The sequence below is a fragment of the Trematomus bernacchii genome, unplaced genomic scaffold, assembly GCF_902827165.1.
Source record: "Trematomus bernacchii unplaced genomic scaffold, fTreBer1.1, whole genome shotgun sequence".
Lineage (NCBI taxonomy): Eukaryota > Metazoa > Chordata > Actinopteri > Perciformes > Nototheniidae > Trematomus > Trematomus bernacchii.
The window spans coordinates 2,586,570-2,730,748 of NW_022987792.1; the positions used below are offsets into that span (position 1 = coordinate 2,586,570).

Genomic DNA, 144,179 nt, shown 5'->3' on the forward strand with positions numbered 1-144,179 from the left:
GTGAGTGCCTATTTTTAACCAAATGATTAAAATAAGTCCATGAAAAGTGAAGGATTGTAGAGTATAGCCTTTCCATGTGTAGTTATTTTACTTTATAGGTTTAATCGAGTCACACCGAATATAAAAATTGGGTGTGATTTTCATTTTGACTATAAAAGCACAATATATTGTTACAAATCATTTGCCTACCATTTGTCTTATGCTACATGTTTGCTCAGATTTAAATGGTAAAGATGATCCTTCATTGGTTCTGCCTTGTAAATAAAACTGAATAAACTGTTCCTCCCAACATCTGTTTTGTTTTGTCGTGCTCAATCTGTACACATCTTATTGTATATGCAGTCTATGGCACCTATCAGGGCCGTCCCTCCCTACAGGCCGATCATGCAGACTGCGTGGGGCCTCGCCTTGCGGAGGGGGCCTCATCCTGCGGAGGGGGCCTCAACTGAGCCGAAAATGCGGCGCGCCTATGTGCTTATGCGGCGCAATTAGTGTGGCGCGGCACGGTTTCGCCGCTGCGAGGCTCCACTAGTCCCCCCCCCCCGTCGACGCTCGCGAAACAGAGGGCCTCATCATATAACTTTGCATGGGGCCTCATGTTGGCCAGGGACGGCCCTGGCACCTATACAGGGAAATCTTCTAGAAAAATACAATATAAATATACATTTGAGCAGCAGAGGCTTGTGTGTTTTGTGTGTAAAAACTTGTGAAGAGCACTCCTGTTTGAGTTGTTGACCAGGATATTTTTTTACTTGATCTTTTTAATAGCAATATTGTAAAGTTGAATGTGTTTTGGGCTGTTACTGTACAAAACACATCTGAATGATGTTACTATTACAGTAAAACCCATCTAATCAAACTCAAATTCAACTTTAATGTCAATCTTCCAGTACAGACAGAGAGATCGAAATACTGTTTCCCACAATCCCGAATATAAACACAATGTAGCCTAGATAGAATATAAAATAAAAAAATAAAAATATGTGTGCAAATATGTTTGTATATACACACAGTCAAAGACACATTTGTACATGTGCACACATTAAGACCTAAATAAAAACAACAATCAATATATACAAAATAACACTCACTTCAATTTCTAACACATCATACAGAAATATGTTCATGCTTCCAATGCAAGCATATCTCCTGCACAGAACAAAATTAAGAAACCTGTTATCTTAATCTCGCTTTGCAAAAATCTTTTAATGGTTCTGATAATTAAAAAAAATGCGGTTCCCTTTGTCCGGATGTAAAGCTTCAGCGGGATGCCCTTCATGTCCATCTTTTCCTGGATTAAAGGGGGTGTCCTCCTTTGATGCAACTATTATAATCACATGAGTTACCTTTCACACACTTCTCCATTACAAAGTACACTGACACAGAGGGACCCTGGCTGTTGACCCCTGCCCCCAGATGGCTGTGACAGGATTCACATTGCACGTATGCAAACACACAAATAGAAATGAAAGTCACGAGCACTGTCAGCGGACAGAGAGACACTTTACAGAAGGTGATAAACCTTGAGGGACGTGAGGTTTAAAATGCACAGATAGGGAATGACTGTAACATATTAATTATAGATTATTATACATGTCATTTACGTGAATGCATCAATAATATTAGTACAGTGATATAATGATACTAGTGCCCTGATATAAGTCCCACCTGATGAATATAGATGTGATTTTGCTGCTTTACTTACACATGCTTTTCCTAACTATTTCATTAAATTAATATTTAATTTATTTCTTAATTCATCGCACTATTTATATATATGATTTCCAAATGTTTTTAATGTAAAATCACAAACCCTAATCCTATTGCATCCTGTAGCATCAAATCATACTTAAAGTAATGAAAGTAATTGTAGGCTTAATCATTTATCAGAAAGGCCCACGTCAGAATAATATAAACAATAATATTAGATTATAACCATTATAATATACACCTTTATGCTGGCCTAGCTGAATTTAATTAGTTTACTTTATATACTGCTGGGTTGTTCAACCTATAATAATACATCAGCATGTTTTATTTGTGTTTTTGTATCATTATTGTCTGTTTATTGTAGATGGAGTAAAAAGTACAATGTTTACCTATGAGATGTGGTGGAGTAGAGGTAGAAAATAGCAGAAAATGTAAAAGTACATTATAAAAGAACAGTACTTCCGTAAATGTACTTAATAACTGTCCACCATTGTGCATTTAACACCATCAATGGTAGTTTCCACAGTACGTGAGTTATGCTGTATCAAGTGGATTAAAGGGATCAACGGAATAGTACGATCTGCTGATAGAGTGATGGAGAGGAGCAGCTGCTGGGAAATATGTTAATATGGGAAAGTTCAAGGGCTGTGATTGGCTGGTGGCAGGAGATATGCGAGCTCTGATTGGCTGACGTGAAGGGGGCACGTAACACGACGTTAGATCACGAGTACGTCCCATGCCTGCGAGAAGTATGACGTTTTACGCAAGCTGGATATAAATTGCAGTGCCTCGCGCTCAGTTAATGGAGCAGTAGAGAGAAGCGATTTTCAGAGCTTTAAAAACTTACATTTACGCCTTTTTAAGCGTTTAATTTGTTGGGTTTTTATCCTTAACTTTAGTTTGAAAGTACACTTGAGTGTTTTTTCAGCTGACGTTGAGCAGGACTTCGGGAAAGACAAGAAAAAATGAAATACATTATAGGAATTGGCGGGTAAGTGTTTATATTTTTAACTATCAGCTGTTTTTTGCTTACATTTAGCTAGAAAATGTTATATCAATATTTGTATTGCAGCCTAATGCACTGACAGTTGAGTAGAGTAGTTAATATCAACCTGTTGACTAATATTATCTTGTGAAACGTGAGGTTCATGCAGATATTTTGAATTAGAAGTTTAAATATATAGCTGTTTATTTTCATTAATGGGGATTTATATTAGCTTCTGGTTGATAGAGATTGTAATTCACTATTTGACACATGTTTTATCAGCTGCCCGCCAGAAAGAGGTGCCGTTAAACTGGTTTAAAGCATGGGTGTGTAAAGGGAACTGGATGCACCGTCAATTCCTATGAGAGTTACTCAGAGGCGATTGAAGCTCAAAATAGAGCGACTGTAGATCCATAGTACCCGTATGTGGGCCCATTGAGCATGCGCAGTTGAGTTTTCCTTTAAGCCCAGCCTCCAACCTTCCGCTCTCTTCTCAGTTAAATGAAGAAGAAGAAGAAAAAATAACTCTGGTTACAGCTTTTAGTAAGTTTTACAACTTTCAGACTCTAATGGTTTAATTAAGGGCTATATAAGTGTTAGTACAGGCCGGGTAGTTTATCAAGCTGATTTACAGACGTTTCTTTTCCCCAATGTAAGCCAGTCAAAATGACGTCACGGGAGTTGTAGTACCACCGTTTATCCACTACGGTCATTCACAAAAATCTGCTTCAGCGGGAGTCCCTGGTTTGTTGGTTTGTTGTCATACATCGAGCGGGACATTTGAAAATTCACCGCCAGACCATAAACTGTGAAGCTAGAGACAGGCGAAAAGTGGAGGGAAATGTAACATGACTACTGCCCTAAACCAACAACAGTTTAATGTCATGTTTATCATTTATTTAAACCGTTTTACATAAGGACTTGACACTATTTCATTTCATGTTATATTATGAAAACAGTGCTTTTATTCAGCAGTAATTGTTTATTAAAGCAGGGCAAGTTTGAATTACACATGCATCTTTTAATACATTAAACTTTGTTTTTAAGCCAATGTGGCTTCTTTTCCTGTTTACAGATAAACTATTTAATGTATTTACTTACTTCTAAATGTAAACAAAGTGTGCCATGTGGCTCTAGGTGCAAACATTGCATGGGTGCTTTGAAGTATTTTGGTGTTTAAATCATAACTGTATCTTTCTGGCAACAAATTAGTATTCATTTTCTATTTTAAATTACTTTTTGTTTACAGAGTCAGTCGAAAATTGGAGGTAGATTTGACATTACTATTGCCCCGATCAAAAACTAATAATAATAATAATTTAAGCAAATGGGGCTTCTTGTCCTGTTTACAAATAAACTATTTATTTAATTTACTTGCTTATAAATGTAAACAAAGGGTGCCATGTGGCCGTAGGCGGAAAGCTTGCATGGCTGCTTCTTTACAGGAAAAGTAGTTAAGCTTTTAAACCATTACTGTAACTTTCTGTTCATCATATTATTATTAATTTGTGGTTTTAAATTGTTATTGCTTTTTTGTTTACAGGGTCACTAATGGTGGGAAAACCACCCTGACCAACGGGTTGATCAAGACGTTGCCCAACTGCTGTGTTGTGCACCAAGACGACTTTTTCAAGGTGAGTTTTAGCAAGAGGATAGTTTAGAGTTTTATTTGATGTTATTGTCGGCCTAGTTTTCCCTTTCATTAACTCTGCATGAGCATTGCTTTTATGTGAAGTTAAGGGTGCCGCCCAGCGACCTCTCCCACCCCCCACTTTGTCCCCCTCAGTAGAGATATGTTAATGTCTTTCAGGATAGCTTCTTTACTGCTTCAGTCACGATTACCTCTCTTGTGTCTTTTACATTTCTTCAGATTCCTGGAGTAGCTTTACAACATGTCTTGAGTCTTTTCTAACATGCATCCATATCTCCTCAATCAACCTTTTTGTTATATATTTTTTAGCATTTCTCTCTTCCCTAATTTAGTTTAAGCTGTGCTCTTTTGGTAGATGGCTTGTTTTATTTAGTGCATGCCCTTTGCTTGTGTTTCTGTGTGTGCACTTGTTTAGCCTTATTACTCTTAGCATTGTTCTTGTTGCTCGAGCATGTGAGTGGGATCTGAAGTGTTCAGAGCTGTGAGGTTGCAGCAATGTTTTATTGGTGACTGTTATTTCAGAAACCAGATCAGATAGAAGTCGGAGACGACGGCTTTAGACAATGGGATGGTAAGACTTCACCAAAGACTGCCTATGGGTCACTTTAATGTCATATAAACCCTCCAACATTACATACATTATTAAAGCCATTAGCACAACACCATTAAGCTGACAACATCCCCTAGTATCTTGGAGCAAAACACATTTACATATTTTCATGTCCTTGACTGTCTTATTAACTATCTATCTTTTCCATCGTCTGCCTTTTTCTATTGATCTCTCTCCACAGTGATCACAGCCATGGATATGGAGTCCATGACCAACACAATGAAAGCCTGGATGGAGAACCCGGTGAAGTTCGCTCGTTCTCACGGCGTCCCGCTGTCTTCTGCACCTGACGAGTCCAACCCGGACGAGCAGACACACATCCTGATCGTGGAGGGCTTCCTGCTCTACAACTACCCGTGAGTCCATTTTATTCACTTGCTGGGTATATCGTCTTTTAGCAGTACAATGTCTAACTGGGGAATGGTTGAGACTCTGGAGGTAGAGCCGTTTGCTTGTGGAAGTTTCCTTTAGCAAGACACAATTTATTACCCACATTGCCCCTGTTTAGCAGGCCAGTGTCTTGCATGTTAGCTCCGACATCATTGGTGTATGAAGGCGTGAAAGAGGGTCAAACTACCAAGTGTTTTATCTGGTTAGTTAGAAAAGTGCAATATAAATGCAGTCCATTTAACATTACATTATGTTGTGTTGCATCACACTGAACTGCTGTCATGAGATGTCGACTTATATATAACCCTTTTTCTTTTTAAGTCAAGAGGTAAACTATTCCAAATTAGGATGGATAAATGAATACGTTAATTAGTCCATGGGGGAAACTCAATGGTCATAGCAGACAGACACAAAATACAGTGTCAACCTTGAAAGAATATTGCTATAGGGTTATTTTCTTATTGTAAGTAAGGCGTTGGATGAAGGTACAAAGTGCTGAAGATGAATAACTTCTAGGTTCAGTCGAAAAACACCACGGTGTCAAAAAAACATATTTATATAATCAGAATCAGGTTTATTACCGGGTAGGTTTACTCGTTCGAGGAATTTGATTTGGTGTCGTGGTGCACACATAAAAGTAAAACAAGAATTAAAAACACAGATAGAGAACTAGACAAATGGCGCCATGTTGATATATCTTATGTACAAGATGAGCGCCACAGTATTGCCCTCATACTATATCTTTCTAGAAAACCCCCTGTTATGCCTTTTTTCCTCTAGTTAGTTAATAACATTTAGTACTTTTTTGGTTTTGTTTTTACTGAAAGTTCTTGTTCCCCTCTCCTCTAGCCCCATGCTGGACGTTTTCGACAAGAGCTTCTACATCACGATTCCTTACGAGGAGTGCAAGAGAAGGAGAAGGTGAGCATGCACAGTTTAGACTGCTAATGTCCCCTATTTATTGATATAAATACATTTAATGTATATAGTGCTTTAATAAGTATACAAAGAAACTGTGCTACATGTTTTGGAAAAAATAATATTTGCAATTATTTTGAGTGATATTGAGATATGATTTGTGATATTACACATTCACAGTATCAATTTAAAATATAATAAAATGATCATGGTGTGATTTTCAAGAGGATCTGTACCAAAAAAGGATTGTTTTTACTATATAGTTAAGAACGAGACTTCTCTGCAGCATCACAACACATCCATTCAGAATCAGATATTTTCATATATGTTACCGTTACCATATATGTCCCTTACTGTGATCTTGTACTAGTGCATACTGTATTGCCGTTTCTAAAAAGCCTATTAATTGTGCAGCCCTGCCAGATTTCAATGTATGAATGAATTGACCTCAGCTGTTTGTATTGCCTGTTAATCCTTTCATCGTGAATGCATATCTCCTAACATTGTGTTTATTATTTCAGTACGAGGCAGTACACGGTCCCCGACCCCCCCGGCCTGTTCGACGGGCACGTGTGGCCGATGTACCTGAAGCACAGGAGAGAGATGGAGAGCAGCGGCCTGCATATTGGTACGTAACAGCTCCTGTCTTACTTTATAAAAACATATATTTCAGAAACCTTAAGGAAATCCAGTGTAACGTGTTCTTAAACTCCCAGTTTATGTTGTAGTTGTATTTAATGTTGAAGTGCAATCTTTTAAGCATATCATAATATTTGTCTGTGTCACAGGGGACTTTTTTTTTAATACATTTTTTGATAATTGCGAGGGAAATCCTGTGTAATGTGCACTTTTGTTAACGCATTATTCATGTTGTATGTGTTGCAGAGTGCCTGGATGGTTTGAGATCTAAAGAGGAGATCTACACCCAGGTGTACGAGAGCATTCAGAACAACCTGCTCAATCGTTTATAGGTAAGGACATTTTAAAGTCTTTCATTATTTCTGAAAATCATATAAAAAAGTTTCTGTGTATATCATAGTAGGAAAGAAATATGTGATATGTAATGGCTGACATCTTCAGGCTTTGTTCTACACCTAAAAGACAGTAATTTAATTTAAAATGTAACATTGTTTTTCCTGTGTTTCCCACAGCAGGAGGACTCCTCTCCATCCCTGTACAGAACCTGTAAATAGTCCCGAGGATACTTTTTTTATGAACTTTTTTTCTAATGTTATTCTTTGTTCTTGAATGTAACAAAGCAATGTTAACTTATCATTGTCTTTTTTAATTTTTTGTTGAGTTGTGTTTGAACCTCAGCTTTACCGTTATGTTTTGTTAAACCACTGACTGTACTGGACCCTTCGTCACATCGTCCTGCAAATAAACGCTTCAGTTGCTGTGGAAAAACCGTACATCCAGACCTGTGTGTCACGTCTCTTCATCACAAGATTAAATGCTGCATATTAATATTTACTGTTATATTTAAGGAACTTATAATGGGAAAAACTACCCTTTTTTATATTGTTGTTATTTTTTCCTTTTCATAATTGGAAATGTTACTCTGCGGGTTAAAATAATTAATACAAAATATAAATCAATTACATATGGTGTACTTTCATGAATTAAGATACCTGGCAGTATATCATTACAGCTATCTCAAACTTTAACCTGATTTAAAATTAAAATGATGAACACATTAATGGCTAATTATAAGATATGATTAATAATGTTCCGTACACCTAAGTACTTTCAGTTAAGGAACTCAAAGTACATTTTAATGCTAACACCTTTACTTAAAGCTCCCATGTCATGCTTTTCCGGTTATTACCCGTCCCCTTGTGTGTTTTATGAAGGTTTTTATGCATGTAAACGGTGTGCAGAGTCAAAACCCTCAAAGTACACCCTGTAGAGAGTAAAACTCTAACACAGAAAATACCTCCCCAAAACGCCTCGTTGGAGATACGTCACTGCCCATTTTAGTCTTCCATTTAGTTCCGGGTACGGCCTGATGTCATGCGGTACCCGGAACGAAATGGACCAATCCCGAAGAGCTATGGCCGCACCCTCAGCCAGCCTAACATGTACTGTTGGAAGCTCTGGTTCAGTTCACAATCGATCCAGTCATGCCACTGCCAAGGACCTGTTTCCTGAAATGTGAGGAGAAATCTGAGCTGTTTGTCCTACCGACGGAAGAACCACGACGAAGTCAGTGGTTGAAAATTCTTTTTAACACTGTTCCTCCAGAGGTTCGAAGAACCGGCATTTCACAGACGAAAGCTTCCAAAACATTGTCCAGTTTGAGGCCGGATATGCACAGTTTGTTTGGACCGTTTGGAGCAGGGGAAGATTTGGTTACACAACCTGTAAGTTTGCATTGTTATTTGTGTATTTATCAAACAAGGTATCTACCACGACTGTTTAAATGTGTAAACATGTTTCGGACTGCTAAGCCAGTGCTAACTGTGCTAACTAAGTTGCTAGCGTTTCCATATATCAACTCCAATATTAGCAGATCGCCTTACATACATGTTCCTCATAGCTGGATAATGTCTGCATTCACACACGAAATAGTCATAGACCGTATACTCCTGGTGATTTACCGTTCGGTCAGTCGCGAAACGCAATTACATTATAGCTGGCGTAGCGTGTATGCTACCGATCTAACCGACGGAGCTAGACCTTAGTTTGGTCGGAAAAACATTTTTGTTATGCTACGTTGCTTGCGTTTAAATATATCAACTACAATGTCAGCAGATGGCCTTACATGTTTGTCATGGCAGGAGAATGTCTGCAGTCACACACACGGAATACTCATACAGTATACTCCGGGTGATTTACCGTACATTGTGACAGTACATGTACATACTGCATGTATAGCTAACGAGGCTAGCTGTATGCTAGCGCAAAACAATGTATTCATGCAAGTTACAATGTATGACCGAACGTAGCAGAATACCCGTATAATATTGCAATTATAAACACGTTATTTCTAGCCTAATATGAACCACTAGCTTTTGTTCATAGTAGTTTTATTACACTCCATTATAGTTGCCGTTCCAAGCTAACGTTCATATCGTGTTAGCTACCAAGGTAAACAAAGCTAGGTTAGCTCTCTTTGCCCGCTCACAGACCCCCAACGGACGGCCTAGAGACCTCCAAGAGGTGTCCCTGAAATGGGGACTCTGTTTATTTCATACTTCCAGCAGAGACAACGGGGAAATCCCCTCTCTTTGCCCGCTCACAGACCCCCAAAGGACGGTACATTACAGTTGGCTTTCCTCCAACGCTGATAGCATGTATAGCTAACGAGGCTAGCTATACATGCTAGCGGGAAACATTGTATGACCGAACGTAGCAGACTACCCGTAGAATAATGCAATTATAAACACGTTATTGCTAGCCTAATATGAACCACTAACTTTTGTTCATAGTAGTTTTATTACACTCCATTATAGTTGCCGTTCCTCCAAGCTAACGTTCATATCGTGTTCGCTACCAAGGTAAACAAAGCTAGGTTAGCATATTAGCAGGCAAGCTGTTCATTAGATAGATCCACACTCCTACTACTAACGAATCTAAAACAACTAAGTTTCTCTAATATTTTGTGATTTGCATTTTATTTCGTCCAGCCAGATCCTGCCGGACAATACATGACTGGACGACCACACTGAGGCATCGTCTCAAAAAGCCCCGGCTGCTATAAGCAAGATGCCGACAACGGGGAGTAATTGACGATATACCGTGTATATATGTATATTTATGTTCATTTTGTACATTTCTAAAAATAAAGTTTAATGGAAATACTTAGTAGGCCTATCCTTTCTTCCCTGAATTATTTGCTCCTATAACATATCATTCATATATAGCAAACCATGATTTGATTTCTCATCAAACAGTAGTAGTTTATAACGGGTAAAAATAACTTACTCTTTGTTATGACCGGCTCGTAGGCCACAACGGAAAGACAAGGAGACACACACGAGTTTACGAAACCACGGCACATTTATTGTGGTAAATGCAGAGATAGGTGGTCAGGGGAGAGGATCGCTGAGCTGCTTGGAGGGAGAGAGGGGCTGCCGTTTGACTCCGGGCAGCTGGCTAGCACCTCGGCTCCGGCCAGGTGTCCGTGATCGCGCTGATTAGCCTCTTCAGCTCCACCCCATCGTAAGACAAAGGCCCTGGGGCCGTCACACTCTTCTATAACAACAGTTGTAGCTACAGTTCGGTTAGTTGGCGTATAAAATATACGGCTGTACCGACGCCATGATAAGACTGATGTTCGGCTGAGAGCAGCCGTTTAGACATGGGCGCAGCCTCTCTGGTGGTTGACTAATCAGAACAGAGTGGCCGAGCTGACCAATCGGAGCACACTAGGCTCACAGGGAGGGGGGGGCAAGAGCTCCAACGAGTCGTTTAGTGGAGAGAGTGAATACTGCTGAATACACATGCTTGACAGAGATGCTGTATGCGAAACCAATGTGAGTTTGGAAAATTGCACAGTATAAATCTATTTTAGTATACCTCAACAATGTAATTATGATCAGTGGAAATGGCCATGACATGGGCCCTTTAAAGGCAGGGTTCGTATGGTGCTGGAAATCCTTGAAAATGCTTGAAATTTCATGTGGTGTTTTCAAGGTTTGAAAAGTGCTTGGATTTTGGATAAAGTGCTTGAGATTGTACTTGCTTTACTTTTATAATAAATTGCTGTCTGACTGAATAGTTTGCTTTATTCGCTTAAAAAAAAAAAGAAAGACGTCTGAGCGAGCTTAATTACTTTTCATAAAAAGACAGCTCCACTCCTTTTATACATATTTTGATATTTGAATCCTTCTTTTTTTCAGTTGCAGATTTTCCGTTTTCAGATTCAAACAATTATTTTTTCAGTTTTTTCGCTTTCAAATATTTGGCCCTGGTGTTGCTTGGGTGGGCGGGGCTTACCAAAGAGTAGTTTGGCATCCTGAGTGACAGCCCTCCCTCTGTCTTGTTGCCTTCATGGATGTAAGGTAGCGCTAGAAATATAACTCAACACTTTCTATACACAATACTCCCGTGATTGGTGGGAAACCAAACTGATACCAGCGTCAAAGTTCCGTTAAGCGAGCTGTTGAGCATCGTAGTTCAGAATCAGATCAGAATCAGAAAACCTTTATTAGTCCCACAGAGGGGACATGTACGTTGTTACAGCAGAAAAGAGCCACTGACAGCTTAATGTTATGTTACATGCAAACAAAAGTATTTAAAGTTAAAAAAAGTTATATGATAAAAAAATATAATAAAATAAAAAGTTATACAATTTACAAAATACACATCCTGTAACAGTTCTGAGGATTTAGCAGCGAGGTATATATTGCAGTTTTTAACGGCATATATATATATATATATATATATATATATATATATATATATTAGGGTTGGGTGAAGTGTTTTGCCCAAAATACCAAAAATACCTCATCTGCAAATGAATTGTAATCAATACTTTTAGATGTAAATGGTTTATTGTATCATTACTATGGGTCTCTGAAACAATCAGACGTTTACCACACTGTTATCTATGAAGGTAGATATGGTGCAAAATGCTGATGTGAGCATTGCAGAAAATAAATCTGAGCTTGTGTGCATACATTTACACTTGTATAAAATATCCACGTATCTGTGAACCACATTTGAAGTCACAGAAGAAAAAAAAAAGTGTTGTAGCTTGTAGAAAAAAAATGAACTTAGTGATGAAATGTTCACTTGCAGAAAAAAAAATATTTTTTTCATATATTTTCCATTACAACTGCAACTTGGTAATTACAACCTCTCAAATCAGTCATTACAACTTCACGAATCTGCTCTGTGGTAGTATAAATCGACGAATCTGCGGCCTTGACTTTTGCTACACTTCTTGCGATAAATGTGTCGCAAAAGTAATTTTCACCTGTAGATGTGGGGGGAGGGAGGGGGGTTGGAGCGAAGGGGCGGAGCTATCACAACGACGACGCTCGGGTCAGTCACACGTTACAGTCATAGTCAGGTCGAACCAGATGACTGCGGGACGAACGGTCCGTGTCGCTACCAGTCCCTGACATGGCGCGTCAATCAACGGTACATTTTGCACATTACTTCCCCAGTATTACTTTCAATATTATTATTGTGAATGAGGATTAAATCCGCTTTGAAGACCACCCTTTTATATCGTGCAGTTTAGCGGCAAAATAACGTCAGTTAGCCAGCTAACGCTAGCTTTGTTGAGTTTATGCTAGCTAAACAAGTAGGCTAGTGGTTGTAGTCTATACAGCAGTAATTAATATATTATAGCCTACTGCTTTGGCACTAACGGTTGATAACCGTTTATGAAAATAAAACCAATTTAACTGTACTGAAATAATGACCAGTTTTATAATTGTCTTGGCTCCTGCTGTGTTTTTCAAGCCTTTGTAAATTATCCATGCTATTTTCTATTTAGAACGAAGACATTGAAACTGCGGTGAGAAATCTCCTCGGCTGCATCGGGAGAAATGTGCAGGGTGGCAGGGCGGCAACCCCGCCGATTTCGGGCAGTTCTCCTGGAACTAGTAGGCCAGTAGAGCCTCAAGCACGGTCAAGTGCTGCTAGTTCGGTTGGGGTCAGCCAGCTCGTTCATCAGAGAACAGTCCAGCAGGAGATGCTAAGGTAAGGAAATGTGAAACCCAATTCTGTGATTTTGGGTTTTGACCATGTCAATGTGAGTAATATTGACAAATTGAATAATCTATCTTTTATCGATATTCAGTGTCCCAAGACAGCCCACCAACCCCTTTTTCTATTTCCTTCTAGATCCTTTCCAGGAATATATTCTGGAAACAGGACACGGAATAAAAGAAAGGCACCTGAAGCTCTTAGACCACCATCATCCATAAAGATGTTAGAGCTTCAGTTCTGCCTACATCCTGAAAACATAGATAGGACTCCTCGAGATGAGACCTTTCTGCTGCAGGCAGGTCTAGGAAGGAGAACAGTGAATCTTGCAGATGATGCTGATCATGCAGAGGTAGGCCTATGTCATTTTTTTCCATCATGAAACATTAATCAGCAAATTTCACATTGAACAACTGTGCATATGCAGTTTTGGAGGAAAAACGTCCGGATTAAGATGTTAGATGCATTATTGGACCACCTACACATGTTCTCCAAAAATGAAGTTGAAACGTATTACATTACATGACATGTTACTTGTTAGATGCTTTTATCCAAAGCGACTTACATACTCAATACTGTGGACAATCCCCACAGGAGCAATTTGGGGTGAAGTGTCTCAGGGACACAACGACATGCTGACTGCAGTGGGGTTTGAACCTGTGCTCCCCTGATCCCAACACCAAGGCTGTAACCATAGACTGTAACTGTAACTAGTTACAGTCTATGGTTACAGCAGGGGGCATGCATTGTATAGGTGCCCGCCTTAACTATAGAGCGCTGCTGGAAACCCAGCTTTTAATTTAGTTTTGTTGTGAACCTGAATGGCATCTGCCCTGAAGAGTGCAAATTATAAACATTTGACGATAAGGCCACAGTGTGGTACATTGTAATTCACGAATACTGGAGATTATGTCACCCAAGAGACACCATCTTTTGAACTAAGAATGAAATTAAAAGATTTTAGCATGTTATCATGGCATACAACCAATGATCCCAGACTAGTCTAACATGGCTTTGCCATCTGTGCTTACAAATATAACAAGAAGACCAACAAACAAAAGGATATAGAATAGAATTGTGACCTTAAAGGTAGGGTAGGTAAGTTTGAGAAACCGGCTCGAGATACACTTTTTGTTATATTCCATGGAATGCTCTTAACATCCCGATAGCAATGAATATCTCAAGTGCTTTGACAACAAATCCATAAAAAAATGTCATTTGTGGAAGCTGTAATACTGTAAAAAGCACGACCAATAATTTTAGCCGGCCCGGCTAAAATAACTGGATGGCCTACCTGCCTGTCAGCCTTCCATCTGTGCGGATGGAAGGAACACTTCTGTCAGGAAGTGGCAGATTTTTTCCAGCTGTGTATTTTCAAATTCTAGTGCACTCGAGCTGGTTTCTCCAAAATTACCTACCCCACCTTTAAAGTGGAAAATTAAAATGAATAGAGGGTTGGGGAATTGTGACACCCTTACTAGCAGGGATTGATTACTTTGATCTATTTTTATCACAACTCTCATCCTCAACATATATGAAGTTTGGTATCTTTCCACATTTGAATTAAAATCATGTCTTTCATCTACAGATAACCAGGGTGCTACTTCAAGAATACCCCAAATTAAGACGATTGCGTGGAGGTTGGCTTCTCCAAAAAGCAACAGGTGAGATTATTACATACATCAGATAATAAATAAAGAACAAAGGCTTTTCCATCCATGCCAGTTCATTTGCATTTTCTAACTTTTAAACAACAAAATTACCCTCAATGATTATACATATTCTGTTACTTTCAAAGGAGGCAGTGGTCAAAGAAAGATAACACCACTCCCACAGGGTTCCCAGGGGTACACAGCCAAAATGCTGAAGTCCTCCTCAAATAATGGGAAAAACATAATCCACATTGTACCACTTCAAGATACCATGGACACGACTGCCTTGTCATATGACGCACCGGAATTCGAGAATATGCCCAAAAATGACTGCATGACCTGTGGCAAATCAGTTCCTCTTCAGTTGCTGCCTTTGCACATCAGAACATGTCAGTGTGATGATATAGTAAGTGATTTGATTCAATACTGTTGAAATATATATCAACATTTTAGCGATACCTCGCATATAACTTGATGAAATGAAATATGAAATGTATAAAGGTTGTATTCCTTCATAGTATAGTTCTGGAGTTATTACATATTTGTAGATAAAATGACAATGATATTTTTCTGTTTCTTGTGGAGAAACCTGATGCAGAAGAGGAGAAATGGCAAGATCCAGATGTCATTTGTATGGTAAGCAATTACTCATATGTATCTTAATTAGAAACAAAATTCTGTTTTCAATTTCAATGCCGATCTCACTGTAGAGATTATAAAAAGAAAAGGTCACAATCTATAAATGAAATGTCAGGTTACAAAGGGAACTATCAAGTATGGTTATTGTGGAACAAGCTGATATAAGCTAGATAATGTCGAGCAACTACGCTTTAGCTGAGGAATTATCTTTGTAAAAAATATATACTAATATTCCAAAAGTAAAGATTTACACTGTTGTTGAAACTGTCCCATAAAATACAAGACACACGAAATGATGCACAAAACACTGATGGTTGAAAGTTGATCAATTATATTGTACAATAGAAGAGAGAACAAACGTACCATATTAATAGTCGAGCTGTGTTTCTCAGAAGACACATGATACTTATTACATATAATATAAAACAATTATTTTTGCAAAAAATAGAGAACTGTGTTTAGTGCTTTGCAAAAAGGGGGCATTGGGTGGTGCTGAGACCAGTGTCCGAAACCCCTGGAATCAAAGGTTACTTTACATATAGCCAATGCTTTGCATGTACTGCATTGCAGCTAAGTAGGTGTCAATACCGAGACTTGTTGACACCAGGGGGTCTACAGCATCTTTCAGTCCATCAAATTCCACTGGGGTAAGTGGGCTTTCTATTTCAGGAACCTGGATACCTGGATTGGGGACAATGGGTACAAGGCCACTGCTTTCCCAGTCTATTAGTGGAATTTGGAGATCCTGTAAAATAAAATAAAAATAATTCAAATGAAATAACATAAGAAGTCAGACCAAATTAACTTAAGCCTTGAAGGCAAACCCACCTCATCACACTCTTGGGAATGGTGCTGCTGCCCCAAGTGCCACAACTGATTGGGAGAGAGGTTCCCTTCTGTTGAAAGGGGATGGTCATCCCAGCCATCTCTGAATATGTTGAAGTGGGCTTGAATAAGTGGAATGAAGGCATAGTGGCAGCAAAATATGTGCAGTGCATTTGACAGATCTAAATGGCTGTCCTCTTCGAGCTGGTGTAGGACATCATAAAAGCGGCCGGTGACTGCTGTGAATACATCCCGCCACAATCGTTCAATTCTGTTTTGAGGAAAATGATTTGTTAGTCTTGATATAAACCCGTACAATTACAAAGAATTTCACTTGAGGATAAATTGAAAAAAAATGCACACACAGAATATATTAATATACCAAACACGTGTACATCATTTGAAAACACAAATACATGGGAGCAAAATAATTGTGTATCAACTGAAACAAAACCAATCAACATATTTAAATTATTTATTTTGTAGAAAGATGATATTTAAAATGTCCTCTTAACATTCACCTCGACAGATTTTGAGATTTGTCAATGTTTCTCAAACTTTTTCAGACCAAGGACCATTTAACCAATAAAAAAACTCTCTCACGGACCACCTAACTCCCCAAATATCAAAAAACAATAGCCACTCTCCTGGGACTTAGTAACACACACAATACAAATTACTTGTTGTCGCTGCTGAATCACCTGCATCAGGTCAATGTTGGCATCTTGACTGTCGCGTCAGATTTTTCATTTAATTTTCTTTTAACTGACCCAGTCTTAAGCCATCAATCCATCTTCATTTTAAATGTGAGATTTTACCAATATACTCACGGACCACTAGGGGTAATGGACCACACATTGAGAAAGACTGATCTAGGTAAATAAATAATTTTAAAATCAATTTGAAATTAAATTAAACTACACACAATTTGTTGGGAACTGAATGAAATTCATATAATGTGGTTATATCTTTATTTAAAGCTGTTAAAGGTTATACTTTTATAAGTAGTATTAGGGGTGTCACGATTTTGAAATGGGCTCAACTTCATCCCAAAAATATATTTGCATATCAATTAACCACCCATTTGTTACCTCGAGATGGTGATTATTGTTTACTTGAATGCTGATTCAATAATAACCAGTGGTTATATGGAGTCGTCTTCATCATAAAAATGTAGTGTACGTACAGATAAACCCTTATGTCAGATAGCTTCTTGAACATTAAAAAGTGACACACATCTCTGCGATTTCCAAGTTTTTACCTCAGTGGAAAACCAAAGATCTGTACTGCTTCATTGAAGAACAGGAGGTTTGTTGATGCCAGATTGTTGTTTGCCACACGTAGATACATGATCTTAGTGAAAGAACAGAAAAAAATAAAGTTAAGAGTACATAACATGATATTCTGTTAAAGGGTGGAGTATTTAGAATGACGGCATTTCTGGTTAGAGTTAGAGACTGATTGCAACGCTCGCTGCTCCCCCCTCCCTTTCGTAGAATTGAGAGATGTGTGTATGATGTGTGGCTATTGGACTGTTAACCAGTTGAAAGCATACAAGAAACATCAATACAACAATATGGCATATCACGTTTGCAGGCATCCATTTAAAATGTGAATTAAATTACATTATGATTGTTACTCAAAGTCTGTGCCCACCCTCAACCTTTTTATGACTCAATATTGAAATAAATATTAAATTCAAAAACTGGGTAGGAGCATTGTATTCAAGCACTTATCTGTTTCATGTCCTTCATTAAATGTAATGCAAAACTAATTGTATTATGTGAAGATGTTCAGTACCTTTCTAGAAAAGCTATCTATGCCTCCGAAAATCACAATGTTGTACCTTGGTTTGGGAGAAGTGATAAGATGTTTAAGTAACACACACATATTATATATAATATTATTATGATATATACAGGGTTCCAACACATTTTCACTTATTAAGTGTTTTACCTCTTCATTACATTTTAACAAATTTCTATGACAGAATATGTACATGATAATGATAGAGTAGATATGTTCCTTCACAGAAGGTGGCAGGAAATTAAGAAATGAGACTTGTCACTTTTTCTGCACCTCCAGATAAGCTGACATGATCCATGAAAAATGGTTAAAACTAGAAAACGTATACAGCCCTGTAAAACACTTTATATTACATAACATATATAAATGTATATAATACTAACCGTATCAGTTTGTGATTTGTATCGATGTGCATCAGGGACTTTGGGCTCGGTACAGAGTAAGTTCTCCTGACCACACATCGCAGCTGTAACATCCTGGAGACAATGCTGGTTGTGTCAACACGGTGCATTGAGGACCGAACCCTCTCCCACTGCACTCTATGTCCCTGCGCCCTCAGCAGACCCATCATCATCCTATACCCTGCATTTGGGTTGCTGGTACTGATTACTGACACAAGGGAGTCAAGTTCCTCATCTGTCAAGCTACTGTACTGTTCCCTAACAGTTATTCCCCATTCTGTCATGCGCCTGTGAAGTGTATGCCTTGAAACTCCTAACAGCCTGGCAATGCATGTCACCGGTAATCCCAAATTAATAAGGTTTGTTGTGTATTCCTCATCGATCAGTGTCCTTGGACGACCCAAACTCCCCTGCTCATGTGCAACAATTGTGGGTGTTATGGTTTGATTTTGGGTGCAGACCATTTCATGCAATTGGGACATTGCATCAAGAACTTCCTGGGGAATCTGTACTTGGCTTGAAATTGCATTGAGAAAGACAAGCTCTTGGGAACACACAAATTCCAGATAGTCCATATCGAGGGGAACTCGATTAAGCCACATATTTAGTCGGGTTTCAAGCCTTTGGAATAAATGGTCCAGCAGCAATTCCTGAAAAATAAATATCCATGAGTTATTGGTATTCTGTCAGTCTTCAAGAATACGCATTTTTCCCATTCCACATTAAACGTTATGGATAGCTCCGCCGAGAAAGTGTAACCAAAATATAACCCCCACCCCCTCAATCACAATAATAATTGTAGGAGCCCAAGACATTTATAAAACTGGTCATTATTTCAGTACAGTTAAATTGGTTTTATTTTCATAAACGGTTATCAACCGTTAGTGCCAAAGCAGTAGGCTATAATATATTAATTACTGCTGTATAGACTACAACCACTAGCCTACTTGTTTAACTAGCATAAACTCAACAAAGCTAGCGTTAGCTGGCTAACTGACGTTATTTTGCCGCTAAACTGCACGATATAAAAGGGTGGTCTTCAAAGCGGATTTAATCCTCATTCACAATAATAATATTGAAAGTAATACTGGGGAAGTAATGTGCAAAATGTACCGTTGATTGACGCGCCATGTCAGGGACTGGTGGCGACACGGACCGTTCGTCCCGCAGTCATCTGGTTCGACCTGACTATGACTGTGACGTGTGACTGACCCGAGCCTCGTCGTTGTGATAGCTCCGCCCCTTCGCTCCAACCCCCCTCCCTCCCCCACATCTACAGGTGAAAATTACTTTTGCGACACATTTATCGCAAGAAGTGTAGCAAAAGTCAAGGCCGCAGATTCGTCGATTTATACTACCACAGAGCAGATTCGTGAAGTTGTAATGACTGATTTGAGAGGTTGTAATAACCAAGTTGCAGTTGTAATGGCAAATATATGAAAAAAATATTTTTTTTTCTGCAAGTGAACATTTCATCACTAAGTTCATTTTTTTCCTACAAGCTACAACACTTTTTTTTTTCTTCTGTGACTTCAAATGTGGTTCACAGATACGTGGATATTTTATACAAGTGTAAATGTATGCACACAAGCTCAGATTTATTTTCTGCAATGCTCACATCAGGTTTTACACGCTCTCGCATTTTGCACCATATCTACCTTCATAGTTATCAGACTTTTAGCACTCTTTTCCCCGCAGAAACGACTTTAAACCATCAGTGTCACTATTATGGGGATGTAGGAATGTACCTGTGTCTGGTGCGGAGCCTCCCTGCACTTTAAATCAATTGATTTGCCTTTTTTTTATCGTATTTTCTGCTGTTAAAGGGCCCATGTCATGGCCATTTCCACTGATCATAATTACATTGTTGAGGTAAACTAAAATAGATTTATACTGTGCAATTTTCCAAACTCACATTGGTTTCGCATACAGCATCTCTGTAAAGTATGTGTATTCAGCAGTATTCACTCTCTCCACTAAACGACTCGTAGGAGCTCTTGCTCCAACGAGTCAAACAAAAGCTAGTGGTTCATATTAGGCTAGCAATAACGTGTTTATAATTGCAATCTTATACGGGTAGTCTGCTACGTTCGGTCATTCATTGTAACTTGCATGAATAATATGCTAACCTAGCTTTCTTGTTTACCTTGGTAGCAAACACGATATGAACGGTAGCTCGGAGTTACGGCAACTATAATGTAGTGTAATAAAACTACTATGAACAAAAGCTAGTGGTTCATATTAGGCTAGCAATAACGTGTTTATAATTGCAATCTTATACGGGTAGTCTGCTACGTTCGGTCATTCATTGTAACTGGCATGAATAGCCTCGTTAGCTAGCCAACTGTAATGTACTGACCGTACGGTAAATCACCCGGAGTATACTGTATGAGTATTCCGTGTGTGAATGCAGACATTCTCCTGCCATGACAAACATGTAAGGCCATCTGCTGACATTGTAGTTGATATATTTAAACGCTAGCAACGTCGTTAGCCCAGTAAGCACTGTGTCAAGTGTTTTCCAGAGCAAACCTATGTCTAGCTCCGTTGGTTAGCTCGGTAGCATACACGCTAGGAACGTCAGCTATAATGTAATTACGTTTCGCGACTGACCGTACGGTAAATCACCTGGAGTATACTGTCTATTAGTATTTCGTGTGTGAATGCAGACATTCTCCTGCTATGAGATACATGTATGTAAGGCCATCTGTTGATATTAGAGTTGATATATGGAAACGCTAGCAGTCCGACACACGTTTACACATTTAAACAGTCGTGGTAGATACCTTGTTTGATAAATACACAAATAACAATGCAAACTTACAGGTTGTGTACCCGAATCTTCCCCTGCTCCAAACGGTCCAAACAAACTAGGAATAGCATCGTCCTTCAGTTTCAAATGCTGTGCATATCCGGCCTCAAACTGGGCAATGTTTTGGAAGCTTTCGTCTGTGAAATGCAGCGCACACAGTAACGTTCTTCGAACCTCTGAAGGAACAGTGTTAAACAGAAATTTCAACCACTGACTTCGTCGTGGTTCTTCTGTCGGTAGGGCAAACAGCTCAGATTTCTCCTCACATTTCAGGAAACAGGTCCTTGGCATTGGCATGATTGGATCGATTGTGAACTGAACCAGAGCTTCCAACAGTACATGTTAGGCTGGCAGAGGGTGCGGCCAGCGCCGCTGGGTGTGGCCATAGCTCTTCGGGATTGATCCATTTAGTTCCGGGTACGGCATGACATCATGCCGTACCTGGAACTAAATGGAAGACTCAAATGGGCAGTGACGTATCTCCAACGAGGCGTTTTGGGGAGGTATTTTCTGTGTTAGAGTTTTACTCGCTACAGGGTGTACTTTGAGGGTTTTGACTCTGCACACCGTTTACATGCATAAAAACCTTCATAACACACAAGGGGACGGGTAATAACCGGAAAAGCATGACATGGGCCCTTTAATGCACTGTGCTCATGTCGGGTGATGCGCTCCCTGGAGCCCTCCTGTGGGGAATCTTGGAACTGCACTTAAATCACTTTTTAAGCCATTTAAAATAGTTTTTCTCACTTTTAAAATACTTTCTGCCCTAGAAATGATTTTTAATCAGTATTACCATTATTTAGGGGCTGCATGAACACACATTTGAGCACCCCGGAACACTGTCCTCCTATTTAAAACCCTTTTCAGTGAGGTGCTGCAGCCTGATTCTCTCCTGTTTCTCTGCCCCTATTTAAAACACTTTCCCTCCTATTTAAAACACTTGCTAGAGGAGAAATCTCTATTTCAGCCCTGATTTTGGCACATCTTGTAAATTAGTTAAATTTAGCCTTGTGTTTTTATTTAAGTCGCTGTTCATTGTTTGTTACATAAAGCAGATTTAATTATATCCTATGGACGCTGATGTGTGGATGTTGTGTCCTTTTGATAACTTTGTGGAGCTTGTTTTTAGCTGCATGTCGTTTTCTTTCTCACTGAACAAAGTCCCTGTGTGAACCATAGACTGTATATATGAAGGTGTGAACTGGTTCAGCTGATAAGGCTGGTTATGAATCAGAGGAGGAGCTGCAGACAGGGAGGGAAGTGAAAGTAGGAAGTCAGACTGCCAGACGTCATTTTACAGCTCGACACGAGGAGAACAACAGGGTGAGTGTTAACACCAGGATCTGCTTTTTAACACATTCATTATTTACTCTGTCAAACTGGATGTCAGAAAATAACTTATTGGTTAACAATCTGCGTCCTAGAGTCCAATGAGACTTCTGCAAGTGTTGTACACTTTTATTATTTCCTGTTTTCTGATTCATCAGAGTTACATAACATGTGACAGCCCAGCGCAGTCACAATGTAAGGTGTGTGTGTGTGTGTGTGTGTGTGTGTGTGTGCGTGTGTGTGTGTGTGTGTGTGTGTGTGTGTGTGTGTGTGTGTGTGTGTGTGTGTGTAAGTGTGTAAAGCAGCGCTGTCTGCTTATTTGCAATGTAGGCTTAATCAGAATAATTTCAAGTCCAGATTCAATGTTGTTTGCATAAGTCGGCTATATTTTTAGTTTCGTTTATAAGTTAATTTTAGGACAACGTTGGGAATTTTCTTTGTTTGTTGTGAGTTTTAAATATATTTTGAAAGTGGAGATAGAGAGAGAGAAGCAGCGCTGTCTGCTTAGTTGCAATACTGTAGCTTATGCAATTTAGGCCTATAAATTGTTTATGTGCCAGTGTGTCCATGGCTTTGAGTCTGTGTGTGTGTTGAGCGCAGCGCCGTCTGCTTTTTGCAGTACAGTAACTAAAGTAGGACTAAGGCGCCGTTTACACGAGGAGAAAACTGCTTGTATCTGCATAGTTTCGCGTGCGTATAGCCCTATTATTTACACGAGGCCGATAGAAACTGACCCCACAAACGATAACGGGTCCCAAGGTGGATAGATTTGCAAACGAAACGCTCTGGGGGGTCAACCGAGTCCGTGTAATCGCCTCTATACGAATATTTCCTGAAAAAATAACGATAGCCCCACCTCTCCTGCTCACTGCTGTAGCAACTATCAAAAATAGCTGTGTTAATTAAACGCACAAGGGGTTCTTGAATGAAATAATATTATAATAGGCAAACCAGAATTGTTAACGCCCAATATACTCCTTAAACAAAATAAACAGAGTCAGATTTCATGCATTGATCCATTATATTGACAAAGGAGCGATCTCACCCGGTGTTTGTAGAGAATATCTCTCTTTCTGAGCGCGTCCTCTCCACAGAGACGTGCTTCTTGGTCGGTCGATGCAATATCCACAGATTCGGTTTCTTTCAGTTAACTTCCCCGTTGCATTTATCCATATGCTGAGGAAATTACTATATCCCGCTGAATACCAGCAATCGCCACACACACTTCCTCCTGTCAGTAGCTACTGCTAGTGCTACTGCTACTGACCATGCTACAGGTATTAGTGCAAAATCTACAGCTCCTCTACCACAACCATCAGCAACAAGTGGACATGGAGAATTACATGAACTACATGTTGCTAAATACACCGCGGGGCGTAAACAGAAGGGTAGCCATGGCAACATTGCCACTTACAGTCCCGGCATATGTACTACAACGTTTCCAGCGGTCTCGTTTGAACAGACACGTTAAATGAAACGAATGCATGTGAACGGAAGACTTTTTAGAATACGCATACTGTGCATAAACGCAAACGGTCCCGTGTGAAGGAGGCCTAAGCATACCGGTAGTTTCTGTGGACCTGTCTGCCCGTTTTGTGAGTGCACTGCGCGCGTGCGCACTTGTGTGGCATTGTTTGGGATGACCTAATTCAAATAGCGTCCCCCCAGTAAAAAAATCCCCACTACACCACTGTGTGTGTGTGTTTACTAAGTGATGATCTTTTTATGGGCTCAGAACAGTCTCATAATTCACACATGCACACAGAAGGATTCACACTTGTATTTCATGATCCGCAAAAGGATTCACCAGGGGCGTCGCCTGGACCTGAAAACATTCGGGGCTTAGCCCACAGTGGCGGCGGCACTACAGTGGCATTTTACAATGAAGGCTCGATAATCAGCTCACGGCATATAGGCAGGGGTAAAGTGGTATTTTTTATGAGTGGGGGGCTCACCTCCTCTAGGGGGGTCCGGGGGGGATGCTCCTCCGGGAATTTTTTTTTAAAATATTGAAGTTAAATGCATCAATCTGGTGCACTTTTTGAGAGCAAAATGAAGAGATCTATGGATACCTCTCTCAACACCCATATGAAGCAGAACTGTAAACAGATGTACTTTTTCTTTATGGATATTTTACTAATCACTCCCTTTTTAAACTCTATTCTTGTTTTACTGCCATATAGTATTTCATAACTGTTTTTCCTTTATTCTCTTTTTTTTAATAACTATAATGATCATATGAAGGTGTGCCGCGGAAATAATCTTTTGAATAATTTGTGACCAAACCGTTTGAGACCCACTGAGATAACTTAGACTAAAGTTAACTATCTAAACACTCAGAGAGTCCTTTAGCTCAGGGGTTCTCAACCTTTATTGTGCCAAGGACCGGTAGATACATAAAAAAAAAATCGCGGACCGGTTGTCAATTTTAACTGATTTTAATATTTACTCACCACCAGCAGGTAGCAACAGAGGCTAATTGTATGTAACAGCCTGAACAAATACTAGAACAATATGCATCCAAAACATATTAACAAAGTCTAAAAAATAACCGGTGTCGGACAGACACAAACACACCGAACACACAGAGCTGAGCTGAGCAGAGCACATACACACACACATCATGCGCCTTGGTGACTGACTGGACATCTCCTTCATAAAACTAATAAAAGGGGGAGTAATCGGGCAGTTCGATGTGTGTAGATGTGTGTGTGGTTAACACGTAGCAGCCTGCAGTCACTCTTAAACTGTTCTGATTAAGTTAAACACAGCGAAGGCGGTGCGTAAAAAGGCACAGCTCTTTACCGAGTATACGTCCCGCTGCCTCCTGATGCTGCAGCCATTTCATGAAGTGAAGGAGGGTTTCCTTCTATAAAACAGCTGCGGGCAGCAGATACCGTGAGAGTCCCGGACATTAATTCATAGATCAAGGCAGACTGGTTTACTCTCCTGTTTTGCCAATCCGGTGCTTAAACAAATAGCTCTACACCCCTGGCCGACATGTCCTTAAAATGAAGTCCGAGTTTGAAATATATCTCAAATAATGTATGCACCACCATTTCCCCACATAAACATAACAGTCTGCAATCAAGCGGTTGTCTCCTGTGCGCTCCTCTTCCTACTTGGCGCACCGGTAACATGCTTCAGGCTGAGACCTTATGGCTGAGCCGCCGAATCCCTCGGAACATCATAAAAGCCATTTTCAACGGTTTTCTGGTGAAAGATTAACTAGCAACTGGATGAAATAATATGACTAGTGGCATAGGTGCGAAAATTAAACACTTTTTGAAAAAAAATGTATGATAAAATATTTTTATATATTTATAATTCTGCAAATATTACGATAAACTCACAGCTATTTCGCGGCCCGGCAGTAACACCTCCGCGGCCCGGTACCGGTCCGCGGACCGGGGGTTGGGAACCCCTGCTTTAGCTCACCTGAGTCTCTCAGTCTGAGAGGAGAGGACTCTCCTCCAGCTTCATACCCTCGTGGGGACGCGCTCATGTGATTGGCTTAAAATTGAGGAGACATCTGATTGGCTATAGATAGAAAAAATTACAAGTACGAATCGGGTGACCGTCAGGGGAGTCTCAAAAAACCCACACACGAATGCAGAGCGATCCATGCACAGAAAGCGGTTTGTGTTTGCAGGTGCAGCGGTTTTAAACGGAAAACAAATATGTGAGGATCAAAAATACATATGTAAAACTTTTTTCTGTATTTGGATTTTATTTACATGTATATGAAACGGAACACATTTGTGTTTGCATTGACAAACACAAGTGTGGATCATGAAATACAAGTGTGAATCCTTCTGTGTGCATGTGTGTATTATGAGACTGTTCTGAGCCCATATCTTTTAGCCAATTCCTTGTAATTTGTTTGATGATCTCTAATCTAATTCTCACTGTTGCCTTTTGTGGATTAAAAAGAAATTCAACAATATATTGCCGATGCTTGTAAAAATGTTTTCGCAAGTCTTTTGGAATATTAAGAGCGCACCTATGAAGGTAGATATGGTGCAAAATGCGAGAGCATGTAAAACCTGATGTGAGCACTTGCAGAAAATAAATCTGAGCTTGTGTGCATACATTTACACTTGTATAAAATATCCACGTATCTGTGAACCACATTTGAAGTCACAGAAGAAAAAAAAAAGTTTTGTAGCTTGTAGAAAAAAATTACAACTTTACAACTGCAACTTGGTTATTAGAACCTCTCAAATCAGTCATTACAACTTCACGAATCTGCTCTGTGGCAGTATAAATCGACGAATCTGCGGCCTTGACTTTTGCTACACTTCTTGCGATGAATGTGTCGCAAAAGTAATTTTCACCTGTAGATGTGGGGGGAGGGAGGGGGGTTGGAGCGAAGGGGCGGAGCTATCACAACGACGAGCTCGGGTCAGTCACACAGTCACAGCCATAGTCAGGTCGAACCAGATGACTGCGGGGCTAACGGTCCGTGTCGCTACCAGTCCGCTGACATGGCGCGTCAAACGGTAAGTTTTGCCCATTACTTCCCCAGTATAATTTGAATATTATTATTGTGATTGAGGATGAAATCCGCTATGAGACCACCGTTTTATAATCGTGCAGTTTAGCGGCAAAATAACGTCAGTTAGCCAGCTAACGCTAGCTTTGTTGAATTATGCTAGCTAAACAAGTAGTGGTTGTAGTCTATACAGCAGTAATTAATATATTATAGCCTACTGCTTTGGCACTAACGGTTGATAACCGTTTATGAAAATAAAACCAATTGAACTGTACTGAAATAATGACCAGTTTTATCATTTATAATTGTCTTGGGCTCCTGCTGTGTTTTTAAAGCCTTTGTAAATTATCCATGCTATTTTCTATTTAGAACGAAGACTTCAGAATCTTAATCCCTTGACGTTTGTATGCAATTGTGCTAAATTAAACACTGGAATCAAGCAAATATGAATATGTTTGCATGACATTAGTTATTTATATTTTGCCATCACTTAATTATACGTTTAATACATTTAAGTTAAGCTAAGGTACATGTGATGGTAGCTAGTTAGTGCTCTTACCTGTGAGGCCTCCTCCAAACAGCATAATAACTACCATTAAAACTACAAGTATCAGTTCTAGATCCTTGACGATTCAAAAGACAAAATGTATTTAAAGACCAATTTTTATTTGAAGGTGCCTCTTAACCTGAGATATTAGTTATACAGTAATAGTATTGACAATCTAAAAAAACTGAGCAACTCAACAGTTCACTTTTATATTTCTTATTGTCTAAAGCATTTATTATTTTCATTTTTCCCCTCTCATATTCAGTGTGGAGTGTGGATGGATTGAGACAGCGTGGTGTCCAGAGAGCTGCAGAGACTTCAGGGAGAAACCTCCGTGTGATGGACGTCCTGTCTGTTGGTTTGGCCTAAGAGGACTGAGGGTCTTTCCTCAGCGAGGAGGACCAGGCCTGATGGAGGAGCCCATGCATAGCTGATACCACCTGATCAGGCCTAGTCTGTCACTTTATTTGACTAAATGTGTTTACTTATACATTTAATAGGTTTACACCTTCTGTCCATATGTGCTTTTTATTTAAAACATTTTTGATGAACTTTTGGTTCACATTTCAATAAATTGAATTTGTATTTGCACTCCTTTTGTCCATTATTCTTACTGAAAATGTTAGATTACACATTCACATCCGACTGAAGATTGGCCCCATTTATTTGTGACGTTGCAAACTCTGCGGTACAAGGCACAAGTGATGTGAAGCTCATAAAGTGAGGCAAATAGAAATAATCAGCTGATGGAGTGTAGATGTGGAAATAGGTGCATCCGATCAGCTGACTGTGTTTTCACAATAAAAATAGTTTCTTAGTGAATGTCCTGTACTGCTCTTAACATCTCATAACATCAGCTTTTCATTTTCCTCTTGGATGTTCTTCTTGACCCTCAGAAGGAGAAAATGTTGAATCGTGTCTTTCAGGCATGTCCTTTCCTAACAAAAATTACAGGAAACATAAAACATATTATTGCAGAACAAGTGTGTTATTTATGAAAGAGGTGTGCTTGTGTTTAGGGGCTGTAGATATAATTATTTTGTAATGGTAATGTTTTATTTTATTTCAACAGTGAGCTACAAAGACAATCAGATTATGAATGAACAGTATGAAATTCATCAACATTGAAATATATTTTATTATCAAAATAATATTTAACTTATCAAAACTTAGTGCAACTGTAGAAGCTTGCTCTGTTCTCTCACTGAAATAATAACTTTTACCACGTTTTTTACAGACAATATTGAGAGATAAATAGCAGTTCTCACTATGTGTTGAATAGCTTTGCCTTCAATACATTAAATTAGAAAGCTGACTAAGTCATATTGCTTGTTAACATCTAAATGTAACCCTTTGCATGGAAAAACCCCTCAACTTCACTGATGTGTCGGTGATCTAGTATTAGTATTGTTTAATGGAATGTATATCAGTGTATTAAAGTCAATACTTCATTTATTTAAACCAATATCTTTCTTGATTCTTTGTACAGTATGAAAAAAGAGTATTTGTACCTGTGCTGAAGTTCACTGCTGTGAGGAGTCCAGTTCTGTCTCTCACTCTCTGGTCCAGCCTGTCTGCATCACCTGGAAACTTTAAACAAACAGATATATATGTAAAGTACCATGTGTACAAACAATATAACTTATTCTCTTCTGTTGAACATGTTGGATTGTGTATTGTCCGAGTCAGGGTCCTTTTTATTTTACTGCAACTTTGGAAGTTGTGTTACCAATGCTTACTGTTTATTTGATACCAATTTGGTAATGCAATTAATAAAAACAACAAGGTTTGGGTTCGTTCTTCAGATGACTGTGACGTTAACGTGTAAGCTCAATAATGAACTCCAGCTCAACCAACCATATTGTAATATCCAAGTAATCATATTGAAATATGACATTAATAATTGTAATATACACACATCTTATTGTGAGGTTGATTTCACTACTTCAACATTAGCTTGTCTACATACTTGAGCATAGCGGATTTAAATTAACCTTAGCGATGCATACAGTTCCTACCTACATAATAAAATATCTCTAAGTTACAAGGATGACCTTATTTTATCAACCTCAAACAGAAGCCATTTGTTCTACAGAATAATCCACTTAACGCTTAACACTTGTCTATTTCGTTTTAACCTTTATATACAGTCTATGGTTTTAACTTGCAGGCTACGATTAGCATCGTTAGCACAGATGTAGCTACCACTCGCTTACATGCTAACCCAAGCCTTAACATTCATTACGTAGCTGATTAAAATCATAAACACATAAGTACTCGAATTTCACTTACCGCAAAACCGTATTCATGCACCGTCTGTTTTAACCGCAGAGCGAGTCACAATAGTCCGATATAAGCATGAAGACACGGACCGTTAGCCCCGCAGTCATCTGGTTCTACAAGCTACAAAACTTTTTTTTTTCTTCTGTGACTTCAAATTTGGTTCACAGATACGAGGATAGTTTATACAAGTGTTAATGTATGCACACAAGCTCAGATTTTTTTTCTGCAAGTGCTCACATCAGGTTTTACACGCTCTCGCATTTTGCACCATATCTACCTTCATATCAGTGGTCTAAAGTGGTCATACAACGGTGCCGACAATATTATCGTTTATCGCAATAATTTCCGGGAAAATGTATCCAACAAAATTAATTATCGTGAGAGGCCTATACATGAAACACACACACACACACAAACAAATCTACAGACTTACTCCAAACTGCCAAATATATTAATTAACACACTCTCACTCTTATATACTCTTTGACTCTATTTTGGCCTAGTAGAACAATAAGCAGCAGACTTTTACTTTTTTATCATTTCTACTGGATCTTAGATCTGCGCATTCGCAATACGGGTCGGCAGTTGCGGCTCCAGAGTATTTTTGTTGGGTAATCTATGGTAGGGCTAACCCATACAGTGGTGGGGCTCAATTCAGTATTTGCAATGTAATTACATACACGCTCCCCCCGACAGTGAAACGCCACGCGTGAGGTTTAGATTATTTCCCTGTCTCAATCCAAATTGAACTGTATGAAATAAAAAGGCACATTTGTCTTGTAGTAAATAAAAAGGACGACCTGGAGCCAATCCTGCAATTTCCCCACAGGTGAAGAGTTTCCCCACAGGTGAAAGAGTTGACATGCTGAAAACCCAACCCCTGCAGGGGGGTCTGGGGGGAATTTTTTAAAATACTAACATAAAATACACATTCTGGTACTCTCTTGAGAAGAAAAAAAAAAAAATCTATTACTGCACGACATATTTAAAAAAATGAATGCCATTTTTGTTTTGTGTTACCTTGTTCTGAAAGCTGAACCTGCTGCTCCTAACAGAGAGAAGAGGGAAGAGGCTGTGTGAATTACTTTACATTGTGGATAAGGGTGGATAGGCCCCATTGTTCTGTGTGTCAAAATGAAAGACAGCCCACACACCTATCAATCATCAAACCGTGGGGTCTTATTTCATTACGTGTTGATTTCTATCAACACGTAATGTTGTATCGATGTATAGAGATGTACTACCGCAAAAGTATTCTCCGTCGGGACTTCCTGCAACAACACCACGCCGTTATCGTGATTCTGATTGGCCAGAAGACATTTGCAAAGATGTTTTATTGAGAAGACGATCACTACGTGACAAAAGTTTTCAAAACCGTTTCTAGTCTTCGGTATTTCCAGACAAGTGGATACTGAAATCAATCTTACTAACTGCTGTCTGTGCAATTTACTCCGTGCGAGTTGGCGGACTTTATTTTGCTTACTTATCATCATACATCATTTTTCATGGTGGGGCTAAGGTGGGGCTAAGCCATTTCTTGGTATGGCTGTAGACTACCCCAGCCATACCCTGGCGCCGCCACTGGTTATATAGCATCACTAAATTAGCAGACTATTTTTTCATGTATAAAATATCCAAAGTTCAGAGGGGTGTTTTATTTTGTATCTTATCAGATTTGTTCTTTTTGTAGACTGTTCCAGAAACAGCAGGCATCAAGTTCCCTGACTTCAAATCAGCGGGAGTCACACTGCGCTGTCAGAGGGTGAGTACTAATACTACATTTGTATATTCCAGGGTTCCTACGGTCTTTAAAAACCTGGAAAAGTCATGGAAATTCAAAATGCTAATTCCAGGCCCTGGAAAAGTTATGGAAAACAATATTTTTCCCAAAGTTTTGGAAAAGTCATGGAAATGTAACTAAAGTTGCATCAAATATAATTTATATTTTATCTAATCGCCGAAATAGTAATACCATAATGATGATAAATACTGTATAGCAGTGGCGGCCGGTCCATAGGGGCGCTAGGGGCGCCGCCCCACCTCTTCCCATATTGAAAAAAATAAAAATAAATAATAATTAAAATTAAAAAAAAAAAAAAAAAATATGTTTAAAAAGATATATATGTTTTTATTTTTATTTTTAATGAACAAGGTAAATATTATATAATTGGTATCAGTAAAATGTATAATCTACAATAAAATCTCGTTTAAAATTGTGTTACGATGTCTAAAGTTACTGATAAGTCACATGTTTCCTGCCTGGCCTTGCCCATGCACCTTCTCTCGTCTGGGCGCTAAGAGAGGAGCCTTCAACCAGTGCAGCAGCAGCCACCAGCAGCTGACTGTTGCTATCTGTAACGTGTAAACTATGCCGCGAAAATATAATTTCAGCCAATTAGCGTCGTCAAAGATGACGGTCACCGGGCGCCAATGTCAGCGCCCAGTGCAGTCTGTGAGTAGTTTGGACAGTGACTCGTATCCGGTTGATGAGGATGGCTTCGTGTGCAGGTGGAGTCTCCGGACCTCGGTCCGCGCCTAATTCTGTTCAAGAGCTAATCTCCAATCCTTTCGAAAGGAGAAGTTTGGCAGATAAATTGTTGCTTAAAGACCTTGCACCGGACCAACCCGATTTGAATATATCGCAGCAATCTCGTGAAAAAGACAAAATTTATACACGAGGCTTCACAAGTAGCTGGTACACAAGAAAGGCTTGGCTAGCTGGATGCAAACAGGTAAATGCTGTCTTTTGTTTCCCATGCTTGGATATCACTTTATATGTAGAGAGGAGGTTTCCCATGGTTGTTAGAAGTTTATTAATAAGTGGGCATTTATCACAGAAGTGATTGTTCTGTCTCCACGTTTGTTGCATTGTCTGTGATGTATTTTCCAACGGTTATAGCTCCTGTTCTGTCCCAGCAACACTACACGGTTTGCAGCTCCACCACATTTTTGGTTTATCTTCGGTGTCGCTTAAAATCTGCTTCCCATCGGACTAAAACCTCCACGTAATCTGAAGACAGATACTTGAAGTTATTTAAACCTTTTGCAAACTTTATGTTCTTTCTTGCTCTAGCCTTGCCAGATACATTGTACATAACACATATATTATCATTATGCTAACTGGTTGTTCGTGTTAGACGATGTAGCTTTTTCATTTCTGAGTTATTGATATATGTAAATAAGCCTGTTTGTAAATAATCCTCAGAGAAACAAAGAAAAAACACAATTTATGACATTTTGTGCTGTGGTTATTTTTTTTAAATTGCATTTATTCACAGTTCAGTTTGAAATGCTGTAGTGACTTGTATTGAACCACTTAAATATTTATAATTAATGCTACTGAAAAGATGCTATTAATTTTATATCTCACATGCAGTTCACTGTAAAGCTACTTGGTGAAGGTGTTGGTTCATAAAACATGAACAGTTTTAAGAAAGAAAAAAACAGACCAGTTCTGAGAACACAAATTCCTGGTAAAGTAGTAGATGTTCAGGTTGATAAATAATATTTTCCACACTGAAGATTATGGAGGTATTGATCAGTCTTCTCATATTTTTAAGCCTCGATTTCTCCTTTCCCCCCCCCCTCTAACATCACCAGAAGTCATCATTTAAGGGGTCATTTCTCGAAAAAAAATTTCGGGGGGAAACCCCCCGGACCCCCCGGGTAGGTCACTTGCGGTACGTCAAGAGCCCCACCAAAAAAAAAGACCACCGGCCGCCACTGCTGTATAGTAATGAAACGTGAAATGTCATTTAACTGTCAAGGTATTTTGCTGGTGAGAGATTTTAGTTGCTTTAGCGTGTAGAAGCTAGTAAGCCTATTTGATTTGTTTTAGATAGGCACAACATGTTTCATAATCAGACCTTATTTTCCTGTTCCATGTTAAAATAAACCATTTTCAGTGGTACCGCTGAGAAAGAGTCATTTTTTTGGTCATGGAAAATTAGGTAAAGGTCATGGAGAAGTCATTGAAAATCATTGGTGAAAAAGTGTATGAACCCTGATATTCAAACTACAAAGAGAGTATTCTGAAATACATCTACAACACAAAACTCCCAGTTAGGAAGTTATAGACCAAATAAAGACAAATGAAGCAGTGAGAAATAACCCTAAATCTCTGCATTCAGAACTTTTATTTCTCTGAAGTGTGTTGGTAGTTATTCATCGATCAAATGTAGTTTGAGCCACTATTAATATCCGAAGAGTTTTCTGGAGGCTTGACCCTGCGGTTGATGTATGTGAGAAAGCAGAGGGTCTGACTCGAGCTAGCTATCTCTCATTAGCGCTGTGATGATTAATTCTGATAGTGGCTCGCTAATATCGGTAAGACCTAGCAAGTGCACTCTTATTCATCTTGAAGACTGATGAGGACCTGCCGTCTCTATGGAAAGAGCATTAGCCCGGCTAAAGGAGTGGAGTCCCCCCCGAGCTAATCACTCAGACAGAGTTCAGTGGATAAAGACATTTTGATCTGGCCCGCTGAAGTGCATTTCATACGAATTAAAAGCCCCGAGGTGGAGCTGTTTATCCTAATATCCGTGTGTGTGTGTGTGTGTGTGTGTGTGTGTGTGTGTGTGTGTGTGTGTGTGTGTGTGTGTGTGTGTGTGTGTGTGTGTGTGTGTGTGTGTGTGTGTGTGTGTGTGTGTGTGTGTGTGTGTGTGTGTGTGTGTGTGTGTGTGTGTGTGTGTGTGTGTGTGTGTGTGTGTGTGTGTGTGTGTGTGTGTGTGTGTGTGTGTGTGTGTGTTCTCAGACTGGAGAAGATGAGTGATGAAGAGGACAAATCTTCAGTCTCCAGCGGTCTGTCTCTGAAGAGTGACTGGTCTATGGATCGTCCTCCACGCTTCAGTAATGAACCTGGACCCTCAGACACAAAGTAAGAGTCTCCACTGTAACCTGACCTGAAGAGGATTCAGTTTGTTGGTATCTGATCATCTAAACTGTTTAATGAAACCCAGTAGAGAACATTGTTGAATTGATCTCTTGCTTCTTGTCATCATCAGAGATAGTAAATAATCTAGTAGTGAAATCATCCTCACACTCTAGATCAGGGGTCGGCAACCTTTTTGATATGAAGTGCCATTTAAAAAAAAAATTGTTATCAGCGTGCCAACGATCGAGAATTATCTCTCCAGTCATTTAAGCTAAAGTGGGTTATTGAACCTGAAGCTTGTTGCTTCTGCCCTCCTCGACTACGGTCTGGGAGCCGACAGGAAAGTTCAACACACAGATGGCCAGTCCGCCCCTTTGTAGCATATTATTTCAATGAGAGATGAGCAGATCGCCACTGGGCTTTCAACTAAAGACACAGCCACGCAAAAACTGTGGCATTTGTACAGCTCCTTATGGGTACTGCAATTTGTGAAGTGCTTTCCTCTGTGGTGAAACGATCAGCACTGCACCACGGAGGAAAGCGGCAGAAAGTCACCTGGAGTGCATAGCTTCCTTCAGCAGGTAACGGGGAGACGCGCTCTGGCGGCGGTCTCGTTCAGGATCCGAAAATACAATTTAAATATTTTGCACACTTATTCCACTTATTCCTAGTGTGCCACTGGTTACGGTGCCGAGTGCCAATGCTGGCACGCGTGCCAGGGGTTGCCGACCCCTGCTCTACATGTTGGACTTTGTGTTAAATTAAGCAAATAAAATGCAAATATGTAAAACGTTTCACACTCGAATGAATTTGAACAACAGAAACCCACAATCACGACTCAACAACTCTAAAGATCTTTCATAAGGTGAACAGTCATAGATCAAAAGCTGCTCTTTAAATGAACTAATGATGTTTAAAACATGTGTTGTTTCCACAGACAGAGAGCAGGGTCTACGGTCTCCATGTGTTCTCTGAAGAGTGACTGGTCTAAAGAGGAACCTCCATACTTCAGTAATGAACCTGGACCCTCAGACACAAAGTAAGAGTTTCTACTGTAAACTGACCTGGGGCCTCATTTATAACGCCTTGCGTAGGATTCACGTTGGAAGGTTGCTTACGTAGTACAAAGCAAAAAAAAATTCCGACATTTTCCGATTCACAAAACATTGCGTACCGGCGAGGGAAGTGCGTACGGACACTTCCTACGCCTGTTTCCCTTGATAAATCACAATCGACTCGAAATGCCCATATTTGCCTATAAATAGTCAAAGAAACGCCCATTCATTCATTCTGACTGACTGCATGAAGAAGATCGCAGGAAATTACGTCCGAACAGCTAAAAAAGACATCTCACACCGTGTCAGATTTAGGTTATTTTGGGGAGGTCGAGATAAATCATATTGTTTGGTGGATGCAGTTTGAACCAGAGTCGCAGCATGGAGGTCGGATCGTCACCAAAATAAATAAATAAGTGGTCCGAAAAAAGTTAATGACAAAAAAAATACACATAACCTTCCTCAGGCAGTGTGTTTGTACCGGGGACAGGAGACACCCCCTTGATGAGAAACTGTAAGAAATGATCGGGGAATCCCTCCGGAGTGTAGTCATGACGACTGGATCTGAATTATTTTGTTGTATTTGGTGGTTTGTGTTCCAGCTGTCGATCAGCAACTATATATCCATAATCCACCAGTTAAAGGAAATACAACTAATGTGTTGTGTTATATTAGCTGTACAATTTACCACATATGGTGTTCTTAGTTTCCATACCTCCTGTGTTTTACGAGCGACTTATCAAGTCTTGGCAAACGGCATAAAACACGATTAAACGTGATAGTATATAAAACCATGCTCGTATCTACAACCTATAGAAATGCAAAACGGCGTCAGTTTAGACGTTATTCTGTCCTCCTGCTTACCGCATCATTTATGAGAAAACATTTCATAACATTAACACAACATATTCGAGGTGGTTTTAAATAACATATCCTTATTTATTTATTTCTCCAAGTTATGTTTTTGTGTGCACTGAGGAGTCTCAAACAGGCGTTTGTTTAATCATTTTAAGATTGGCTTTAATCAATGTTTGAAAATGAATTCTTCATATTTGATAAATGAGAGGTAACATTTTATTTATGGTATTATTTCCACATATTTCTCTCCATTCTTCCTTCTGCCAACGGTGTCGCAGTTTCTCGTCTCTCCCGTTGTTGTGCTTAGTGCGTACGCATGGGTTAGAGTTTGCGTGGAGGACCGCACATTTTCCCGTCAAGTTAGTATTTTATAAATCGCAAACATTGCGTAGAAACTGGCGTACGCCATTTTTTGAGCGTATATCCCTTTATAAATGAGGCCCCAGAAGAGGATCCAGTTTTGATGTAATCTAATATATTAAACTGTTCTTTAATGAAATCATGTGAGCAGTTTGTAAAGGGAAAACGCAGCAGAGCAAGCTAACATTATCTAAGGATATTTCAATATGCAATTATATTATCATTGTATCTGTGTATAAAATGGTTTTAAATAGCAACAATATTGATAAATACTGATTTAAAAACGATATATATTGTCCAAAACATTATTTAACTACTTGGGCATATCTATGATATGTCTTTTTAAGATGTTTATTAATAATAGTGATAACCTGGTGAGCTGGTTGTGTTTAGCATTAGCAGATAAAACAGAGTTTTGTGAAATCACATGTAGAGTCAATACGAAGACCCAGATCCGTGCCTGGCAACACGAAGGAAGTGAAGATGTTAAATTCATATCACCTGCGTATTCGTGCAGCGTGACACATTTCAACTTGAGTGTAAAGTTTGTGACGCTCTATTACAAAAACCTGTCAGTGTTGAGATTGTGCTCCTGGGGTCTCTGACGGTCTGAGGGGAATCAGAGAGGAGAACAGAGCTCGACAGCAGCTCATATTAAATCAGGGTTATTCATGTTCCTGTATAAACCAGAGACTGTCTGTGGTGCTAACAATATAGTGACTGCTGTACTTATGACTTCATGAAGTTACTCTGAGTGTTGATGGAGCAGCTAATGTTAGCCTAGCTTTAATCAAACCCATCTCTTCAGAAAAAAAAATGTTATGCTCGTTGTGTTGGAGACAGACCTGACAAAGCATTAACTCAGGCTTTTTACACATCAGTATCATTCTGTTGTTATTTAGGCATCCTTTCCATATGTTTATTTATATTAATTCACAGCTGATTCTATGCAAGTTGGGTTTATAGTGTACCAGGTTAATACAGCTGTGTGTGTAGATACAGGGAACATGTGCTCCTCTGGGGGATGAATCCAGACAGGATGCTCTCTGGTTTTATGATCATGTGAATTGTAAGCTATACCTGATCACAAGGGTATATATTATATAGACCTTTTTTAAATATCAAACTAGAATGTGCCCCCTTGTTGTACCTTTAGTGAGAATCAGCCCCTCTGAAGTAAAGTGCTATAAAGGATGTGTTCCTCTCCACAGAGGGAAGAGGAAGAGTGGTGTTCCTGTGGAGGAGCAGTTGTCCAGCTGTGCTCTGTGTCAGGACGTCCTGAAGGATCCAGTCTCTACCAGCTGTGGACACTGGTTCTGCAGACAGTGCATCACCTCATACTGGGAGCAGCGCCCTCCATCAGGAGACCCCTGCTGTCCCCAGTGTGGAGAAAGATCCAGAACCAGAGCTGGCCTGCAGACAGCCAGTCAGACCAGCTCTGTACGAGGTAAGAGGCCGAACTCATGCAGCGTCTTATTCCTCTTCCTGGTTCATTTGTTTTTTTTATGAGGTATTCTGTTGAAGAACATAGACATTTAAATGTTTATAAAACATTTAAACTCAGTCTGTTTTTATTAGTTTTATTGTTATATTCTCAAAAGCATTTTCTGATTCTCTCCTGTTTCCTTCTCTTCCAGCAGAGAGTGGTCTGCAAGAGGTTTTAGATGAACATAGGCTCAGTCTGAGGAGGAGATGTGAACGTGTGACTGAAGGAACTGATGAAAGTGAAACCCTCCTCAACAGGATCTTCACTGAGCTCTACATCACACAAGGACAGAGTGAAGAGGTTAATACCCAACATGAGGTGAGGCAGCTGGAGACAGCTTCCAAGAAAGAGACCCTCCATGACACTCCAATCAAGTGCCAGGACATCTTTAAAGCCTTACCTGACCAACAGACTCTCATCAGAGCGGTCCTGACCAACGGAGTCGCTGGAATTGGAAAAACCTTCTCAGTGCAGAAGTTCACTCTGGACTGGGCCGAGGGTTTGGAAAACCAAGATGTCAGTCTGGTGATCCCGCTCTCCTTCAGGGAGATGAACCTGATCAAAGGTGAGCAGTACAGTCTTCTCAGGCTGCTCCATGTTTTCCATCCGACCTTACAGAAGGTCACAGCAGAGCAGCTGGCTGTCTGCAAAGTGCTGCTCATCTTTGACGGCCTGGATGAAAGCAGACTTTCTCTGGACTTCAGAAACAATGAGGTTGTGTCTGATGTCTCACAGCAGTCCTCAGTCAACGTGCTGCTGACAAACCTCATCAGGGGGAAGCTGCTTCCCTCGGCTCTCGTCTGGATAACTTCCAGACCTGCAGCGGCCAATCAGATCCCTCCTGAGTGTGTGGACAGGGTAACAGAAGTACGAGGCTTCACTGACGCCCAGAAGGAGGAGTACTTCAGGAGGAGATCGAGTGATGAAGACCTGTCCAGCAGAATCATCTCTCACATCAAGAGCTCCAGGAGCCTCCACATCATGTGCATGATCCCAGTCTTCTGCTGGATCACTGCTGCAGTTCTGGACCACATGTTGACTACAGACCAGAGAGGAGAGCTGCCCCAGACCCTCACTGACATGTACTCACACTTCCTGCTGGTCCAGACCAAGAGGAAGAAGCAGAAGTATGAAGAGGGACATGAGACGAGTCCACAGCAGCTGACGGAGGCTGACAGGGAGGTTCTTCTGAAGCTGGGGTGGCTGGCGTTTGAACATCTGGAGAAAGGACACATCATGTTCTACCAAGAAGACCTGCAGCGCTGTGGTCTTGGTGTCACCGAGGCCTTGGTGCACTCAGGAGTTTGTACAGAGATCTTCAAAAGAGAGAGATTGATCTTCCAGAAAACAGTCTACTGCTTTGTTCATCTGAGCATTCAGGAGTTTCTGGCTGCAGTCTACATGTTGCACTGTTACACCAACAGAGACACAGAGGTACTGAAGGACTTCCTGCAGGGAGACTGGGACTATGAGAACAGTAAAAACAGTGATCAGGATTACCCATCCCTGCCTGTCTTCCTAAAGGGAGCCATGAAGAAATCCCTCCAAAGTGAAAATGGCCACCATGACCTGTTTGTCCGCTTTCTCCACGGCCTCTCTCTGGAGTCCAACCAGAGACTCTTAGGAGGCCTGCTGGGTCGCACAGACAAGCGTCCAAAAATCATCCAGAGATTCTTCAAAGGCCTGCTGGGTCGCAAAGACATCCAGAGAGCCATCAGCAACCTGAAGGAGATGAGAAGTGATGAAATCTCTCCTGACAGGAACATCAACATCTTCCACTGTCTGACAGAGATGAAGGACCACTCAGTACATCAGGAGATCACAGAGTTCCTGAAGTCAGAGAACAGATCAGAGAAGGATCTCTCTGATATCCACTGCTCTGCTCTGGCCTACATGCTGCAGATGTCAGAAGAGGTTCTGGATGAGTTGGACCTGAACAAGTACAAAACATCAGATGAGGGGAAACAGAGACTGATTCCAGCTGTGAGGAACTGCAGGAAGGCTGTGTAAGTCCAGATGTGATTAACTTTATAAACTAATGTGGATCAGAAGTTTAATTATTCAAATAAACACTATAACATTTCTGCTGTTTAAATACTGAGAGCAAAATAAACCAACACTGTTCTTCTATTTATTTATAATAATAGTTAAACTGAACCGTTCCTCTCTTCATATTGAGTGATGGAGGCGACATGTCAAACACATGAAGGACTCTAGAGGTTTCTCAGCATGTGATCACACCACACAGCAGGACTTACAGTTATCAGTTATTATTACTTTCTAGTAGTTTCTTTATCATTAAACACACACACGTTTTTATCACAATGTGTTAGAGTTTAAAATCAGATCTATATCATATCCCACCAATACCAGAGTTATGTCTTAATACTCATATAGTGAGAACATCTGATGGTATTCAGGTTAAAATATTGAAACTTTATTGGTTTGTTAACTGTGTTTGTGTGCACAATACATTTCCAGATGCTCAGAGAAACCAAAACATCCATCATTCACATCTAAATATTAATTAACATTTAAATATGTACATCTCTAATATTGTCAAGTGATTTATTACATTTCTGTTTCTATGGTAACAGTCAGTGACAGCAGGAGCACAGACCTGTGATCAGATCACACTGACAACACATTACACTCTATTATCATATATTATTAAAATGGACTAACAGCAAATCTCAATCAGAACATTTGTCAAATATGTTTTTCATCAAATGCTTGAGGTCATTATGTTTCCTCTTTTTTTAACACATGTTGTAATATCTGTGTTATTATAGACTTATCGCCTGTGAACTCTCAGAGGCTCACTGTGAAGTCGTGGCCTCGGCTCTGAAGTCTGATCCCTCCCATCTGAGAGATCTGAACCTGGGTGAGAACCCTCTGAAGGGTTCAGGAGTGGAGCTGCTGAGTTCTGGACTAAAGAGTCCAAACTGCAGACTGGAGGCTCTCAGGTCAGTTCACTGACTGAACTTCATCTGTTTGTGTTTATCATTTTCTGAATTTGAAAAACATACATTAAAGTTTTTTTTCCTCTTTTGCTAATGACTGAATATTGATCAGAGTAACAAAGAGAAGGTGAATGTGTGAGGGAGAGTGTTTGAGCTTCCTCAGACTCACTCTGTGCTCCATGAGTCAGTGGAGATGCTGTCAGTACTGATGAGCTGTGAGGGAGATGAAGGAGTTGTTAAACATCTGATCAAAGTTAAAGTTCCAGATTATCAATGGATTGTTTCTACATCATCTCTGAGATTAAAGGTCTCCTATCATGCAAAATGCACTTTCTGATGTCTTTTCTACATCACCATGTGTCCCCGGTGTGTCCCTATGTGTCCCCTATGTGTCCCTGGTGTGTCCCCGGTGTGTCCCTATGTGTCCCTGGTGTGTCCCCGGTGTGTCCCCGGTGTGTCCCCGGTGTGTCCCCGGTGTGTCCCTGGTGTGTCCCTATGTGTTCCCGGTGTGTCCCTATGTGTCCCCGGTGTGTCCCCAGTGTGTCCCTATGTGTCCCCGGTGTGTCCCCGGTGTCAGGAGACTCACAAAGTGTCAGGAAACAAAACCCTCTCTCTTTTCCTCCGTACCCACATCTCTAAAAACGGGGGAACAACGGAGCTGATCCAGATTTGCTGCGTCATGACGGCATTACTAAATTGTGGGCGGGCTTTATACCAACGGGCCAATCAGAAACGTTGCTGTCAGAAACAATGAGACGTGTTCTGGAAGTAATATGGTCTGTGTTTACATTAGCATGCTAACACTCAGAGCTAACCTGTACTGGAGAGAGCATGTGTGAAGAAGCAGGAAATAAGAAGGAACTCACCTTGTGGTAAACCTGAGAGAGAGAAAGAGTTTGAGCTCCATGCTGTTTCATAGATAATCCTTGATGTGGTTTGGAACATGATATGGAGTTTAATCACGGCAGCATTTAGCTGAGTTTCTGCTGGTAGAATTATGAGCAGGCATTAGCTCCACCTCCTTTTTTCTTTTTCAAGCTAAGGACCCGAACCTGCTCTTCTCTAACAGCGGTAACAGAGGGACATGAGGGATTTCTAAAATGCATGATCTGACCTTTAAAACCCTGTTTGACTCTGAACAGATTATTAAACCTGGAGTTATTTCAAACAGGAACTTTGTTTTCTAAAGTTACATCATGTTTTCTTTATTCAGACTGAGGTTCTGCTGGTTGTCAGAGATCAGCTGTTCTGCTCTGATCTCAGCTCTGAAGTCCAACATCCATCTGAGAGATCTGGACCTGGGTGGGAACGATCTGCAGGATTCAGGAGTGGAGCTGCTGAGAGATCTTCTGGAGAGACCAGACTGCAGACTGGAGACTCTCAGGTCAGTTCACTGACTCTCTGTTACTGCTGGAGATCTCATGTTTCATTAGTTATTCAACCTGATTCTTCTACATAATTAACTTACATCTATAAAGTTGTAAATGTTCTTTTATTCATACTTTCATTTGTAGGTACTAAAGTAAGAACTGCAGAGATAAATGTTGACTGATTCTTAAAGGAACTGTAATAGATTTTAGTTGTGAAAAGTAAATCGATGTTTTCAATATTTAGTAAACGATAACGTCTGAATAAAGTTCATCTGAAGTAATATTAGTTTTACAGGATAAAGTTGACTTTCTGAAGAAGACATGTTTTTGTTCCCATTCATTTCAATGTTGAATAACGGGGGGTTACGTATTGTAACCCTAGTTATATAAACACAGGCGGAGCCCTCTACTGGACTCTATGGGTACTACCTTATCCCGCGTGCATTCTCCCACTGAGACTTCTATAGACGTAGCCGGCCCAGGGCGGGCCTACCTGAATGCGCGCGCATCACACCGTATAAAAGGAGGCCTCGCCTCCTGACTGCCATCCCATACCTCTCTTCAGCGAGCGGAACAGGACAGACAGTGCCCTGAGTAGAGGGCTCCGCCTGTGTTTATATAACTAGGGTTACAATACGTAACCCCCCGTTATATCTCTCACAGGCTCCGCCCTCTACTGGACTCTATGGGTACAGTGGGTGGAGCCCTGATGTATACGCGCACTGTCGTCCAACACCAATCCACCCTACTGCCCCTGACCGGCTTTTCTGGTCAGCAGCTGCTGCCCCACCCTCTCCTTTAACCCGGTTGTGACCGAGGACAAATCTGGGCTGCGGCTGACAGAGCACACCCTGCTGCGCTTACCTCGCAGAAAGTGTGCTCAAAAAACAATGCCGCCCCCCCCCCCCCCAGCCCATAGACGGGTGGGGGAGAGCCCCCTCGGCCCCGTATGGGCTTGCTACGCACCTGCCTTCCTGAATCCCTAAGGATAACAGGGAGAGCGCCAGCGCCCATGCCTCACACTCAAGCACTGACCCCGTGCAGAGTGTGAGAGGACTAAAAATGTGGGGGGGCTATCCCCCTCCTGCCGTCCAGCGCGCCCCTTGTCTATCCCGGGACCCCCAGAGGGCCCAGGAAAGGCGAAGGCGTCGACCAAGACGCCGCTGTGCATAAATCCTCCACACTGTTGAATAAGGCTGTTGACACAGCTATAGCCCGTGTGGAGTGCGCACAAATCCCCGTGGGGCAGGCTCTCCCTGCCTGTCCGTAGGCATGTGCAATGCACTCGCAGAGCCAGCCTGCCAGGCGTTTCTTGGACAGAGCTTTCCCGATCACCCCGCCCCCAAAGCACACGAACAGCTGTTCGGTGCGTCTAAGGGCAGCCGTGTGCTCCACATAACATGCTAGCGCACGCACCGGGCAGAGGAGGTGCAGTTTAGCCTCCCTGGCCCCCCATGGGGGGGAGACTAAAACCCCCTAACTGAATAGCCCTCGACCTGAACGCACTCCTTAGGTCTTTAGACACAAAGGAGGGGTTCGGTCTAAGTGTCGCGCCGCTCCTGCCACCCAGAACTAGTAAACAACTTGGGTGCACCGACAGAGCAGTTAACTCGGACACTCTTTTGGCTGACGTTAAGGCAAGAAGCAAAGCTGTTTTCCACGACAATGCTTTCAGAGGGGAGAGCTCCAGAGGCTCAATGGTCCCGAGGCCAGAGCCTCGAGCACTAGGGGCAGGTCCCACTGCGGGGTGGAGACGTGCACTACAGGGGCAGTCTCCTAACCCCCTGTAAAAACCCCGACATCAGTGGTTGATTAAAGGCTGACCTGCCACCAAAATCCCTCATGACAGGACGAGATGGCTGCTGCATACACTTTCACTGTGAAATGCGCCAGCCCTCTGTCCACCAGTAAGTGTAAGAAGGATAAAATAGAGCCCAACTCACAAGATAGGGGCTCTATTCCCCGCTCCTCACACCAATGCTGGAATCTCAGCCACTTTGGCCTGTAACAGGCTGTGGTGGATTCTGCTCTAGCTGCCTGGATAGACTGAATAACGCTGTCAGACAATCCACCCTGTCTCAGTCTGTCCCTCTCAGGAGCCAAGCCTGAAGAGGACGGCCCAGAGTGGGTAATGCCCCGATTGCACCTGCCCCTTGAGACATCGCCCCCCCAGAACTGGGGGATCGCCCAGGGCTGGCCCACCTTCATCTGTGTCATTTCTGAGTACCACGGAGCCCGGACGCGATTCGGTGCTACCAGAATGACTGCCAGACGTTCTCGCCTCACTCTCCCCAGGAGAGGGAGAATGAGACTCAGCGGTGGAAAGGCGTATAGCAGCTTCCTTGGCCATGGCTCGTGTGCAAACGCGTCCACCCCCAAGGGCGGGTCGTCGCTCAGGGCCATGGAGAACCACAGGGCACAGCGGCTGTTGCGCCGGCTGGCAAACAGGTCCACTTCTGCTCTCCCGAACTGGGCCCAGATCTGCTTCACCACCTCCGGGTGAAGCACTCGCCTGGCAGGGGGCCGCCCCTCGACCTGAGGTCGGCCCCTCTGTTCTCCAGTCCCGGGACATGGAGGGCTCTCAGAGATAACACCACCTCTGAGGCCCATCACCACAGCTCCTCCGCTGTGGTCAACAAGGAGGCGGAGCGGACTCCGCCCTACCTGTTGATATAAGCCACTGTGGTGCTGTTGTCGCACCTGACCATTACATGTCTCCCCTGAATTAGGGGCATGAAATGCCAGAGGACTAACACTACTGCCCGTAGCTCTAGGAGGTTGCTGTATCGAAACTCTGTCAGAGCCCAGCGCCCACCTATAGCTCTCTTCAGGCAGGTCCCTCCCCATCCTGTTCCGGACGCGTCCGTGAACACTGTGATGTAGGAGGTCACCCGTCCCAGTGGAGACCCCCTCCGGAGGTGGTCCGGAGACCCCCAAAACCGGAGGTTGCCCCCACTGAGGGGGGGGGAGGAATGGTCACCAGCCGTCGTTTGTGCCTCCAAACGCAGGCTGGGGAACCACCTCTGCAGGCGGCACATATGTAGTAACCGGCGGGACCACCATGTGAGCAGCCGCCATGAGACACAGAGTCTGCATGACAGTTAAAGCTGTCACTGTTGCCCCCTGTCGCAGCCTGTGCGCCGCCCTGAGACGGGGCGCACGTCTGCTCTCTGACAGGGTGGCACGCAGCGCGTCTGCATCGAGCACCACACCCAAATACAACGCCTGTTGGCGAGGTATGGGGGTGCTCTTTCTTTCCCATCGATCGCAAAACCTAATTTGGTTAGGTGTGTGATCAATCGTGCTGTGCAAAACATTGCCTGTTCCCGGGACCCAGCCATGACTATGAGGTCGTCTATGTAAAAGAAAACTCTCATGCCGTGTGCGCGCAGCGGTTGAGGCGCTGTGGCCACACATTTGCTGAATGTGCGTGGGGATAGGGAATAACCGAACGGCAGCCTGTTGTATTCGTAGGCTATTCCCTGGCAAAACGCAGATACCTTCTGTGCTCTGGAACAATTTCCACATGAAAGTATGCGTCTTTCAGGTGGTGAACCAATCGCCTGGCTGCACAAGCCCTAGTAACTGTTTCACAGTTAACATGCGGAATTTCCTGCTGGAAATATGACGATTCAGGCCCCGGAGATCGAGAATAGGTCTGAATTCCCCTGTTTTCTTGAGAACCAGGAAATACATGGAATAATGACCCCTCTCTCTGTGCTGAGGATGCACAACAGACACAGCCTGTTTCTGCACGAGAGCCTGAATCTCTGCTGAGAGGAAACCCATCTCCTCCTGGGAAGACAGATTTACCTCTCGCATGCCCATAAAAGGAGGTGGGATGCTGCAAAACTGGAGTGAATAGCCCCGTTTCAGCGTCCTGTCCATCCACCTTGTCAGTACACAGCTGAGTTTCCATTCCCCATAACATTGTGTTAATGGGCAAGCCCTCAGCTGTGGGGCCGCAGCTATGAAGCTGTGGTACTCTCTGGTGGCCCACTCCGCCGTCAAACCCTCCATAAAAGGAAGTTTGACCCATGGAGGGCTGACACAGAAAGGGCCGTTTTTCTATAATGCAGTTTCCACTCAGAGAAAAAAACGGCAGATTTTCCACTGAGGTACCTGAACGCACCACGGCATGCTCCCGTGAGAGCGCGCGCTCCGCCATAATGCTGCTTCCTCTTATGCTGTGTTCACACCGGACGCGATGCGACTATTCGCATCGCTCTAATCGCTGGAGTTTCACCGCGGCTGCCAGCTGTGTTTACTCGCATCGTTCAAACAAGACGCGCTGGCTCGGGAGCTACAACTACAACAAATGAACATATTTTACCGTGATTAAATTGTAATACACGTTTCTAAATGATGCCGAAGTAACAACATACTGATACCGGTTAGTAACAACCATGAATTAATGCTTTGACAAGTCTGCAGACAAGACGGCAGGCAAAACACCTTTTAAAATGCTTGTTTTCTGAATGAAGATCGGGTCGACCAGGCTAAGCTAACGTTGTATATGCTCATTCCACACTCATAACAACGGCCTACAGACATAAATAAAGCAGCGACTGTATTCGCCATGGCACAGACAGTCTGTGGTTTGTACTTGTTACTTGTTTGTAACTTTTGTCCAGTTTCTGAACAGATATGAGGAGCTGTGAGCTCTGTGTGCTAACTGCTAACAGCTAACGGCTGATGTTGTGTGGTTGAACGTCAGTGACGGCGGCTGAGATCCTCACCGCTGATTGGCTTCCGCGAGAACGTGTCACGTGAATTTGACGCTCGAGTTGAAAAAATTGAAACGCGGCACCGTTCAATCGCCTCAATCGCGTGATTCGCGCCGCGTCCACCGCTTCATGCGCGCCGTCGGAGCGAATTCGCGTCTGTCCGCGTCTCTGCATTGACTTTACATGTAATCGCGCCGCCCCCAAACATCGCATCGCGTCCGGTGTGAACGCAGCATTAGAAAGAAAGAGGCATTAATCGGAGCTTCTTCTGTCCATGAACGCACCGCGGCCCGCTCTCGAGGGGGGGGCCACGCGTCGTCATAATGCTATTTTCCTCACTATGGAAAACAGCATTAACCGGAGTTCTTACAGGCGTAGTGTGTTTTACTAAGGCCCCTGAACGCACCGCCACGCGCCTCCTTACAAGTGCGGGCGTTGCTATAATGCAGCCCCTATCACTATAGTAAACAGCATTATTTGGAGTCTTAGTTTCAGGCATAGAATGTTTTTCTAACAGAAAAACGTCGGCCATAATGTCCCTGTACCCACATCGCACTATAACAGTGCTGCCTGCGGTTTATCACTCTCATCTGCGCACTCCCACTAGCCTCCTCCCTAACGGGAGCTATAAGCTGGGGCGGCGAGTGGGGAATTTGTACAGTCATCAACATGTGCAAGTGTATTGTGGAAACAAAGGACACTCAGACTTGGATACAGATCAACACCATCTTTATTTTAAAAGTTTTGACAGAGATCTGGCCATTAAATAGGCAGATAACTCCGCGAAGATGGAGCTACCCACCCGGGTGCTCTGCTGTTGCGGAGCCTGCCTCGGTCGGGCAGCCCTTCCCCGTGATTGCCGGTATGCCGGTGCCACGGGGTGGGCCGTAGAGGTGGAGGGCGCTGCAGCTACGGGACCCCCGTGCCGGCGCCTCTCCCTCCGCTTCACTCTCGTACTACGTTCCCTCCCCTGCATGGCAACGCGAGGGGGGCACGTAGCGGGGCCTGAGGAGGAGCCAGCGATAGCATGCGGCTAAGCTGGACTCTCTCCTCCTCTAGGCGGCTGAAGCGCTGGGTGACCGAGGAGACCGACCCAAAGAGCCCCTCCGTGGACACGGAGGCTCCAAGGAGATCTTCTCGGTCCTTCTTAGATAGGGCCGTGAGCCCTGGCCACACGTGACGAGACGCCACTGTGGCCAGGGAAATCATCCGCCCTGCTGCGGTGGCCACGCCATAAATCAGATTACTCATCTGACTAACAGCGTGGTCCGAACAATCGCTCTCGTCCTGAGACGGGAGGGCGGGGGCGTCTGCCTGAGGGTGATCAGGAAGACGCCAACACGCCAAGATTATCGGCCGCAGCCGCCATCTGCGTACCGAGCTTGAACAACTTATCCAGATATTCCAGGTGTCTCGGTCCCGGGGCAGCGGGGCAGAGGACGTTTACCCTCCGCCCAACCAGCCGCGGAAGCAGATGGGCCGCCAGGCTCTCCTCGAGGGGGGGGGCACACCTGGACATGTCGTGTCCGAGCGATCCACCACCTTAACGATACCCGCCATGGCGGCTATCGGGGCCTTCGTTTTAAATGGCTGCTGCCATGTCGCCTCCACACACCGCCATACCTCTGGCAGCTGGGGCGAAACGAAGGTCGGCTGCGCCGGACGCACCGGGCCGTAAATCTCAGGAGGTTTACAGGCCTCGGTGGCAGCAGTGGGGCGAGCGGTAAGCCTACACGCTCCGCCGCCAGAGTCATCATCGCCGGGAAATCCATCCGCGCAGACCTGAGAGTTGGACCTCCGGATAGCGAGGCGTCCTCGTCATCGATCATCGGAACCGGGACCGTCTGGCCCCACGGCAGGGAGAACCGGAACGATGTCCCCTCGCTTCCCGAATCGCCCATGTCCACGACGTCGAGATCCAGCTCCTCCGACTCCTCCTGCGGGGCAATCTTCTCCAGGAAGTGCTGCCCACGATGCTCCCTCGTGCGCCGCGGGATCGCCTGGCAGGCCGAGCACGCCGGCGTCGAGCCCATACCGCTCATCGCGTGGTCGGGCCCCAAACACGTGAAGCAGAGGGGGTGTGGATCGGCTCGCGAAATCAGGTTCGGACAATTCGGGCAGGTCCTATGGTCCAGCCATACTCTCTCTCTATTACTTTCACTTCAATACGTCTTACGTCTTCTGTGGAATCACTTCCGCTTAGCTGAAGAGAAAAAGGATGGCAGTCAGGAGGCGAGGCCTCCTTTTATACGGTGTGATGCGCGCGCATTCAGGTAGGCCCGCCCTGGGCCGGCTACGTCTATAGAAGTCTCAGTGGGAGAATGCACGCGGGATAAGGTAGTACCCATAGAGTCCAGTAGAGGGCGGAGCCTGTGAGAGATATAACACATCTGATTATAAACAGATTTGTATCCTCATCATGTTTTCTTTATTCAGACTGAGTTGCTGCAGTTTGTCAGAGATCAGCTGTTCTGCTCTGGCCTCAGCTCTGAAGTCCAACATCCATCTGAGAGAGCTGGACCTGAGTCACAACGATCTGAAGGATTCAGGAGTGGAGCTGCTGAGAGATCTTCTGGAGAGTCCAGACTGCAGACTGGAGACTCTCGGGTCAGTTCACTGACTCTCTGTTACTGCTGGAGATCTCATGTTTCATTAGTTATTCAACCTGATTCTTCTACATAATTAACTTACATCTATAAAGTTGTAAATGTTCTTTTATTCATACTTTCATTTGTAGGTACTAAAGTAAGAACTGCAGAGATAAATGTTGACTGATTCTTAAAGGAACTGTAATAGATGTTAGTTGGGAAAAGTAAATCTATGTTTTTAATATTTAGTAAACGATAACGTCTGAATAAAGTTCATCTGAAGTAATATTAGTTTTACAGGATAAAGTTAACTTTCTGAAGAAGACATGTTTTTGTTCCCATTCATTTCAATGTTGAATAACACATCTGATTATAAACAGATTTGTATCCTCATCATGTTTTCTTTATTCAGTCTGAGGCTCTGCAGTTTGTCAGAGATCAGCTGTTCTGCTCTGGCCTCAGCTCTGAAGTCCAACATCCATCTGAGAGAGCTGAACCTGAGAGACAACGATCTGCAGGATTCAGATGTGAAGCTGCTGAGAGATCTTCTGAAGAGTCCAGACTGCAGACTGGAGACTCTCATGTCAGTAAGAGGTCTCTGCTGGTTCAGCAGTATTGTATGAACCACAGGGAGGTGTTTCTCTCACTGGGGGGAAACAGATCAGTGATGTTACCCACTGACTGCAGGCTCTTTCATTCTTCCATCAACTATAGAAGGCCAGCTGAACATGCAAAGCCACACTTTAGTAATCAAGTCTCTGACAGACATATGGGGTTTTACAGAAGAGTGGGAAAGGTAGTCTGTTCTTATGGGATGTTTTTAGTGTCTAGCCCAGGGGTGTCCAAACTGCGGCCCGGGGGCCAAATGCGGCCCTCGGAATCGGCCCTCAGCAAATTCTGAAAGTATAATGGAATATGGCCCACAAAGGAAACTTCTGCTTGTCTTATATTGTACTTCTTAAATATATATGTACACATATATTACACAGTAGTATTCATGTGTTAATAAGAACACCTTTAAAATAAATTCAGTCAATTAAAGCTGAAAACATTTCCTAACAAATCTAACTTGATAAGAAAAAAGCCCAATAACTTATTTTTATAACAAGCGTGAAATAAACCCTTCATATTTCCTGTAATTATAATCAATCTGAAGCTCCTGTTTAAAGGAATGAGCTGCTGACAGAATACAGTAAACCCTCTGGAGAGCTGAGAGCTGTTTTGTTTCTTAAAGCATCCTCAAGTAACAAGCATCCTTTACCTTCATTTGATTGAGTTTCCTGACTTATAACTGAACTTATGAGGCAACATACCTCTAGAGAGCGGCCCAGACCTTTATATATTTTTCTGTATGTGGCCCTCGGTGAAAAAGGTTTGGACCCCCCTGTTCTAGACCAATGAGTGGTTACTTCCTGTCATGCAGCTGAGAGCTGTGGCAGGCAGTCGTAGTGTTTGCAGAGAAGATATGATGGGATGTAAAGCATGAGATCAGGACTCTGAAGCTGACTCAAAGAACTAACACTTATTTTAAACTGGATCTTAAACTGTTGGATTGTGTTCATCTCTACAGGATTGATTATCAGCCGATCAGAGCCACGATCCAGAAGACCTGTGAGTACTGAAACCATATCCTCCATTCATCAAGATATGAAACTCTTTAATGGAGCGTGACCTCAGAGGAAAACAACACTCTTCTTTCTCTCTTCATCATTCTGGCTGTTTCTCTTTGTTTAATTATCATCATTATTCTCTCTCTCTCTCCTTCTCCTCTCAGGTGACAGGAAGTGAAGACACACAGAAAGGTGAGAGGTCGTACCGTATGAAGTTTATTTATTGAGGTTTCAACACGTTTTTCTGGTGTTCCAGACAAATCTGTAAGCTCAGGTTTTCTTTGTTCTCAGTTTATTCATCACGGGGCGAGTTTGAGACGTGAAGAGGAGCGTGGAGGCATTTTGGAAAATAAAGAAGAAGGCTGCAGCTGATGAGAGACTTCCTGTTGGCTCTCCTCAATATTAAATGAACAAAAACAATCAATTGTACTTAAAGCTTTTCTTAAGAAGAAAGATGTGTTGCACATACACCTGCTGCTACCTACCACCACCTCCCACCCATCCCGGCACCAAAGAGGAGACTCCATCGACCCCAGATACCCCAACTCACTCTTCTTCAGGTTAGCTTGGAGCCCCGCCTTTACCTGCCCCAACACCTCACTTTGAACGATGTAGTCATCCGGATATCTGCAGCCTGAGAGTGGGACGCAGGACCCGGTCAATGAGCTGCTGGAATGGGGTCCACTGGACTGGAGGGGCGCTTGGATCTGGTGATGCCTGGCTCTTCCTGAAAGGGGAGGGACACCTATCTGCCATAGTTTCTCCACCTGACGACTGAGTTCGGCATCGGGGGTTCCAGTTGGGGTGAAGAGACTCTGGGGGGCATCCGATGGCTCCTGAAAAGGGGGGGCCCTTGGAGTGTCCAACCTAATGATAATAATTAGAATAATAATAATGCATTTTATTTGTAAAGCACCTTTCATTGCTAAAAGTCATCTCAAAGTGCTACAAGGGGCATCATATACTTATTTTATTTTTTTTAAAGAAACACAAGTTTAATAAAAGGCTTTAAAAAAAGAAAGGTTTTTAGGCCCTTCTTAGGTGTTGTGCACACGGGAACGTTTGCGTTTATGCACAGTATGCGTTTTCAAAAAAGTCTTCCGTTCACATGCATTCGTTTCATTTAACGTGTCTGTTCAAACGAGACCGCTGGAAACGCTGTAGTACATATGCCGGGACTGTAAGTTGCGCTGTACTTCCACACGAGACCGCTCGAAAGCGCTAGACACGCTGTAGTACATATGCCTACAAACATTTCTCTTTTTGCCGCCGACGGGCGCAGGAGCAATGAACAATAATGGCCTGGATTAGGCAGTAAAGACAAGTTTGGTGTATCGCAGAGCGGACTGTTTAATTTTGTTTGTGTTGTTTGGCTGGAAAATTGTCAATATAATGGATCAATGCATGAAATCTGACTCTGTTTATTTTGTTTAAGGAGTATATTGGGCGTTAACAATTCTGGTTTGCCTTTTATAATATTATTTCATTCAAGAGCCCCTTGTGCGTTTAATTAACACAGCTATTTTTGATAGTTGATCGTTACAGATGGCTACTGGCCATGCTACAGCAGTGAGCAGCAGAGGCGGGGAGAGGTGGGGCTATCGTTATTTTTTCAGGAAATATTCGTATAGAGGCGATTACACGGACACGTTTGACCCCCCAGAGAGTTTCGTTTGCAAATCTATCCACCTTGGGACCCGTTATTGTTTGTGGGGTCCGTTTGTTACGGCCTCGTGTAAATAATAGGGCTATACGTAAGAGAAACTATGCAGATACAAGCCGTTTTGTCCTCGTGTAAACGGCACCTTAAAGGAGTCAGTGGTCTGTGGAGTCCTCAGTTTGTCTGGGAGGGAATTCCACGGGTGAACAGAAAGCCCCCCCCATGGTGCTGAGTTTGGTGCTGAGGGGGGAAGCAGATGGTTGGTTGTAGAATGGAGGTTTGTGAGGAGAGTAGTTCCTTGAGGTATGAAGGAGCGTTCCCGTCAGGGTTTCCGCTAGGATTTTTTCTCGCCGGTCAAATGTCCGGACAGAATTTATTTTACCGGACAAATTTGACCCAAAGAGACTCTTTTGGTCGGGGTAATGAGGTGAAAGTTATCTGCACCTATTAGTAGGAGAGGCTGCACTTTGGGAAAAGAGGGAAGAGGAAGGCCTTGTAGGCGGAGATAGTGTTTCTTGAGTTCATCCACAGGATCACTCTAGTCCACAAAGTGAAAGTCTGTCGGAGGTGAATGTGTCTTTGATGAGGAATGTTTTCTTCGGATTGAAAGAGGGTTATATCTCAAAGGTCACTGAGGCTCCATTTCAGAATAATATATATGATATGTTTTATAATGATTGATCATTAAAGTGTTCTCAAAGCTGGTAAAGGTAAAGATCTCTCCATCCCCTCATATAGCTATTTCCGGTAGGCCCCCAGATGAAATCAACATTACAAACACTCAAACCAATGTCATTGCCTTTACCTCCTTGATTGCGCGTAGGAAAATCCTTCTTTTGTGGAAATCTCCTTTACCTCCCTCTTTTAAAATGTGGCGTGATACTATGTCTCTTCTAAAGTTGGAAAAATTCAGTTTACTCTCCGGGGTTCCTCAGATAAGTTTTACGCTCATTGGAGGCCACTGATCAGCTATGTAGACCGTCTTCCCCCTGATATGGTGTCGCTGTAGGGATTCTCCCTTTATCTGTCTATAATTCCGATATGATTACTCCCCTGTCCGCCACACATGCAGCCCGTGTGACATCCCTGGATATGTGTTAGTATGTGTACATGTATGTATGTATGCAGGTATGTGTATGTGCATGTATATTATTGTATCTATCATTTTGTATGTAATTGATGTACTGTTGCCTCAGTGCTCCGGGAGAGGGGTGGTTGGGATGGGGCGGGGTTAAGGGAAAGTGAGTAAGGAGTATTTTGGGGGAAAAATGAAAATGCCTTAATTGCTGTAATGCACTGTTACTCTTTTTTTCCATGTGAATAAAAATATTTAGAAAAAATAAAAAAAGCTGGTAAAGGTGCAGCTAGTTTGAATGACTTTGTATACTGCAGGGTAGCTTGTGAATTTACTCCAGGTGTAACTAAAGTCTGATTTAACACTTGGTTATATTTCACATCATTCATCCACATCTGTAAAGTAACTAAAGGGAAATACATGTAGTGGAGTCAAAGTACACCTTTACCTCTGAACTGTAGTGGAGTAGAAGTAGTACACAGTTGCATAAAAAGAAAACTAAGCTTCATCTCCAAGCCCAATGGCCTTGGAAGAGCTGCTAAGGAAAAGGAAAGACATCTGGAGACTTTGGAGAGACAGCTAACGGACAAACTCAAGGAACTGAAAGACACTCCCTAACAGGCCGTATGCTGTTTAGCCTTACCTTGAATGATTCAGTGCAGTGTTCTGTGCAGGTTTTCTGTTTGCTTTTTGAACTCAAGGAGCTCAAAGACTGATTGAAAGTTGATTTAATTTGCATAATTTCTGATTGCTGATTCAATGTGAAGGAAAATTCACATTTGAGTTTATACAGTATATGTGTGCATATAATGCACCCTTTGGCCTAACCTGGGAGAGCCTTATGTTCACTGCCAACCTAAGGACCTGAAACATGTTAATAAAGAATGTATTGAAAAGTTATATGGCGGATTGTTGTATATTGGCTCAGCCAGGTTATAGAGTGCCGCAGTGACGCGTCCTAAAACCCGGAAGTAAACTTCTTCCGGTTCCTTCGACAAAAACGCAATGCAATCTCTCCATAGGATTTAGGAAAATAGCTGGAAATAAGGTCTGTGGTTGAGACACATTTAAGAGACGGATCACGTTTTGTTCAGCCGGATAATCTCCACATGTCTACCCTACTTTTATAATGTTCTAATCATAAATCTAATCGATAGATTTATGATCGATAGATTTATGATTCGAAAATTATAAGAAATGTGGATATTCCAAAATCCTATGGAGAAATTGCATTGCGTTTTTGTCGAAGGAACCGGAAGAAGTTTACTTCCGGGTTTTAGGACGCGTCACTGCGGTTCTCTATATGGGATGCCCAGTCTACTTACAGATGGGTCACTCATTTTGAAATATTACACTTTGTTTCTTTTTCTTTAATTTATCATCCTCATGTAGAATGCTATCACGAAACACACATTTGGTTGTTTATAGCATAAAGAACATCTGATTTAATGTGAGGTAGGGAAATAATCATTTGAGGATAAGTATGTGTATATAAATATGTAATTTACAACAGCTGTAAGATGCTTGATAAGCTTGAAATGCACCTTGAAAATGCTTGAAAAGTGCTTGAATTTGACTTTGGAAAAGGTGCAAGAACCCTGTAAAGGGGACCTATCATGCAAAATGCACTTTTTGATGTCTTTCATACATAAATATGTGTCCCCGGTGTGTCGGGGAACTCACGCAGCGTCAGAAAATAAAACCCTCTCTCTTTTCCTCCGTACCCAAATCTCTAAAAACGGGGCTACAACGGAGCTGATCCAGATTTGCGTCCGATATGACGTAATATCTGAAATGTGGACCCACGGCCCTATCAGAAACGTTGCTATCAGAAACAATGCCCGACTGTTTTGGACGTAATATGGTCGGTGTTTACATTAGCATCGCTAACACTCAGAGCTAACCTGTACTGGAGAGCATGTGTGTGAAGAAGCAGGAAATAAAAAGGAACTCACCTTGTGGTATAACCGGCAAGAGAGAAAGCCTTTGAGCTCCATACTGTTTCAGAAACAATCCTTGATAATCCATGATATGGCGTTTCATCACGGCAGTATTTAGTTTAGACAGTAGCTGCCGGGTCCCGCATGAGCTCAGCCCCCTCCTTTTTTATTTGTTATCATTTATTTTTGCTTTATACCCCACATCAGCACTTTTGAAACAGGAAGTGAAATAGAGGGATATGAGGCATGGCTAGAATGGGTGATCTGTTTGGTATTTTGAGCAAAACACTTCATCGACATGTTTTTTATATATTTGTATATCTGAGACCTATGCTATTGCCTAAAAATAGCATGATAGGTGACCTTTGAGTAAAATGTTGAATGTGAGTCTTTTACTTGTAGTCATATTTTTTTTTACACTTGAGCGTTACTTTAATGAAGTTTGAGATCTGAGTATACTACACCTCTGTAAAATAGAAAAAAGAAGACGTACTTTATTAATCATCAATCCTGTCTAGACCTCATTCAGTGTGTGTGTGTGTGTGTGTGTGTGTGTGTGTGTGTGTGTGTGTGTGTGTGTGTGTGTGTGTGTGTGTGTGTGTGTGTGGTGTGTGTGTGTGTGTGTGTGTGGTGTGTGTGTGTGTGTGTGTGTGTGTGAGTGTGTGAGTGTGTGTGTGTGATGAATCGGCTGTAAAAGGTCGTGAACATCTAATGTCACACGTTGCTGCTACCTTACAGTGTTTGCATTATGTACGCACTTCCCGTACATTGTGATGTAGCTTTGTGCAGAGGTGGAAGAAAATGTAGTGGAGTAGGAGTTTTATGTAGCAGGAGATGGAAATACAAGTACAAATACCACAAAGTTGTACTTACAATAATTGAGTAAAGCTGAAAACCAATTTATTTAATTATAATTCTACATTGAAACAGAGTTCGTCTCACCTGTGTCTCACTACTTTTATTCAGGTCAACATTGTGAGTGATGTTCCAGCCCTAGTGTGTGTGCTCTAACGTCCGTCACACACACTGCTGTTAAGCACCGTGAGTCCATGTCGCAGTGTTTTACTGCACGTCCTCTTCCTCCACTTTCAACACACACACACACACACACACACACACACACACACACACACACACACACACACACACTCACTCATGACGAGTGATGTGACTGCAGCTGATGTCTTTAGGAACTCAAAGACTGGCTGTTATTTGAATAGGTGCAAACCAAACAAGGAGAGCATGTGCTGGTATGAGACGCTCTGGCTCTGCTCTAAAGTGAACTGTTACATGATGTTTGTATTGATTTATATATCGTTTATAGATGGTTATCAAATTAAACTTAAAATAAGATTGGAAGAGAGCAACGAAGGTAACGTCTTTTATTTACTTACTGATTATTATTAGCATTATTATTATTATTATTACACATACACACTCTCCCCTAGTCCTGTTTCTCCTGCTTTACCCTCACTCAGATTGTTGAAAGGAATTGCTGTGTGTGTGTGTGTGTGTGTGTGTGTGTGTGTGTGTGTGTGTGTGTGTGTGTGTGTGTGTGTGTGTGTGTGTGTGTGTGTGTGTGTATTCAGAGGGGTGTGTGACCTCTGACCACCTCTGGTCCCGAGGTGCTGCTCCTCCTTCAGCGGCCCCTCGGGATCGGCCCCTCGCTGAAAAATACAATCTAAAGTCTGACTTACTTGTTTTTTCTTTAATTTCTAGACTTTTATTTTTGTTAAATGTATTTATTTTTAATCGCAAATCTTGAAAACATTTTTTGTAACTTTTTTTTACATTAACTTTTTTTAGTGTTTTTTCAAATTTCTTATATTTTTATTACGAAAATGATTGTGTATGACTTAATTTTTTTTATATTTATACATCGTGCTTTCTTTAAGCAGACACCAGACTTTTCCTAATCCAGGAAAAAAAAAAGTATATTATAAAGTGGAGCACATAAACCTAATGAACAGACCTCGCTTACATCCCTTAGGAATATGAATGGTCTGCAGCCAATTCAAACTGTACAGTGATTAAAGAATATAAATAAACCTGACTCTGAAATATGTCACACATCACAAGTTAAGAAAGAAATGAAGAGCAGGAGATAACACATTTAGGGGAAGTTTGAATGTTAAGTTATTTTACCTTAAGTGAGGTTAATGAGTTTGTTTTCACGCTCATATCTGACTTTAATGCATTCAGTTTCAAAGCTGGAAAAAGAAAGGACGTCTGCAGGAGTCACGAGACTTTGATGAAAGTAGATCTGTCTCTCAGAAAGGGTTCACTCATGGGTTCACTGCCATCCTGTGGTGAGAGCTCTACCTATCCTCAGTCAGCAGGCAACAGCCCGCGCGGCGGGGGAGGATTGTGTTTACAAATCTCAATAATTGTATGAGTGTATGTTTTGGTGTAAACATTGTGTCCAACTTTACAACAGCAAATATACAATAATCAGTCCCCAAAATCTTATGTTAAAATTATTAACACGACTAGGGAAATATATAAGTTATATAAGTAATATTAATATATATTAGGAAAAATAAATAGATTAGACATTTAAAACATGTCTTGTTTAATAAGTTCAGTCAGCTTCTAGATTTGCTTTTGCTTAATAACTTGGATCGATGAAAAAATCAAACATTTTTAAATAAAAGACAATAAAAAAAGTATATTTCGTCTTCTTCGTTGGTGCTGAAACGGTTTAACTGAGTGCATCTCCTTCGCTGTGCATGGCTGAATAAATGCCCTTTTCCTCTGACATTACCTCACTTTACAAACATTTGGAGACGTCTTTCCTCTCTCTCTGCGGTGATGCTGTGCGCAAATGCGTGACGGGGTCGTCTGTAAAACACCCCCCATCAGGATGTTAAACCCAAATGTTCGTGGTTAATGTCTCAGTGTTGCAGACTTTCAGCCATGGAGAAGTGTGTGCTGGTTTTAATCTTCCTGCTGGATGTTTTGGTGTGTTTTTGTTCCGGTCAGCACCATTTACGCACACCTGGAGGGCCATGGAAGCACCGGTTCCAGTGGCAGAATAACGGCCAGGTGTTCAGTTTGCTGAGCACGGGGACTCAGTATCACACACCTGCGCAGACCAGGGGACGAACGAAGCTTTTCTTGACAACCAGACACAGTTTTAACCGACCTTACCCCCATGTTGGGCTCAGAAGACCCGCCAGAACCAGACATGGAGAGATCCAGGACGCAGCCGCAGGTCCCTCTATCCAAAACGAGGTGAGTCAGATGGATGTGTCGGTGCTCGGTGTGGATGCAGGTCAGTATTTACTCGCTTCGGGAAGACCAGGGACGCACAACCAGCCCCAAACGCGCCTCGGGTCCACCAGAGAGGCTCCGGGACAACGTGCGCAACAGGCGGTATCCAACAGCAGCGCCGCAGCTTTCACCTCCATCCAGGAGTTTTCCGGCAGTGGAGTCCCAAGAGGAGGCCGGAGCACACCTGGAAGTGATCCACACCATACCACAACTCCTCCGGTGAGATCCCCGGACTTTACGCACAGGACACGTTCAGAATCACCTGACGCATCGCAAAACTCTGTTGGAGACGCTCAAAGTGCCCAAAGAGCGCACTCCCTGACCAGAAACACTCCAGAATCTAGTGTTCCCCCCACAGCTCTGTCCAGTAACGCGGTGGAGATTCACTTCCCGAGGCAGAGGCCGGAAACAACCAGGACTCCGAGTGTTGGGGACGCTCGGGATCCGCACAGTATCCATCATAGGAACTCCGTTTTCTATGATGTTTACCCGGCAGACCGCAGGAACAGGATCACTGCGCGCCCTCCACCAGGACCGGGGTATGGCACCAGGTTCTTCCACAACGGTGAGGCGAACAGGAGACTCTTTAACCAAAGTAACACGACATCATTCTTGATTAAATAAGACTTTAAAATAATTCCAGGGTTATCAATTGAAACGTTTATACTCCTGTTTTCCAGAAGAGAGCTTGAAGCCCTTACTTTGAACCAAAGATGACCCAAGCTCATTTTCTAAATATAATTGATATTTTGTTCTAATTCATTTTCATGAGAGTCAGAGTTGGTCTTCTACTAATGATATAATTATTATATGCAGTATGAAAGCCTCGGAGCCTAATTGAAGTTAATGGCAGTTTAATAGACTGGAAGTGAGCCATTAGTGCAGGATTTGGCCAGCAGTGGTGCAGAAGATAATGAAGTTATGAGAGTATTAAGTACTAAAAGTTCTCCATTTAATAAACTGTCAAACTCTGCTGTTAATAGTATTTGAAATTAAATTAGGTACAAAGGTAAATACTTGTTTTCCATTGATAATTGTTCAATTTTCAAAGTAAATAAGAAGTTAAACTTCAAAATTGTTTATGCATTTTAACGCTTCCTCCCCTTTTCCAGAAGACTGAACAAGTTTGAAGACCTTACTTTTTGGAAGTATTAATGGAAAATAAATGCATTTCTAGTTGAGTCAGTTTACATTATTTTCATTTATTTTTCCTGCAGGTCTCCCAGACCTGGTTCCTGACCCGTACTACATCCAGGCTGCCTCTTACATCCAGAGGGTTCAGATGTACGCACTCCGCTGTGCTGCTGAAGAAAACTGTCTCTCCAGGTACATTCATTTATTTGTTAGAAACCACACCACCTTAAAGAGGCCCTATTCTGCTTGTTGGGGTTTCCTCTTTTCTGTACGTCAGGGGTGTCAAACTCAAATACACAGTGGGCCAAAATAAAAAAATGGGTACTAGTCGAGGGCCGGACTTGTTCAATGTTTATTGCAAAACTTATTGAAATGAACTTATTGCACATATTAAACCTGGAACTAACACAGCTTAAATGATTGCCTGTAAAAACAACATTAAACATTAAATAATCAGTTGCATTCATTTCTTATGGCTCTATCTGCAGCTTTTCCAGAGTCATTTCTTATGATTACATTTTTCCACAGGCCAACAACAGCTTCAACAAAACTATTTCCCTCAAAGAACAAACCAAACATGCCCTGTTGTCTCAAGAAAGAAAGTGCAGAAGGAAACATCCATGTAAACTCAGTGTGCTGCTCTGTGATGCTAGTTCAAGCCAGATACTTGGCATCTCATCTTGGGTGCAAGGTCATCAATGTTTGGGCTCAGGCTCTGAGCTGAGGAGATCCTCAGGATTGAGTGAAGGTGTGCGTGCAATATACCGGCAGGCCAGATCTAATAATAATTTTAAATTATCCTGCGGGCCTAAATTAAATCCACAAAGGGCCTGATTTGGCCCCCTGGGCCTTGAGTTTGACACATGTGCTCTAGTGTGTTCTAGAGGTTTGTGTGCATGTAAATGGTCTGCAAGAGATGCTGCAGTGTGAGAAAAATAAAGAGCTTTTTGAACATTAAAGCACGGAGACAAATCACAGTAGAGACATTAAATACTAATATGAACCTGAATATGAGCAGAATAGGGACCCTTTGATGTGTCAGTCAAATCAAGATCAAATGCATCAGTCAATTAGTGATGAAAAGGGTACATTAAGTCAGTCTTAATTCACTTTTGTTATGATTTTTGACTGACAATCTTTATGCACAAGCTCTCTACTGTGTAATAAAAGGTTTTAAACACAAACATCAATACTTTAAAATAAAGAAATATGATCTTTTAGTTCCTGTGAGGTTGCCACAGTGGGATGTACTTTGGCTTGGCTCCCATCTGGACTCTTTAGCAGAGCGGCTGAGATCCTCTGATCTGAGCGGCTCTTTCCAAATAAAAAGAATCTGTGAAGTGAACGGCAGAGGATTCCTGAGGTGACTCAAAACCTCAGAGTGATGCAGCGTTATGTAAACTCAGGAGACGGAGGTTAATGTGCAGTGTGAGGGTGATGTGAAGCTGCCAGTGGACACACATACATTCAAATTCATTCATGTATTCATGCCCAATATCATATCCTGCGCAATATATTTTTACATCATATGTGCAACAATTTTATTACATCTCAGGATGTCTTTCATGTTTTTTTAAACTACTTCCTTAATTGTTGTTGCACCGCTGCTAATCTTATTTTATGTAATCTTACCGTAGAGATATCCAGTGTTGCAGAGTTCAACATGTACTTCATTTACATTTTGCAGCTGCTTGAGGGGGGTCCAAAAACATTCATATTTGCAAAGTGATTCAATTCCTTTTTCGCCTTTATTTCTGTAAGAAAACTGAAACTACAAATGAATTTGGGCGGGAAAAGGAAATAAATGATTGTTCTAATTCAAGATTCAAGGCTTTTATTGTCAACTACAGTCCTTGAAACAAAGCTTTTAAATTAGCTTCCCCAACCCTGAAGATCTCACTAACAAAAAGGTGAACCTCTTTGTAATCTTGGTTCCTCTTCCTCTCCTCAGGTCTGCGTCTCAGCCCAGCGTCAGAGACCTGGACTACAGGGTTCTGCTGCGGTTCCCTCAGCGAGTGAAGAACCAGGGAACCGCAGACTTCCTCCCTGTAAAGCCTCAACACGAGTGGGAGTGGCACAGCTGCCACCAGTGAGTTCATACCAAACCAGTCTGTGCCTGGACTCTTCCTTGTAACACATTCTACGTATTACTTTTACTTATTGTTGTGAAAATACTGAATGTTCTCTTCCAATATCAGAGTAACATGATAACAAAGGTATCCCAACTGTAGCTGTGAACATGACAGGATGTATGATTACCTAGAAGAGCATCAGGACTGTTTTAGGCATATGATAGCTATGTGATTAACATGATGATTCAGCCTCTATGGAGATAGACATATGACAAGCATGATCATTTCTGACGTGGAGCTAATCTGAAGTAAACATTGAATACTGCTTTCTATTCCTCCATCTTGTGACTGTGTAACTCCCTCTCTTGGATATCAGCATGTGAAGGACACTGTTCAGGAACTAGTTGATGCTCTGTATGTGATGACTACTTTTTTGAGATTTTGAGAAAAAAAGTCAGAATTTTGAGATTTTGAGTTAAAAAGGCAGAATCTTGAGATTTTGAGTTAAAAAGTCAGAATTTTGAGATTTTGAGTTAAAAAGTCAAAACTTTTTGATTTTGAGAAAAAAAGTCAGAAGTTTGAGAAAAAAAGTCAGAATTTTGAGAAAAAGTCAGCATTTTCAGAAAAGAAATCAACAGTTTCAGAAAATACTCAGTATTTTGAACATGACTGGATGTATGATTACTTAGAAGAACCGGTATTCCTCCATCTTGTGACTGTGTAACTCCCTCTCTTGGATATCAGCATGTGAAGGACACTGTTCAGGAACTAGTTGATGCTCTGTATGTGATGACTACTTCCATTCTTGAGAGGATCAGAAATACATGGATCCTGAGATTGAAGCTCAAGCCGGTGACGAGTGATATTTTTATAACACTTATAATTAAAGATACCCCCCCCCTCCCCCCCTGTGTGCAGACATTACCACAGCATGGAGGCGTTCAGTAACTACGACCTGCTGGACGTCTCCTCGGGTCAGAAGGTGGCTGAGGGACATAAGGCCAGTTTCTGTCTGGAGGACACGTCCTGTGACCCGGGGGTCAGGCGGCGCTTCGCCTGCACGGCTCACACTCAGGTCAGTCCATCCTTTATTTATTCTTCTAAACATCTAGACATTATTTTATTTATTTATCAGCTAAATCTGGTTCTCCTCAGGGTCTCAGTCCAGGCTGCTACGACACGTATCACGCCAACATCGACTGCCAGTGGATCGACATCACCGACGTTCCACCGGGAAACTACATCCTGAGGGTGGGAGAACATTAACAATTTATTATAATATACAGAGGTGGGAAGTAGTGGAGTACAAATACTTTGTTACTGTACTTAAGTACATTTTTCTGGTATCAGTACTTTACTCCACTACTTATTTTTCTGACGACTTTTTACTTTGACTTCTTACATTTTGAACCCAAATACCTGTACGATCCGTGTATCCATCATTTCCTGGTCTTCTCTAAAGAAGAGGGACCAATGAAAACGTTGTCATGTTGCCGTTGTTCAGCATGGAAACATTCATTAGCTAACAATGACATTATTGTTCTATTAATATAAAGGGAGGTCAGGTACTCTTTAAAACAGCTGCTAGTTATGGGTACTTTTTACTTAAAGAGGACCTATCATGCTATATTTGAATAATATAGTGTAGGACCATACCTATATAAGGCATATTTATACTTTTTTTTCTTCAAAATACCAAACAGATCATGCATTTTAGCCATGCCTCATTTTGCTCAATTTGACATTTTTTAGCTCTGTTTTTGCAAGGGCAGATTCAGTGAGAACAGCACCATCTACAGGTCTGGCATATGTACTACAGCGTCTCCAGCGCTTTCGAACAGCAATGGCCGTGGCTGTCTCCTCCTGATTGGTGGAGTTGGCCCAATAGCCGTAGCGCCACCGTCCTGACGTCAGGACAGTGTTCAAATCTGGATCAGTTTTTATCAGATCCGTTGCAGCCCCTTTTTTAGAGATTTGGGTATGGAGGAAAATAGAGAGGGTTGTGTTTTCTGACACTTGGTGAGTTCCCTGGAACACCGGGGACACATATTCATGTATAAAAGACGTACAAAAGTGCATTTTGCATGATAGGTCCCCTTTAAGTACATTTCAAAGCCCATACTTCTTTACTTTTACTTGAGTAAAGAAGTTTAGTCAGTACTTCTACTTCTACCAGAGTATTTTTAAACACGAATATCTGTACTTCTACTTGAGTAAAGGATGGGTGTACTTTTGCCATCTCTGATAATATATATATATATATATATATATATATCATTCCAATCACCATGAATTATTAACTTCACAGCATGTGTTCATATCACTGCAATCAAAGGAAGTATTTAGCTGCTTCTCAGGCAGACATGTGAAGTCATTTAGTCTCAAACAAGTGTACAAGTAATTTTTCCTTATCAAGTCTGGTAAAAAGTTGAGTCCTTTCACACACGCAAACATGTTGTTCAATTCCTTTCTATGCATGCAGAAGTGATGGATAATATTTGCTTCATGTCGGGAAACATCTTTGCATCACATCAAGTTTAACCTTAGTGAATCTTTAGTTGAAAGAAAGACGGTCACTTTCCTGGATTTTAAAATGTGTGAAATTACACAAAATTTAACTTGACTTGATGAGAAGATAAGGAATATATTTTCCACTGGAAGTAAGTGTTTGTTCCCACTGTCGCTTCCATATAAGGGAAGTACGTGGGAGGTAAATGTTAATTTTGCGCATGTTTGGCTGTGCCCTCAAGGGAAGTCAAACCCAAAATCAGGTCACCTTTCTCAGCCCTGAAGAGCTCCTGGGAAAACGTTGTTGTCTCAAAAAGTCAAAGCTCTTGTCATATGTTTTTCTAAGGTGGCAGAGAGAGTTGCAAACGTGTTCAAAAACACTTCCAGCAGGAGAAACTCGCTGCAGTTTAAAAAAACGTGTGCACAAATGTACCAAAACATATGCAAACATCTTCACCAAACTGGAGGAAACATGGCTTAGCCAACTTTCTGTCTGTGTGCGTCACTTTTTAGTGTCCCCATGGTTTCTGTTGTGTTTTGAGTTTCTTGCAGCGCTGCACATGTTTCCTCAAGTTGTTGAAGATGTTCCTTCATGTTTCTTGGCACAATTCTGCTTATATAATAACACAGTTTCTGGAATTGCAGCACATTTCTCCAGATTTAAATGTCTTGGACCGTTTGCACCTGTCGGCCACCGTAGTTATCCCCATGTTTAAGTAAGGATTGGAAAGGAGGTCGATGTATTTAAATCGTTCATCTCTGCAAAGTCATTTGAGCCATATCTCAATTCAAGGCAACTCAAAAGTCTTCATCAGTCGATTAGTGAAGAAAAGGGTGAATTAAGTCAGTCTTAATTCACTTTTTGTGATTTCTTACTGATTTCTTTTTATGCAGATGTGAAGTGAGCGGCAAAGGATTCCTAAGTCATTTCAGCCATTTCTCAATTCAAGGCAACTCACAAGTCTTTAACTTTGAAGTCAAAGTCGTGTTTTGAGTCACTTCTCTTTTGTCAAGTACATTTTCCGAGTCGTTAAACAGTGACTCGAGTCGACTTGTTCCTCAGTGATCAGACTCCCCCTCTCTCTCTCTCTCTCTCTCTCTCTCTCTCTCTCTCCCCCCCCCCTCTCTCTCTCAGGTGACGGTGAACCCCTCTCAGGCGGTGCAGGAATCTGACTTCTCCAACAACGAGGTCCTCTGTGACATCCGATACACAGGAGGCTACGTTCAGGCCAGGAACTGCAGGATCACCGTGTGAGTCTCGGATTCCAATCAATCAATCAATCAATCAGTCAATCAATTTCACCCCTGACATTAAAAGATTTAAATAAACGATGAAGAGGACGAGCTCATCCCTGATTCATATTCTCTGTCCCACAGAAGCTGACCTGACTGAAGACTAGACCTGAATAATGAATACCGTTATTGTTGCTTTTAATGTGCAGTTATTTGTTGTTTACCTTTTAAACGTGTTTTGTATTTATGTCTTTATCTTATATTGTAGAGTCGGCTAGATTTTAACTTATGTTATTTGTAAGAAATTAGTGTTTTTTATCGCATTGAAAGACGGTTGTTTGTGTGCAGACAACTTGAGGAAAGCTGAGTGAATACTCTCAGCCACAATGTGCGACTGGATCGGTTGTTTTAAAATAAACTTTTCTACCCTGACATTAACGAGCATTTTGTATTTTGGACAAGAAAGATCTTCTCTGTAATGGAGTGAAGGAATAATTTTTCATTACTTTATTTTGTATTTGTGTCAGACCAAACACATGGTCTATTACATATGGGATTAAAATACACAACCTATTTACAAACTTCTTTTAAATCTTGCATATCTAAAGCATGTTAAAAAGGGACACAAATAATCTTTGCACGTAAAAGAAACAATTGAATTTGTACAGATTATCTCTGATTGGTTTGACTCTCCCATATAGGTTTCCCAAAAAGACCCATAATGTGCTTTTTAGTTATTTAACCCTCCTATTGTCTTAGTTCCCCCCCTTACTTTGGTGTTCGCGGTCAAATTTGACCGGTCCTGTTTTAACTGCTATTACATTAACACAAAAAACATTAATCATCACCAAATTTCATTTTAACACCCTTTCAAACTGTAAATATTGTATCAGACTACAGGTATACATGAACAACTGCAGTAAATATACAAAGAATAGACACTGAACATGTATTGCGTGTGCCAGGTGTGATCCATGTGGGGGGATGGGCATATAAGAGCGGGAAATGTATCAAATTGTTCTGTGTGTGTGTGTGTGTGTGTGTGTGTGTGTGTGTGTGTGTGTGTGTGTGTGTGTGTGTGTGTGTGTGTGTGTGTGTGTGTGTGTGTGTGTGTGGGTGTGGGTGTTTGTGTGTGTGTTTTATCTGATCCGGATGGTTACTAATTCCTTTTCTTTATGGTGGTCATGTTTGACCGGGAACACCATGGGTGTTACAAAGTTGACAAAATCATCCAAAATTCTATGAAAGTGGTGATCAGCAATTTTATATGTTCAAATATCTACTGTGAAGGATATCATAAAGCCTTAATGCAATCGAATGTACAACAAAAAAGTTATGATTGATGAAAGTAGTAAATCGGTCAGATTTGACCTGAAGACAACAGGAGGGTTAAACCCTGATAAAAATGTGCCTTATTAAACCAAGAAGCATGCGTTTTAAAGCATGTATGTTTATTCTGCAGTTTAACTCACACACAGATATATAATTTGTTATTTTATTCTTTAGTGAAAGGATACTTGGTTGTTTAAAAGGTGCTCTGAATTTGTATTCTATTTTATAATGAAGTGTATTTAGGGTTAAACGAAGGTACCATTGAAGACTGAACCCTTATTTATAGAAAGAATATAAATAGTCAGTGCTGATGGGATAATTTAAACAAATATTGAACAACATGAAGTCATTCCTCCGACTATTTATCATTAACACGAGCTGAAGACCATTAGTGTTGTATTTCTGACATGCTTTAGGAATAACACACCTCAGAGAAATACCTGACATGATTCCACTTTTAAAACAGGAGAACACGCGGCTTCTCACCTCAGTTGTGTTGTTGAGTGTTTGTCATGTCGTGTTACCGATGAGGGATTGAGAAAACATTTATTAACTCCATGTTCCAGAGCTCTGTTTGCACTTTGTCACCAAATGTATTATTATACTCTGTCTGAAGGGGATGTGGAAATTATTAAAGACTCACGTAAATCATTTCTTTGGCTCTCTGTTTGTCAGCAGTGCTATTTGCAATCCAACACACACACACACACACACACACACACACACACACACACACACACACACACACACACACACACACACACACACACACACACACACACACACAGAACAATTTGACACATTTCCCGCTCTTATGTGCCCATCCCCCCACATGGATCACACCTGGCACACGCATGTTCAGTGTCTATTCTTTGTATATTTACTGCAGTTGTTCATGTATACCTGTAGTCTGATACAATATTTACAGTTTGAAAGGGTGTTAAATGAAATTTGGTGATGATGAATGGTTTTTGTGTTAATGTAATAGCAGTTAAAACAGGACCGGTCAAATTTGACCGCGAACACCAAAGTAAGGGGGGTATTGTGATTCTCCGTGCCACATTAAGCTTTATTCATTTAAAAAAGATGCAGTTTTGGTTTCCTCCTGACCAGACCCGGCGCCAGAACAAATCTACAGAGAGGGCATATGATTTTCATGGGAGGGCACACAAAACCGTCATGTGCCGCGGCCATACTTGCCAACCTTGAGACCTCAGAAATCGGGAGCATTTCCAAAACCACCGCGGGGGTGGGGGGGGGGGGGTGCTAGTGGATCGCCGGAGCTGTATTAGATTAACATTAACATGCTTATTGTAGTCGTAAGTGCACTGCCTTGCGGCCTGTAGCACCATATGTGTGGGCTGGCAGGAAAGGAGTGAGCAGAGGGTAGAATTGTCGATTCTTGTTCTGTTTGCTGTGACTATCTTCCTCACCCTCTCAGACTTTCAGTTGCGCCGCTACGTTACCATGGGAACCAACCAATGGTGTAGCTGTATTAAAGTCCTGAGTAAATCTGATTTTGTCAGAAATCGGGAGAAATGCGGGAGAAATATGACCCCGGGAGGAAACCGGGAGAGGGCAATGAAATCGGGAGTCTCCCGCGAAAATCGGGAGGGTTGGCAAGTATGGCCGCGGCACAATATAGATCGTATCAAACAGCATGGCCAACAGCATTGCGTAAAGACGCAAACCTATCGCAAATCAATACAGAAATAAATACACAAATAAAGGGCAACATAGAAACCACGTTTGAAACATTGTGTGCGTGGCGGCACAAACACTGGTCACTCATGAGCAAGGCACAAATTTGAAATAAAAACAAAACAGCAACAGCTTTGCGTGGGGCTTAAACTTGGGCAACCGTTGACCGGAGCAGCAAACATAATAATACAGAGCGACACCACATTATGCAGTGCGTACTAGCGTAACTCAGCCCCGGGGTTTGCCGAGGTCAAGCTAGTAACATTAAGGCGTGCTGCTGCAACGGCAGGTGCAGGGTCGCCAGCAGCACCATCGGCTGCAGTTCTTTCATCGCAATTTATTTTTAATAAATCCTTAGACCTACTCGTGGTTTTAAGCCAATTTCTGAAGTCCATTTTGTAATTTAAAACAGAAATGGGAGTCTACAGAATGCACTATAAAAAACTAATCTAGAATAGGCGGCAGAGTAGTGTGACGCTGTGATTGGTCTAAATGTGGACGAATCACAAAAGACACATGAATTTAGCCTACGATTTTGTTTGTAGTTACTATCTGACATCACATACATCGGAGCATTAAAGTTCACAGTTTATTTATAATACAATTATCATTTTTTTATTTTTTTTTATAAATACAAAAAACCATGTTTATTTGGCGCCGGGTCTGCTCCAGACGTCTCGTCATCCCACTTCCTCTGGGTCTTGCAAATAAACCCATTTTGAGCTTTTCCTTTCTTACAAAACCTTGCAAACAATGTGCAAATACCTTTAGACTACGACAAAGAACCAAATGTTTTTTATCTGTAATCTTTTAATGATAAATATAGAGATAATAAACTGTATATATTCTATTTGTTTGCTTTAGAGTAACAACAATGTGGGCATCAATGGAAGCCTTTTTCCGGCTGAAGGTGACACATTTCAGAAACTTTCGTGCAAATTCTCGATGGAAGTTGATATTTTCAGGATGTTTATAAAATAATTACGTTGGCAGGTGTGGGCTGAGGTCATTCAGAGTGTTTTCTGCACCATCTGTTTCTGAACCACTTCCACAGTCTGTCTTAACATCAGGGCCACCCAACTCCTCTGCTCCCTCTGTAACGAAAAATAAGTACTCACACTACTTAAAGGCACACCATCGGGGTCTCTTAATTCAAACTACAAAGTTTTGTGTGGCTTTTTGCAGTCTGTTTCTCACTTTTAGGATTCCTGAATTATTCATTGTGTTTACCAGAAGCCAATTTATCTGCAGAGGTCGCTTCCTCTCCAAAATGAATATACTAAGTGATCAAATCGGTTAAAAAAATCGAGTTTTCTAAACGTCTAAAATCATCTCCACTTTTTACATGTCAAAAGTACTGGATTGAGTTACTGTACTTGGTGATCTTCTGCGATGTGCGTGGTTGCAAAACATGGCAAAGTATCAAACAAGAACAAAATCTCAGTGCATGTACAGGCTGCAGATTTCCTCATCACCCTGAGCTTAAAACCTGTTTACTACCCTCAGATCTCCCCAAACGTGTGTGTGTGTGTGTGTGTGTGTGTGTGTGTGTGTGTGTGTGTGTGTGTGTGTGTGTGTGTGTGTGTGTGTGTGTGTGTGTGTGTGTGTGTGTGTGTGTGTGTGTGTGTGTGTGTGTGTGTGTGTGTTTGCTCAGGGCAGGCTGACGGACAGTGAGTCTGCAGGGCGTGAAGCTGGAGATCTCGAGAAGGAGAGAAATTCCACAGATCTGCACTCAGACTGACTGCAAACTGCTGACCTCAGCAACGTCTTCCTCACGCCCGAGGTGTGTGTGAGGGAGGTGTGTGCAGAGGTGGGAAGTAGTACAGTACAAATACTTCGTTACTGTACTTACTGTAAGTATATTGTTCTGGTATCAGTACTTTACTCCACTACATCTATTAGAGCACTTTTCCGAATGCTCAAAGCCTTTTACATTACAGTACATATTACACATATCAGACATGTAACAGTGAATACAGCAAATTAGGGTGAAGTGTCTTGCCCAAGGACACAAAGTTATGGGTACTTTTTACTTAAGTACATTTCAAAGCCTCTTTACTTTTACTTGAGTAAAGAAGTTTAGTCAGTACTTCTACTTTTACCAGAGTATTTTTAAACACGAGTATCTGTACTTCTACTTGAGTAAAGGATGTGTGTACTTTTGCCATCTCTGGGTGTGTGTGAGGGAGGTGTGTGTGTGAGGGACATGTGTGTGTGAGGGAGGTGTGTGTGTGAGGGAGGTGTGTGCTAGGCTGTCTGACTGTCTGAGACTCCGGTCAACACGAGTCAGAGCCAAGAGGCGAGACCACAGCGACACACACTGCAGAAACTGACAATACAAGCCTGACCCCAGAGACCTCCATGGTTCTGATGAGCAGGGTACACAATGTAACATTGGATTTAAGTTGTTCATGCTCTCTACATGGATTAATAACTGAATGAACCTAGCAGGCAAAAGCACCGGGGCCCAAAGTAACAGGAACCCTTGGCTGTTAACTACAAAATGACTACAAAGAGGACACGTACCAACAAGGAAGAGACTCAAAATGACTACAGAAAGATGTACAATTTGGTAAAATATGGCTTAAAAGTGACTTGAAAATTATGAAAAAGAGACAAATCACACAAATCAACTATTAAGACACGCAGAAGGAATACAAAAAGACACACAATTATTACAATGAGACTAACATTTACTACAACCAGACTTTAATGTACTATAAAAATATGCAAAATCAATCAAAAAGAGACAATGTGAGTACAAAAAGACACCAGATTAATAAAAAAGAGACTTAAATTGACTACAAAAAGACATGAAATGACCACAAAACACAGTTTCTTCCCGTTAATCTGGTATGACACATTAATAGGTTTTTAAATATTAAGAAGCCCTGAGACACAGTTTCGTGAAAGAAAGAAACCGCAGCCCCCTCTACCGGGGGCTCTCGGGCTTAACAGGTTAAATAACTAACCTATGTTAGTTAAGCTATGTTAACTATGTCTTATGGCGCATTTCCACCACACGGTCGGCCTCGGCCACGCTCGGTACTGCTTGGCCGCGTTGGGCCTTAACAGGGCCGACTCACTTCATGCTGCGCTTCCATTACAGTTTAGGAACTGGGGTAGTTACTATAGTAACGCAGTGTAGGCGGAGCCGTGACGTCATCTTCAATGAGAACCCCAGAAAAACAACACAGCCGTTAGCTGTTAGCACTCAGAGCTCACAGCTCCTTATATATGTTCAGAAACTCGAGAAAAGTTAAACAAGTACAAACCACAGACTGTCTGTGTCATGGCGAATACAGTCGCTGCTTTATTTATGTCTGTATAGGCCGTTGTTGTGAGTGTGGACGGTCGGAGCATATACTGCGTTAGCTTAGCCAATCTCCATTTAGAAAACACGCATTTTAAAAGGTTTTTCGCCTGCCGTCTGTCTGCAGACTTGACAAAGCATTAATTCATGGTTTTTACTAACCGGTATCAGTATGTTGTTACTTCGGCATCATTTTGAAACGTGTATTACAATTAAATCACGGTCAAATATGTCCATCTTGTTGTAGTTGTAGCCCCCTTGCCAGCGATGCTCTCTCTAGTTTAGCATACTCAGCCCGACTCAGCCTCGTTGTCTCTGGCCCTAGACCCACGATTTTATGAGGCCAGAAAAACTGTGAATTAGGACCCGCCGGCCGGTACTAGGCCAAGTGGAAACGCAACCAAAGACGAGCCGCTGACGTCACAGCCCTCTTAAACCGTGCTCCGCGCTGTAGTGGAAACGCGCCATAATACAGTAGTAGTAGTTTGGGCCTTTTGCATGTCTGTGTCCTTTCTCTCATAATCCTCTCGTGTCCCTACAGTGTGTATCATCTTGCTTCATTAGTCAAATAACCAGACGTCATCTCCGCACAAATGTTGTGTTTCTCCGTCCGGATACACGGTCACTATATTGACCTTTGTGGAGATGTATTTGTTTCCAGCACAGAGTGGAAGCTGTTTGTGTTCACAGTGTCTGAACATCCTGAAAAAAGGAAGGGATGTTTACCTGGGCAGCACAAACCGTCTCTCCATCACACATTCAACAGAGAAATCTGACTTTTCCTCCCGGAGATGATGTGTAAATATCAAAACACACTGAATGCACACTGCTATTAATCCTGGTATTATGTTGTTTTTGGTCTTGGAGGAGGAGGAGGAGGAGGAGGAGGAGGAGGAGCTGACAGGTCGTTCAGTTATTTCTGGGTCTGTGTTTTCCAGAAAATGCTCGTATTGTTTTGTGAGTTTGGCACATGAGTGTCAGACAACGGTTAGGTGTCTCCTGTCGTAGCAAAACCTCTGTTCATCTGTCAGGAGGAGACACACACACACACACACACACACACACACACACACACACACACACACACACACACACACACACACACACACACACACACACACTGAAACACACACACACACACACACACTGAAACACACACACACACGTACGCAAACATGTAGCAGTAGACATGAGCCTGTTTTTGTCTCCTGTAAGACAAGCTGTGAAAAAGAGAGGAATGTACATGAACAGCATTTGTTCCTGAGAGAGTTTTGTGGACATTTTGTTACAGGATGGCGCTTGTAGATAAACAATTGACTGTGTTTTGTGCAGCAGAGTATTCACAAAGCACCCGTATGCAGAATAACTCATTGTTTCAGGCTTATTTCAGAGCAACTACATACATCAGAGGAAACAAAGCATGCAGCGTTTGTCTTTTATCTTAAAGGTCACCTATCATGCTATTTTTAGGCAGTAGCATAGGTCTCAGATATATACAAATATATAAAAAACATGTCTTTGAAGTGTTTTGCTCAAAATACCAAACAGATCACCCATTCTAGCCATGCCTCATATCCCTCTATTTCACTTCCTGTTTCAAAAGTGCTGATTTGGGTATAAAGCTTTAAAAAAATAAAAAATGATAAAATAAAAAAGGGGTCTGAGCTCATGCGGGACCCGGCAGCTACTGTCTAAACTAAATACTGCGGTGATGAAACGCCATATCATGGATTATCAAGGATTGTTTCTGAAACAGTATGGAGCTCAAAGGCTTTCTCTCTTGCCGGTTATACCACAAGGTGAGTTCCTTTTTATTTCCTGCTTCTTCACACACATGCTCTCCAGTACAGGTTAGCTCTGAGTGTTAGCGATGCTAATGTAAACACCGACCATATTACGTCCAAAACAGTCGGGCATTGTTTCTGATAGCAACGTTTCTGATAGGGCCGTGGGTCCACATTTCAGATATTACATCATATCGGACGCAAATCTGGATCAGCTCCGTTGTTCCCCCGTTTTTAGAGATTTGGGTACGGAGGAAAAGAGAGAGGGTTTTATTTTCTGATGCTGCGTGAGTTCCCTGACACACCGGGGACACATATTTATGTATAAAGCACATCAGAAAGTGCATTTTGCATGATAGGTCCCCTTTAAGTTTTAGTTTAATGCATCAATAATTATAATCAAAACAGATCATATATATTATTCTGAAATGGACCAATCTGCACAATGACTACTTTTACTTTTGGTACTTTAAGTATATGTTGGTGCTAATACTTTTGTACTTTTACTTGAGTAACATTTTGAATACTTGTAACAGAGTATTCCTATACTCTGGTACTTCTACTTTTACTCAAGTACAAGATCTGAGTACTTCTACTTTTACTCAAGTACAATATCTGAGTACTTCTACTTTTACTCAAGTACAAGATCTGAGTACTTCTACTTTTACTCAAGTACAAGATGTGAGTACTTCTCCTACCTCTGGTCTTTAGGAAGTAAACCCAGTTACTGTGAAGTGTAAATAAAAACAGCTCAAACAGCTTGAAAGTATATTTAAATGTATCTTCATGGGACATTTTTTTAATCTAGTTCAAAAAGCATACTTGTATTGTTTATAGTCTAAGCTATTTCTTTTAAATATTTCACATATTTTACAGAAAGTATGAGGAAGTGTTTCCTGTTTTTCAGGAATTGTTGCTGCATTACAGTAAATGACCACCTGGCTCCGGAGCAGCAGGGGGCGACATTTTCTATCCTACCTCTAAATCTGAAGTAGAAGAAGAAGTCCAGAACACACACTACAGAAGCAGGAAGAGATGGCGATCGTAAATAACTTGTGTGTTTTTATTAATGTCTCTTTTCTGCTCGTTTTCCTCTCTTTCTCTGCCTCTGCGGAGCGACAGAAGACGGTGGAGTTTAACGTGAAGCCGGGAGGCGTGGTGCACACCTTCACAGAGGCCGTAGTGAGTCAACATATTACTCATTAAATTGTCTTTAATTTAACATGAATAGCCTTTATAACACCACTTGTGCACCCAGCTGCTAAATCTAAAGTGTTTGTGTAACTATAATTGACTTTATGTAGAAAAGTAGGGGAATTAAGGTGAATTAAGGCTATTAAACGTTCAGATTTGTCTAGTATGCTCTCTGAATAAACCCCATTGTGCATTCATTTGTGTTTATTTTGACATTATAAGCAATTTAAACACCACACATGGACTTATCTGCTATATATAAACGTCTAGGTGTGAATATAATTGGCTTTATAAATAAATGTAGGTCAATTTAGGTAAATAAAGGCTATTAAACGTGCAGGTTTTTGTAATAAACTCTGAATAAACCCCATTGTGTATTCTTTTCTAATTATCTGACATAGAAATTAAACACATTATGATTTGTATTGTGTTTATCTTTTAATAAAGTGCAAAAACATTAAATACATACGAGTTTATCAGGATATTAGTGGTAAAAACTACATTTTGACGGCAGCCAATCAGATGCTGACACGTCGCTGCCACACCGGCTCCGCTCATTGGCTCCCGGCGTGAATACCTGAGGAACTGTTTTTTTTTTTTTTTAAACTTTATTTATTTGTAAAAAAAACACCTTGCACATAAATATGGGTCATAAAGTGCTGTACATATAAACAGAAATAACAAACAATAAATATAACATTTTTGACTTAAAATGACCACAATATAATGTTTACATTTTGAAAAAAACAAAACAATGATTCAAGGAAAAAAAACAATACAACTATTAAAAAATATATATTTATAAAGCAACTTGCGTACAGAGATACAGACACAATTTTTGCAAGACTATAAATGACAATAAAAAAAAGTAAATTCAATTAATAAATATTAAATGATAGAAAAATCTTTATTTAAAAGCATTTTTTGTTAATAAAGCATATTTTATACAAACCTGCAGCCCAGAGTGCTTTCACATAGACACAAAAACAACAATAAATAAACATTTTGGACCAAAACTGACAACAATAAAATGTAAAAAATGATTTGAAGAATAATCTTTTAAAGATTAGGGTTGATTTTTAACCAATAGATTAATTAAGTGTATACCACACAAGTACTCTTTTTTTGGTACTTGTGTGGTATACATCAGGAGCATTTTAAAAATAAAATATTAGAACTTTAGGTTAAATAAATGAATACAAAAACTGTTATCTGACTTCATTTTGATAATCATTTTTCCACTTTTCTATTTCAGAAAGAATATGAGTGCTCGTTCACTTATGCATCACAAGGGGGAACCAATGAGGTGAGTCTCTCTCTCTCTCTCTCTCTCTCTCCTCTCTCTACTCTCTCTCTCTCTCTCCTCTCTCTCTCTCTCTCTCTCTATCCTCTCTCTCTCTCTCTCTCTCTCTCTCTCTCTCATCTCTTCTCGTCTCTCTCTCTCTCTCTCTCTCTCTCTGTGTGTGTGTGTGTGTGGTGTGTGTGTGTGTGTGTGTGTGTGTGTGTGTGTGTGTGTGTGTGTGTGGTGTGTGTGTGTGTGGTGTGTGTGTGTGTGTGTGTGTGTGTGTGTGTGTGTGTGTGTGTGTGTGTGTGTGTGGTGTGTGGTGTGTGTGTGTGGTGTGTGTGGTGTGTGTGTGGTGTGTGTGTGTGTGTGGTGTGTGTGTGTGTGTGGTGTGTGTGTGTGTGTGTGTGTGTGTGTGTGTGTGTGTCCAAAAATGTGAAACAAGAAGCCACTGTTGTGTTTTTAACTCCTGTTTTTGTGCTAAACAGCAATGGCTGATGAGTGTTGGTCTGAGTGACGACGACAAACTGTTTTCCTGCTCTGTGTGGAGGTGAGACACACACACACACTCTCTCTCTCTTATTCTAGTCTACCGTGACAGCCCTAACAATTGAAGAGAACTTTATTTTGAATAAGCAAACGACTGAATATTTCTTAACTAACACTTGTTTTGTTCCTCCTGCCAGGCCTCAGGGGAAGTCCTACCTGTTTTTCACGCAGTTCAAAGCCGAGCTGAAGGGAACCAAAATTAAATTTGCCAACGCCTACGTGAGTATAAAACCCCGTCCTCTAAACATGAGTTTGTTTTATGTCGTTAGTTGATCAATAATACACTTGATTTGCATCAAGCAATTATCAAACAAAATACAAAGTGCTTTACATAGAAAACAATGGAATAAAATACCACATTTTATTATAATAAAGGACATTAAAAAACAACAGATATATAATGTGCATACTTCTAATCATTGCTTAGAAATGATAACTCTAAATAGGAGAAACAAGTCTACACATGACGTACAACTGCACAAAAAGATGGAAATTAATCTCTAAATGTAGCGGCCAAAATCATGTAGAAATAAAACGGATAATTAATTTAAAGGGGACCTATCATGCAAAATGCACTTTTTGATGTCTTTTATACATAATTATGTGTCCCCGGTGTGTCGGGGAACTCACGCAGCGTCAGGAAATAAAACCCTCTCTCTTTTCCTCCGTACCCAAATCTCTAAAAACGGGGCTACAACGGAGCTGATCCAGATTTGCGTCCGATATGACGTAATATCTGAAATGTGGACCCACGGCCCTATCAGAAACGTTGCTATCAGAAACAATGCCCGACTGTTTTGGACGTAATATGGTCGGTGTTTACATTAGCATCGCTAACGGCCCGTCCACACGGCGGCGTGCGTTGAAGCTTCAACGCTTCTGCCCATTCACTTTGAATGGGGTGACGTCACGCTTTGCCGAACTGCATTGTGGTTCCGTCGCTTCGCTTTGCTCGCTTCAAAAGTTGAGCAATGTTCAACTTTTGAAGCTTCGATGGAAGCGTCAGCCAATCAAATCATATGCCAGTACAAGCTCTAGCCAATCAAACCGCGTACTTGTGTGTCCGGGGCGGGAGATTCATGTGATTGGTTGTTGGTCGAGTTTCAGACACGCACGCCGGCAAGCTTCAACGCACGCCGCCGTGTGAACGCTGCGTAACACTCAGAGCTAACCTGTACTGGAGAGCATGTGGGCGGTGGTGGTGGCGAAGTCGATAGGGACTTGGCTTTTGGCAACTGGAAGGTCACCAGTTCGAGTCCCGGCAAGACCAAGTGCTACCAAGGTGTCCCTGAGCAAGGCACCGTTCCCTACACCGCTCCCCGGGCGCCGGACACAGCAGCACACTGCTCCTAACACTAGGATGGGTCAAATGCAGAGGAACAATTTTGTTACATAGTACCTGTACTGTGAAATGACAAAAAGAGCAATTTATTTATGTGTGTCAAGAAGCAGGAAATCAAAAAAAGGAACTCACCTTGTGATAAACCTGCAAGAGAAAAAGCATTTGAGCTCCATACTGTTTCAGAAAGAATCCTTGATGTGGTTTAGAACAGGATGGCGTTTTATCACAGCAGAATTTAACTTTATCTCCGGTAGAATTCTGATCAGGCATTAGCTCCGCCTCCTGTTTTTTTTTTTTTTTTTTCAAGCTAAGGACCCAAGATCCGTGTTTCTCTAACAGGGCTGCAAAAGAGGGGTTTGAGCAGTATGAGGCATGGCTACAACGGGTGAACTGTTTGGTATTTGAAGCAAACTTCACAGACATGTTTTGTATAGGTATGGCCCTACAATATATTTTTCCAATAATAGCTAAATCCCCTTGTCACTTACTCGATTAGCTCGTAAAAACAAGTAGACTTTCATCAAAGTTTAACTCAAAAATGGAAGAAAAAATAACTTTTACATGTTTCTTGATGCTCCATCAGACTTAAAATCCCAATTCGATGCAAGTTCTTCTTTATAAAATCCCAACAAACTTCATGTTTTAAATAAGTGCATTACCCTTGTCCTCAATAGTACAGTAATCCGTTGGCAGCCATGTTGGCCCACATCCTGCAGAGTGTGGCTGCTGGAGTTTCACCGCATGATAAATCTCCACAGTTTCATCTCCTCAGCTTTTTCTCCTCCCGAGTGATTAGTTGTGGGACTTGTGTTGCAGCAGGACTCACAAAGACAAAGTGTAGTAAAAGGAAAGTTCCTCCTCCTCCTCCTCCTCCTCCTCCTCCTCCTCCTCCTCCTCGACGTCTCTGCACACTTTTAATGCTTCCTGTCAGAGTCTAAAGCTTCTCGCCCCCAAAAACAAGTTTAGACGTCCGGATTCACAGCGTCTGCACAAATGTCGGAAAATAAAAGGCAAAAACAGGGACGATGAACATTTTTGCGTATCCTGCAAATAATACAGCATCCACTGAAATACATTTGTCAGGCGGAGGGAGAGATTAAGGCAGACATTTTCTGTCTTCTGCAGTTTTTGTACTTTGCTTTTATTCAATGCAGAGCTGGTAGCTGTCAGCTTCTAAACTCTGATCCTCTCCGCACGTAATGACACAATTTGGTATTGTGCAAAAGGAGGCTTTTTTTCCTGCTGAACATTCGAAGGCTTTATTGTCTGGATCTGCAGGCTCCTTTAACAAAGCAACATACAATACACACAAGACATGAAAGGGGGGGGGATTGTGGGGGAAACTTCTGAAGCAATTGGAAACAGGACTCAGAGAGGCACGAGGAGAGCTGGAGCTTTGATGGCAAACACTGACGGTTTATTTGGAGTTACGGCCGGAGAATTGATGAGACAGGTGGTGTGTCACGAGTTGACACAGCGGTTGCCAAACCAATTCTGAAGAACTCTTTCTGTAGCTCAAGGTTTTAACTAGTTCGGAGTGTAATAATCAACATTCTTCATCAGCGAGACTAAACAAATATGTACCCTGAATCTAACTAGAGCTCTCGTCCATAGGCAAGAATGTGCGCCAGGGAACCTTCGTCCCTGAACAGTAAACAGGGGCTTGTGCTCTGTCATAGACTGGCAACAACAATGCGCCCAAGCTGCTCCTCCTTAAGAGAGATAGCAGCAATACCCAAGGCCGTAGAACTATGCCACGGGAAAGGAGACAGTGAGGGGAGAACATGATGAACTGTGTCGAAGGTTGAATACCTAAGCAAATTATTCCCCAACACAGATGACTTAAAGGGGACCTATCATGCAAAATGCACTTTTGTACGTCTTTTCTACATGAATATGTGTCCCCGGTGTTCCAGGGAACTCACCAAGTGTCAGAAAACACAACCCTCTCTATTTTCCTCCATACCCAAATCTCTAAAAAAGGGGCTGCAACGGATCTGATAAAAACTGATCCAGATTTGAACACTGTCCTGACGTCAGGACGGTGGCGCTACGGCTATTGGGCCAACTCCACCAATCAGGAGGAGACAGCCACGGCCATTGTCGTTCGAAAGCGCTGGAGACGCTGTAGTACATATGCCAGGCCTGTAAGTGGCGCTGTAGTCTACCACAAAAGCAGCGAAGAAGACTTCCCGCCCATAGTTACCATGGTTACCCTTCTGTTTATTCTCCGCTGTGGCTTTTTTTCTCCCTCCCCGAGGCAAGCGTTTGCTCCCGCTGCTTTAATTCAATGCAATCCCTCCCCGTCGAGGCAAGCACTGTAATTCTCTCCGGTTAGTCCACCAGCAGATGACAAACACCCACCTCTCCGCCTCTTCCAAGGAACGAGGGGACCGTGCGGCAGAGTTTCAGTTTCAGTTACTTTCGCCGGTCAAGATGTCCGTTAAAGTTTAAATCTTCCGAACAAAATTAGAAAAGTGCCGGTCAAAGATCTTCTTTGTTATTTATTGAGCTTTAAAACAAATGAATAACGACTCTATATAATAAAACACGGAGGACGGAGATCTCTTTTCTCCCCCTCTTCTGACAGCCCAGCAGCTGATCAGAGCACGTCTCCCCTCTCCTGCAGGGGGGCGTGGTCAGCAGAATCAGACCCGTAGACAGCAAACAGCACATAGAGCGAAATGAGGCATGGCTAAAATGCATGATCTGTTTGGTATTTTGAAAACAGAAACGTATAAATATACCTTATATAGGTATGGCCCTACAATATATCATTTAAATATAGCATGATAGGTCCACTTTAATGTTGCAGGTAAAATGCAGGAGGAAGAAGGAAACTATATAAATCAAGATGGAATGCATACGTATATCGGTAAAATGCATTGAAGATTTATCTATAAAAAAAATTATTAACAGGATTTCATCAAAGTCACGTAGACAGAACGTTTAACCTCATGTGCATCAAAGATTCATTTTCTTTCTCAACTCATCAAATTATTGTCATTCATCCATTGATTGACCTAGTTGTTAATCTTTTTAAAACGTCCCCAGAGCCCAGAGGAGAAGCCTGACGAAGACTTTTAGTTTTCTATTTAGTTTTGGTGCGACTGAAATGAAGGAAGTTGAAGAAGATAAAATGAATAAATATGTTTGTGAAATGCATGAAAGATTTCGTGGAAAAATTGGTTATAGAATAGCAGATAAAAAACGTTTTCCACCTAGAGCCAGAGATCGAGGTCTGACCAAGATTTTCATTTTCTAAAGATGTAAACATTATACCCAGCATGCCCTTTTTGAAAATCCTTGAAATGATGAGCATCAGAGGGTAAACACAAGGACCTTGTTTCAATCAGGAGAGACTTCATTTTGTTAAAGAACATTTATTGACACATATGATGAATGTTAAGTCTTTGGCGATTAGACCCCGATCCTGAAATCGTATATCTAAAGGGGGAAATGCAGCCGTGAGCATATAGGGAACCCCCCGGGGTCTAGACACGGGTGATGATGCTGAAGATCTGGATTTGATGAGGAGATGGGATGAAGAGGGGATGTGATGAGGTCTTTGGATTAGCTCTCCTGGCACTGGATGTGATGAAAGGAGGTGGATGGGGAGGAGGCGGGCGGCAGCATGAACACCTGAAATCACGCTGACTGCAGGAGAGAGGAGAACCATTTTAAAGTTTGGCTGCAGCACGATGATTGGCTGCTGAGATTGAGGTGCATGTAATAGGTTAACAGAAAGCCTGTGATGAGCTGATTATAAGCAGCTGCGGAGTGAATGTATCCCAGTCTTCCTGAAAGAACTTCATATGCCTTTTTTTCAATACACATGGGTCAGTGTAAGAGCTTCAATTCATATATTTTGTGCAAGCATTGAAAGGATTTTGATTTGTATTTCCTGAGTACTTTCTTCACATCCCCTCCAAACACTCACATCTCCATGGAAACCTTTGATCGCTCCACATGTTGCTGTACGTTTTTAGATCCTTTGTCATTTGATATTGGTTCAATCTATGTCAGTAACAGTACTACATATATAGTGCTGTTATACCAGTGGCGAACCGTGTCTATCACAACTGGACCTAATGTAGACACTCGGAGGGTGTTTCTCGCGGTCTTAAAATCCCCACAATGCTTTGCGCACGGACCAATTTCCCCAAATCTGTGGCGGAAGATGTAAGGCGGGGCCTCTCATATGACGCACACCTGCCTGCACACTTGCTTGCCTGTTCCACTCTTTGTTTTCCGAATGCCAGGAAGTATTCTTGCCTAGCTTCTGAAGCAAGTGACTCGGAAGACATGTGCTACCAAGCAAGCGTACTCGATATTGAGAAACACCCGGAGTCTACACATGTGCAGCCTCGAAATTTCTCGCTACGAAGTACGCCGGGCTCGGTAGAATTCCAAGTATGCTGGATATTGGAACAGTCCTTCAGCGGGACTCGATGACGTAGTATGCTTGAAATAGTGGCTCTGGAGCAGCTTTACTCGACATTGAGAAACACCCCAGGTGTGTCCAAACTATGGCCCGCGGACCATTTTAAATCGGCCCTCAGCAAATTAAAAAAGTATAATGACTTAAAGTGGACCTATCATGCTATATTTGAATAATATAGTGTAGGACCATACCTATATAAGGCATATTTATACTTTTTTTTTTTCAAAATACCAAACAGATCATGCATTTTAGCCATGCCTCATTTTGCTCAATTTGACAATTTCTAGCTCTGGGCAGATTCAGTGAGAACAGCACCATCTACTGGCCTGACATATGCACTACAGCGTCTCCAGCGCTTTCGAACGGCAATGGTCGTGGCTGTCTCCTCCTGATTGGTGGAGTTGGCCCAATAGCCGTCCTGACGTCAGGACAGTGTTCAAATCTGGATCAGTTTTTATCAGATCCATTGCAAATTTATAGAGATTTGGGTATGGAGGAAAATAGAGAGGGTTGTGTTTTCTGACACTTGGTGAGTTCCCTGGAACACCGGGGACACATATTCATGTATAAAAGACGTACAAAAGTGCATTTTGCATGATAGGTCCCCTTTAAGTATAATAAACTTCTGCTTGTCTTGTATTGTACTTCTTAAATATATATGTTCAAATATATTACACACTAGTATTCATGTGTTAATAAGACCAATTTTCAAAAATAAATTCGGTCAATTCAAGTTGAAAACATGTTCTAATAAATCTAAGTTGATAATAAAAAAGCCCAATAACACATTTACATAACAACCTTGAAACATACCCTTCATTTTTCCTCTTATGATAATCACTCTGAAGCTTTTGTTTTAAGGAATGAGCTGCTAACGAAATAAATGAAACCCTCTGGAGAGCTGAGAGCTGTTTTTTTCTTACAGCATTCTCAAGTATCAAGAATAATTTACCTACATTGGATTTTTCCAACTTATAACTGATACCTCGCCTCTAGTGAGTGGCCCAGCCCTTCGTATATTTGTCTGTATGTGGCCCTCAGTGGAAATAGTTTGGATCCCCCTGCTCTAGACCCACCTTTGACAAACCAACACAGGGCACCAGACGGTCAAAAAAGATTTTATTTCTCCTGGAAGTGGATCTGTCTGTGCACATAATGAAGGAGGAAGGTTAATGTCTGCAGCTCGCTCTCTGATGGACCTCGACACGCCTCCTTTCATCAGCAAGGGCACGCCTGAAACTCTGTCATTAGCCGGAGCACATGTTCCTCCTCCTCATCCTCATCTTCCTCCTCCTCCTCTTCGACTCGGTGCCCTGCAAGCAGACGAAACACAGAAGGAAAAACAACTTTAAATGACGCGACAAAAATAACCTGAACACCTGACTCCCCCGCACGGCGTCTCCTTGACCTTGTCGCCTCATCTTCCTCCTACTCTCAGGGAAATATGCCGGTAGAAAAACAGCAACTGTTACAACAAGTAAGCCTTCTCAGAGGAGGGAGAAGTACTCAGATCTTCTACTTAAGTAAAAGTAGAAGTACTCAGATCTTGTACTTGAGTAAAAGTAGAAGTACTCAGGTCTTGTACTTGAGTAAAAGTAGAAGTACTCAGATCTTGTACTTGAGTTAAAGTAGAAGTACCAGATCTTGTACTTGAGTAAAAGTAGAAGTACTCAGATCTTGTACTTGAGTAAAAGTAGAAGTACTCAGGTCTTGTACTTGAGTAAAAGTAGAAGTACCAGAGTGTAGGAATACTCTGTTTCAGTAAAAGTCCTGCATTCAAAATGTTCCTCATGTAAAAGTATAAAAGTATTATCATCAAAATCTAGTTAAAGTAGCGACAGTAAAAGTAGTCATTGTGCAGATTGGTCCATTTCAGAATAATATATATGATATGTTTTATAATGATTGATCATTAAAGTGTTCTCAAAGCTGGTAAAGGTGCAGCTAGTTTGAATGACTTTGTATACTGCAGGGTAGCTTGAGGATTTACTCCAGGTGGAACTAAAGTCTGATTTAACACTTGGTTATATTTCACATCATTCATCCACATCTGTAAAGTAACTAAAGGTATTAATACATGTAGTGGAGTAGAAGTACACCATTTACCTCTGCACTGTAGTGGAGTAGAAGTACAAAGTAGCATACATGGAAATACCCAAGTACAAGTACCTCAGTATTGTACCTAAGTACAGTACTTGAGTAAATGTACTACCACTGCTTATTCAAAGTATTGTGAATATATAATATGCCATATGTGCCAAATATGGAAATGCTTTTAACCTGCATTCACTCTAATGGCCACCAGGGGGCGACTCCTCTTGTCTGATTGTATAGAAGTCTATGAGAAAATGACCCTGCTTCTCACTTGATGTATTACTTCAGTAAAACAATGTTGTCGTGAGTTAGTTCTTTTAATCTGTAGTTTACGGTCTTCTTTAATACTTAATTATGTTCATTTGTTAAATTCAAGTCACAAAGACGATAAAGCAGGGTAATAGTTAAAGGCGGGGTTAACGTGTGATTGACAGGTATTGTTATTACTAAAGTGTTTTTGTCCTTATATTGTAAACCCTTTCACGGTGGGTTTTCATTCCAATTAAGTTAATTTTTTGACTCCTTATTATCACCTGACACCCCCGCGCAGCTTCTCCTTGACCTTCAGCACATCCTCCTACTCTCCTCTGTGAAATAACAACAGCCCCTCTTCCTCCTCTCATCCTGATTTCTTATTCTCCTCGTCATCCTCTTGTTTTCCAGTCTCAGACGGCGGGTGCAGGACACAGCGACGTGCCTTTGAAGCCGGAGGAGTTCACCATCGGAGAGTCCACAGGTGAGACATTGATTGTGTTTTTCAAAGCGTTCAATCAACTCCCTCAGCTCGTCACGTCAATCTCCCCCTCCTCTTTTACCCCCTCCTCTTCATCACGTTGCCAGTTCCCCGCTGATTTCCCTCTAAAAGCGCACGCTCCAGCTGAGAGTGGGTTGCCATTTGTCCCCGTAGTATTGTTTGTTGTTATTCAGTTTCTGCACAAATCCCCCTCGGTGGCACAAGTTTCCAGACTGTGATTAGCAGGATTTGACAAGTCACATAGCAACACACTGTAACGGCAGATTAGTCGTGACAGAACACAGGCTTATAGACTCAGTTTCCATCAGCAACCATCGCACACTTTATGATAATCCCCCTCCTCTGAGAGACCTCGGGGGAAACACTTACAGTCATAATGTCAAGATTTAATCGCCTTTACAGCAGTACAGTAGGTGAATTGCTTTTTTAACGATGCAATATACATCAACGAACTAACTCGCAACCAAGCAGACCTTTTCAAAATCTGGGAAGTTAGAACAATTACCCCTCTCATTACATTACATTTCACTTGTTAGACACTTTTATCCAAAGCGACTTACATACATTCGGTACTGTGGACAATCCCCACAGGAGCACTTTGGGGTGAAGTGTCTCAGGGACACAACGACATGCTGACTGCAGTGGGACTCGAACTTTCTATCCCCTGATTCAAAGTCCAGCGCACTAAGTTCAGCGCACTAGCTCACTGAGCCACAGCCTCCTCTCCTCTATACTTTTAATGACCACACGTTGGCTATCATTGTCCGTTTTTGAACAGCGACACAAGCCGTTATTCTGTTATTGTTCTAATACTGGCTATCAGGGGTAATCAATACTTATGTTTAACAAGTTGTCAAATCAGATCATTGCAAGAAACACGGTGTTAAAGTATGCCGGTAGAAAACAGCAAATGTTACAACAAGTATAGGCCACCCATTCGAAGTGTTTTGAATAAATAATATGCCATATGTGCAAAACTCCTCTCGTCTGATTGTATAGAAGTCTATGAGGAAAATGACTCTGCTTCTCACTTGATTTATTACCTCAGTAAACATTTATACAATGGATTTATAGTCTCAAACTGTAGTCGTGAACCCTCTTTAATGCAACATGATGTCAATTTAGTTTATAAAGTCACATTTGGAGTAAAATGGACGATGAAGCAGGGTGTAGTTAAAGGCGGGGTTAACTTGTGATTGACAGGTCGCTACCAAAGTGTTTTTGTCTAACCCTTTCACGGTGTGTTTTCATCCCATTAAAACTAATTGTAAGGTTTTTGTCACCATATATCTTGTTCGGTGTCTTGATGTACTTTTCTTTACCCTCATCTTAAATTTGCTTTGAGAAACCAAGATGGTAGTGACTTAAACACCAAACTTAAGGCTTCAAAATCAAAACCTAGTCGTTATATAATCAATGCTAAGTCGATTTCAGGGTTTGTAAGTCCGGTCTAGTGTAGGAGTTTAAACTGGGTTGATTTTGACAATTATAATAATTATTAACATTGAAAATATCCAATAAATGTCTCCCCTTAAAAGCCCCCACACTCCTTTGTTGAACCTTGTCAAACCTAATTGAAAGTCGACAGAAACAAAATAAAACTCATTAAAACCATCTTTGCTAATCTCTCCAACCATCACCAGCTCTGCTCCGACAGTATGAGAGAGAATGAGAGAGACTGAATAAGCATCAGATACAAAAGAAGAAGCAACCAGCGTAACATTTCCTCTGTTTACTAACCCTGCTTTCTGCTGAGTTTGTACGTGACACAGCAGAAAACCACAGAAGCGCTTCCCTGAAAAACCTCCATGCACGCAGTCATTTTCGTGGGAAAGGGTATTAGTCGACCTGAAATACTCTGCGAAATCCAATTACATGTTTTCCTTTGACCCTCTGCATCTTATTCAACAATAAACAAAGAAACACTATTTTCCTCCACTACATATTCTACACCATGAGCCGGTTCCTTTTTCTTGCCTTAGTGAACAGAACCATTGCATTTTGGTTTGATATGTCCGATATGAAACCATAAGTGTCACCTATTGCAGCAGGAGAAATTAGCAGCTGTTACTCTCCCTCCCTGTAGATGGCGTACAATTTACATCTGCAGATTTAAAGGGGCCCTATTAAGCTTTTGGGGTTTTTCCCTTTACTGTAACGTGTTATAGGTTTTTGTAAAATGTTCTAAAATCTCAAAGTTCGGGAACATAGTAACATCACTATGTAACACTCGAGCTTCTATTGGCTAACGCTCCAACACATTGTACGTGATAGGCTAAGGGGTGGGACATCTCTAAGCGGTTGATCAATCACAACATAGCCGGCCAGCTAACCAATAAGAGCAGACTGGGCTCTGGTTTCAGACAGAGGGTGAAAAGAGGTGCTGCAGCACAGGCAGTATGAGAAAAATAAAGAGCTTTTTGAACATTAAAGCATGGAGACATGTCCCAGTAGAGACACTACATACTGATATACACCTGACCATCAGCAGGAGAGGACTCTTTAAAGTAGAGACACTACATACTGATATACACCTGAACATCAGCAGGAGAGGACTCTTTAAAGTAGAGACACTACATACTGATATACACCTGAACATCAGCAGGAGAGGACTCTTTAAAGTAGAGACACTACATACTGATATACACCTGAACATCAGCAGGAGAGGACTCTTTAAAGTAGAGACACTACATACTGATATACACCTGAACATCAGCAGGAGAGGACTCTTTAAAGTAGAGACACTACATACTGATATACACCTGAACATCAGCAGGAGAGGACTCTTTAAAGTAGAGAACCTGAAAATGAGCCGAATAGGGTCCCTTTCATTAAATGATATGCTCCTGTTACTTTACTGCCGTTAAACTGGTCCTGCAGGTCTTAAAATGCTGCCTCTGCAGTCACATGACACTCGGCTGCTTTGCATCAACGACGCTGTGTTTTGGTTTTAATATCGTCTGTGACTGTGATGTTCTCTCCTCTCTCCTCTCTCCAGTGACCCACACAGATGGAAAGTTCAGCGCACAACTGTCCAAGCTCACCGCCATCGGACAGACGCGACACGACGAGCTGTGATTGGTCAGAAAGTCAGACGCACGGCATCTTCAGTCTGAGCACCGAGGAAAAGGATTTTACAGCAGCTGGATAAAAAGAAAACGAACTGAGAGCTCAAGAATCAGGCGAATGTCATTTATTTTTTATCTAACAAAGATATTTATGATGCAGTTGAATAAAAAGTCTTGATTGTATAATGGAAATCTTTGATAGATTGAAACGTTGCGCATTTATTGCCCAAAAAAATGCTGATATTCTGTCGGTTTTTAAGCTCTGAGTGCGTGTTTCAGCTTAATGAAGGATGAATTTATGAATGGGATAAAACTGATATTGCTTTTGCAGTACTTTGTGTTTGAGTACATGAATTCCCTTCCCTCTACAATGTATTTGAAAATACTGTTGAGTATCCACATTTTGTTTTACTGCACACTGTCCCAGTTAAAACTCTGTTAAAGATTAAAGAGCTTCCATAGTTTGGTTTCTGACGATATAAGATTTACACGCAGCACATCTGCTTGATCCTGGGGGAGGGCTGTGAATGTATGGAGGATTTTGTGTCTGGCGGGGGGTTGTAGAGTATAGATAACACATTTAGAGTAGCGAGGGGATTTATCCATCTCCTGTAATCCTGAGAGGAAAGTGAATAATCTGCAGTAGCGTCGTCATCATCATACACACATAAACAATTACATTTCCTCAGATCCTCCATGCGCTCTGTTTCTATTAATCTGCTCTACATCGCTGCAAGCAAACATTTTACCCCCCTAAATTACCAATTTGTACGACTTTGAATAATTGTTTTGTTATGTTTGTGGTTTTTGGCCTGAAGGGATACTTGTTGAATAATGATATTAAGAGAAATGTGTGCAGAATATACTGAGGATTAGTGCTTTTTTTTAGATAACTCTCAGTCTAAATGTGAAATCATTGATCTGAGAATATAATAAAAGTACAGATGCTCCCTCTTGGTTAATAAGTGCTCACATTGGTCTTTTTTTTAACGTTTTTTTGAGTGGATTCGTCATTTTTTTCGTGCAAAATGACTCAATTTCTAGAAACGTATGAGCAATTCTCTGGTTAACACAATATTTAAAAGGTTTTTTGCACTATTCTTTTATGGAAATGTTTTTAAAACAACTCATAAATGTGTCCTTTTGTTATTCTATTTTCATGCTGAAGACCTATTTCGGAGAAAAGTATGATCACATTGCTGGTAAACACACGATTTAAAACCTGGCTTTTGCACGGAAACTCAGTTTTACGAATCTGTCAATTAAATCAAATAAAACGGATTCATCAATAATATCATATACAGTACGTGTTAGGAGACTATGGATTGTTTTTTTGGTTATAAGTATAAATAATTTCTCTATTTTACTTTTATTTACATTATTTTACCAGAATATACACAGCCAATTCCTAACACTTTTTCAACATTTCTGAGTATTTCAAGTCTTCAAAACAAAGATATTGAGGTTTAACACACGAAATATCAAAGATATGGCGTGTAAAGACTTGAGGATTAGAGTATATATGAAGAAGAGACATCACATGTTTCTGATCCCCTTGTGATCCGTTCCTCCTGCAGAGCTACACATGTGTGGGCATTCTCAGAAGTACAAGCTCCTCACATCGATCCAATCCTCTTCGATCCTCACAATGTGTCCACACGATGAGTTCTCGGGATTGATTTTGGATTTTAAAGGATTTTGCTGATGTGATTCTGTGCAGGGATTTCTCTCTGAGGTTACGTACCTTTTAGTTGGAGTTTGGATCCTCTCGTCTGTCTCGAGCCGGGGACGTTTGTTTCTCCTTTAGAGGCTCCCAGAAGCTGCAAAAAAAGTGTTGGTTATTTTTTCAGGAGGATGTTTGTAGAACATGTTTTAAATAAAATACAGTTCACACATTCATGCTAATGAAGAATAATGACCTGATGTGTTTTTAATAGCTTTTGGACCAACATTTAGATGAATTGATTGTTGTTTTCCGTCATATTTGTAATCTGAAAAGTCTTAATTAAATGTTTTCTTTTGATTAGTGTGTTATTTTGTATTTTATTTTTTTATTTTAAGACATGACATTGTTACTGGGGACACACAAGTAACTAAAAACATATTATTTAAGAAGAATGATAATAATTTAAATAACAAAAGACAGTAAAACATTATAATAAATAAAACTAAAACAAACTTAGAAAATATAATAAAAAAATGACAGTGAAAAACTATAAAATAAAACCATCAAAACATTTAAGAGAACAAATATGAAAGGAAATGATAAGCATGAATACATAAGATGCCGTAGATGCCACATTAATTGTCACATAATTGGAAAATCTATGTATTTTTTACCATCTTCTAATTTTTCATCAAAGATGTCAACGTTCTTATGTCTTTCCTTCAACTTCACATATTTCATTCACAAGATCCAGACAATTTGAGTCTTTTCTTTTAACCAATTTATTTGTGTCTTTTACTCTTTTTCTGTATTTCCTGATGGTTCTGATTTATGATGAAACCTGAGGGATGTTTGAACAATGACGAGTTGTCACTGTTCTGGAGATAACTCAATGTTTTTGTCTCGTTCTGTCAGTCATGATCTGATTGAACCTCCCACGGCCTCGTTAAAGGGTAAACATGAAAAGAGAGAAGAAATTTGAGTGCCAGCAGAGCGACATTAAATATTCTGTCGCAGCCGGGACGCCGTGAACACTAAGGGAAAGATTTTATGTTTTATGCCCCCGTCACATCTGTCTAAAATAACTGTAATTTTAGCACCAGCACTAATACATTCCCAATTCAAACTCTGGTTTTCAGCATACAAATGAGACTTCAAATGACACTTTATATATTCAAATAAGCCTTAAAAATGTATTCTGCAAGCGTACTCAATTAACGTACATTGTCCTCGGAGAAATGGTTTCATCCATGAGATAAAGAGCTTCCATTGTTTCTTCTTAATTTCTGGGGGGAGAGGCTTTGCTCTAAATCCAGAAGCACATAATGGGAATATATAGAGAGATGATCTTTGTGGGATTATGGAGATATAGAGTCATCAGGGATTTATGCCTTTCATGTTAAACCAAGAGAATATCAGTGGTCTTGATTGTAGTCCAATTTGTACCAGTTAGTCTGAGTTCTCTGATACAAGAAGGACATGTGTTATACTGTATACATGAAATGTACCAGTGCTTAAATGTAAAATCTTTAATGGGGCATTAGGACTGTTTTAGGTTTGAAGAATATGCAAAGAATTGTAGGGGAATATTCAGAAAAAACTCACATTTACAGGAAAAATACTAGATTAATTTATTTGAAGGACAATTCCTTGGAGATACTGTACTGTAGTTAAACTGTCCTACGCTTACGTAAGTAAAGTCATATCGTCCCTCTGCAAAAACTAGATTTCTAAGTTTACTTCTTGTAAATTTGTGACTTAAATATCATATTTTCTGAGTTTTTTCTCATAGATTTAAGATCATATAATATCAGAAGGTACTCTAGTTTGTTCTTGTTTATATTTGATATTTTTGTAGTAAATGTAATCCCAGAGTAGGCCTATATCAAATATTTTCTATTGGTCTAAACTTAGACATTTGATTTTCGTGAGTTTTTTAACAGAATAACACAACCCTTCCCTTGGCCCTGAAATGTATTTGTTTTACAGAAAATAGCCATTATTCAGTGATTCACAAACCACAACATATTTTGTTTGTCATCCAGGAAACTCCCCCAGTCTCCAAGTTGTACTTACAACATCTTATAAAAAGTAATTTGTGGCCCCATAGATAGAGCATGTTGACACTCTGTTCTCAGGGTGGTTGTTCCAGTCAGTAATAAGTCTCTGAAGCACGATATCTCTTTCTTTACTGCCAGTTGGCTGTGGCTCTATGCTGTCATCTAAACCCTAAACACATATCACCACTGTTTACCATCTGGTACGTACAAATGTTTACTCTAAAACTCGCCACGATAGAACGATCATCAGGAAAATATATTCACTCGATGCTGCCAAGAACTGGCTTACATTACGATGGCGTGCATTAAAAACAAAACATTTTTAGACCTGTAAGCACAGCAGATCTGGGGATAAGTCGGGCCAACAAACCACTAATCCAGACAGAAATATCCCTACAAAAATTGCAATGAGATTTAATACCGATATGCATGGTCCCCAGAGGATGAGTCATACTGAATTTGGTGTCCACCTGATTTAAACTAAGCATGCAACTATTTGATGGATTGCTATAATTATTTTTGCAGAAATAGGCCTACACTTTTTCCCCTTTGGATGCACTGTAACTAAAATGGTTCCCCAACTCATTTATCTTATGATCCCTTCAACAAAGCAATGTTTGCAGCACCTCATTATATATAAATGGGCCCTACATCTACAATCTTTCCTCTTATTAGAGACGTGAGGAAGTCATTTGGGATGATAACAATAAAGCTAAAATGGAGTCTGAAAGTTAGCTAGATAAACTTTTGCTTAACACCTGTTTTCCTTTTCTGTTAATACTTTCATCTTGTAATCCTTGGGGTAGCATGACTCTCAGTTTTGTGCACGGCCCATGTACCATTCTCAGGTAAGAAATTAAGTTTGTTCACTACGTAATTTTATGAGAACATTTCGGCAAAACTACCATCGGCCTCAGCTGCATTTTGTTGATTGTTAGCTATTGATAGCATGCTAACACGCTAAGCTAAGATAGCGAAACACGGCTAGCATTATGTATTTTAGATATAGAAATACGTAACGGTTTCCAAATTAAATAATCTAAAAGCGGCTAGACATATGATATAAATGTTGTTCAGTTGTGTATTTATATTATTAATACACGAGATCTGATTTAAACATAGATAGAATGCTTACATACTGATGTTAGCGTTTAGCCCATAGCCTCACTGAGCTGCTAGCATAGCCCATAGCTGTGTAGACCAAGACCTAAAGTGATTTCATCCAACAAGCAAGTATGTTTACCCTCATTTTCAGCATAAATAATACTAATATCAATATTATCAGTGTGATAAATTGTTCAACAATGTGCAATTATTACTTCAACTTCTTATGTATAAATATTTGTACTTTATCTTATTTTATTTATTCTTAAATGGACCAACTGTTACAAAACCCAATTTTCCGTGAGGATAAGAAAGTATTTCTGATTTAGATAACACGGTAGTAGGCTATGTATCGTACAATTAATATATATTTGTTTATATTGTAGTAGGCTACAATGTCCACAAATGTGCTTATAACTTCTCTCTCTTTATGAGTTTTATTTTATTTACTGTAATGAAATCCATGACTGCCAGGGGGAAGTGATTTCTGATTATAATTCTGAAACATGTTTCGATTTGTTTTTCAAAATTCAAACCTGTTTTATCAAAACAAATAAGAAGAATTAGAGATACAATCGATCAGTAAGAACAAACAGGCTTAGTGTCATTCAGGTTATTAAATTCAGATGGTATTGAGCGAGGGATTAACATTTGGTTGTAGCTACTTTTCTCTCTTTTCATTTGTCTGTTGACAAAAACTGAAAATATAGAATAACACCAGTTGTATATTCTTTAAAAGGAATACCAAAATAAGAGTAAGGGGTAAAGCACTAAACGACCTAAATTAATAAACCATAGATTTTGTTTGTCATATTTATGTTATAATCAATCCTGCAGATAATCTTGGTTGTGGTTTCATCTCCCCTTTCACACACACACACCTGCCCCCCATTTCTCTCCCTTTGCACCTCTTGACACTTGCAGGGTAACAGATGGAGGTCGTGGCCGGGGTCGGTCAAACCAGAGGCAGCAGAGGAGATTTCTGTAACACCGGGGGTGAAGGGTACAACGAATAACCAGCTGCCCCTGTCTCATCCCGCCATGCTCACTTCCCCTCATCACGAGACCTTTTCTGTCTCCAGATATATATCACAGTTCCCCAGCGGGAGCTCTTCACACAGCAGCCAAAGTACCCAGAGTTCTCGTTATACAATCACAACTCCTGACAGCAATTATCCCACCCAGACAATGCTGATACATGTGAGTGAATGTGTCTGGCTGAAAGTAATCATCTCTTACTTTTTCCTTACAGTAATTATCATTCACTTTCATATTTCTTCTAATTAGGCCGTCTCCTTTTGCCCTTTAACTGTGGGAGAGCATCTGTATGGAGCCGAAGCTGAAACCCAGACAGATGTTATGATGCCGGTTCATTGACTGCATCAAGTATGTAAGTACTTCTTTGACAGACTTGCACTTTACTTGAGGATTTCCAGTTTATACTACTTTATACTTCTCCTCCACTATGTTTCGGACACAATTATTGTACTTTTAATTCCCCTAAATTGATTGAACACTCAGGGTAACCTTTGAAAACACAAAATATGGTTAAATATATTATGCGAAAGAGCCATTTTGCATACTGTTCCTCTTTTTTCCATACAAAACACATGATATGCTTATATGAAAAGATGCAGTGCTGTACTTAAACTTAAACATATTTTTACAAAGCTTCTAAATATGGCTCCAAGTTGACAATCTAAAGCATTACAATTCTTAAATTTAAAGAATCTAACGCCTTCTTCCACCTGCCCTGTGTATGCTTAATTTACACGTTTAAAATGTAAACTCATGGTTATATGACTACTAATCTTCCCAAAGTATCTAAATGTGGCTGCTAATTGACATACTAAAACATTAATGCTCTTAAATCTTGAGATTAAAAAAACATTCTGCATACTGAGTATACTTTTGAAACTGATAGTTAATTTAGCTAATTCATAGTTCATTTAGCTAATTATTCTCCAGTACTTATTCTCCAGTAATTCAGAATCAGAATCAGAATCAGAATACTTCCACTTAAGTACACTTTTGAACTCAGGTATTCAGTACATGTACTCAGATACAAGATAGTACATCTTCCACCTCTGTGTGATTCCCTGGTATGTGTTTCGGATAATAAACTCTAGAGATTTGTATAAAAGCATAGACAGGAGAAAAGGACGTCTGGTCAGACTCACCCTGAGTTGCGTCTGCGTCCTGTCACCTTGGAGAAAACGTGGCGAGCCTTGAATCACCTCCACTGTCACAGCTTTTTTTAGTCGATCAGCCTCCCTCCCTCTCTCCCGTTGTCTCACACGGTGGTCGAGAGCCTTTTCTCAGGGTACGGGGGAGCTGTGCGGGGCTCCGGCACTTTTTTCTGCGTGGGTTCGGAGGGTCTGAGGTGGGGGTACGGAGGAGGTTTGCGACCCCTGTGACCTTTGGGAGGTTTAGCCTGTGTTGCAGGAGCAGATGGAGGTTGAGTTGCCGATTTTGAGTGCAGACCGGCAGACGGATGGTCACTTTGTGGGGTCCCAAGTTTGTCCTTTTCAACGACAGATGGGCTCAGAGTGGGGGGTGGGATTGGAGAAAGAGGAGAAGGATTTGGAGAGTGAGATCCAGGGCTGTTCTGGTGATGGAGGTTAACTGTAAGAGGGGAGAGTCCTGGAGTCGGAGGCCGAACAGGGAGGTTTCTTTGCGGGGACAAATGGACGTTTTGAGGGGGATTATTGTTCTGTAGCGGCCCACCTTGTCTGGGAGAAAAACCCAAACTACAGGTAAACCTTAGAGTTCGACCCCTGTCTGAAAAGGCAGAGTTCACCGGGCACAGCTGCATGTTAGGGGGAGATTTACTCCTGATGTGAGGGTGAGGGTCACTCCTGCAGGAGGGCGGGTCTTCGGGATCTGGAGCTCTGTGATTGGTGCTGATTGCTGTCACTTCGCTGGAGACTGAGCCTGAGTTTGAGCTGCTGTCGTCTCCTTCCTCCTCCTCTGCATTCAGGTCAATGGACGAGGTTAGATGGTCAATCTGCTGCACCACCTGTGATGGATTAATATAAAGAGCATGGTGAAGAGGAGAGGCAATCTAAACGTATCAATAGATCATACATCATAGTAGCGCAGTATTTTTTGTGGGAATATATTTCACATAACTGTATTAGGTTAGCTGAAACCAATAACATTAATTTGAACCTAATCAAACTGAGTATTATTGCCGGCAGTGGCTCAGTCAGTAGGGGGCTTGGAGCCGTAGGGTCGCCGGTTCAAGTCCCCGAACAGACCTAAATATGGAGTGTGGACTGCTACTTGGAGAGGTCCCAGTTCACCTCCTGCCCTGCCGTGGTGCCCTTGAGCAAGGCACCGGACAACCCCCTTCCCCCCCCCACTCCCATTGCTCCCCGGGCCTTGTACACTAACTGCCCACTGCTCCTAGTACTAGACTCCTGGTACTAGGATGGGTTAAAAGCAGAGAACACATTTCACTGTGTGTGCTGTGTGACCATTACAGAGGGGTTTCATCCCTATATTTAACTAACCTAATACAGTTATGTGAAATCTGTTGACATAATACATTTAATTTAAGGCAACGTTTCATATTTTTCAGTGAAAAGGCCTCAGCAGAACATCAGAGTAAGCTTCTTTTTTGATTAATATTTGTTTAGTTTCCTCTGAAATGCTTTAAAGACTAATTTCTTCATCTCCCTTTGCATTCAGGTCAATGGAGGAGGTTAGATGGTCAATCTGCTGCACCACCTGTGATGGATTCATATAAAGAGCATTGTGATCAGAAACAGAGGAGAGGCAGTCTAAACTTATCAATAGATCATATATAATAGTAGCGCGAAATTTTGTGTGGAAATATCCTATTGATTGCTGTAAAGCAAGACTCTATTGAGTTAGATAGAAACTGAAACTCTGGATATCTTGACTTCTCCTGCTTCTATGTCGTCACCTACCTTTACAAGTGCCAGATACTTAATCACTGGGCTACCCTTAATTCATTTTTGATTAATCTACTGTTTTTTTGCCAGATGAAGTGCTTCATCAACACAGTCTGAAATCTTTAACTTGATTTTTGTCCTTACTTTCAATCCAAATCCAGAACTTATTCAAATTATAATCATGTAAAAAGGAGAAAAATGCTAAATAATGCTTTTATAAATTGATTAATGATTACTTGACTGTCTGGTGAATAATCACTTAACATGTTTTAACATTTTTGTGCCTTTTTTTGGAGAGTAGTGTGAGACCCTGAGACATTTTAAAAGCTTTTCGTCCAATTCAAGCCACTTCCTAAAGATCTCATCTCAGTCCTGTAGCCTCAATGCAATATTACAAGTTATTTTTCTGCATTTGCGTCTCTTCATCTTTAATTTGGAGCATGTCAACCTCTCTCCAGGTGTACAGCTCTGCTCTGTAAGTATGTCACATGAGCTGCAAAAAGTGTTTACCTCGGCCCAGAAACCAGGATATTACTGCGTTGGGAAATGTGTTTGCTAAATTTAGATGAGTTTATTTTCTGAGAACACACTATGTAACATATAAGACACGGGAAGCCACTTTTAGGTGCATAGAATGAATGAGAGCATGCACATAAACCACATTATTAATATGAATACACTACTGTATGCATTGTATTATACATATTTTTATATATTCAAATGTACTATTGTTTTATTTTACTCAACTACTAAACCCAATTTCCCTTTGGGGTGAATAAGTTATTTGTAAAATGTTGCTTTATTAATTTACTTAAGTGTTAGCATCAAAATAAACATAAAGAACCAAAAGTAATACACACACACACACACACACACACACTGCAGACACACACAGACACATGCACAGACACACGCACACACACACACTGCAGACACACACACGCACACAGACACACAGACGCACACACACACACACACACACACACACTGCAGACACACACACGCACACACAGACACACGCACACACACACACTGCAGACACACAGACACACACACACACACACACTGCAGACACACACACATACACACTGCACACCCACTGCAGACACACACACACACGCACACACACACACACACTGCAGACACACGCACACACACACACACACACACACACACACACACACCGTGTCCATTGATGGCGGCAGGAGAGATTGTAGGAAATTACACCGACCCATCTCTCCACCTGCTCGTTGTGCACAGATAAATCCTCGGCCTCTGCTGGATCCGATGAATGATTGTTTTGTTCTCTGTGTTCGACAACATCCTCGCTGATGTCAAAAGATGACCTGGTTTACTGTATCTTTTTTTATTTGAAGCTTTTCAGGCGAGGCATTTCATTTTACTTTGAAGTGCAGCAAGTTTATGCACACCCAGTGACTGTGGGCAGGTGCTGCCTGTTAATGTCGAGAATTCAGACGAGATAAAAGAAAAGCAGAGGACCTTGTTTTTTTTATCTGCAGCTCCCGAGAGTGTATATTATAATGTTTTCTGACCCCTCAGGTCTTTTAAACATAGTGCCGACGAACGCTGAGAGACATATTTGTAGAGATAACTCATGTAAGTTTAATAAAACTCCTGCAGTTTATCTCTGTTGTTGTTTCGCTTTGAGTCAAAGTGCAGGTTTACAACTGTCAACACTGAAAAATATGTCGAGACATTTCACATAACTGTATTAGGTTAGTTGAAACCAATAACATTAAGTTGAACCTAATCAAACGTAGTATTATTGCTTTTAACTAACCTAATACAGTTGTGTGAACTCTGTTGACATAATACATTTAATTAAAGTCAGCGTTACATATTTTTCAGTAACGGCCCGTCCACACAGCAGCGTTAAAAAAATCTTGGAGGTGGGCGTATCTGAAGCTTGGGGATTTTTTGCGAGCAAGGCACCAACAACCAATCACATGAATCTCCCGCGCCCGACATACGAAGCAAAAAAGTTTGAAGTAAACTGGATATAAACTCCCCAAACAGGCGAAAACATACCACTGTCTCTGCCACCTCCCTCCATGCCTGGCTCCTCCGGTTTGTATCCCGGTAGGTAAATAGGGACTGGTCATAAAGCACCGGGTGATTCCCTACCGCTAATTTCTCCTCCATGTTTTGGAATATGAGGAAATGACCTGCGGTATGTCTCTCCCAGCATACACGCCGTTTGATTGGCTAGAGCTTGAACTGTCAGATTTGCATACACGGGATTTGATTGGCTGACGCTTCCACCTCAGCTTCAAAAGTTGAACATTGCTCAACTTTGAATCCTGAAAATCCTGAAAATCTCCGCTCGCCTGCCCACAATGCAGTTCGGCGAAAAGTGAGGGAAAGTGACGTCACCCCATTCAAAGTGAATGGGCAGAAGCGTTCCAAGATTTTTTAACGCTGCTGTGTGGACGGTCCGTTAGTAAGTAAAACTTTATTTATATAGCACCCTTCACAACACAAATGTACAAAGTGCTTTACAGTACACAATACACAATTCAAAGTACAACTATAAAATGTAGAAAAAAGCATAAAACACAGCAAGTAAAACATAGGATAAAACACCAATGAAAGACAGCCACTAACTCACCTCCTCCGACGCCCCAAAGGCCTGTCGGAAAAGGTGAGTCTTTAGCTGCCCCTTAAAAATCTCTACTGAGACAGAGGCTCTTAGTTTCTGGGGGAGTTTATTCCTAAGCCTTGGAGCCACCGCCTCAAAGGCACGGTCCCCCTTAGTTTTTAGCCTGGTTCGGGGCACCCTTAGGAGGCCTTGCTCAGAGGACCTCAGGGCCCGGGTTGTGCTGTGAGGGTGGATAAGGTCGTTAATGTAGGCTGGGGCTTGGCCGTGGACAGCTCTATATGTGAAGACCAGTACCTTGAATTGGGTTCTGAGATGGACAGTGAAAAGGCTGTCGCAGAACATCAGAGTAAGCTTATTTTTTGAGTAATATTTGTTTAGTTTCCTCTGAAATGCTTTAAAGACTAATTCCTCTTCATAACAGATTGCTTATTTAATGAAACCGCCGGTTGCTTTTCATGCAACAGAATGATAAAACAGGGCTTTGAAATAAATATGCGACCAAGTCTCCTCTAGTGCCGTATCTCCCTTTGATCGGTCGCCTCTGTTGAGAAAATTTGGGATTTCATATGAGTGTCTCTGCTCTCTTGCCTCCCCCTCCTTCTCCTTCTTCTTCTTCTTTCCCCTCTTTTGGTGTAGCCTACATGCTCTTTCATCAGCGTTACATTAATACTGTCATACAGTTAAAAAATCCCTGGCAGCCGGGATGATGAGGTTACTACCTCGGGTTTAGACCCTGTCCATGCAGATCAAATGCCAAGAGGCGAGATTTACGTGTCACTTTTACTGGATGAGGAATACGAGGCAGGGATACTCAGACGTAAATGGATTATACAACGCTCTCCAGCTGTGCCTGGAGCAGCATCTGTCCAAGAGGAGGGAGAACGGGGAGTTAAAAGTGGAGGAGGAGGGAGATGCAGAGAGGAAGGCTTTGCCCACAATGTCCAGGCTTCGGGAGTAACGGACTACATGTAACCAAATCAGTACAAAAATACCGTTTGCTTTTAAATCATGTCTTAACCTAAAACACTCTTTTGTAAGCTCCACCTTTCTTTAGGACTAGCCAATATTTAAAAGGACACATTTTTTTTATCCTAAATATCTTCTTTTCTAAAGTCACATTGTTCTGTTGTCTTACAAAATACACATTGCATTTGATATTGAGATAATCCAAAAGAAAGTAATCAGGTTACATTACTTTCATGTTGTGATAGATTAGGTTATTGATTACATTTTTCTACAGGTAACTAGTAATCATAATGGATTACATTTTAAAGTAACCCCCCCCCCCCCACCCTGCTAAATGCCCCTAAATGCATCATGCAAATGGGGCATAACTATTGTCTCACTCACCTCTATGTGAGTGTTTGCAGACAGATGACGGAGGAGAGTTGCAGAAACAGTTTGCAGACTGCAGTGCATTCATCCAACGCTGCTGCTGCTGCTGCTGCTGCTGCTGCTGCTGCTGCTGCTGCTGAGTTTTTAATGCATGTTAATTCTGCTGAGGACGTGTATTCATAGTCTGCATTGTTATCTGTTACTGTGCGAGCCCTCAAGGTTTTTTTAGCATGAATATTTCCTGCATTAGGAAATGAACGTGAGAGGATGCGGTGACTTCTCTCTGTGGGGCTGCACAATCTGTTGGGTTGATAAAAACCTCCTTTAAATGTCAACAAAACAGGATACCCAGGTCCAAAAAGCATTGAATTTATTATATATAAGAGCCTAATTGGTGTTGAAATGTCAGCAGTCTTTCAATAATCTTAAAAAAGACATAGGATTTGTGATGATAGATTTGTTCTGATGTTGCATTGTAGGATCTAAAAATCAACTTTTAAAAAATAATTTGCTAAATGCGTCTTGCAGATCCAGATAGCAGAATACATTTGCAGAAAATTGGTCTTAAAAGTACATCTGCATGGCATTAAAACGTCTTAAATCTAACTTGCCTTAAGCAGTAGGAATCTTGGATAAACACAAATCAAAAGACTGCATTGATTTTGAGTCAGTTGAGAGAGAGCAGCAGTAGAAACTCCACTTTTCAAATGAAACAAGCATATTGTTTTAGTAAGGCAAGGCAAACTTTCAGCACGAGGCATTCTAAGTGAAAAAAACACTAAAAGCATTAAAGTGGACCTATCATGCTATATTTGAATAATATAGTGTAGGACCATACCTATATAAGGCATATTTATACTTTTTTTTTTTCAAAATACCAAACAGATCATGCATTTTAGCCATGCCTCATTTCGCTCAATTTGACCATTTCTAGCTCTGGGCAGATTCAGTGAGAACAGCACCACCTACAGGCCTGGCATATGTACTACAGCGTCTCCAGCGCTTTCGAACGGCAATGGCCGTGGCTGTCTCCTCCTGATTGGTGGAGTTGGCCCAATAGCCGTAGCGCCACCGTCCTGACGTCAGGACAGTGTTCAAATCTGGATCAGTTTTTATCAGATCCGTTGCAGCCCCTTTTTTAGAGATTTGGGTATGGAGGAAAATAGAGAGGGTTGTGTTTTCTGAAACTTGGTGAGTTCCCTGGAACACCGGGGACACATATTCATGTATAAAAGACGTACAAAAGTGCATTTTGCATGATAGGTCCCCTTTAAGATATATCCATCCATCCATCCATCTTCTCCCGTGGTCGAGTCACGGAGGTAGCAGTTCCAGCAGAGAGCCCCAAACGTTCCTTTCCCTGGCCTCATCAACCAGCTCTGACTGGGGGATCCCAAGGTGCTCCCAGGCCAGCGAAGAGATATAATCCCTCCACCTGGTCCTAGGTCTACCCCTCGGTCTCTTCCCAGCTGGACGTGCCTGGAACACCTCCCCGGTATACTAAAAGCATCAGGAACTGGGAACACTTAAGTATCTGTTATGTAGTGATATAATAACCGCTAACGCTTAGGCCTTTTCGCGGTAGTTCATGTTCCGGCAAACACCGATTAGAATAAGTGTTGGTTTGCTTTCCTATTTTATTAATAGACAATATTTTTTAGGGCTATCAACCCCAACGTTTATCAAATAAATCAAAAACTCTTCGTTGTGAAGCATGCAAAAGTTAGTCAGCAGATGGAGCTACAACTAGAAAACTGAAAGTGTCCTCTCCGTTGAGTCAGAGGTGTCGGCTTTCACTCGTCATGTGACTCAGAAGGGTCACAATTAACCAACAAGACGATGTTGGGCGATTTGATGTCAAAGAATTTCAGATTTGGATCCAACGCTAACAGGAAACCTGATTAAGGACTGAAGCTCGGCAAGACATATCTATTGGACAAGGCCATGCAACGATCAAAACCAAAGTGAGTGCAAAGTGAACTTTGTTAGAAAAAAAAGTGGGTGAACTATCTAAGAAAACATTACAAGATGGTTTGCGTTACAAAAATATATCCAGGTCCTTTTAGTTATAAATGAGATCTTGAAAAATGTCCAATTGTGTCACTAGTTTACGTAACACTTACAAAGGATGTGGCTTTAAGTGACGCTAATGCAGCATCACTTCATCTGGTTGGGTTTATAGATAGGATGCAGGATTCTTGCTTTTGAGTTTTTTTCTTCATGTTTGAATTAATTATTGTGCTTTGGATAAAAGCGTCCACTAAACAAAATGTAATGTAAACGTTCATTTACCTTTTAGGAACATTTTATCGCTTATTCGCACCTTTTCTGAACATATTATCCTTTTTGAGTCCATGAAAAACCTGATAGAAATGTGAAATTCAACACAAAATCAACAACGATCCACCACCTTACCTCTCTCATTTCCTGGTGAACGTCCCTCAGCGCGGTGAGGACTTGTTCCAGGTTGTCCACCACTCGTTTGATCTGGTTCCGGACCACCTTCCTGCTGGCGCCGCCGCCGCCGGACCCTTTCCTCTGCGGTGTCGCCTCGTGACTCGGCTTGTTCTGAACCCGCGTCTGGTTCTGACCCGCCACGCTCTCCACGCCAGGTCGAGGCTTCCTGGGAGCTCGTAGAGTCGCGGCGCCCCTCTGAGGAACCTCCGTGGAGAAGATGACCCCGTTGAGGGGCCCGTTGAAGCCCTCAGACGGGTCCCTGAGGTCCCTCTGACTCTTGCTCTGCTGCTGGATGTAGCTGAAGCTGGAGGTGAAGCCATGCTGTCTCTCGATCTGAGTGTCCGGACTCGCCCAACTAGAAGAGTGGAGGTCTCTCCTGCGACGGAGCGTGGATGCATAACCCCTCCTGAGCTCCAAGTCCACCACAACGGGCCCCTTGTTACAGTTCGGCTCCTCGATCACAGGAGCAGGAGTGGGTCTTACTAGAGGACCGTACTTCCTGACTGGAGTCCCTTCGCTCAGGTGGTTCCTCACAAAAGTGTGGTTGTCCTGAACAGAAGTGGAGATCGTACCCGAAGAAGTGTCCTCTTTACTGGGTAGTGGATGCAGTTCTGGAGACTGGGTCCACCTCGCAGGACTGTCCTCTCTCTGCTTCAGGATGTTGTGGCCCCGAAGAACCACGGGAAGCATCCTCGACACCCCGTTACTGCACCGAACATCCCCCTTCTTGGAGAAGAACCCGATCCCCTTGGTTTTCTCCAGCGGGGTCCGGTTGTTGCTGCCCAGTTTGTACGGTCCGTTGAGGTCGCCGCCGCCGCCGCCATGCTGGGGCTTCAGGCTGTTGCGTAGCCAGGGGATGAAGTGAGGGGCGTGGGGGGGCTTGAAGGCTTTCTGCTCCCCCGGTGCTGGAGCCCGGCTGTCAGAGAACATGGTGCCTCCTCACAGAACACAAGAAGAAGAAGAAGAAGAAGGAACAACGAGAGCTTCCTTCTCTTTTTCCATGAACCTATCTTTGCCATCCAAACTTTCCAAACCTCTTAATAACAATGATACATGGTATTTAAATAGAGCTTTTCCCGGTGCTCAAAGACTCTCTTCTCCTGCTGCTTCTGATCCAACCTCCCTTTTCTATCTGCCCCCCCTTATTCTTCTCCTCCCAATGTATTGCTCTCGAGCCCCTCACCCCCCTCATGTGGCCGGCTTTTTGGAGATGCACTCGCCCTCCCCTCTTTCTCCCTCCGTCCTCCCTCTCCGGCTGCATACGTCTCACTGGCTCAGAAGCAGTGGAGGCTCTCTCTCTCTCTTCTCTCTGTCCCTCTCTCTCTCTTTCTCTCTCTCTCTCTCCCACTCTCTCGTTCCCTCTCTTTCTCTCTCTCTCTCTCTCTCTCTCTCTCTTTCTCTCTCTCTCTCTCTCTCTCTCTCCTCTCTCTCTCTCTCTCTCTCTCTCTGTCCCTCTCTCTCGTTCCCTCTCTCTCTCCCCCTCTCTCTCTCCCCCCCACACTGCGCTGCGCCTCCTCCCATCCTCGCTCGCTCTTTCTTCCTCCCACTCCCTCTCCCTGCTCTAACTCCCTTTCCTCTATTCCCCTCTTTCCAGCCTCTCTTTGTAAAAAATGTTTGTTGTATTCCCCTTTCTGTCACTTAGTCAGACTATTCAAATACTGCAACACAATCTGTGATAACTCTGCAATACATGGCTGCTATCACACTGCACTGAGAAGACTGAAATGTTTACTTTAAATGTGAACATTAGATTTTACTCATTTTGCTTGAAATGTTATATTATTTATTACATTTAACTTTAGTGAAAAATGTAGCCTCTGTTAGGAGACCCAATTCCCCCCAAGGGATAAATTAAGTCAAATGTAAAGTAAAAAATGGTAAGTAAGACTTTCTCCCTTCACCTCCCATTTGCTAGGGAGCTGAACTTATACATATTTTTGAATATTAATTTGTTTTTATATAATGTGGCACTATTTAATTTATTTATGTATTTTTTTATTAATTAATTTAATTTGTTTATTTTTATTCAATTTAATTTATTTGTATTTATTTATTTTATTGTATTTAATTTAGTTTATTTAATTTATTTAATACATTTGTATTTTTGTTATTTATTTTATTTTCATTTAATTTAATTTATTTTAATTTATGTTATTCATTATTTCTATCATTTTTTTTTAATTGAATTTTATTCCAAAAAGTAAAAGTCATAAAGGTATTATTTCCCTTTCTCTCCCCCAACTCCCACCTCCCATTTTCCATGGAGCTGAACTTCAATCAAGACGTTATTAATCCCCCGTTAGCCGGTGTAAACCCACGTGATAACCCCCCCCCCCCACCCACCGCCTCTGTTCTCATCTGATTACTCCTTCCCCGGATCAGCCCTTCACAATTAAGTGCTGCTTATATACCAAAGGGGGTTTAAAGAAGTGGGATGGAGGGGGAGGGGGGGGGGGGGGAATCGTAGAGGGAGGGGAGGGGAGGCGGCACATAATTACGACCCGCAAGATCAGAGATCAGTTTGAGTGAAAGTATAAGCTGCCAAACAACAGCTTCTCCCCCAGATTACTGTCAGCCGGCCCAGTTGTTTTCTCCTTGTTTTCCTGACGCATTTGTTCCAATCAGGCAGAAGAGAGCTGCTATTTTCAGGTTCAAAATTCCCCTTCTTGGCAGTCTGGATGTGGATTTTGCTTATTTTTTTAAGAAATAAGCACATGATAGTACTATTATAAGAAGAAACAGTAAAATAAAACATGACAAATACTCTAGTGTGGAGCAGAAAGGTGCAACATGTTCAAAAGGTGCACCCATTCTGACAAAAATGACCTTTCTGAGTCCAGGAGAGACATGATAAAAGATGGGAAAACGCTTCACTGAATCAGCAAATAGTCCCGTCCCAGTTGTGTTTCCTTTGTTTTCTTGACGCATATACATTTGTTCCAATCAAGCAGAAGACAGCTGCTATTTTCGGGTTCAAATTTCCCATTTTTGGCTGTCTGGATGTGGACTTTTCTTGTTTTTGACAAGCCTGAAAGATGCCCGCTAGGTGCTTTTTTTTTTCTGCATGGATGTGTCCCTCCCTGTCAGGCAGCATCCGAAATATAAAAAAAAGACGACACACACACACACACACACACACACACACACACACACACACACACACAAAAACCAAAAAGCCCTGTCAGTGTGCTGTCACTCAGCAGCGAGGCACTCAAAGCATCTGTCAGTCGGAGCAACACATCATCTGTTAGTGCTAAAATACGTCTTCATTCACTGACATTTCCCACTCCACAGGTACGTGGAGAGAACACAGAGGCAGGTTCATTGTAATCTGCGGGCTAAGAAGATTCCTGTCGACAGACCGCTGTCAGACGGTAATGACCACTAGTCTGGATATAAAAACAGTAAAGAGTGGAAGTCACAGAGCGGCGGCTATTAACCCTACTTCCCTCTCTCACGGCATGCTGCTGCAGGTCCTCTTTTACCATATTTCGTTGCTCATGGGCATACAATATAACTATTCTGTTCTATTTTTGTTTTATATTGTGGTATCAATGCACATTTTTTACTTTTGTCCCTCTATTTGTATAATTATTGTCATTATGTGATGACAGTGCATTGAAACGTACAATATCTACCTCTGGGAAGTATTGGATTAGAAATGGGAAGTAGCAGAAGATGGACATTCTCAAGTAAAGTACCAGAAAATATTTACTTGAGTAAATGTTTTTAATAACTGTTTGTAGGCTTGCTTTTGCATTTCAAGCTGTAACTCAGAGTATATTTATAAGTTTGTGTTTCTACATCAATGTTTAAAAGGTTGTTTATATGATGAGAGTTTCAAACTGACTGGCTCACTTTGAACTCATTGAAGTTAATATCAAAAGCACTCATGAAAAAGTGTCATGGAAATGTGGGCCAACATAGAGAACGATGAAAAATGTAAGGTTTAATGCTAGGAAAGAGACACATACATGCACATATATGTACTTACAAATATTAAATACATTGATAGATGTGTATTGAGTTGGTGCAAACATGACTGTTGAGAAGGATGTCAGAGAAAAACAAAATCTCCTAGATTCAAGTTTCAAGGCTTTTATTGTCATTCGTACATAGCTACAGTTATGTCGTTGAACATCTTAGGTCCCAGGCTCCTCCAACAGTGCAACACAATAAACAGATACAATAGTGCAAGTAAATACAATATAATAGAATAGAAGTAGTGCCATAAGAGTCTATATACAAGTGATACATAATTTGTAAGTTGCAAACAGGTGAATGTTATGGATGTTCTTAGTTCAGGTGTTTAATAGTCTTATGGCCTGTGGAATAAAACTGTCACTGAGCCTGGTGGTTTTAGTCCTAATGTAGTGAATAAATGACTCCTTGTGCTTTAAGAAAAATCCTACTATAGTTTCACTAAAAGTAAATAAAAGAAATACGACATTGTGATATCGTGATTTTTCACATTATCCTGCTAACCACCAGACCAACGAGCTATCGAGGAGTGCAGGAATGAGTCCTTAAACACAGAAATGAGTCAGCATTTTAGTACTTCCTCGTCCTTCGTCTAGAACTGAAATAGGGTCTGAAGATATTTTAAAGTTTTCTTCTACGACAAAATATACGTCAGTAAATACCCCCACAACCAACATTAGCCACTTTTAGCTTAGCGGTGGTGACGTGAAGTCATGTGACCGTGCTGTAGTTCCTTTATAGCCCAACATTAGCCACCTTTAGCTTAGCGGTGGTGAGGTGAAGTCATGTGACTGTGCTGTAGTTCCTTTATAGCCCAACATTAGCCACTTTTAGCTTAGCGGTGGTGAGGTGAAGTCATGTGACTGTGCTGTAGTTCCTTTATAGCCCAACATTAGCCACCTTTAGCTTAGCGGTGGTGACGTGAAGTCATGTGACCGTGCTGTAGTTCCTTTATAGCCCAACATTAGCCACCTTTAGCTTAGCGGTGGTGACCTGAAGTCATGTGACCGTGCTGTAGTTCCTTTATAGCCCAACATTAGCCACCTTTAGCTTAGCGGTGGTGACGTGAAGTCATGTGACCTTGCTGTAGTTCCTTTATAGCCCAACATTAGCCACCTTTAGCTCAGCGGTGGTGACGTGAAGTCATGTGACCGTGCTGTAGTTCCTTTATAGCCCAACATTAGCCACCTTTAGCTTAGCGGTGGTGACCTGAAGACATGTGACTGTAATGTAGTTCTTTTATTGCCTAACGTCAGCCACCTTTAGCTTAGCGGTTACTTCAGAAATCATAAAGTGGTGTTAATATGTGGAGATTTTCCTGTTGAACAAAACGTGTAAGAATCATAAACGATTGTTTGACAGAAAGATTATTTACGGAAATTATCCAAAATCACATGGAGAAGGAACCAGGGACATGCTTACTTCCGTGTGACTGTGTGTGTGTGTGTGTGTGTGTGTGTGTGTGTGTGTGTGTGTGTGTGTGTGTGTGTGTGTGTGTGTGTGTGTGTGTGTGTCCATGTGTGTGTTCAAGGCTTTGGCTTCATGTCCCTCCAATCAGCCCCCATCGTTGTGTGTTCTATTAATAAACGGCAGCCATTCACACAATCACTGCCCATTATGAAGTCAATGTGATTTAATAAGTAGCTGTCAGTGACTGTAGTCCAGTTTCCCTTATAGCAGGGGTGTCAAACTCAAGGCCCGGGGGCCAAATCCGGCCCGCGACTTCATTTTATGTGGCCCCACAAGAGCTTGCAAAGAATATAATATGTTTATTATACGGTTACATGCTACTTTACAGAAGCACGTTGCCCATAAACGACATGTCCCACAATGCATCTCAAATTTGACTTTTTCTCAGAATTTGACTTTTTTTGTCCAAATATGCCTTTTTTCTTAGAATTAGCCTTTTTCTCATAAATAGATTTTTTTTTCAAAATGTCACTTCTCTTTTTCAAAATGTCACAATCAATGTTTTTCCAGAATGTGGCTTTTCTTTTAAAATCATATTGTGACATTCTTACTGAAGAGACTTGCAATTATTTGCTCTAGACTTCTGCTTTCAGACGTAGTTAATTATGAAGTTATATTAATTAATGATATAGTCTTAAAGTTACAACCGGCCCTTTGAGTGCAACCATAATGCTGATGTGGCCCGTGATGAAATTGAGTTTGACACCCCTGCCTTATAGCTTCCATTATCGGCAATTCATGTTCTGTATGTGTGTGTGTGTGAGTGTGAGTGAGTGATTGAGTGAGTGTTAGTGAGTGTGATTGACGGACGAAAATGCAGCAATGATTTAGAATTACTCAGATCTTTTACTTCAGTAATACACATGCCATGTAGTAATAAAAATAAGAAATTCTAAATCTAAATTGAAATCTAGAGTACAGAACGTAAAAGTACTAATTATGGACCCAGGACGATTTCAGAATTATAGTTATTGTATTATTGGATTAAAGTGAAAAATCACATGAATGTTGCAGCTGCTAAAGCAAAATACTAATAATGTACTAATTACTAACCCTTAACAATTCATGGGTTGATTTATTTTGTAATAATACAAGGAATCCGCAAGATTAGTGTTGAAAAATCTTCGGAAATAACTGAAAAACCAACCTGTTTCTCTTGTACCTTGGCCTATAAGTAAAACGAGCTTTAACTAATGCATGCACCAGTACTTACACCGGTCTGGCTTATTTGGAGCCAATATTGTTCTTATTCTTATTTTACACGTTAATTCCTCTTACCTTGTTTATGTATACACCATTACGGACCGTCCACACAGCAGCGTTAAAAAATCTTGGAACGCTTCTGCCCATTCACTTTGAATGGGGTGACGTCACTTTGCCTCACTTTTCGCCGAACTGCATTGTGGGAAGCAGAGCGGAGATTTTCAGGATTTTCAGGATTCAAAGTTGAGCAATGTTCAACTTTTGAAGCTGAGGTGGAAGCGTCAGCCAATCAAATCCCTTGTATGCAAATCTGACAGTTCAAGCTCTAGCCAATCAAACCGCGTGTATGCTGGGAGAGACATACCGCAGGTCATTTCCTCATATTCCAAAAAATGGAGGAGAAATTAGCGGTAGGGAATCACCCGGTGCTTTATGACAAGTCCCTATTTACCTACCGGGATACAAACCGGAGGAGCCAGGCATGGAGGGAGGTGGCAGAGACAGTGCTAGGTTTTCGCCTGTTTGGGGAGTTTATATCCAGTTTACTTCAAACTTTTTTGCTTCGTATGTCGGGCGCGGGAGATTCATGTGATTGGTTGCTGGTCGCCTTGCTCGCAAAAAATCCCCAAGCTTCAGATACGCCCACCTCCAAGATTTTTTTAACGCTGCTGTGTGGACGGGCCGTTATACACCAAAGCAAATACAGTGAATGTGAAGTATTGTAGTGTTGCAAGGCAAGGCAAGGCAAGGTTATCTATAGAGCACCTTCAACACAAGGCAATTCAAAGTGCTTTACAGAAATGAAACACATTAAGAAACATATTATAAAATGGCATTTAAAAACACTAATTTAAAAGCAAAGATAATAATAACAAAGGTACATGAATAAAAGTTACAGTGCAGTGTGAGATGTGAATAGTTCAATTAAAAGCAGCGGCAAAAAGAAAAGTCTTCAGCCTGGATTTAAAAGTAGTCAGAGTTGCAGCGGACCTACAGGTTTCTGGGAGTTTGTTCCAGATGTTCGGAGCATAATAACTGAACCTCTCCATGTTTAGTTCTGACTCTGGGGACAGAAAGCAGAAGACCTGAGAGTTCTGGATGGTTCTTCATTTAGCAGCAGATCAGAAATGTGTTTTGGGCCTAAACCATTCAATGCTTTCGCAGAGCCAATATTCCTTACATGGAAAACTCTCCAATGTGAAGCCTGTTTTCTCTCAGTCATGTTATTATCAATATTGGTGTAACAGTTGGTAGTATTCGGGGGGGGGGGGGGGGGGGCAGGCAGCAGATGGCCTCAGTGTAACTTTGTCCATCGCCTCCTGTCTCCCCCCTTGTTTTGATTTGCTGCAGATTCAGTTTCCTGGTGGAAATTATTCAAGCAGAGAGAGAGAGAGAGAGAGAGAGAGAGAGAGAGAGAGAGAGAGAGAGAGAGAGAGAGAGAGAGAGAGAGAGAGAGAGAGAGAGAGAGAGAGAGAAAGTAGAAGCACTCAGATTTTGTACTTGAGTAAAAGTAGAAGTACTCAGATCTTGTCCTTGAGTAAAAGTAGAAGTACTCAGATCTTGTACTTGAGTAAAAGGAGAAGTACTCAGATCTTGTCCTTGAGTAAAAGTAGAAGTACTCAGATCTTGTACTTGAGTAAAAGTAGAAGTACTAAGATCTTGTCCTTGAGTAAAAGTAGAAGTACTCAGATCTTGTACTTGAGTAAAAGTAGAAGTACTCAGATCTTGTACTTGAGTAAAAGGAGAAGTACTCAGATCTTGTACTTGAGTAAAAGTAGAAGTACTCAGATTTTGTACTTGAGTAAAAGTAGAAGTTCTCAGATTTTGTACTTGAGTAAAAGTAGAAGTACTCAGATCTTGTCCTTGAGTAAAAGTAGAAGTACTCAGATCTTGTACTTGAGTAAAAGGAGAAGTACTCAGATCTTGTACTTGAGTAAAAGTAGAAGTACTCAGATCTTGTACTTGAGTAAAAGGAGAAGTACTCAGATTTTGTACTTGAGTAAAAGTAGAAGTACTCAGATTTTGTACTTGAGTAAAAGTAGAAGTTCTCAGATTTTGTACTTGAGTAAAAGTAGAAGTACTCAGATCTTGTCCTTGAGTAAAAGTAGAAGTACTCAGATCTTGTACTTGAGTAAAAGGAGAAGTACTCAGATCTTGTCCTTGAGTAAAAGTAGAAGTACTCAGATCTTGTACTTGAGTAAAAGTAGAAGTACTCAGATATTGTCCTTGAGTAAAAGTAGAAGTACTCAGATCTTGTACTTGAGTAAAAGTAGAAGTACTCAGATCTTGTCCTTGAGTAAAAGTAGAAGTACTCAGATCTTGTACTTGAGTAAAAGTAGAAGTACTCAGATCTTGTCCTTGAGTAAAAGTAGAAGTACTCAGATCTTGTACTTGAGTAAAAGTAGAAGTACTCAGATCTTGTACTTGAGTAAAAGTAGAAGTACTCAGATCTTGTACTTGAGTAAAAGTAGAAGTACTCAGATCTTGTCCTTGAGTAAAAGTAGAAGTACTCAGGTCTTGTCCTTGAGTAAAAGTAGAAGTACTCAGATCTTGTACTTGAGTAAAAGTAGAAGTACTCAGATCTTGTCCTTGAGTAAAAGTAGAAGTACTCAGATCTTGTACTTGAGTAAAAGTAGAAGTTCTCAGATCTTGTCCTTGAGTAAAAGTAGAAGTACCAGAGTGTAGGAATACTCTGTTACAGTAAAATGTTACCTCAGTAGAGGCTCTGAATATGTCTTCCTCTCTGGTTTGGAGATGATTGTATGTGTGAGTGAGTTTCCTGAGAACACAATGTGCTTCTGTTTTTATTTTTTGCTGCAGATTTAGAAATATGGAAGTGAGCAGATGTTGTCTTCCCTGAAGTGTCCAGTGGCATGCTGGTGCTAATCCTCAGGGTGTGTGTGTGTGTGTGCACTGTGTGTGTGTGTGTGTGTGTGTGTGTGTGTGTGTGTGTGTGTGTGTGTGTGTGTGCACTGTGTGTGTGTGTGTGTGTGTGTGTGTGTGTGTGTGTGTGTGTGTGTGTGTGTGTGTGTGTGTGTGTGTGTGTGTGTGTGTGTGTGTGTGTGTGTGTGTGTGTGTGTGTGGGTGTGTGTGTGTGGGTGGGTGTGTGTGTGGGTGTGGGTGCAGCAGTGTCTTCCCCGTCCTCTCTCGAATTTTTTTGTGTTTTTATTTGAGCTTTTCTGGATCCCCCTCCTCGGTGCTTTTCATCCTTGAAGAACTCGTCAGTCAGGTGCTCTCTGAGGATGGGGGGGGGGGGGGGAGAGGGAGAAAAAGGGAGGATGAGGAAAATAGTTTTGAAAGACTTCTTACTTCCTCCTGACTGTCATAGCGCTGCTTGCCGGAGGGGAGAGCAGCTTTCAGCATACGGGATGAGAAATGATGTGGAGGGACTACAAAAGCAGAGTCATACATAATAAGCAGCTTCGCCAACAGCTAGCCTACATGAGGTCGGTGTAGAGAGGAGATGTAGAAGTGTTAGAAAGGTCAGAAAAGGCCTGGTGTGAAAAAGAGAAACGTACTAAAACCCCTCGTAAAGAGTCCTGCATTGGAAATGTTAAGGTAAAGTACATGGGTATAATCAGCCAAACCATACTTAAAGTAATCATCGTAAAAGCACCTTTATACTTTATCGTCTCTATGTTCTGCTCATTTTCAGGTCCTTATTGTATTAAGTGTCTCTACAGTGACATGTCTCCATGCTTTAATGTTCAAAAAGCTCTTTATTTTTCTCATACTACCAGTTTAACGCCAGTAAAGTAACAGGAGCAGATCATTTAATTAAAGGGGCCCTATTCTGCTCATTTTCAGGTGTATATCAGTATGTAGTGTCTCTACTTTAAAGAGTCCTCTCCTGCTGATGTTCAGGTGTATATCAGTATGTAGTGTCTCTACTTTAAAGAGTCCTCTCCTGCTGATGTTCAGGTGTATATCAGTATGTAGTGTCTCTACTTTAAAGAGTCCTCTCCTGCTGATGTTCAGGTGTATATCAGTATGTAGTGTCTCTACTTTAAAGAGTCCTCTCCTGCTGATGTTCAGGTGTATATCAGTATGTAGTGTCTCTACTTTAAAGAGTCCTCTCCTGCTGATGTTCAGGTGTATATCAGTATGTAGTGTCTCTACTTTAAAGAGTCCTCTCCTGCTGATGTTCAGGTGTATATCAGTATGTAGTGTCTCTACTTTAAAGAGTCCTCTCCTGCTGGTGTTCAGGTGTATATCAGTATGTAGTGTCTCTATTTAAAGAGTCCTCTCCTGCTGATGTTCAGGTGTATATCAGTATGTAGTGTCTCTACTTTAAAGAGTCCTCTCCTGCTGATGTTCAGGTGTATATCAGTATGTAGTGTCTCTACTTTAAAGAGTCCTCTCCTCATGATGTTCAGGTGTATATCAGTATGTACTGTCTCTACTTTAAAGAGTCCTCTCCTGCTGATGTTCAGGTGTATATCAGTATGTAGTGTCTCTACTTTAAAGAGTCCTCTCCTGATGATGTTCAGGTGTATATCAGTATGTACTGTCTCTACTTTAAAGAGTCCTCTCCTGCTGGTGTTCAGGTGTATATCAATATGTAGTGTCTCTACTTTAAAGAGTCCTCTCCTCATGATGTTCAGGTGTATATCAGTATGTACTGTCTCTACTTTAAAGAGTCCTCTCCTGCTGATGTTCAGGTGTATATCAGTATGTAGTGTCTCTACTTTAAAGAGTCCTCTCCTGATGATGTTCAGGTGTATATCAGTATGTAGTGTCTCTACTTTAAAGAGTCCTCTCCTGCTGATGTTCAGGTGTATATCAGTATGTAGTGTCTCTACTTTAAAGAGTCCTCTCCTGCTGATGTTCAGGTGTATATCAGTATGTAGTGTCTCTACTTTAAAGAGTCCTCTCCTGCTGATGTTCAGGTGTATATATGTATGTAGTGTCTCTACTTTAAAGAGTCCTCTCCTGCTGATGTTCAGGTGTATATCAGTATGTAGTGTCTCTACTTTAAAGAGTCCTCTCCTGCTGATGTCCAGGTGTATATCAGTATGTAGTGTCTCTACTTTAAAGAGTCCTCTCCTGCTGATGTTCAGGTGTATATATCAGTATGTAGTGTCTCTACTTTAAAGAGTCCTCTCCTGCTGATGTTCAGGTGTATATATCAGTATGTAGTGTCTCTACTTTAAAGAGTCCTCTCCTGCTGATGTTCAGGTGTATATCAGTATGTAGTGTCTCTACTTTAAAGAGTCCTCTCCTGCTGATGTTCAGGTGTATATATCAGTATGTAGTGTCTCTACTTTAAAGAGTCCTCTCCTGCTGATGTTCAGGTGTATATCAGTATGTAGTGTCTCTACTTTAAAGAGTCCTCTCCTGCTGATGTTCAGGTGTATATCAGTATGTAGTGTCTCTACTTTAAAGAGTCCTCTCCTGCTGATGTTCAGGTGTATATCAGTATGTAGTGTCTCTACTTTAAAGAGTCCTCTCCTGCTGATGTTCAGGTGTATATCAGTATGTAGTGTCTCTACATGTCTCCATGCTTTAATGTTCAAAAAGCTCTTTATTTTTCTCATACTGTCTGTGCTGCAGCACCTCTTTTCACCCTCTGTCTAAAACCAGAGCCCAGTCTGCTCTGATTGGTTTGCTTGCTCTGTTGTGATTGGTCAACCGCTTAGCGATGTCCCGCCCCTTAGTCTATCACGTGCAATGTGTTGGAGCGCTAGCCAATAGAAGCGCGGGTGTAACAATACAATTAAGTATTACAGTAGGTAGTCTAATTGAATTAATAGTAGACTTGTCTTTAAATGTAAACAGTACAAAAATCTATGTGTTTTGTGAAGAAATTACTTTTGTGAATCACACTATGGAACAATATGTGACAATATGTATATCTATATATTTATAGAATAAGATAACAAAATATATATGAATACAAATATAAATTAAAAAAATATATTTATACAAACCTATAGAAATAAAAGTAAAAAATATGTTCATGGTACTAAAATAAATTGCAATAATTATGTACAAGTATGTATATTAAAATATATACAGTAGTGAGTTGATAAACACGTGTAATAGAGTAAAGGTGATGTGAGTATTTCCCTCATACACTGATGCACCTCCCTGATATCTGAGTGTGTGTGTGTGTGTGTGTGTGTGTGTGTGTGTGTGTGTGTGTGTGTGAGCTCTGCCTGCTGTTTGATCAATTTTGAAAACAACGGCCTGTGGTTTGCAGCTTCGCCCTGAACTCAAACACTCTCTGTTTGCTCTCGTGTTGACAGACAGACGGTCACTGCAGCCAAAACCAACGAGCCATCAAACACTCCCTGATAAAGGTTAACACGTGCACAGAGAGGCAGGAGAATCAGTCAATCTATACTAGTTGGGTTTGACCTTGACTTAGATATTGCTAAGTATTTGGGCTTAATGACTAAAGGTCCTTTTTGTGCATGTGGGTATTTCAATTGTACTGCATATCAACAAAGTGATAAAGTATACCTTCATATATCATATCATGATTCTTATATCGTGAAAAAGTGGAATTATTTTCAGTTGTTGCCACTAAAGGAAGTATTCAGGGCCTTAATACTACACTTAATACTTAATACACTCATATGATAATAGTGTATTTTCTCAAACTGATCCATGGTTTGGTACCCTGAGAACTGTTGATAAAAACATTAAAACTGTTGTCTTCGGGTCAAATCTGACCGATTTACTACTTTCATCAATCATAACTTTTTTGTTTTACATTCGATTGCATTAAGGCTTTATGATATCCTTCACAGTAGACATTTGAACATATACAATGGCTGATCACCACTTTCATTGCATTTTGGATGATTTAGTCAACTTTGTGACACCCACGGTGTTCCTGGACAAAGATGACCTCAATAAAGAAAAATAATTAGGAACCAACCGGATCCACACACACACACACACACACACACACACACACACACACACACACACACACACACACACACACACACACACACACACACACACACACACACACACACACACACACACACACACACACACACACACACACACACACACACACACACACACAGGATGTGTCACCCCCCTTATGTGCCCAATCCCCCCATGTGAATCACACCTGGCACACAGAACAATTTCACACATTTCCCGCTCTTATGTGCCCATCCCCCCACATGGATCACACCTGGCACACGCAATACATGTTCAGTGTCTATTCTTTGTATATTTACTGCAGTTGTTCATGTATACCAGTAGTCTGATACAATATGTACAGTTTGAAAGGGTGTTAAATGAAATTTGGTGATGATTAATGTTTTTTGTGTTAATGTAATAGCAGTTAAAACAGGACCGGTCAAATTTGACCACGAACACCAAAGTAAGGGGGGGGGGAACGAAGACAATAGGAGGGTTAAATACATAAATAATAAGATCAATTTCTTAAAAAAGTGAGAAATGGGTGATTTATTATTATTTTTTAAATATAAAATGTATATTCAAATGAAGAAAAGTCAGTCCATTTTTGCATTTGAGAGACAACAATAGCTCCTCTTTGTGTATTTCTGTGTATGAGAGTGAGAGACTGTGTAATCTGAGCTCAGTGAAGTGGAAGTCCTCCCCCCCCCCTCTCTCCTCTCTGGGACGCGGCCGGCTCTTTGTAGTCTCTTCATTATGGAGGAAAGATAATTACGCCCCAGTGGAAGCAGCTCCTTCAGTCACTTCGCTGATAATCAGGTCGTGACCGTCATTTACAAGTTTTTAATTCCAGAAAGTGTTTGAGAGAGAGACACCAAACAAAATATTAGGAAACAGAAATTCTCAACTTTTATAATTCGGCTTTTATCTCCCACACAGACAGCTTCTGGGAAATGATCTTCAACTGTGTTCATCAACCCATAAGATTATTAATTGTTTGGTATATTATGCTTCTTGTGGTTGTCCTTTTCCTGTAGTGTCTTATATAGGTTTTAGTGCATGTAAATGGTCTTCCGGTTCCCTCGTCACCACCGCTAACGTTTCCCTGGGATTTCTCCATAGGATTTTGGAAAATATCTGGAAATAAGGTCTGTGGTTGAGACACATTGAAGAGACGGATCACGTTTTGTTCTACGACATTAAATCCATCAGCAGTGACCCCACTGGTGATTTCTGAAGAGTTTACGTGTCTGAAAAACGATGGTTGTTACCAAGTGGCTGAATAGGACTACAGAAGTTGTCGAGGACGTTGTACGTCATTATGCCGAACACTAGTGACGGGAATTATGGCTCTTTGAAGGGAGCCGGATCCTATGGCTCCGTTCCTTTGCGAGAGCCGTTCAAAAGAGCCGTTTTTTTTTAAGGGGGCGGGGTTACTATGTTTATCTGCGAAATATACATTTTATAATTCGATCAAATTTAGCCCTGTTTTGACTAATGATTTATATGTGTACACATATATCACTTCAATGATTCAATACATCCTTTGTACTGAAGTATTCAAAAGTAAAAATGACATGTTTAATATTAATGATTTGCTGTGGCCAATTGTTTTCATTGCATTTACAGACCCTTGTAACTCTCTGATTGTAGAACCATGCAAAAAAAAAGCAGATAGCAACACCTATACAAACTGACAACAAATCTTTGCTGAGCCTAAAAATAATCATAAATAAATAACATAATGAGAATAAATATATTGCAATGCTCAAGACAGCAGCATCCAACAGTCTCTAATCCTTGGATATTACATGTCACTGCCTGCATGCACGGAGCAGCCGTAGCGCGGAGATCATCATATCATTCTGTCTTGTATTACTTTAAAAAAAAACGGCTCGTTCGCGGGCTCCCGTCGTTCAGTCTTTGAGCCGACTCGTTCGCGACCGACACATCACTACCGAACACGTAAACACTCCCGCTAAGTTTGTTTGCCCTGTTCTGCTTGAAAGCAAGTACCTGCCTCCTGCAAACCGTTCAAACAAACGCTTCAACTCGTACCATTTAGAATCTGTATGTTTGAATATGGATCTTGAGTTGGCGTGACGTTGAAGTCGTCGGCTGTAGTTCCTTTATAGCATCACGTTAGCATTTTGCTTCTGGCGATTAGATTTATGATTAGAAAATTATAAAAGTAGGGTAGACGTGTGGAGATTATCCGGCTGAACAAAACGTGCATTTATCAAACAGGTTCGTTTTCCACAGACCTTATTTTTTACAATATTCCAAAATCCTATGGAGAAATCCCGTTGCTTTTTTGTCGAGGGAACCAGCAGCTTACTTTCGGGTAAATACGTCATCCCTGCCCCGCTCTATTGGACTCCTTTGTTTACTTCCAGAAAATAGTGACATCACTATGTAACACTCAAGCTCCTATTGGCTAGCGCATGAACATGAACATGAGCAGAATAGGGAGCAGTTATCCTCTTGCAAATAGGATGAAATTCTCACCTCTATGCCCCCCCTACAAGAAAAATACTTCTGTCCTAATTCTACTTGAACCTCTTACAAAACAACCCTATCATGATACTAAATCTTTCCCTTTCATTTTTCAAATGTTTTCGATTCTGCTTTAAGCTTTCAACCCTCCCCTTACTCAAAGACCATTAAATACTTTTAAGCCCTCCACCCTTATTTTTTTGTCAACCATTTAGATGTTTTATTCTGCTCAAACCTTACAAACCTATCCTTAATTGTCCTCTACCCCACCCCCCAAAATATGATCAACTTTGATTCCCTTCCAAATCTCTAAAAACGGGGGTACAACGGAGCTGATCCAGATTTGCGTCCGATATGACGTAATATCTGAAATGTGGACCCACAGCACTATCAGAAAGTTGCTATCAGAAACAATGCCCGACTGTTTTGGACGTAATATGGTCGGTGTTTACATTAGCATCGCTAACACTCAGAGCTAACTTGTACTGGAGAGCATGTGTGTGAAGAAGCAGGAAATAAAAAGGAACTCACCTTGTGGTATAACCGGCAAGAGAGAAAGCCTTTGAGCTCCATACTGTTTCAGAAAGAATCCTTGATAATCCATGATATGGCGTTTCATCACGGCAGTATTTAGTTTAGACAGTAGCTGCCGGGTCCCGCATGAGCTCAGACCCCTCCTTTTTTATTTGTGCATTTATTTAAAGCTTTATACCCCAAATCAGCACTTTTGAAACAGGAAGTGAAATAGAGGGATATGAGGCATGGCTAGAATGGGTGATCTGTTTGGTATTTTGAGCAAAACACTTCATAGACATGTTTTTTATATATTTGTATATATCTGAGACCTATGCTATTGCCTGAAAATAACATGATAGGTGACCTTTAACACTTAAATAGCTTTCCCCCCCCAAAATAAAGATATCAAATAAGTCCCTCTTTAACAATGACCCGGCAGATATCCTCAACTTTTATTAATTACATGTTTCTATTCTACTCTAACCTCTACTTTCACCCCCCCCTCTATAAAATACATTTGATTCTGCTTTAACTACCATGAAATAGTGCTTTAACTGTAACACTTCCTAAATGAACTGCCTTGAAATGACCCTTAAAAAGATCATCCTATAATAGTATCCCCCCCTCCCATTAAAGATACGTCTAACTCTGCTTCAACCCCCCTGTAGACAACGCCCCTCAACTTGTATTAATAACATTTCTTCTTCAGTTTTAACCTCCTGAACGCTGACCCTGGAAATGAGGACTTCAGCGATGAATCATTGAAGATGACGTCGTTAAATCAAGAGAAGGAACACAGACACGGTGGGACGTGACTGGACTCACATCTCAACAGTGCAGTCATAACATCATAAAAAAACAAAACATTATGCACGACCATTAGATGATCATTGGGCTCTGGGTGCTGCAGCAGCCTTTCAAGTGAGCTGCAGGCCGAGTGCTGCGTCACACTGGAAACTCCACTGTGCAGTAATTATGTGAAAAAGCACGACGTCTTATAATGTCCAAACATTTGTGAACATTTTTATAATGTCTCAACACCTTAATATGGCACCTATGTCAACTTTTTAGAATTTCTGCTACACATTTTTTGCCATGGTTGTGTTCTTTTTTGTCTTTATTCTATTAGTAAGTAAGCAGAGGTGGGAAGTAATTAAGTATATTTACTCAAGTACTGTACTTAAGTATAATTTTGAGGTACTTGTACTTCAGTAAAAGTAGAAGAACCAGAGTGTAGGAATACTCTGTTCCAGTAAAAGTCCTGCATTCAAAATGTTCCTCAAGTAAAAGTAGAAAAGTATTATCATCAAAATATACTTAAAGTAGCGACAGTAAAAGTAGAAGTACTCAGATCATGTACTTGAGTAAAAGTAGAAGTACTCAGATCTTGTACTTGAGTAAAAGTAGAAGTACCAGATCTTGTACTTGAGTAAAAGTAGAAGTACTCAGATCATGTACTTGAGTAAAAGTAGAAGTACTCAGATCTTGTACGTGAGTAAAAGTAGAAGTACTCAGATCATGTACTTGAGTAAAAGTAGAAGTACTCAGATCTTGTACTTGAGTAAAAGTAGAAGTACCAGATCTTGTACTTGAGTAAAAGTAGAAGTACCAGATCTTGTACTTGAGTAAAGTAGAAGTACTCAGATCATGTACTTGAGTAAAAGTAGAAGTACTCAGATCTTGTACTTGAGTAAAAGTAGAAGTACTCAGATCTTGTACTTGAGTAAAAGTAGAAGTACCAGAGTGTAGGAATACTCTGTTACAGTAAAAGTCCTGCATTCAAAATGTTCCTCAAGTAAAAGTAGAAAAGTATTCTCATCAAAATATAGTTAAAGTAGCGACAGTAAAAGTAGTCATTGTGCAGATTGGTCCATTTCAGAATAATATATATGATATGTTTTATAATGATTGATCATGAAAGTGTTCTCAAAGCTGGTAAAGGTGCAGCTAGTTTGAATGACTTTGTATACTGCAGGGTAGCTTGTGAATATATACTCAAGTAAAGTACAACTATCTCAAAATGGTACTTAAGTACAGTACTTGAGTACATGCACTACCTCTGGCCTTGTGTACAGTCACCTCGGGTTAGTCACTGTTAGCAATACCGGTTGATAACTACGCTTTAGTTTGTATTTTGTGATTAACAACATCGTAGCAACACATCCACATTTGAAGCTGCAATCATGTTCTCCTAATGTAAGTGTTTTGGGCCTACAACGTGTGTTTGCGTGGGTCAGCCACCATAGAAATTGAATAGGAAAATAAACATCCAAAAGAAAACTACAAATGGTATATTATCAAGTTGTTCTCTTCATGTTTATATGTGGAGACGATCTTGGGCGAAGTATCTCCAAGCTTCCCAGTAAGAAGTCAGACCTCAGGGGGCGAACTCAGATATTCCCACTAACCAGTACAACTGGAACGCACTGAAATAACCAGTCTGCACAGTCAATGACAGATTACCACCCCCCCTCCCCTCCCCTCCTCCCTTCTGAGTGGATCTCTTCAAATGAAACGGCTGCTTTCCAAAAACAGAAGTCTTTCCATCTGACTAATTTCCTGTTCTACCTTTGACCGTAGGAAGTCCCCACAGGAAGTGGAAACAAACGAACCCAAAGTTGAATTGTTTGTCAGATTGTTTGCTTTTAGTGGTTTTCGTACGATGGAGAAAAAAAGGGATTTAGAGCGACTGAATCCAGGTCACACAGTCAGATTACCCCCCCCCCCCCCCGCCCGCCCCTTCGATCTGGCCCGGAAAATCCCACCATGTAGTAGAAAAGATTCAAAAGACACGAAATGTATTGTTTTAAAAAAGTATTATATTTGGATACAATATAGAGACACAATCATATGTACATGAGTCAAAAATACAAATTCACATAATAGAAAAAAACAAAATAAGTATGCTTAGTTTGAGGGCTTAAGTAAAATATAAGAGGGGCTGCTGCTTATTTCTACTTAGTGTGTCATGGGTTTTATACCGAGGGAGATTTAACCCTGAGATGTGGAGGGAATGGAGAAAATGGCATTTAAAGACAATTCAATCAACCAGAGGGATTTACTTTTTGATTCAGTGAAAGATAAATCTAACAAATGACAATATGCTCATGTTATATAAAAGGACTAATAAGGTGAATTTGAAGTAAAAACCCCCACAACAGCCACCATCTTCATGATCACCGTTACTATAAATTATCAAGTGCATACCGTTTTCTTTTTCGTAATGTTTCTCGCATTAATATTCGTTTCTTTGGCAGGGAGAAGCTGTGGATGAAGTGAGGACGTTTAAGAAGCACAGTGCTTATTACACGGCTCCATTTCCAATTCTCTCACAGGTACGCACACAAACACACACACACACAGAATACAAAATGAGGCCGCAGAACAAAACAATCTCCCAGACAGGCTCAGTGATACAGAAAAAAAACAGAAAAAAAAGGCTATTATGTGAGATTTCAGGAGTATTCATATTCTCCGTTATGAGGAAGAACCACACTCTTTCTGTCCGTTATAAAGGGGACTTGCAGTGCGCAAACAAACACAGATCTACGTCACATTATACCACGAAGCGAGGTGGAGAGTGGCCATTATCCCGCCGCCGAGTGGGGAGTGTAATTGCAGCGTTAGAGGACAATCAGGTACTGTTTGTGTGAGCTCTAATCTCTCAACTAAAACCCCGCCTGGCCTTTTGCACGGACGCCGAGCTGCGGTCCGTCCTTTCATCCCAACGCTCCTGGGAAGCCTTTTGAGTTCAAATCTGTGAGAATTCAAACCATGGTTTTCTGGATGAACCTGAGGCAGCGACGATTCATCTATTAAACCGACACTGGGCTTCAAATCAATAGTGAGGTGAAGGAATGAGTCCCAGAACAGAATTTTAGCGCTTCTGGTTCCCACATCTGGAAGTCAATGGTTTTGTGAATGTGTTTTTAAATTAGAATCTTGAAATAGGGTCTGTGGTTAGGGTCAAGCTGAAGAGATTTTTGTTCCATGACTTAAAATACTTCAGTAAATACCCCCAATAGATAATCCGGAAACAGCGGTCGCTAACAAGTGTCTAAATGAGACGACTAAACGTCATCACGCCCAACATTAGTCATGTGATCGTGTATCGATGTAGTTCCTTTATAGTCTAACGTTAGCTTCTTACTTCAGAAATCATTCACGTGCTGTTAATATGCGGAGATTCTTCTGCTGATCAACACCTGTAAGTATCGTAAACGTTTGTTTGAGACAGATTATTTGCTGCAATAATCCAATGGAGAAACCACATTGCTTTTGTCCAGGGAACCAGGGAGATGCTACTTTCCTGGGTCGGCCTACAATAAATACCCCCGCACCTCTCTTATGATGAGTAGTTTGACTGTGATCTGTGATGAGAACGCTAGGGAAACGTTAGCGGTGGTGACACATTGTGCCGCTCCCCTTGCTGAGATTCTGACGTTTATAAACACAGTTGGGAGGTTTTTTTCACCGAGCATGATGTTAACCAAGCAGCACATTCAAAAACACACGCACACAGCGTAGTCAAATTCCTCCAGTTCCTCTTCGACCTGAATACTTCATCTTTGGGAAACGCTGGGTTTTATCCGACACAAAAGGCCTCTGCAGAGTTCAGTGCATGTTGCTGGAAAACGTACGATTACTAAAACGGTTTCACATGGTTTCATTTTTGCGGGAAAGTACAGTACAGCGCTTATTTGGGATTGAGTGTAACACAAAAAAATCTTTATATCCTCCGGTATTCAGAAAAAAGATGTGAATTCACTTGCTTTCTTCTCCTGGTGCCCCCAAAAACCTTTTGGTCCATTAAAAAGCTCCTCGAGACTGAAGGCCTGTGCCTGGATTCTGTTCCTTTAAGCAAGAGATCAAGCCCTTAAAATGTGTGTTTATAAAAAGTCACAGCTGTCAAGGCTCCTATCCCTGAATATACTGATAAGAGCACGAAGTTTTACATTCATAAAAGAGAAAAAACAGTGACAAAAAGTCCATCTGGAGAAAAATAAACTTTGAAATAACTAGCCGAGATATTTTCAGTGTTACGGATGAAAGGCACACGCATGCAAAACGATTGTCACCTTAAAAAAAACAAAATATATCTTGCATATTGGACGTAAAAGGTGCCCGTTGAGGAGCAACACTACTTTAGACATTTAGAAAAGATGGGAATTCACTTGCTTTCTTCCCCTGGTGCCTCCAAAAAAACATTGTGGTCCATTAAAAGCTGCAAGTGACTGAAGGCCTGTGCCTGGATTCTGTAAAAAAGCATCTCTTAACAGTGACAAAAAGTCCGTCTGAAGAGGAAGAAACTTTGGAATAACTAGCAGACATCATTTCAGTGTTACGGAGGAAAGGCAAACACATGCAAAATGATTGTGACCTTTAAAAAACTAAAGGAAATCTTGCATATTGGATGTAAAAGGTGCCCGTTGAGGAGCCTGTTGGAGGTCAGCATTTAGATGGAAAGAACCAAAAAACATCACCCGTCTCCTGTTGCTCGCAAAATACATCTTGGTCCATTAAAAGCTCCTCGTGACTGAAGGCCTGTGCCTCAATTCTGTCCCTTTAAGTAACGGATCAAACCCTTAAATCTATTTTCATAAAAGGCACAGTTGCCATGGCTCTTATCCCTGAATATACTGATAAGAGTTGAAAAGTTCTTCTTGGAATAACTAGCCGAGATATTGTCAGTGTTATGGATGAAAGGCACACACATGCAACACGATTGTCACCTTTAAAAATAACAAAAAATAAATCTTGCACATTGGGAGGTAAAAGATGCCCGTTGAGGAGCCAAACGGAGGTCAAAGGTTCCCCTCGTCCAGCATCTTGTTGACCCCGTTGCAGATCCTCTGCAGGTGTCCACGGTAAACCTCCGACGGGCCGTACAGATTGGCCAGGAAGTCGCAGTCGGCGAAGTGATTGAAGACGTGGTTGACCCGCGAGTGGCTCTTGGCCGTCAGGTGGCGTTTGATGGCCTGGTGCAGCAGCTCGCGGCAATCATTCAGAATGGCGCTCATTACGCGGCGGTCAAAGGTGAACTCGATCTGGTGGAAACTGACCGCCGTCATGGCCAGAGTGTGGACCTTCTTCCTGAGAGACGAGAAGAGAGAGAGAGGGGCTGTCAGGGCAGCAGAGGGAGGTAAAAATAGAAACTGCTGCCGAGTGATTTCTCTACTGAAAAGTTAGAAAACTCCCCTCTCTGTCGGCTGTAGTGTTGTCCCCCCCCCATGCTAATATAATCTCCGTACTGTGCACTTCAGCCTCGCATGCCTCCGAGCTGAGTAAGACTATTTTAGTGGGACAAATATTAAGTGATGTAAAAAGTCAATTTCATTTGCTTCCATCAGCAGGACACAGAACTTGAACCTCAGTTCTTCTGAAGGTTCTCAACCAGGGACACTTGATTGTTGTTTTATACTGTTTTGAATACAGTATACAGTGTTTCCCACAGAATTTGTGTTAACCTATTCGGGTGGCCCACGCATCCACCCCCCCCTCAAATTAGAAAATACATGCGAGTTCATGGCTACTGTAGACAACGTTCTTGTTGCTCTGTGCTGCGTTGTTAATGAGTGAGACACACCGGAGTTGAGGATCTGTGGGGTTTATTCTCCCAAAAATATAATTTACAATTTAGCAGACGCCTTATTCCAAAGCGACTTACAATGACCAATCACAGGGACATTCTCCCTGGAGTAACTGAGGGCTAAGTGCCTTACTCAAGGGCACACTAGTAGTGGTGTTCCAGGCGGGATTTGAACTCGCAACCTTCCGATCATCAGCCCACCTCACTATCCAAAAAATAAAAATCAATGTATGGGAAACACTGGTATATATATACACCGCCTACTTAGCAACCTTTTACTTGAAAATAGATCATGCAATAAGGCAGGTCTGCTTAGTTTTTGGGATGAATGGGTTACATATATGTGTTTTTTTAATGTTTTAAATTGCTTTTTTCTTCGATAATTAGGTTGTTTTAATGCCAGGACTCACCTTCCTATATACTTACTGCGATAGTCAGCGATACGGCTGTTACACGATGTTCAGGCATACACAGATAACACTAATGGCTTATTCTATTCGAATGCTAATAAAGCTTGTTTGGTTCAATTCTGTGTATTAGCAGCAGTGCCCACGCCTCTTCATTTGTAAAATACGAAAGGGGATTTAAAGTTTTTCCTTTACAAGGGCATTGATTCTGCTTCCTAGGCCTAGTGTACCCTGAGATGCTAGTAATTGATTTAAAGAAATAAAAACAACCCCCGATCTACTTTTGTTTTCCCTTGGTGTGAAGAATTATGATTTGTTCGGGCAGCACTTTCTCCTAAAATAAGGTGTGGAGATGTGCGAGACTACTCTCAAGGTTTACCATCTTCTGAAACACATTATATTTGTGTAATTTAAATATATTAGGATGTGATAAAAGCTCTTGATTCTAACATTTTGGGAAATACAAGTTGATTAATACTTCCTCATGTCTGGAGATTAATAACAGGCTATCTAGAGAATTGTTCAGGCCTATAACCTCTAACCTTAAAATGTTATTTTATGTATTGTGTACAGATGAAACAAAGCAGATAAGCATCAGTGATGGTACGAGTATTTCTTAACTTTGTCAGAGCAATGCCAGCTGTTGCTTTCTATTTTATGCTAAGCTAAAGTATGCTAATCGCTTCCTGTCTCTTACTCTGCACTCAACGCACTGACATGAAAGTGGTGTCTGTCACTACCCGATCTGCCCCCCTGCCCGATCTGCACTGCGCATGTGCGAGATGGTCCGCCATATTTGACAACTACATACGGCAACTCTAATAGGACACTTGACACAGTGGCGTTTGGCAAAGCAGAAAAAGAACACTCAAAAAAACCCGACAATATTAATCTGAACGAGAGAGATGAGTTATTGTTATTACAACGTGACTTCACTATTATTTAACAACTCTTCTATTGGGTTAAGTACATTGTCAGAATAAGTGAGAAATGGATTTAACTTCTGTTAGACAGCTATCATACATACTGAAGAAAAATTGACTGTGAATGTATGCAATATGTATGGCATTCATAATTTATATCTAATTACATTAACTGTGAATGTCCTTCATTTTATTTCAAATAAAATAACAAAATATTTTTGTATAGATATTTCAGACGTTTATGACTCGCGCATGGACGATGCAAATCGGGCAGCCGTCTAGACGTCAAATGTCCTATTAGAGTTGCCGTATGGAGTTGTCCAATATGGCGGACCATCTCGCACATGCGCAGTGCAGATCGGGCAGGGGGGCAGATCGGGTAGTGACAGTGTCAATTTCTCAACAAAAAAAAACGGCATTTCCCAAAACATCAAACTACTCCTTTCCTTCATCTTGCTTCCTACCTGAAGTTCTCCACCAGGATGAGCTCCTCTCCGTTGAACTGGTTGTTCCTGTAGAGAACTCCCAGCTTCACCACCATCTTGATCAGGTTCTTAATGATCTTCTGGGACTCTTTGCGGTTGCGCGTGAACTCCTTGGTGACGCGGTACAGCTCGTCCAGCACCTCGCTGCTGGTGTCGTCGATGAACAGGTTGGCCATGCTCTTGGTGGACATCTTGCTCATCAGCTTCTTCTGCGCCTGCAGCGCTAAGCTCTTGGTGCTGAAGGAGTCCATGGTGAAGACTGGGGGGGGAGGAGAGAGAGAGGATGGTAAACTCATTGGTTATGCATGTAATGAGTGGACACGTTTCCTTTCTTTACGAATGCCATTTTTACTTGTCTGTTTATTCGTCTTTAAAGGTCCCCTATTATACTGTTTTTACATCAATATATTATAGGTCTCAGATATACACAAAACATGTCTCTGAAATGTTTGGCTCCAAATACCAAACAGATCATTGCAGCATTACCCATAATCCCCTCTGTTTCAGCCCTGTTTCAAAAGTGCTGATTCTTGACTTGACTTTAGATGAAAATAAGGAGCCCCTCCCCACGCCCCTCTGAGAGATATATCAATGGTGCTCTAGGAGGAGATTCAGGTGATAAGGGGGGGGGGGGGGGGGTGGTTACCTTGGTTGGTGATTGGCTAATGGTTACACAAGCCAACACATCGTTATGACATCATAAAGTGGCCAAAATCTGATCAGCTTATTTTCAGACAGGTTTTTATAGAAATGGATCAGGACAAAAAGAGAGAGAATCTTTGTTCCTGAAACTTTCAGAGTCTCTTTACACAGAGGGGACACATGGTGATGTAGAAGAGACATGAAGAAGAGGGGACACATGTTGATGTAGAAGAGACATGAAGAAGAGGGGACACATGTTGATGAAGAAGAGACATGGAGAAGAGGGGACACATGGTGATGTAGAAGAGACATGAAGAAGTGGATTTTTCATAATAGGTGACCTTTAACATATGCACAGCAACCCAAAACTATCAGTACATTAACCGGACGCCTGCATGTTGTGTGACTAAAGCATGTTCGTCCATTTCCAGAACTATAGCAAGGTAAATGAAAAATAAAGTTAGCTTTAAGCTTTAAAGGTAATGTCCTATGATTATTAACATATACTATAGGTTCTCATAGTTGTACCTTTTATGGGTCTCTATTCTGCTTTTGGGGTTTTCCCTTTCCTGTAGTGTGTTATACAGGTTTTAGTGCAAAGGCTACAATCCCTGTGTTCCCTCAAGAGGGAGTTTCTCCAGATATTGCCCTGAGTTCCAATAAAATAACAGCTCATCAGGAAAGAAAAAGGGCCAAACATAACACGCTGACAGCAAGCAATGTGTGAGGTTATTACAAATAACATCTGCACTAACACGGCTTAAACTGCAGGGCCAAGAGCTGTCCCCTTTATTAGATAATGAGCCGTGGCAGCTGTCAAATTAGTCCCAGAAACCCCTCTGGCTGGCGGCCCGCGAGGTGGTTAGAGAAGAAAGAGCCATTACAGGAGGGAAGGCAGGTAGCAGTGTGATCTGAATGCACCCGGAGAACAAAGTGTGCAGGTGTGTGAAGGTGAAGCAAACTTATTCCCAGCACGCGTGTTGCTTGATTTATGTATGATGTTATTTCCTAGAGTGTGTGAGAATGACTCAGTGAAAGTCTCCCCCTATGTTGGAGGCTCATGAATAGCGGAGGTCATACTCCACCCCCACTCTTCAATCTCTCCTCTTCAAATGAGGCAGCATCACTTCAGCCGGCGCGACTCAAAGCCTTCTGCAGGTCGCTTCTTCAGGTGTGTACACTCGGTTTTTGAAAAATAACATTAATCTATTTCCCCATACACCCCCTCTCTAACCTTCACCACTCTCAAAGGAAACCAACCTGTGAGTACACGGGAAAGCCGAGAAATATAAAATGTTTTTCAAAAACCGCAAGCATGAATGATGGCTGCATTTTGACATGGCCACCGTTTTCTAAAATATATTCCGATGCAATTATACAGATAATGAAAGCATTATTAGTTTTATCAAATAGCAACTCCATAGAATTCATTTTAATGATGTTACAACAGGTCTGCGTCTACCAATTATTGTCATTAACATTGCTAATAAAAAACCTCATACATAACCAAAAGCCAAGGCTGTCCTTTTTCTTTTTTAAATAAACATTGTCAAACTTAGATTTTCAAAGAGTTTATCAACAATTTTACGTCAAAATATAAGAAAATCTGCAAATTCTCACACGCAAAAAGATGACACAACAGATTGAATGTCATTTTTGCTTTTGAACTTATTTGGAAAATTAACTTAATGACAATCTAAATCAAAATGCTTTCAGATTTTCTGTCACTCAGCTTATCAAATAAACTGTTTCGGCTTTTGTCTGCAGAGTTTTGTAGGTGAAAACTAAACATTTAGATGCAATTGTTTGTTTGTTTCCTCATGATGATGATGATGATGATGATGATAAACAGACCTCACTCAGTCCCTACCAAGATGAACATCATTCTGATTCATCAGAGGTATTGTAGGATCCAACATCTCTTTAAATATCTTGTTTGAACCATATAAATTGCATATTTTTTCCCCATTTATATTCAGTTAATTGCCTTTTTGTGCTTCGGGTTCAGTTAATGGATTATTATTATATCTTGATAAGCACAATTTGTCCTATGTATCTATATAAGAGCACACATGCAGAGCTCAGGTGGGCTACAGGCAGAGCAGTTACATTGACTTTTTGTCAGTTAATAAGCCCTCGATATTTGATCATATCAGGCTGAAGACTTTTCTTTTTGCCGCTGCTTTTAATTGAACTATTCACATCTTAAACTGCACTGTAACTTTTAACTTTTATCCATGTATTTTTTCTTTTAATGTTTATTTTATTATCTTTCCTTTTTAATGACTGATTTTAAATGCCATTTTTAAAATGTCTTCCATTTTTGTAAAGCACTTTGAATTACCTTGTGTTGAAAGGTGCTATATAAATAAACTTGCCTTGCCTTGCCTTGCCTTGCCATATTGGCATGTATGAAAACGGTCGAGAACCAAAAGCTGGTATTGAATGCTCCATCTTTTTTATGCTCATTTTTAAAAGATTAATTAAATGTATTTGCCACTATAAGACCAAACATTTTAATTGAGGCAAGTTAACAATTTGAGAAGATTTCACTAGTTCATTCATGGGCTGCAACTAGATATTACTGTCATTATCGATTAACCTGCCAATTGTTTCCTCTTATCAGTCCATTGTTTTGCGCCTTAAATGTCAGAAACAGGTGAAAATGTCAGCGTTAGTTTCCTGGAGGTCAGGGTGACATTTAGAGAATGTCTCGACATCCGTCCAAAACACTAACACATAAAGTTTACTATGACATAAAACTGAGAAAAGCAACAAATCATCACATCAGAGAAAGGTTGGAGCTGTTGCACGTTAAACGGTTAACAGAGTATTTGCAGATTAATCACTTAATGAACTAATCTCTTCTCCTCTCGAGGCAAAACACGTTTATAAGCACAGTATTTGTATGGGATCAGCACCGGTATTGGGACATTTTTAAACAATACCCAGCCTTATTGTGCTGCAACCACAGGAAAATAATAAAGCACTTCTTGTACCTCAGGGGGATAAAATAAAAAAACAGTCAGATCTTATTTCCTTAATACCTCTCTCTGTCACCAGCATGCTCAATTCAGCCTAATAGGCGACTGTCACAGAGAGAATACAATAAACACGTTTAGGCAAAGTGTCCCATTCACATCACAATAGGGGCTTAATCTCCTCCACATGAAAGCTACCCGAAAGCTTAACTGAAAATCTGCATGATTGGCAAATTGCCTTTCCATGCGCTTTGGAATAATAATAAGAAAATCCAGTGTGAGTGCAGCAGACAGAATGAATAGTGACACATCTTGCTGGGTGACTTGTGATTCTTACTGTTGGTACTAGAAGGCAGAGTGTCTGCAGCTACAATGACTTTCACCCCCCCACTCCTCTCTTTCTCTCTGCAATGCCTCTCTAAGAATATCAATACGACTCCTTGGAGAGAGCGTCAGCAGGAAGCTTCCCCGCGAGGAGACACAAGACGAGAGAGAGAGGGGGGTGGTGTTATATATCAATCCTGAGACATGGAGGGAAAAGTAGGTGTTGAATGAGAGGTCATTTATTTACTGTCTTGTGCCAGTTTTACTCCCCCTCTCCTTTACCTTGTTCCTAGGTTGCTAAAGGGCTGGTGCAGGAAAACCTGTCTGTATGTGAACCATTTTCTTGTGTTTCCACTGCAGAGACGCTGGCTTTCGGACCCGAAAATGTGTTCAAATCTGCCCCAAACTATCTTTTTAGCCAACACCAAGAGCCAAGGTTAGGGCAAGATTAACCTGGGATAAGACAGTTTATGGCGAGGACCAGAAGACGGATAATAGTGAGAATTATGGCGGTCAAATATGCCCGTAGAAAACGGCATATCGATGAGAGCAACCCACCTGGGTACTCTCCCTCCACATCATGGCCCCGCCCCTTTTTGGGTGAAAACATTTGACTGGCAGTAAATACAGATTCTGAGTTTTTTGCTAATCAAATCAAAACATTTAGAAAACGGAGCAATTTGTATCTACAAGGAGCCCAATTACGATGGTCAGAAACAATCAAACAATGTCATTGGAAGTCATTGATTGGCGTCAATATATATAGTTAAATCAAGCAATATGGGATGGATGTCGGACAATCTGCCGCTGGACGAGTGCCAGACAGCATCCTAACACTTACACTGGGATACCCTTGGGTTTTCAGTGTGTTATATTTCAATGCAGCACCTACAATCAATACTTTGACTTTAGACATTACAAATGTCTACTCAGAAGATTGATGTTAGCATCATTAGCATCATAATGTAGCTGGGATGTTTCCCACAGAAGTACAGCATTGACCGACCGGGTCTCTTTGATCACAATCTCCGTCCTCTCTGTGGAAGGCCTGAAGACAAAGATATTTTACCATCTTTTCACCAAATAAAAGTAAATAAAATCTTAGCTTTGGATCTTTCTGTTGTTTGACGTCCAATACACGACACATCAGCTTTTAGGCATGATGAAACTATTTCCATTTGGCTGCGATTTTTTGTTTGGACCAGAAATTTCGCCAGGAGGTGACGTACAGTTGCTGGCCTCCATATTCATGCTGATGTTGCTGAGAATAGCAGTGACGTAAATGTCATGACGAGGCTCCTACAGGTCTGCTCGGTGGAAAAGCTAAATGGTTCTTAAGGTCCTTACACACCAATCTGACACCAAAGAGCACGTCCCGACAGACCCGACTGTTGCGTCGCCTCACGTCTCTGCGTCTTGGCCAACAGTCGCACTGGAACACACCGCAAAGACTTCAGCCGACGGCCAAGTAGCACGTACGCACTGCGCATGCGTGAGTGGCAATAACTCTCCTTACCAGCAGGCGGCGGTAGTGTGTATTCGTCATTCAAAAGAGGCAACAACCGGAAGGCAGACTGCGTGATACACCGAGAGAAGAAGAACAGACTGCGTGATATAAACAAACAACAAATGGCGTGTGCGTTCCATTTTCACTCTACAGCAAGAAGCTCATGGGGCTTTCGAGAGCTGGAGTTAAATGAAATCTCAGATTTGCCTTCTTAATCGTTTGTTTGGGTCCCTCACTTCCGTTTTGCTTCTCATGCACTGATTCGCTAAGCTGAACAGCCAATCAGAGTGATTTCTTTGGCCGACGGCCTTTTACCGACAGCCTACTGATTCAACATGTTGAATCGGCAGCGGAAGGTGTCGGCACGGCCGAAAAGACACGACGGGGCGGGACACACCAATCTGAGTAGGGTGACAGGACGTCATCGATGGCCAGACTCCATCGACGACGAAAATCGGCTTGGTGTGTAAGGACCTTTAAGTGTTTCGTGAGTTGAACCAACTGGAAACCAATTGGCTGCAGCACAGATCTAGAACGGTACTAATTTCAGTAGATAAGTGCTGCAGGCTTTTAATCTGGCCTTTGGCTTTTCTGATCAACCACCACCACCGGCAGCTCCCCATCGACCGCTTCTCTAACTCTAAACTTGCAGCACTTGTTATACAGACCCTGATGCAATGAGTGTGAAATGTATAACAAGGAGATAGACACTAATGATCAGAATGGAGGAGGAGGGAAAAAAACCTGAGAGCTTTATATCTGTGTGAGCTGTGATTGAAAATAATCACTTTGTCTATCTGTCAGGCTGTAAGGCTGTAATCACAGCGATGAGCCTCAGGAGGACAATAGCTTACTGCAACACTTAGAGTTAGTCTGCATCCACCTCCTCTCCAGAGTTTAGAAAAGTGCCGTAATGGCACATTAAGAAAGCTCTTTTTCAGATTGTAGGGTGATTTCGTTTTGCCCATTAAACTCCACTCTTGTCGGAGCCACTCATAACTCTGTGTGTGGCCTGTCCTCAAACAACACAAAAGTAAAGTATGTAATAGAGGGACTTCAGACACATGAATACCAACACTTTAACACTAAGGCTGGGCGATATGAAAGTAGTAGAAATGTGTTTACCGGTAAACACTCTGCAATGCAGTGTAGCAGGGATGAAGGATTTTTGTTCACGGACCTGGTAGTTAGCATCGCTGGGCTCCTTCACTAAAAGCAATGGGATTTCTCCTTTGGACTTTTGAATATTGCTCCGTGTAAAAAACACATGTTTATGATAATTAGACGTTTTGGATAATCTCCCCATATTAACACCGCATTTATTATAGTTGAAGCTTGAAATGTATTCGCCGGAAATGAAAGCTAACGTTCGGCTATAAACGATCTACACACGGTCACATGACTTCACGTCACCACCGCTAAGTCTCTTCAGCTTGTGTTAACCACAGACCTTATTTCAAGCTAACAACCAAAAGCTCATTCAAAAACATTTACTTGAGATGAGGTTTAAAATGCTAAATCATTTCAGATTTCTGACTCATTCCTGTACCCCTCTCACACGATGGCTGTTCTCACATGATGTCTTGGTTTGATTGACCTCGCCATATCTTAATTTTGTTTATTCAGGTAGCGATGAACTAAATTACAATTAAATAAAGGATATATCCAAATGTGATTAAGTACCATATGGTTCTAGTAAACCATTTGGAAAGATTTGGGCCATATTGCCCATCCTAATTTGGCACCACAGATCATCCGTGTTCCCTCACAGATGAAGAGTGATATATCAGCCCCTGGCACTCTTATCCTTTAGATGGAGGGAGATCTTCACTCCTCTCTTTCCTCCCTCTTATTTGGCCAAAACGAGAAATCTCAAGAAAGAAGGTCCTTGGGGAGAAGAAGAGCTCTGAGTGATGAAATGGTTTTCGATCAAGAAATCCTTTTTTTTGGGTGACTGTGCAGCATGAGAGTGGTTAGTGCCAGATCTAAATGGCCTGTGAAGTCTGGTGCTCAGGGACAGCCAGGCCAGCACTGACACAGCGTCTCCATAGTATTTATAGAGGTGAAATCTTAACGGATTTAAGGCTGAATCAGACATGACAGCAATGAAAACTGCTGAGTGCAAAAATACACAGCCAACGCCTCGTGCAGAAATCAAACATCTGCGCTCTGATGAGTCTGTTTTCGCTGCGGCTGAGGATGAAAAACAAAGACAGATTGCAGCAGCGTAATTACTGCAGGCGGACGAGCTACACAATCATCAGCTCGAGTAAAACAAGACATGCAGGAAAAACGCTAAGCAAACATGACTCATGGAAATGAAACTGGACCCTATACGGGGTTAGATGGATGTCTGATGGCAGTGAGGGAGTCTGGGTAATGTTCCAAGCCAGGGACGCTCACACCCTGCAGCAGGTGCAGACAGGAGGGATGGAGGTCAGAAAAAGACTGTGATTCAAGGTGGTGGAAAGAAAAACGATTTATGTAAGAGTCAAGATTCTTCTTACACTCTGAATCGATTCACAACTTCCAAAAAACTATTTCATCTCCTATATTTTCCCCCACAAACAACCCAGATATTGCTACTGATGGAAAGTAATCCTGTCAGTGTCAATGTTGTGTCAAGCTTTACTTCGTGATTTGGTGAAAAGCCACACAACATATCAGTTTTACAAGTTATAGTTTTGAAATTGGCCGATTTCTGAGAAAAAGAGGTAGCTAGCCTAACCAGTTTAAAGGGGCCGTATTCTGCTCATTTTAAGGTTCATATTAGTATTTTGTGCCTCTACTGTGACATGTCTCCATGCTTTAAAGGTCACCTATCATGCTATTTTTAGGCAATAGCATAGGTCTCAGATATATAAAAATATACAAAAAACATGTCTATGAAGTGTTTTTCTCAAAATACCAAACAGATCACCCATTCTAGCCATGCCTCATATCCCTCTGTTTCACTTCCTGTTTCAAAAGTGCTGATTTTGGGTATAAATTTATAATAAAAAAAAGGAGGGGGCTGAGCTCATGCGGGACCCGGCAGCTACTGTCTAAACTAAATACTGCCGTGATGAAACGCCATATCATGGATTATCAAGGATTATTTCTGAAACAGTATGGAGCTCAAAGGTTTTCTCTCTTGCCGGTTATACCACAAGGTGAGTTCCTTTTTATTTCCTGCTTCTTCACACACATGCTCTCCAGTACAGGTTAGCTCTGAGTGTTAGCGATGCTAATGTAAACATGCACCGCCCATATTACGTCCAAAACAGTCGGGCATTGTTTTCTGATAGGCCCGTGGGTGTAAAGCCAGCCTACATTTCAGATATTACGTCATATCGGACGCAAATCTGGATCAGCTCCGTTGTATCCCCGTTTTTAGAGATTTGGGTACGGAGGAAAAGAGAGAGGGTTTTATTTTCTGACGCTGCGAGAGTTCCCTGACACACCGGGGACACATCTTTATGTATAAAAGACATCAAAAAGTGCATTTTGCATGATAGGTCCCCTTTAATGTTAAAAAAGTTCTTTATTTTTCTCATACTGCCTGTGCTGCAGCACCTCTTTTCACCCTCTGTCTGAAACCAGAGCCCAGTCTGCTCTGATTGGTTAGCTGGCCGGCTGTTTTGATTGATCAACCAAATAGAGATGTCCCGCCCCTTAGCCTATCACATACAATGTGTTGGAGCGCTAGCCAATAGAAACGTGAGTGTTTCATAGTGATGTCACTATGTTCAGGAAGTATAAAAGGGAGTCCAATGGAGGTGTTTCAGGCAGAGAGGAGTGTGTGGGAAATCCCCTCTGGAGGGAACACAGGGATTTTAGCCTTTGCAGACCATTTACATGCACAAAAACCTATTTAACACACTGGAGGAGAGGGCCCCAAAAAGCAGAATAGAGACTGTTTAATTCATGCAACAGGCAGATTTGTTATTCTTTTCTAAAACGTGAACTTAATGTCTTGACGTCATTGAGATTTAGGTACTAAAACTAGTAAAAAGTATTTATTTGTTGAAGTTCAACATGACAAAAATATTGCCTTTTGTCCCCATGACAACACGGCACTTTGAATTGCCTTGTGTTGAAAGGTGCTATATAAATAAACTTGCCTTACTCCTACAAACTGCATCAAGCTGCACGGCTAAACACTGTTATGTCTTGTTTCTTGTAAAATAGTGGATCCTTTAATCCTGAATCCTTCATATAAAAACAACCAAAGACAGACATTTTACCAACCAATAGCACTGGTTGAACTCAATGAACTGTTTCCAACTCATCAACTATTAAGAGATCTCCAGAAGAAATAGCTTCTCTTCAAGTGGTCATAAGCCAAAACTACATTTGATTCAGCCCTTCAAATCACAGAAGAAGGTAATCACAATTTTTAAAGAGCCCAAGAGGACAACAACAAACCCAAATACATGTTACTGAACCAGCTGCAGTTTTTTAATCCATTACTGCTATATATAAAGACCGAAAAGGAGCTCTCTACAGGAAAGTACATCCACAAAATCGACAAATACTACTCAACATGAACATTTTGTTCCCTTTTGGCAGCTCATATTTAGAGTAAATCCAACATGATGTGAGCGTGGCATTGGTTTTCTAAAGGGATACAGCCTCCTCGGCATCGAATGCACTCATGTGTCCGTCAAACTGAAGCCGAGGTGTGACAGGTGAGAAGGAGCCAGAAATTGGATACACCTGTAGCTCCCGCCCCCTCAAACGCACACCATCGTGCCTCACGAGCAAGAAGAGGCCACAGCAACCGAAAATAACCAAACTCTAAAACCTGCTGCCAATCTAGACAGCTTGGTGGTGCTGATAACAGCCAGGATAAACCCAGAAAACCAATAAAAACATGTTCTATGTTTAGCCACTAAAAGTTGCTGAAAAAAGATTTGGCAGAGAACTTTCCGTGACAAGCAATTGGTTGAAGGCAGCAGAAAAGATTACTCGACTTTTATCTACTGATCATATGTCAGAAGCTTAAAGGTCCTTACCTTGGTTGGTGATTGGCTAATGGTTACACAAGCCAAAAAACATTGTGACATCACAAAGTGGCCAAAATCCAATCAGCTCATTTTCAGACCGGTTTTTATAGGTATTTGTTCCTGAAACTTTCAGAGTCTCTTTATACAGAGGGGACACATGTTTATGTATAAAAATACGAAAAAGTAGATTTTGCATAATAGGGGACCTTCAAAGGGATTCAAATTAGTGCTGCAGCTAACAACTCATTTCACTATTAAAAGGTGTTGTAGGTAATTCACTTCAGAAACACTTTTTGTTATATTCCATGGAATGCTCTTAACATCCCGATAGCAATGAATACATTAAATGCTTTGACAATAAATACATACAAATATATCATCTGTGGAAGCCGTGGCGCTGTAAAAAGCACGACCAATCATCTGAGCCGGCCTGGCTAAAATAACTGGATGGCCTACCTGCCTGTCAGCCTTCCATCTGTGCACAAACTTATCTCGTGCCCTCATTGGTCATGTGTGCGTTCGTGTGTGTTGGAGGAGGGGCTCTGTGAGGAAGTCTGAAGGAAGGGGCAGATTTTTTTCGGCTGCGTACTTTCAAATTCTAGCGCACTCGAGCTGGTTTCTCCATTCTTACCTACCCTACCTTTAATTGATAATAATCTGCATACTTTATTTTCTTTAAATGAATCATTTTATTTAACCGTCTATAAGATAGTGAAAAGCTAATATTGTAGGTTTGACTTTTTTCCCTTATTGTTTACATCTATTTTAGGCTGAAAACAGTCTGGCTATTTCCAAAAAAATTACGTAATGTTACCTCAATCAAGCTTTTAAAATTACGGGGAAAAAACAGTCTCAGCACAGCCCAACACTTCAAAATATAACACACTGAAGTTTGTTATAAATGCACTTTACTAAATGTTTACTCAAAAATCCTTAAACTTTTGACCTTCTCTTACAACTTATTTTCTTCTTATGTTGTTTATGTTTGCACCATCGTACACCAATGCAATTTCCTTATATGATTAAACGTACCGGGCAATAAACTTGATTGCGATTCTATTGTCCACAGTCTTTGGCAGAGAACTTTCCGTGACACTTCTCGTGATTGGTTGATGGCAGCAGGAAATGTCACGACTTTCATATTCTGCAGGGATGAGTGGTCACATGGACGGTTGAACACTGTGACCCTGACAGAGAGGACTCCATCAGCTGAGAAAACCTCCAGAGCTGCAGGATGGAGAAGATTACTGAACACAGCTCTGTTTGTGAGGATTTACTGCTCTGAGAAAGTAAGTTTCTGAGCAAATCACAATCATGCAATCACACAAACAACCGTATAATCTGCCCATCAGTAACCCCTTTTTACACCGCGTACTGAACATGTCAGGTCAGGGTGTTTTATACAGTGGATGGAGTCTTGCACACCCCCAGTTTTCAGAAAACAGACAGGAAGTATAGCATTGTACTGTCGAGAGGCATCTAAATATTGTGAATGCTATATTTAGAATATTTTCACAGCTTTACCTTGCAGCCCTCTAACAGGAAACTAAAGCATGCTCTCTTCAAAGCAACCAGACCCCATTGACACAAAAAGCAATTTTACCTTCGTATGATACAAGCGTGTCTGGTCTACTGCTGCCTCAAATGAGAAGCTAGTTTTATTTCTGACTTTGGTGAATCCGAACAAAGCAAAGTCACACAATAACGATCAGAAACGTGTGTGTTGTAAAGGTAAAATTACTTTTTAGTTTGTCAATGGAGTCTGTGACTTCAGTTCCCACTCATAAATCGGAATAAGAATACTTTGATAATTCCCAAGGGGAAATTAGGTTTTTTTAACAGTTGCACCAGAATAACAAAAGTACATACACATATCAAGATGAAGTACAGTGTGCAATCAAAGTCATTGTGGCCACTGTGTTACATATAAAGGGGCCTACACACCAAACTGACTCCAAAGTCCCGACGGAACACGACTGTTTGTGTCGCCGTACGTCTCCTGCGTCTTGGCCAACAGTCGCACTGGAACACACCACAAAGACTTCAGCCGACGGCCAAGTAGCACGTACGAACTGCGCATGCGTGAGTGGCAATAACTCTCCTTACCAGCAGGCGGCGGTAGTGTGTATTCGTCATTCAAAAGAGGCAACAACCGGAAGACAGACTGCGTGATACACCGAGAGAAGAAGAACAGACTGCGTGATATAAACAAACAACAAATAGCGTGTGCGTTCCATTTTCACTCTTCAGCGAGAAGCTCATGGGGCTTTCCCGAACCTGTGTCGAGAGCTGGAGTTAAATTAAATCTCAGATTTGCCTTCTTAATCGTTTGTTTGGGTCCCTCACTTCCGTTTAGCTTCTCATGCACTGATTCGCTAAGCTGAACAGCCAATCAGAGTGATTTATTTGGCCGACGGCCTTTAGCCGACAGCCTTTCGATTCAACATGTTGAATCGGCGGCGGAAGATACGACGGGGCGGGACACACCAATCTGAATAGGGCGACAGGACGCTCATCGACGGCCAGACATCTATCGACGGCCGAAATCGGCTTGGTGTGTAAGGACCTTAAAGGTGCTGTCTTAAGGTTAATTGGTGAGAATATTCTAATTAGAGCAAACACTTAAACTGATTTTGATTTCTTTCATGTGTTGCTGCTGCCCTGCTCCACAATGCTTTTGTTATTTCTGTCTGTTTTCTCCAACTTGGGGTCATGCTTATCGCCTACTGTAGTTACCACACTGAAGTACATCACACAACTCCTCTTCAAACAACCCAAACTTTCCTTTTAATTTATCCTTTTAAGCTCCAAGACACACACCATGTGACTGAGACGTCCTCCAGGGCGATGACCTTCACCATATGTCGCCCCCCCCCCTCCTCCCTCCTCCCTCCTGCTGCTTCCTGCTGCTCTCAACTGTGCAATAGAAAAAAAAATACTAAAAACTACATGAATACTATGAGTATCGCACACAGGCTCAAGTTAAGGATGCTGCTACCAACACATTTCACTATTGAATAATCTGCACTGGATTTTTTGTACATTGCATGATCCATTCATTAATATTATTCTTTTTGGGGTGTTCCCTTTCCATGTAGTGTGTTCTATAGGTTTTAGTGCATGTAAATATGTCCCTCTTTAATCAACTAATCATCTCACCTCTAAAGAGACGGACCAGTATGGAAATCCTAACAGTAACATCTGTCGTCCTATTGGAACCCTGTGAAAAGACTTCTGTTGATTCAACCGTTTGCTCAGATTTAACTGGTTACTTATTATATTTCTGTCTCCCAACTATCATTTCAACTCTAATATAAAAGACTTTCTAAACAATACAATGGGGCACTCAATCAACATGATAAGCATCTTAAAGGAAGTGTTTACTGTAGGGCTGGATTAAATGATATTTCACTGTGTACACAGTACTTTCAACGTTGTGTTTGCTTTTGCTGTTGAACTCCCACGAATAAAAGGTGGCTAAAAAAAAAAAATTTGAAGTCTACAAACATTACCATCTTTTCCAAAGCCGGTTTTGAATAAAAGCTTCACAACATTTCACAAAATAACGAGAAAACTGTGGTCCCCTTGAGGGAAAGTTTAAAAACAAAAAAAGCTTCTTGATCATAACCGAAGGCATTACGGATGTCATTAAAATGAATTGTTATCGGGAAAATCTGAAAACGTCTTTCTCCGCAGATTCTCCCCCAGCTGTATGATATAACCCGTTGCCAATTTGAGAAACAATAGACAGTCCTGGCTGTTATATAAGGAACATCCGTGCTTTGTGTTCACACACAAGGACAAGTAACCGCTCCACTGTGAGGGAAACAACAGCAGGATATCAGGATGCCGCAATTTCATCTTTCATCAACTTTTGTAGTGTTTGTCTCGCTCTTCTCTCGAGATGCTGCACACCAGTGACTGCTAATAAGAGAGGTGACTATTATATACGACAGGCGAGTGTGTCTGCATAATGGCTCTTTGTGCACACTGACATGAGAGCCATAATTACATCCGAACAGATATGTGAGACATGCATGCTTTGTAGATCTTTGCATGACGGTATATGCTGCAGTGACTTTGTAATCCTCCCACACAGTTATCATCTGTGCAGATCTGCAGAGAATTGGCCAATAAGTGCCTTTCGCTCAGACACCGGGCACCATCCTCCACTTCTTTAACAGTTTTCTCAGATCTGCCATGCGCCAGCTGAACAATTAATAATTAACACATCAGCATAATGGATGGGGGATTAATAA

At 41.3% G+C, this 144,179-nt stretch overlaps 6 protein-coding genes, 1 long non-coding RNA gene and 1 pseudogene across 11 annotated transcripts in view; 6 read left to right on the forward strand and 2 right to left on the reverse strand.

The window, feature by feature from the left end:
- The window catches only part of atcaya (ATCAY kinesin light chain interacting caytaxin a), a 19,795-nt gene extending 19,506 nt beyond the window's left edge, over positions 1–289 (forward strand). For all 3 annotated transcript variants that reach the window (XM_034149774.1, XM_034149776.1, XM_034149775.1), the window contains one exon: positions 1–289. This exon is cut by the window's left edge and continues 2,532 nt beyond it. The gene's annotated coding sequence lies outside the window, so the exon portion shown is untranslated.
- A 2,386-nt stretch (positions 290–2,675) lies between these two features.
- On the forward strand, positions 2,676–7,684 carry mibp (muscle-specific beta 1 integrin binding protein). Of its 2 annotated transcripts, XM_034149780.1 has the most exons (8): positions 2,676–2,701; positions 4,239–4,329; positions 4,869–4,917; positions 5,138–5,312; positions 6,196–6,267; positions 6,786–6,892; positions 7,150–7,235; positions 7,416–7,684. In XM_034149780.1, exons 1-7 carry the CDS (start codon positions 2,676–2,678, stop codon positions 7,233–7,235), a joined length of 606 nt encoding a protein of 201 aa, XP_034005671.1. In that variant the 3' UTR covers positions 7,416–7,684. The 2 variants fall into 2 exon arrangements, with proteins under 2 accessions (XP_034005671.1, XP_034005672.1); XM_034149781.1 differs by lacking the exons at positions 2,676–2,701; positions 4,869–4,917; positions 7,416–7,684.
- Positions 7,685–22,338: 14,654 nt separating this feature from the next.
- Positions 22,339–51,392, forward strand: LOC117497708 (annotated as a pseudogene).
- Positions 51,393–51,542: 150 nt separating this feature from the next.
- On the forward strand, positions 51,543–52,323 carry LOC117497770. The gene is made up of 3 exons (XR_004557460.1): positions 51,543–51,610; positions 51,774–51,801; positions 51,901–52,323. It is a non-coding gene; the product is annotated as an uncharacterized LOC117497770 (long non-coding RNA).
- A 6,877-nt stretch (positions 52,324–59,200) lies between these two features.
- loxl5a (lysyl oxidase-like 5a) lies at positions 59,201–66,526 on the forward strand. The gene is made up of 6 exons (XM_034149772.1): positions 59,201–60,122; positions 60,775–60,883; positions 62,643–62,780; positions 63,682–63,838; positions 63,919–64,014; positions 66,407–66,526. The coding sequence occupies exons 1-6, from the start codon at positions 59,201–59,203 to the stop codon at positions 66,524–66,526; spliced, it is 1,542 nt and encodes a 513-aa protein (XP_034005663.1).
- A 9,105-nt stretch (positions 66,527–75,631) lies between these two features.
- On the forward strand, positions 75,632–90,326 carry mydgf (myeloid-derived growth factor). Its single transcript, XM_034149784.1, has 6 exons — positions 75,632–75,816; positions 77,084–77,134; positions 77,599–77,660; positions 77,797–77,878; positions 86,203–86,275; positions 89,292–90,326. The coding sequence occupies exons 1-6, from the start codon at positions 75,670–75,672 to the stop codon at positions 89,369–89,371; spliced, it is 495 nt and encodes a 164-aa protein (XP_034005675.1). The 5' UTR covers positions 75,632–75,669; the 3' UTR covers positions 89,372–90,326.
- On the reverse strand, positions 84,614–105,637 carry LOC117497757 (serine/arginine repetitive matrix protein 2). The gene is made up of 4 exons (XM_034149769.1): positions 104,482–105,637; positions 96,372–97,210; positions 91,106–91,181; positions 84,614–84,758 (listed from the first exon to the last, which is right to left on the reverse strand). Exons 1-2 carry the CDS (start codon positions 105,451–105,453, stop codon positions 96,485–96,487), a joined length of 1,698 nt encoding a protein of 565 aa, XP_034005660.1. The 5' UTR covers positions 105,454–105,637; the 3' UTR covers positions 84,614–84,758; positions 91,106–91,181; positions 96,372–96,484.
- An 18,236-nt stretch (positions 105,638–123,873) lies between these two features.
- tnfaip8l1 (tumor necrosis factor, alpha-induced protein 8-like 1) overlaps positions 123,874–144,179 on the reverse strand; it is a 27,798-nt gene continuing 7,492 nt past the window's right edge. The window contains exons 1-2 of one of the 2 annotated variants that reach the window (XM_034149783.1): positions 129,458–129,729; positions 123,874–127,167 (exon numbers count right to left, since the gene is read on the reverse strand). In XM_034149783.1, the coding sequence (XP_034005674.1) occupies positions 126,879–127,167; positions 129,458–129,729 (561 nt within the window). In that variant the 3' untranslated portion in view covers positions 123,874–126,878. Of the gene's footprint in view, positions 127,168–129,457; positions 129,738–144,179 lie in introns of those variants that run through there. The other variant, XM_034149782.1, reaches the window with a different exon arrangement.

What these genes read in the sequence shown, in the direction of transcription:
- mibp (XM_034149780.1), top strand. Translation starts at nt 2,676, where the DNA reads ATGAAATACATTATAGGAATTGGCGG. An exon ending in TTCCTGCTCTACAACTACCC is followed by an intron (nt 5,313 to 6,195) that starts GTGAGTCCATTT and finishes CCTCTCCTCTAG; the next exon opens with CCCCATGCTGGACGTTTTCG. An exon ending in GAGTGCAAGAGAAGGAGAAG is followed by an intron (nt 6,268 to 6,785) that starts GTGAGCATGCAC and finishes TTATTATTTCAG; the next exon opens with TACGAGGCAGTACACGGTCC.
- loxl5a (XM_034149772.1), top strand. Translation starts at nt 59,201, where the DNA reads ATGGAGAAGTGTGTGCTGGTTTTAATCTTCCTGCTGGATGTTTTGGTG. An exon ending in GAGTGGCACAGCTGCCACCA is followed by an intron (nt 62,781 to 63,681) that starts GTGAGTTCATAC and finishes CCCTGTGTGCAG; the next exon opens with ACATTACCACAGCATGGAGG. An exon ending in CGGGAAACTACATCCTGAGG is followed by an intron (nt 64,015 to 66,406) that starts GTGGGAGAACAT and finishes TCTCTCTCTCAG; the next exon opens with GTGACGGTGAACCCCTCTCA.
- mydgf (XM_034149784.1), top strand. Translation starts at nt 75,670, where the DNA reads ATGGCGATCGTAAATAACTTGTGTGTTTTTATTAATGTCTCTTTTCTG. An exon ending in CACAAGGGGGAACCAATGAG is followed by an intron (nt 77,135 to 77,598) that starts GTGAGTCTCTCT and finishes TGTGCTAAACAG; the next exon opens with CAATGGCTGATGAGTGTTGG. An exon ending in CACCATCGGAGAGTCCACAG is followed by an intron (nt 86,276 to 89,291) that starts GTGAGACATTGA and finishes TCCTCTCTCCAG; the next exon opens with TGACCCACACAGATGGAAAG.
- LOC117497757 (XM_034149769.1), bottom strand. Translation starts at nt 105,453, where the DNA reads ATGTTCTCTGACAGCCGGGCTCCAGCACCGGGGGAGCAGAAAGCCTTC. An exon ending in TTCACCAGGAAATGAGAGAG is followed by an intron (nt 97,211 to 104,481) that starts GTAAGGTGGTGG and finishes AATCCATCACAG; the next exon opens with GTGGTGCAGCAGATTGACCA.